The sequence below is a fragment of the Sinohyriopsis cumingii genome, chromosome 9, assembly GCF_028554795.1.
Source record: "Sinohyriopsis cumingii isolate HCF-2022 chromosome 9, ASM2855479v2, whole genome shotgun sequence".
Lineage (NCBI taxonomy): Eukaryota > Metazoa > Mollusca > Bivalvia > Unionida > Unionidae > Sinohyriopsis > Sinohyriopsis cumingii.
The window spans coordinates 52,020,472-52,164,650 of record NC_142969.1 but is presented as its reverse complement, the minus strand read 5'-3'; the positions used below and the strand labels follow the sequence as shown (position 1 = coordinate 52,164,650).

Below are 144,179 nucleotides of genomic sequence, written 5' to 3'. Positions count from 1 at the left end.
AAAATAGTTTTGATAATATAGATATTGACATTGGTGATTTGTAACTGCATTATTATATTGTTTCATTTCGTATGAAACAAATGAGCACTGCATAAACACCCACGATCACCTTGATATTGAAGTTTGCACAAAGTACAATGAATTTTATTATTATTATTATTATTATTATTATTATTATTATTATTATTATTATCAGTGGTGGTTTTATACCGTTTTAAGCACTGCATAAACATCCAAGACACGTTGATATTTAAATTTACACCGATTACAATTTATTATTATTATTAATTTTATTAGCATTATTATCATTACTGTTGCTGCTTTTGTTTTTGTTCCGCTACTTCAGTTATCTTTTCAGTAGTGATAATACGTGATTTTATTATTATTATTATTATTATTATTATTATTATTTATGGTCACTACTTCATGTTCATGATGGTAACTGTTCGTAGAATGCAAAGACCAAGATAAAAAATATTATTAAGACCGAAAAAAATAAATTTCCCATGATCGGTGAGTTTCGTAACAGCTTGATTGCAAACGTACCAACTGTGCGTGGTTGTGACCCTTCTAAAATCCTGTTGAACCACGCCTCATGTGATGTATCCACGAATTCCGGCGTTCTTTATTCATAGGAAAGACATGCCCACCGACACATATCGTTTCAGGCATAAATAAATAGTTATTGTTATCCAAATGTCAAACGCTTACTGCACAACAATAGACCCGTTTTGTGAAATAAAATCTAAAGCGTTTGGTACGAGGGACCTACTCATCTGCAGCGTCATCTAAAACTATCGATTATGACGACAATCGGCCGACGTGCTCGTTTCTCTCTGTAATTTATATTAATTATCAAAGCTAATTATTGAATACTTGTTGATTTTTCGTGCTGTTACGAGCCAAAGCTGTTAAAATAACTAACATAAAAGAGTGAAGACAACAAGCTTTGTAAAATGTAACAAATATTTTTTCCCCAAGAATACAAAGTGAAAAATGAGAAGACAGAACTTACGGCATTGTGAATTAAAACCAATTTTAATCAATGTAATTAACAACACAAGTACTAGTAATACAACGTCCTGAATGATACTCAGTTAAAGTCCCGAAGAGTTTTAAAATTGAAGGCTATAACGTGTCTGTTATGACCTGCGAATTACTGATGTGTCAGCAGTCTCTTGTTGAATCGCTTAAATACTATTTCAGGTTTAAATTCCGTATAAATTCCAATGAAATTCCAATGTATTTACCCAAGACATTATCAGAGCACTTTTATATTTCCAGAGAAAATAATCACTTTATTTCAATAATTTGAACAAAATTAAAATTCAGTCCAAATTGGCCACCGCAAATACAACTTAAAGTGTTAGATGTCAAAGCATTACTGGTAAAATCCTCACAGTCACAAGATAATATTGCTCTCTGCTTGACCTTAGGTCACAATTAGCATTTCCTAAAAGCAACTATTAGTTAATGAAAAATAACCTTCTAGAATAATTGAATAATCCTTGGTTATCTGCAACACAATTAACTTATGACTCTCCAAAACCCTGACCCTGATCAACATTTTTAATCCTTTAGGTTTACTTGAATACTAATCCTTATAATAACCTCATACACCTAGAGAATAATGAAGCTAAAAATAGGTTTAGTAAAGTCAATCAGGTCAAGAGGAAATGAACTCAATTTTGGACAAGAACAAGTCCAGCAAACAAAGTTGTATTACAATAACATGTAATGAAATATGAAAGTTAAATCTAAAAAGCAAACAATTAAAGTAAATGTACATAACACTTCCCCTCATAAGAAAAAGAAAGACTTATATTATACAGTTTTTTTAAACTATAGGTCAAATATGCATGTGGTGAAAAAAAACATAAGATGATATCTTATGAATTGCAAAGTATGCATGGAACAATATATTGCAATACACGTGAAAGTGCATCTGCTATTAAATTGTCTTTTCCCTTGATGTGCCTGATGTCAATATTATATTCCTGTAACAACAATCTCGACCTTAAAAATCTCCGATTTTTTTTTTTTATCAATAATTGCTCTGGTCCTTATTTAATGTCTAAGAAAATAGCACACTAGATGATCAGAACCATTCTTATCTTCTTGAATCATTAGTGCTCCTACCCCAACATCACTTGCATCAAGAGACAGTTTAAATTACTGACTGAACTTTTGAGCTGTAAGAACCAGTTCACTCTTAAGTTTGGCTTTTAACTTATCAAAAGCCTCCTGACAGTTTTCAGTCCAATGCAACTTTGTTTTCTTGCTCAATAAATTTGTAAGGATTTCAGCAATTATGGAGAAAATGTAACGCATTTCCAGTCATACCCAAACATCACATCAGTTGCTTTTAACTGATTGGCACAGTGAATTCAGAGATAGACTCGACCTTAACATGTATATGTTTAAGTTGTCCATGTCCCAAGATATCTCCTAGAAATGGTACACATGCACGGCAAAACTCACTTTTGGATAAATTAACTTGTATTATTGAGTCGGTCAAAGAATTTCTGAATTGTCGCTAAATGGTCTTTCCAGGTGTCGATGTAGAGGATGACATCATCGATGTAAGCATCACAATTATCTAGACCAGATGTATTATGTTCGTAAACGTTGAAAAGTACTTGGCGAATCATTCATCCCAAACTTAGGAAAATCAAACTTGAATTTGTATATAAAGTCGGAATGCGCATTTCACTTGCCAGCTCTAATTCATTTAATCCATATTGAAATTCTCTTTCTTCCTTTTCTTTCTGCATTTGTATTTGACTCTCTTTCCTCTTTCTCTCATTGATTTCTCCTATCCCTTTCCTCCTTATTTAATTGCATTTGCACTTGTCTTCTCTCTCCTCTTTCTTTGAAAACATTTTCCTCTCTATTTCCTCCTTATCTAATTGAATTTGTTTCCCCTCTTTCTACAATGTCATTTTCCTCTCTCTTTCCTCCATATCTAATTTAATTTGTTTCTCCTCTTTCTCCACTTGCGTTCTCCTCTCTCTTTCCTCCTTATCTAAAATGCATTTGTATCTCCTCTTGCTCCAGTTGATTTTCCTCTCTCTTTCCTCTTTAATTGCAATTTGTTTCTCCTCTTTATCTGTCTGAAGTTCAAGCTTTCTTAACTCTTCTTCTATCTTGTATTTTAATATGAGATAAAATACATTAATATCCTTTACACAACACAAATTAAACGAACCACCAGGCCTAATAGACATGCAAGTCTAAAACCACACGACCATGAATATTTAACGCAAGAGTTCAGACGTTGTCTTTGGTTAAATCAGTATCGTTTCTTTGTCAAAGATATAGAAATTTTCGGACATATCTTATCTTATACAGTTACTATACTGTGTGAATACGACTAACAAATTATCTTCGGCATGTTCTACGTATATGTGTGAAGAGGAGAGTGCATGTCTTAAAATAAGGCCAAGAATGGAAGATATTTCAAACAGAGTTCCCTTATGTTATAACTGAAGAAAGGTTTATATTTGATGTGCCATAAACAACAGTTTATCAAAGATTCAGGATTTGACAAATGCATGAGAGTGCTTTGCTTGCCATTCTGGTGAATCGATTCAAGAATACTTGACGTATTTTTAATTGACATTAACTAATTTAAGGAAGGTGTCTTGTTTCTGCATTTTTAAATCACATCTTTCTCTTTGGGATTTTTGCTAACAGACCTGCCGAGTTCACATTAATGTGGGAGGAAATCTAGAAGGGAAATATTTATGTGGCGGGGTATTTCTTGCTTCATAAGATAAAGAATAATTTATTGACAAAGGAAACAATCAACTTTTCAAGGATTGCGCGTTTCAATGTTTGTTTTCAGACGTTAATATTGTGTCCTTGTGATTCATGAGCATATATATATATATATATATATATATATATATATATATATATATATATATATATATATTGTTTTGTTCGAAATGAATGATCTGAAAGCAAACAGTCATTTTTAAAATCTCTCTCACTATGCGTCATGCAGTGGTGTCACACAAATAACTTGTTTGTTTGCTTCGGTATGGTGCTTTACGGCACAGCAACACAAGTAGGCTATTAGTACTAATGCAGTTGGAGTAAAGTACCTTGCCCAAGGACACGCCGTGGTATCTGACCCAGGCTTTAATTTATCGAAAGAAAACTTAAATCATATATAACTTTTTCATCCTTACGTGCGATTTAAGATTAGTCTTATTGCTATTATTATTATTACTATTATTTTCATTGTTATTTTTATTATTGCTAGTATTATTGTTATTATTATTATTATTATTAGTAGTAGTAGTAGTAGTAGTAGTAATAGTAGTAATATTGTTGTTGTTGTTATTATTAATGCTTTGCTAGAGGAATCGAAAAGCCAAATTTTCTTCGTTGTAAATAGTTTATGACGTTGTTAAACTTCATATATATATATATATATATATATATATATATATATATATATATATATATATATATATATATATATATATATATATATATATATATATATATATATATATATATATATATATATGTGTGTGTGTGTGTGTGTGTGTGTGTATGTGCAGAAGGGAAAAAAATTGGGCGGAAGTGGAATAATTGCATGAATCAAACATATTTCCAGTTGAAGAAAATTTTTACAAAGGATAACAATGTCTTCTTGTGGCTGTCTTTAACAGTGCTTGGTAACTTAAGGTACTTAACAATACTCATTTTCCAGAAAAGTGAGACGAACGTTTTAATTTCTTTTAGAATAGCATGTATAGGACATATGTCTAGGCTGGTTCCCAAACCTTTGACATAAAATAAACTTACAGCTGCAGTGAAAAGATGCTTGGAACCATGTAACAGTTACCTTGGTAATTGATAACGGACGTTTAATATTTCGCAAGAGGAAGAACTCAGCTTGCAATTGTAATCGAAACTATATTAATTTCCTTTACTTTTCGGAACTATTCTGCACCAGATTATTTGCATCAAATCCATGGATCATCCCTACATTTTAGTTATATGTGGAGGTGGCGAGATTTTTTTAAGAGTTGATTTAAGAACTTTGGGCTGATTCGTCGTTGGATAGGGATAGGTACAAGTCATTTGGTATGTTATGTTTGTATTCAACATACGAATTAATCTTGTTGAAGACAAAGTCATTTTAGCCAGGGATGTTGTAGTTGGTATCAGAAGTTGAAATGCAATTTTTGTCCCAAATTCGCGTGTCCATGGTGCCCATGGTTTTTGTTATACAAAAACGTATTATATTGTGGCAGAAATGTATTTGAACTTTTCAGCTCTGGGTCACGGGTGGAGTCTGGCTGTAAATAAACATATATTGCAAGATTTTACATCATAGGGGAATTACTCACTTGGTTTCATGCAAATTCGTGTAGTTGTAGTGTCAGCTGGCGTGACCAACGGGCGTACATAAAATTAATTCAGCAAAAAGTTTAAATATGGTCGACACCAAATTAAATGCAAATATTTAGAAACCAACACAGAATTTAGCGCAGACTGAAAAAATCTAGGGAAAGGCCACTACACTATGGCTGAGACTAAAGGTAATCTTAAAGTTCCAAAGCTGATACAGACTTTAGTGCAGATTCAAAAAAAGTTCGGAACAAATTTACAAATATAGCCCAGATTGTCTGTAATGTAAAATATATACGTCCGAAATTTTAATAGACTTCAAATGAGACTAAAAATCAATGAGGAAAATTATATCAAAATTTACTATATGCAGTACATTGAAAGTGTAATTCGACAAGGTTAGTGATATATTTGATGACTTAGTATATATGTGCAATCAAAGTACTAGAATTCTATTATCACAACGACTACAGAGTCAAGAAACATAAAGTTGAACGACTTACCTATTATACAATTAACATGTGGTTTTCTCTATTATCCCGATTTCAATCAGATCAAAAATATATTTTTAAGCGTATGTGTGATACAACATCCAAGGAAAAATAACGTTTAAACAACCCGAACGCTCCTTAAAGAAGCATTACATAAAAGTCACGTGATCTGTGTGAACCTTATGATTAAGACGTGTTTTCTCAAGATCGAGGCTGGCGGCACAATTAGCATAAAACGTGCAATCAGCCTTTGCGATCACAAATATACATATCACTTTTAAATATAATCACACCTGATTCTGATACATACGTAACTATTATTTCTTCATTATTAGTATTAAATTCAAGATTCTAGTTTTTTCATTCGTTTTATATATTTTAAATAGCTTTAAGGATCAGGTTTTGAAATTAAAACGCATCTGAACAAGGAAATATTACCATTGGAAACACTCTGACCACCCTCATATCTCTTTTCCTTAACTTTGTAGAGTTAACATGTATTAGTCCTTGTTGTACTATAGGTGTAGTCTGCAGACCCTATTAGAAACAATCTTAAAAGGCGAGAAAACATTGGGCACAAGAAAAGGAAAAACAACAATTTTATTTTTTCTAGCCTGTTTGCTGTCTGTAGAACATAAAACGATATACGTTCATGCATATAACCTACTATTGTGCGACATGGCCTAATGGTTGATTTATGGGTTCGGCACAATTGTATTTTATATATATAAAGTTCAAAGGTAGTACATATTTGTCACCGAATGGCGTGAAGTAGACAGAATAACACCCATTTAATCTACCATGTTCTGAAGGCGAAGCGTAAATCTTAGACTTTTGCATCGTTCAAGAATTATTGGTAGAGACGGCTAAGGTAATGGCAATAACGTTTTACTGCACATAACATCTACGATAACACCCTTATAAAAGACAATAAAGTAAAAAGAAAAGGGAAGGCTACGCTTATCAAGAAGAGCGTTGGAAACAATAACAGTGTTAGATTCAGCTTGATCTCGAACTGATTTGTCATGCACATATAACGATGAAAATGCGAATTTGGAATACATAAATGAGGTTTTGTTGCAGCTCTAAATCTGAGTATAGAAGCCGTGCATATGGTTAGGTCGACCAGTATTAACATGACACTTAACTTCAGCTGCTATCCGTTTTGTGTGCTATTGTGAGAGTAGGTCAAAAATGTTCCATATGTCAGGTAAAGGTCGCAAATGAGGTAGTATAAGGATTGTCAGAGCTGGCACACCGCCTCTTTTTATACTCATAGTGATGTAATAATCACTTCTTGTGCTACAAGAGTAGCGGATTGGTCTTAATTCTGGTCTTTATTGGTCTTAATTCTGGTATTAATTTCTCTTATTTCGGTTCTTAATTGGTCAAAATTCGGGCATATAAAACTCTAGAATAAACATGACAAAACTTCTTCATTGGATCTTGGATCGCTATAATTGTTTTTCGCTTAGTACCACGCTGATCCTAACAAAGTGTTTTACCTTAGATATTAGTCAATACAGATGTATCTTAGGTCTTTCTACTTGTTATTTTATTTCATTTTGTGTAGTAATCTGACAAAAATCTAATTATTTCCGAAGTATTTGGAGAATGGAAAATGCACATGGAAAATATATAGTGATTATTGGATATCATGTTGAGCTTTAGTGATTTGTGTCGATTTCATTTCGTTTTCAAATGAATTTCTTTTGAATTTTGGCCTTTGTAATTAAATTAGAACATGATCAGAAGTCTGAAGTTTACAGCCTTTTATTTTGAATGCCGTCAATTCTTTTACCGGTAATAGCCATTTCAGTAAACCTTACCACAATATCAAAATTGTATGGCTGTGCTCTAAGACAGAACTATTCCAATTGTTGATCCTTTTATTCAAGTGATTGTATCAATATTAGTTATTTATCATGTGCAGTGCATGCCCAACCATTTAACCTCGTCACCATAAAATTGGTGCATATTCTACAGTCCATTGGGGAACTTTGTCAGTGGACAGTTGTTTACAATGTGTTACATGGTCTGCACAGCACCATATCAACAGGAAGAGTTAATGGCATGACCCAGTACGACAAGGTTGATTGCACAATTTCGCTCTCCTATCCGGAAACTGTTCAGCGTAGTACCCCGATGTCGTACCAGTTTGAATCCAGGAGGGCAGAAATATATCTTAGATACGAGGGAATGGTTCACAACATCTGTTGAAGACCATCCCTCCATGCCGAAATATCTGTCATATCCTCTTTAGAACTTACCTATCCAGTTTGGATATGTCAAAGCCAAGCGGACCGCTGGATGTGAAGTGATCTATCAATACTATAAGCTAATACTCAATCTAGAATAACGTTTCAAAATGGATATGCATCGTAGCCCTCCGTTATTAATACGAACGTAACTTTATATAAGTATCGGTATAGAACGGAAATTATTTTAATCTATTGAATAAGCGTTGGTTGAAATATATTCTGGAAACTTATTATGCTTCTCTCTAAGGGTTTGAAAACTGAATTACTCCCATAACGGTTAATCTTCAAATATCAAAACATACAAAAATGTGTGGATTAAGTTGGCATATAAACCAAACGTACTTTCTGTCATAATATATAGAAAAACATTTAGTCATGAAAAGTAGGTGTTCAGCGGCATTTATAGAGCTTTCTTTGTTAGACAGAATGGCCATAGGGTCTGCGCCTAATAGCATTCTTCGCACCAAGATTTCATATGATATTTGGCCAGTATGGTATAAACAAAAGGATATCCAAATAAAATGTAAATATTGCTGATTCTACCTATAGTATATAGGATGATATTTGTGGAATTAATGATGTAAACATATTTAACCTATTTTGTTAGCCAATAGGTTCCTCTAAATAGAGTTTGTATTTAATACCTCACCGGTAGACTAGTTCCTTGGCCATATAATAATTAGTAGTCCGACACCAACAGCGAACATCATTTTTTGCAATATTGTGTATTGCCAACCTTAGACACTAAGTATGTACAATACTAACTTAGGCCATTTTAATCACACAAAATAATAATAACGAAGGATCTGGTCATGCCTACAGATGATAATACTGAATGCCGTATTTCGTGTACGATTGTTATGTTCACACATTCACATTATTTGAACAAAAGTGAATTTAAAAATCTTTGTTGTGTTTTTTGGGTGGTCACGTCCTGGTGTTTGCTATTGAGATGTGCATGGAGGAAGTATCATATTACACAACCTTGTATTTTCATCGTTTTCAAAGATCATATATTAGATTCCTAAATGTTCGATAACTGGAGATTGGGTTTTCTTGAATCATATGTTATGAAGTGGTAATGGCACCTATAAGACTCGTTTACTTTTACCGTTGGTAGTAAAACGCATACTCTGCTATAGTGTAAAGTTCAGTACAAACAAACACCTTTTGTACGTTTTAAAAACAATAAGAAATAAAATTCTATTTTTACATCCAAAACCTGATTCCAGGATCCGGGGTTGAAAGCTTTATTGGATTGTTGAGTTTATCTTTTTTAATTCAAACACTAGCATCATATGAAAGACACTAATTTGCAAAATGCGCATTTATTTGTATGAAATATACATATCCGCAATGAATATTCGACAAATACAAGAAATGTTATATGAATGTACTTGTTCGCATAAAAATAGTATAACAGTGGTAATGGGTGAGTTTGGCAGTTGCTGCAAATCAATCACATAAAATGTATTTACTGGATGGAAAACATTTTTAACCTGTTTTCAGAATCTGATTTACAAAACTGTACCTTTGAATCAAGGTTAAAATACCTATAACATATTAAAAACTACTCGACGACTCGAATGTCATTGCTGGATTAAAAGACTATATCGCAGTCTTTTTTGAAAAATGCTAAATCATTTTTGCTCATTATATATACACGCAGTCAGAACATGATTTTAAAAATCGTATGACCATAAATATTTTGTGATGACATTATATTTAAATTTCATTAGTAAATCTTGTACTTGCATGTAAAAAAATTATATAATAATATCGTTGTTCTTGAACAACGACCGACTCTACCATCGTTATTAGATATTTCATTGAATGATCTTGTCGCTGAACACTACTATCAAATGTTGTTGTTATATCAATGAAAACGCAAAAAGACATTTGATGTTTTGATACAACAATTATTAAACAAATTAGTAAACAATCACATGTAACGAAAACAAATTTGTTTTATGATTCTTTCAAAGTAATTGTTTTAAACGTCGAGTGTCTTTTAATAAATTGTTTATTGTACTAATACAGCTTTAAGTAATGTTTGTATCAAAACATGGTCTTAGGTCTTGAAAGAATCAAATCTCTAGAATTATTAACTCTATATGTAAACCAGGTATTTACAGTGGTTTCACTTGGTGATGACAATTATGATACCTTAAATTAAATTTTTGAATGTTTAAATTTGCATCTACGCCGTGAACATTACTTTATAATGTGCAATGTTATATCAAAGGACCTTGAAGGAACTCCAATGTTTGATAACATTTAAAGCTATTTCAATTTATCTTTTATCAAATCACTTTGACATACTATCATGCCAATAAAGCTCAATGACGTGAAAAAAAATACTGAACCAAGATATCAAGGAATCTAAGTAATCGAAAACTGATCTATGTTTTGGAAAAAACCATATTCAACAATGTTTTTGTTGCAGATAATATAGGTTGTATAAATCATTAAATAACTCTATTCAAGAAGAGTTAAGACGAATAGAAGTCACATCGTACTGTTTCGAACAATCTGAAGAATAGATGATTCCTTGCATAGAGTTGCTTACAATTGCGGAGGCACTTTACTCTCCCCGTTTTACACAATTTAAATTACTGCTTGTAGGTGTCAAGGACATTGTTATGATGTTAAACATGAGCATTACATAGTGTCACATTGTTTTTTACATTGACCTAAAGAACGACAAATACATAAGATGATTGAGTGACAGTTGCTTATTGTGCAAGTCTTTCTTCATTTCAATGTATAATGTGACAAAAAGGTATAAGTTTTCATATTAATTCACAGCTATATCAACTTAAATTTAATGTTAAATTCATCTAATAATGATGAAAAGTACAAATCATTCACTACTTATTCATTGTAACGTTTTTAAAACCTTTTAATCAAATTGAGTGCATACTATTTTATTGAAATGCAAGGCTGAAGAAACAATATTAGTTTGCATAATCATGCTTAGAGAAGTGAAAGGGGGTGTCTCGATTGTTGTCGTAGGGGAATGGCTAGTTTCCCCTAAAGCAGGAACCAAAATGTTAAGGATTCCAAAATTTTAAGCACCATGGTAACAGCGGATGTTAAATTTTCACTGGAATATTATATCTCAGAAAGAAATAATTAGTATGCCTTATAACGATCATTGGATATTTCATTTATAGCTACAAAGATAATTTGAAAACTTCCATTCTTCCATCCATCCGCCCTATATTATGTCGTTCTGTCCATCCGACAAGCACGTTTTTCACCTCCGGTTTAATAATTTATTTTCCCACGTTCTGAGATCATGCATATGACAAAACATTCAGCCCCTTGACCAACGTGCATGTTCTAATTCTAGTTTTATCCCCTCAGTTTCATAGGTCATTTATTCCAGCTTGACCACAAAGGTACATTTGAAACCTGGATAAGTGAATCTTACTGCAAAAGTTTCCATGACTTATTTTGAAAATGTTTAGTCACACTTTATTAATTGCTGTAATATACTTTTTGTACCAAACAGAGGAACGCATCTCTGGACCCAACAGAGGAACAATTTGTAATATGAAGATAAGCTGCAAAGAAGCCGACATTATCAATATGAAACATGTCAAAAATCTGTTTTAGTAGTGTCGCATTCGGGCTTTTGCCTCTTGTCCTCTTTGGATCCTGACCTAAAGCCAAAGCCTATATCCCCATGATTTTGAAAGAATGCTACATACAATAACGCAACCAGTGGATGTTTAATCCACGGAAGTGGTCAAAACGCAGACTATTTCTTTAAGCTGTATACGGCTAATATGTAGTACGTTCTTATTCAATACTTGCCAAACTATATAAGCTGGCTGCCAAATTACATCATCCACAAATGATACAGATTTTATCAATGCGGTCGATCATACGCACCTTACAGTTCAGAGAGAGAGAGATAAGTTATGTAGATTTAATCTGCACCGTGTTTCACCAGTTTTGCTAATATCAAAAAGAAACTGTAATATTTCTAGTGTAATAGCTGGAAATATCTAATATTTCTATAATTACTATCCATAATTATCATTTCATGAGGCATAAATAGTAAATATTTATATTAGCTCATGGGGAGGGGCACATCACGTGCTTTCCAAACGATTTCTTTAAGTCAGATACTTGGTTTCAATTTTTACTATCAACACAGAAAATAACCGTGGTAACTAACTTACAGAACTCACAGACAGAAAATCATTGGTTCGAATAAGACAAAATATTTCTTATTAAGTAGGGAGACAACAAAGTCTAGAAGAATATAAAAGTGAAAGTCAAATTTCATTATTTCAATGTCGATTTGCATAATGGAAACGTAGCAATCATAATCTTTGAACGTATTTGAAACGGATATTGATTGCCCACACTACGTCTCGTGAAACTAACATGGATCATGCTTAGAATTAGTTGTGTTCCAAAATTTCAAGGAACTAAGTCAAAATGACAGCTTTATTGTAAAAATATTATATATTAAAGAATTGTTGTAGTATGTAATGAAAATATGACTCAAAATATTTTGAAGACGCTCATTCGGGTCTCTAGAAATGACATTCAACTAACAAACGACTGAGGTATAAAATACATGGCAGAGAAACCTCAGTCGCTGGATATTTTGAATGCATTATCATTTGATCAAAGAGGCACATGTGATGCTATATGAGGTTTCAGACACATTAAGTAATCACATTGATAAGTTAATAAACTTTGGAATGATCTGGATAAACTGGCCAGACTTATGAACAGAACAAGAACATTATAGTGCAGGAAAAGTAGAGTCTCTGATTAAAACGTCGACTACGTCAGAAGCGTGTATGTGTGATGATTTCGAAAAGGTTCGAACTGTAACTGTGGAGACATCAAAAGCACATCAATTAAGCAGATGGTTTGTGTGAATGAAATCTATACAGTGCGTTGCAAATAAGATATCAAGATGCAGAAGAGAAGCAATGAGAACATATAAGGAATCTCCAAAATTTACACGACCCAAAACATATTTTTATGAACCTTAAAAGACGTGTAATATTAGCCGGACATAATTCTGTTTTGTACTGTACTTAGCGATTAATCATTTGAGGTTATTTACGGAGACTCTTCTCTGAAAGATATTTTATCTAGCGCCGCCACGGATATTTGCTATGTGAACCCTGAAACAGGCATACTTACTTTGCTGACAAGGGTTGATTTCCGATTTCGTGTTGTTGCTGACGGACCTTGGGTTTTGTATAAAATACCGCTGCATACTAATAAGACATGCATCACGGGCGAGTGGAAGAATGATTGTCACCTCCTCACCCATGCTCGCGATTTGATCCCCTTTTTAAATCTTGAGAAGCAGAGACGATATATGAGATATTCGTAAGCTACAATACGCTTAGAACACAGGCCTTGAAGGTCCAACTGGTAGTTTGCGAGTTAATGCAGTACTAACTGACGAATCATTTAAGCTTATTTGGGCCTAGTTGATATATTATTCATTAAGGATTATTAAGATAACACGCCAAATGACAACACCAATATGCAATGCTGCTGATCGTCTATATTGTGCTTACGGCCATACTTCCAATCGAGCTGTAATTGCATAAACAGATACTTAAATAAATGAACTATTGGCTAGGAATAAAGCTATTGTTGTTTCGGATCATGATAAAATACAAAATATAAAAAATCAAGTTCTTGATGGACTTCTTAACTGTAGAAGCTTTTCCCTTATGTGAAACATGTCTACCGTGCTTCAGCTTAAAGGAGCTGGTACAAATACCAGTGTAGGATAAAAATGCTAAGTCGCACGAGAAAAGTTGACATACTTGAATTATTGAGACCCATACTCGTAATGAATACACCACTGGTCATTAATCCAACAACAGCACAATGTGCATGTAAGAGTAGTATACAAATTCCAAGAAGTGCAAAACATGCCGAGATACTTGAGATATTCGGCAAGTTCTAACAAAATTGTCGTGGTATTGAGGATGAAAAATACCGTAGTCGCATTAAGGATAAACCAAAAACGTCTTGCATCTGCTAGTGCTACTGACGCTGCTGAGCATGTTTGTAGCCGGGACAGTAATCACAAGTACCTGATTTCAAATTGTTATACGAATAGTGGTTAGAGAATCACATGACAATATTCCAACCCAGATAAATAGATACACCAGTGTGATCCACGCCAAGGTCAGTTATCAACGTAAAGAATGTTGACAACACTGGATTCGTATGGGTACTTTTGTCAGCACTATATTCCGCTCGTGATAACCATGACCTGTCAGAAAATACTGGCGGCACCGTTGCGAGCTCAACACTGTTAATATCGAATTTCTCGTGCAGGTTATGGTCACACTGAAAAGATTTGAAAAACCTAAACCAGGTATGGTTGTTAATGTTTTCACTCACGATAAAGGCTTTTATCCTCAGACACTATCCCGGCATGGGCAACATGGATGAATCCATATTGATTTTTTGCTGCTGATTGAAATGAAAAAAACACTATTGGCATCACACTACGTGTATATAACGAATCTTGCTCCGATGCTTAACCGACAGAATAAGGACAATGGTGAGACGTATCCGTACAGACGTTGCACACATGTATTTAATAGCTAGCAACTGCTCATCGACCACGACTTACACTATTTTGAGATTAAAAGATGTTCCCAGAAGCAGGCAAAATAAATAGAAATTTACTCCGGTACAAATAAATATGAAAGTTCCGTATATCATCTACTCCAGATGTCAATGTCTCAACGTTCACGTAGAAAGCTCTCCTTCAAACAACAACCATAAATTAACATAAGTCGCTGATCAGCAACAATGCAATTTTTTTATATAGTACTTAGGCGTGACGGGCAAACTGAACCACCAATGTTATATCGCGGCAAGGACTATGCATTTGAAAACAGTCATATTTACCCGCAGTCACGAAAGAGGACTAGTGATAACATTTGTTTAGTTCTCATCAGCCAACTCATTGCTCGATCTTTAAAAAAAAGTCCCAGTTCCAAACGTTTGTGATAACTTAATATAACTGACGCATGCCAAGGTGTTGCCCACAAGCAAATGCAATCTATAATTTTGAATTTATCCATACAACAGCAACTCACTGTGGTGTCTTAAAGTCTAGGTGGACATGATGGCCATTTAATAATGCCATCATTAGCCATCAAAATCACCAATAGACGTCATCCCCAACAACATGGAAAATACATGACGTCTAGGCTGGGACAATTACAGTTCATTTATTCATTACAGTTTATGAATTTGTCAATGGAAATGTTGTCAAGAACAATTAGGTATTCTGGAAAAGCATAGAGAACCTGTGCAAAGGTATACGTGAAGATCTAGTCCGTGAGAGTGCAAAAGGCAAACTTTGAAGGTTCATCGCTGACCTCACTGACCCAGCCTCATAGTCTTGGATAATCTTTGATTGTGGACATTTTAATATTCAGTTTTAAAAGTCGAATCTCAAGCTGTTTCTTTGTTGTTTTATTCCTGCTTATCTTCTCTAAGCTGCTAATGTAATAGTTTCACTATGACAAATTTGGACCGTGTTATCAGGGTTGGGTGAAGACAATGTACACTGACACTGGTTGCTGTTGATGCACATCACGACCAGTGGTGTGTTCGCAGACATGGTACATCCATGTATTGTAAATGAATTTGACACCAGCAATTTTCCGAAACAACATTCGTTGTTTAGCAACACGAAAAACAGTGTTATTAGCAAGTTCAAAGACGAATGCATATATAAACCAGTCGATGAGTATGTGAGACTACGGCCTAAAATGTTTACAGTTGCCGTTGAACCAAATGACAAAAGGCGTCGCGCGCGTACGTGTGGAAATGATTTAGAACACGACATGTCTTACAGACCGGCGTTATTTCGAATATACCCCAAATATGAAACGGGGTCTACAACATGGCATAGGTAATTACCAATGCACTAAAGTGAATTCGACTCAGCTGGATGTCAAGGGAAAGATACTTCCCAATGGAATCTCCACATATACGTTTGGCCATCATGTTTGTTTTCTTGTTAAAGCACATATTGGTTGTAATTCCGCATTCATTGAAACGATTTGCAATTCCTTTAGCACACTGTTCGACTTTGTGGCTTTTGGTCCACCCGTTGATGGTCCCAAACGGTAATGTGTTGGTTGTCATGGAGTATCAATATGTTCCAAGATAGCAAGTAGATCGACGGACCATATTGGGGCAATAACAAGATGGTATCCGAGTCCTAACTGTCCATGTACATACAGATACCGAACAAACGTACCTCCAATAGCTTGTAACAGTGCTGATCGTGAGATAATTTTTTGAGTAAATCTGTCTTTTGTTAAATCACATTAGTTTGGTTTTAATCCGAGCGTGCATGTGACTTCATTGTTTAATGCTAATGGAAGACGTATTATCCATTTGTGTGATCCAGCACTCGAGAGACTTATCCCATGCATCAGAGACCTCATCAACAATTGATTTTGGAATAACCGTTCCGCGAGTGTGCGATTAAATCGTTCCACATTAGCATAATCATAATGAATATTGACATGTCCACGATGAACTCGTGTTTTATGATTGGTAAACGACATAGCAACTCATCCGATACATTCTTTACCAGGATCCACTTGTAACAACAGCGGCCATGTTAGCTGTCCACGTGCATAAAAGCGAACGGTTGCATATGCGACACTAACTCTTTTGACATCAACTTCTCAGTGTTTTTTTTTTATCTCCTGACAACAACAACTATGGTTAGAGCGTACATGTAGATGTGTAATTGACTTTGTCTATCGCAATCATGATCGAGTAAAGAAAAGAACAAATCAGGATGCCCGCCTACTGGTAAAATTGCCACAGCGATTGTTTAGTCAACCGTGTTCGATCGATTTCATTTGTAATCATTGCCACACTTGCTAAAATTTTCACAGCTGCTTCATCTCTACACCGTCGACCTTAACTATACAATATGTTTCGTAATGTTCCTTTCTTGTGTCCATTGTTTGTTTGTTTTTCTCAGCATAATTTCCAATGAGAACCACCACCCTTGAAATTATATCATGCGATTTGTTCTTCAGCGGCTGGTGCTGCAGTCCCATTCAAGTCATATATGACATCTTATGTCGATGCGTTGACGTGAATGAATATCACCTGAAGTCTTATAAGTAAGGTCATGTCGGTAACACGCAGCATAAAGGCGGTTCAGAATGGCTTCACCAGTCCAGGTTGGTTGTTAGAATACATTTTATACCCAGCTGTCGACCGGATCCACAATTATTATGTTCAGGATGACTTTTTGAACCGAGATATTTAAACCATGGTGAACCTGGTAATTTTATTAATGCAACACCAATATCAACACTGACATATTTTATACAGTTAAGTGAGATAAATGTTATATTATTTCCTTCACATTGAACAGTAATCGCAGCTCATCAACTCATCAATTATGTGTTAAAACTAGAGTTAGATTTGCGGTGCGCATCATGGTACATAGTATGAACAACATGATTGTATATATATATATATATATACAATCATATTGTTTATACTATGTACCATGATGCGCACCGCAAATCTAACTCTAGTTCTAACATATATATATAAAATATATGTAAAATTCAATGGCATATATATATAATTCAATAGCATAACGAAAAAGGAAATTTTCATATGCTTTCAGAAACAAAATCCAGGAATACGCAAACCATCCAAGCATGGTGATGGAACTGAAAGTTCAGTATTTGCAAACTCGGTTCGTGAACTGATCAGTGGCACCACTGGATTATTGTTGAATATGAATTTAAGATGGTTGACGTGGGATTCGATGTATGTGACCAGCCGTGTTATGATAATTTTAAAGACATTAAAAAAGCGTTGAGTGAGAACACCAAGACGACTTTGTCGTCCACAGGTCAATTTGTTTGTTTGTTACACCGTCGGAAAATCACATAACATTGATGATTTGGATTCAAATGAAAATAAACTTACAGCGTATGATGATTTAATACTTGAAAACCAAATCAATTGATCACAGATATTATCATGACGTCGACACAAAAGCACTGGTGTAGACTATTTGACTCAACGATATCCACGTGCCTAAAGTGATTCGTGACGATTGTAACATGTGGGTACTATTTCGTTGACACACATAGCCTTGGAAATAGTCATTGGTCTTGTTGTGCTGCTGACCAAACATGGAATGAATGTCGGGGCAAACTAACCATATAATTTTGCCACCATCGATTTGCTTGGAACTTGAAGGGGTAAATATCGTGCGGCTTTGGACGCGTGGACGATTCACGCATCAATTTAGCGATCATAACCATGAGATAGAATGCTTGCCAGTGATGTTAGAGGAAAGTATGGGTATCGACGCCGTAAAGTCGCCCATGAAGACTATGAAATGATTCAAGAAGACGGACGCATAAAGAGCGAATATATGTAACAGTCGCAACAAACTCCACGGGAAGACCTCACAGTGGGCTTGGAACAAACATTAGAACCGGTGCTTTACTTGCCGAGGATATTACAAGAGCAGTCGTACACGTGACAGGAGAAAAGGGATCAAAAGTTAGTCAGGACCAGTTCGTTACATATTTAGACGACCAAGGCTATCGATGAAACACCAGCAAAGCCTCTTGGGCACATATCAAAGACGAGTGAGAATGTCAACAAATACGTTATTGAAATTGGATAAGACATGTGTGTACTTCCTGAAATCCTTAGATATGCATTTGATAGGATACCACGCGTGCCACCCGAATACAAGTTGCAGATACAAATCAGAGCAACAAGGACGTTTTATATCATTACTCGAAGAGTTTGCTGAAAAAGTAGCACAGAAGACAAATTCAAAACGGAGAAGGCCTTGGTGGACTACGTGAAACCAATGACATTTCTGATCGATTGTAAACAAAGCGCCCGAAGTCATTAATGAATCGGCATCAATTGACCAGCTGCTGCTCACCAATTCCAGAATCGACAGATATACATCTAGCGCTCTGCTGCATGACCTTGCCGAAGATATCAATGCTGTATACGACGAACTACATTAATTCAACACCGATGATGAATTCTGAATCTATTGATGTGGTGCCTGTGCTACGTAAAATATAAGCATGTTATGCAACCGTTTGTTCTAAACACAACCCATAGGGTTACATTGTTGATTGCAATCTCATCAAGGAGGCCAGAATTCAGTGAGACTGGTGAATCACGCACATTTTAAATCCCACAAATCTCACAGCCAGTTTATTATAGATGGCCTAATATCCTTTCACAACCCTTTTTCAGCAGACACTGGTGCCACCTGGAATATACTTAAACGTTCGTCCCACACATAAGAAATGGAATCTTTCAATGAGGAAATTCGATGAAGCATCCGTCTGGTGAACACCAAAAATTCTAAACTTTATATACGTGCAAAGAGCGCAAGCACGGTTCTGTCCTGTATGGCAAGAGAGGCTCGGACAAACGCAGTTGACATTACGTTGTGAGTTTGGTCAAGAAGATCAGATTTAGGCCGGCCTGACGACATTCCATATGGTAAACGTTTTTCTTGTATGGTATATCCTATCACGCCATTGTAAAAATTACCTAAACGAGCAGGTCAATTTAACTTTCGACCCTGACAATGGTACTTATAAAAACACATCTGAAATGACTAGCGTAGCAGTTTAGGGTCATATACTGTTTGGGTTTTCACCAAGAATCAATCCAGGTGATTTTATATCGATTACCACCGCAGCACCTGAGTATCATTCGTGTCATACTAATCAGTTTACAGACTCGTTTCACCCCTGTGGATCAAGACTAGCATATTGTTGATATGTGGAGTGAAACGTTAAAGATACAACTCTACATTAGAGATCGACTTGACATTTAATATAATGACAGTCGTACGTGGACATTTGAAACCCGTGCCCATTGTTAACTCAATTAAACCCATTTTTGCAACATAATATCGAACTGGCCTTGATGATGTTGAACAAGGATTATTTACTGGTGCACCAAATGTGCTCGGGGCTAAGACATTGTACGCTGCACCAATCGCTATATAGGTTGCAATGCGAGTCGTTGATAGCATCAACAGGGCTGATGCAACCTTATAAAACAATTGTGATTGCAGGAGGTTCTATTGGTTCGCGATTGAGTACGGCTGTTAGTGATTCGAGCACTACCAAAGCGGTTTTCTTTCATCAACAAAAACATTGCAGTCTGAAGCCGCTTGACAGCGATTGTCAGATCCAGTGATTGCAAATCAGAAATGTATAAACAACAGCTCAGTTCAAATATATATGATCCTGCATTTTATATGGGCGCCTGAGTCGAAAAAGCTATCGATTAACAGGAACAAATCGTCAGGTACCATCTAACAATGATACCTCGATTACCTGGTCGCAGAAGGTCGTGCCGTTGACAAATCGTAATTTACTAGCGTTGGCAAGATCAACCAAGCGTTCTCTGGTGTCTTTAATGTGAAATGAACTCGAATAGAAGGTGCCACGTACACTTGAAACCGGTATTATCAACCTGTACCTGTCAACATGAACTGACACCAATTCGGTTGCATAGGTGGTGACCCGCACTATCGTTTTTACTTGCCTCGTATGGAATTGCACCACCGGTTGAAGCTGTTACGCATTTAATCAGGGACGGTAAACGAAAGCTGTTTTATTCAATGCAAAATGGTCGATGGGCCAAAATGATGTTGATTTGATTATCAGAAGATTTGCAACCAATCCGGATTTGTCTTAGTTTACTAGTCGTGAGTTGTTCTTGTCGTTTCTGCCGGTGAGCTTGTGATTTTTGAAGATTAAACTAGTATGCTTAAAACTTCTAATGTCGACATTAAAGATATTATTGTCAAGTTCATAAGTTCCGCCGTATAAAACCTTGCTGAAATTATTGAAAGTGGTGGAGTCAGAGATTGCTTCTATCAATGAGTATGTTGATGATACAACTGTTACAATGACACAATATTTGGATGAACTGATCGTTACTGCACGACCACACGTAGTAACTTCATGGAACGTAATCGGGGAAATATAAATCAACAAAGTAGATATACATTATCAACTATAGCATATGATCGACTTATTTTAATTTGTTTTATAGGCAATGGCTTTCATAGACCTAAACATCAAATTGTAAAGGTGCGCGAGTCCAGATCACAATAATAACTGGAAAAAAGGTGAATGTAGTCTATAAGGAATAATCATAAATTGTAAGCTGTATAACGATCGTGCTTTTAGATAGATCATATAACCAATTAAGGGGACGGAGAGTAAGGATATACATTTTTACACAGTTGCATTATCAAATACATTTTTCACCAGTGATGTAATTCAGTTCGAAGCAGTCAACGTTTATCCACAATGACGGTTATCAGTCGAATGTATTGTCGGGGTTCTGTCGATAGCATCCGGTATCTCTTGTGGTGTTGTGCTAGCAAAGTGATTTCACTATGATCACGCTCACGTTTACGTGCCTACGAAGAGCTCCTTGCAGCAGCGTAATCTCAACTAAATCAACATTTATTTGGTGACTATGAAAGATAAAATAATTAAAGCGGCCGAGTTCGAGATAGTGTTGGCAGAAATGGAAAATACCGACAACCCTGAGTTAAGATGTAATGGATTTATAGACAATAAAAGTCGTGTAAAAAATGTTCGCTGAAGCATCCACTGCTTGCACATTATTTATAGATTGCTTGCCAAATCATGGCGGGTAGAGGCCATATTGAGTGGGCAGGACATAAATGGAGATAAAGAAAAAGCCCCAATCTGATACTGTTATTACTGGTAGCGCACCTGGAGTATAATTAAGAATCGAAGCTGCTAGTTACTCTTTTTCTTTTTAATTTTCTTTCTTTTTCTCTCATGCACATACCTATTATAGTTACCTTGGGTACAATTAATTTGAGGTAGGTATAAACATGAATATTTTTATATTGCATGTAACTCGGAGAACAACCTTCTTAATATGGCGGTATTTCATATTTTTATGAGTGTTTGTTCACTTAGGCATATTGAATATTTAATAACTTACAATTTATGAGGATATAACAAGAAAAAAATTATGCAAAACATTTCTAAAATGGAAACAGTTTATACGAAGAAAGTTTGCACTCATAAAATTGTCATATCATTTTTCAACGTAAATAGAGTCAAAGAAGAAATCGCACTAATGAAAAAAGCTGACAGTGAAACTATGCTCATAAATATGTGTTAGAAATTTACATAATCTTTCAACTGGAAGAGATTCAAAGAAGGACACGCATTAAATAGAGTCTTTCATTGCGAAATTAAGCACATAAATGTAAATCATACGCTTATTAAACACAATAAATTTTAAAAGCTTTTACAGTCTGAAATCTTATCGTTGTGAGAAGGCAACGCATCATATATGAGAAGTGTTTTTTTAGAGTATTAACTTGTCACGCACCTGGGTTACAGCTAAGAAACCCATCTCCCAGGTAATTCTCTGTCTATCTGTCTGTCTGTCTGTCTGTCTCTCTCTAGAAAATGAGAATCAAGCAGACTGTCACCAAAGACTTGGCAGCAACACCATTCGCAGTTCGCATTTAAACTAAAGCAAATAAGTCTGCATTTTTGTGACAGTATATAACATGTATATTAGTTTCAGACACAATGAAATCTAAATCAGCACAATTAAAAAAGAAAAATCTAACAAGTTTTCAATTACAAGAGAGATATTGAACGCAAAATGGACATTACGTGCAGAAGCGATGATAATAACAGCAATGTGATTTAAATTACAATGGCATCTCTTCGTATATAGTCCACCATACCGGAAGATTAATATGTTGCAAAAAGGTTATTAAGCGGACAGAGTCATGCACTCGGGGCCAGTTAATAGCAATACACATTTGGCCCACAGAGTGTGAATGTCGATTGAAAAGTTGTTGTTGTTGTTGTGGGGTTTAACGCCATTTTTCAACACACGATAGGCTATGCATGGCGGCCAGTATTACTGGTGGAGGAAGAACCCGGTAAAACGCTGGGAAGAACCACCGACCCGCTATAAGCTACTGGCAAGCTTTCTCACATACCCACATTGCTCGAATCCTAGACTCGAACCCACGTAGACAGAGGTGAGATGGCAGTGATCCGTAACGAAGAGGGCTTTAGACCACTCGGCCACTCGATATGCATGTGATTAACTTTTGAGTCTTCCACCGTAGGATATCACTGGCATTATATGAGATAATACCGATATGCATGTGATTAACTTTTGAGTCTTCCACCATAGGATTTCACTGGCTTTATATGAGATAATACCGATATGCATGTGATTAACTTTTGAATCTTCCATCATAGGATATCACTGACATTATATGATATAATACCTATATGCATGTGATTAACTTTTGAGTCTTCCACCGTAGGATATCACTGACATTATAAGAGCTATTACCGACATGCATATGATTAACTTTTGAGTCTTCCACCATAGGATTTCACTGGCATTATATGAGATAATACTGATATGCATGTGATTAACTTTTGAGTCTTCCACCATAGGATATCACTGACATTATATGAAATAATACATATATGCATGTGATTAACTTTTGAGTCTTCCACCGTTGGATATCACTGACATTATATGAGATATTACCGATATGCATGTGATTAACTTTTGAGTCTTCCACCATAGGATATCACTGACAGTATATGATATAATACCGATTTGCATGTGATTAACTTGATCGGTTTAGAAGAACGACCCATGATATACTTTTCCCTATTAGGTAGAACTTACACAATTCATATAATTCGTCAACGTATAAAATAATGAATGATGTCAACTGAAAGAAAGGTACATTGCCATTGCGAAATCCATAAAAAATATTTAAATGAAATACAAATCGTTTATATTTACTATCTCTTATTTATGCACTAGAAGCATCCAAAATACAATTCATATTCAATAATTTCGTGATTAATATAACACAAATAACACAAATACGTGCTAGAATTCCCAACAGATTACAAGAAATGTATCATGATCATTACGAGAATGATACATTTGATACATTGGTCACATATAAAAATACGTAATATTGTACAATATATTTCTTTCTGGAATAAGAAGATCAATTATTTGCCAGATGTCAATATAGATCAATCATTAATCACATAACAATATGCATTCACTTTTCTAGCTTCTCGTATGACTCCACACGTATTGATAATGTAGAAGGCTTGAGGAGACCATCGTGACTAACGCATTACTTTTTGAGTAGATTCATTGTGTAGCAGAACTACATAGAGTAAATAAGATTAACAGAAACATTGCGCACAATACATTTCAAGAACTTTTGTAATGAAAGAAGATTTCGTTTAAGTTGATTACTGTAAGTTGAAGTTTACATCTAGATCAAAAATTATATTTTAGAAATAGTATTTGTTTAAAAATATCTTTCACTTTTTAGATATTTACAGCTATCAAACGATATATATATCTGACAAATGACGTTAATAATATTACATTAATTTGTCACCTGGTTTGTACCATCCATAGCCATCTGAGCTGCATTGCTGTGTTCGGTCATTAGTTATACAGTTTTGATAATGAGAATAACTCGCAACATTTCTTTTGTTCACATTGGTTCTCGCAGAGGACAGGCTAAGCCTAGTTGTATTAAAACCATTGGCTGCCAGATCCCAACCTTATGACAAACCTGCCTTGTTATTTTTTAAACACGCCGGTGTCATTGTAAGGAAGATGACTCTTGGTATGCATAGCACTTGAATGCATGCCCAGTGGAGTTTAGATTTCGCAAGAGGCCCAAATGTTTTGTAAATCTTATTTGATTTATAATTCTAACTTTCATTATCATTAGTATTATGATCAATCTGAAAGCTTAAAGAACAATATGATGGACAGTAAACAGACTTACTAATCACTTTAAAATCAGAAATATAATGGCGGGATTACTTTAGTAAATTACTTAAGTAAAGTAATGAACTTTACTACTGACGACACGGACCATTATTGTCCCGTGTGCATCTTAGCGTAATCAACCATTTTGATAATGTATCCTGTTGTTTTTACATAGGTCAATCAAAATCAACAACACTTTAATGACATTTTTCCTTAAAATCTCTTTCTATTATTCATCGATATCTTACGACTTACCTCAAATATAGCATCATTAGCATCAGGTAAGACAGTGTCATGTATATTTATACATTTGGTATTAAGTTATATAGTTAGAATAAGCCTGTCTTAGTTCACATATTATATACTCATTCCTTTTTCCATTAACTTTGCATTGCTTTTTTCATACTGCACAGATTCACACAGTTCACAAACTTTATCCTAAAAAAAGCATCGTCTGTTGGGAACTAGTTTTCGTTGTAAACAAACATTGTGAGCTTATGTAACGGTCGACGTAGCTTTTGATTTATTAGGTTTGTCTTTTGATAAACTAAACAATCTGTTTCGTCCATTTGAAAGTATAAATGATAACATAGACGACGTGGATGCGTTTTAGCGGAATAAACACGTGAATGATAGTCAAAAAACATGGACAACAAAGAAGCATCATTGCCCTGTCCCATCGCAACTGCTTTGCATGTTTCCTCGATTGACTGTTTTGAGAAAATGTTTGGATTTACAGAAGCGATATACCAGTCATGTAAATGGTTGTAGTCTCCACAACAAAGTGGATGCAAGTGACAGGGCATCAACATGTGTCTTCTTTAACTGGTAATAACAATGGCAATATATATACTTCCCTTTTTGCATCTAGAATTGTCTCAGAATGTACTTTCTTGATTAATTCTGCTCATCGGAATTATTTGGGTTCAAAAAGATGAATCCATACGCAGGGTTGTTCTGTAATTCGACTACATTTCCAGCAAAATCACATTCTCCTCTTCACTCAAAATAAAATTCAGGTGATACGCCCAATATTTAATCCTGCACTATTTTTATATTTTTAATGAAAAGAATGGAAAGACCGCTCCGGTGGCATAGTGATTAGAGCGTCCGCCTCGGATGTGGGAGGTCTTGGGTTCTATCCACGGCTGATTCATGTCATAGACTTATACAATTGGTACTAAAATCTACCTCACTTGGCGCTCAGCATTAAGATGTTAGTTAGTGTTAGGATTGGTAGGCCTGGTGTCAGGATAATGTGACTGGGTGGAACATTATGCCCCAGTGCTAAACATCACTATAAACTGCCACACTGCAGGCATAATAGCGATATGACTGAATTTTTTTAAAGCTACGTTACAAAAGTCACACAAAAGAATTCAACGTTTTCCCTACATATTGATTCCAAATAGCCAATGAGAGAACAGAAACATGTGTGGTTCCATCAAGGCCAGTCCCTCCACTTCTCCAGTCATATCTACTGAACTGAACTATTGATACTTGTCAATTATGCTGGTCCATTATCTAATCAGCAGGTATAAATTGGACACACCTCGTTTACGTCTGAGTTTACCCCATACAAGCTGACTGTGGCAATAATAAACTGGTTATCGTAAATATTTTTTTACAATGTGCATTGGTTCATTGATTTTTCGAACGATAATTGTGTTAAGAAACCAGTGTTTTGTTTTTTTTTGTAATTGTGACAGTCTTAGTCCACATCTATTAAATACAAAAGCTAGATTTATTCCTTTGCCTAAAGTTAGACAAGATTGGATGGATAAAGGCTTATGGATTTATGCTCGAGAAGCTGAACAAGGAGACAATTGATCGCAATTATCGCGTGTTTTCTTTATAAATTTTTTACGTACAACAGTCACTTAATATTATTAATAGATTTCATTAAAATAGCCTATTTTATCTCCCAGACAAAATCGTTTATTGCGCTACGCAATTGAGTAAAACGTACAAATGAAATGCTTTAAATTGCTAAATAATAATTTTATCTCTTCTTCAATACCGAAGAAAATGAATACGTTGTTCTATCTCATTAGTTTGCGGCACTTTACTACGACCCATAATGAATGCAAGCTGTGAAGCTAGAAGATTTGTACGTATATAGTCAGGTCTACACCTTTGATAAGTTTGTTTTTCAAAAGGAGATGCTGATTTGTTGTGGGTCCGAGCCGAACATTATATGCCTTTCTATCGAGAATTTGACCAAACTGTTGAATTTGTACCGAAAGATGTTCCAACCCGAGAATAACCAATTTACTGTATCGCCATAAACTTATCAATAAGTGGGCTGTTGACATTCAGTCTTAAAGAGAAAAAAAACAAATATTTATTCGTGTTTGTGTTTCATTGCGCCGATACATATACACACTTTCCAACAGGTTTCCTTAAATATTTTCACCGATCACATCGATATCGAACCCCATTCGACAGTACGAAGGTATGATCAAGTGTGGGACGACAAACCTTATGATTCCTATTTATTGTATTTAAAATGGCACGTGTAGTCGACACCAACCCTGTCGCTTTAACAGTAGCATTGGTGAGCGTGGATATCCATTCTTAAACTTATACTAAATAAGGCAGTTTACTACCAAGGGAAAAACTAACAGTATACAGGAATCTTTTCCCCGAAACATCAGAGTTTCGCAAACTAATACATGAGGCAAGCCCTCGATATGTCACGCCTAAGAACATAAAGACATAGTGCAGTAGTACTGAGCCATTGATTGAATCGAATTGGAACACGTCGAGGTCACTATAGTTCGATGGGCTTTCGTTGATGTCGTGTTCAATTGATTGAAGCAGGAAAACTCGCACAACGTCTCACAATGACTAACACAAAGTACTTGATAAATAAAAGCGCATACCTTCAATGGATAGACAATTCCAGAGAACTTACAAAGCACGTAGAAATCGCGCCAGGAGGTTAAATCATATTAAGTCGCAACGAGACACTCCAGTTTATCCAACTGTACCCGATGTTGAAATTTCAGGGGTCTTAGTTGTATACTTTGACACCTTTAGATGTTTGTACATCAAATGGCCTAGATATTATCATCTGCTAATCAGAGGCAAACATTTTTCAGTTTGGATCAACGACATCCCAACGATACAATTCTCAGTTTTGCAAATGGGTTACAAGTACTGATATAATAAAGGACAAGTTCAATCAAATGTAGACTGAAAAGACTGATACTAAATTATTATTGCAGTCAAGACGATAACACCCACGTATTGACTGAAACCTTAAGCTAGGTTAAGATAAAGAATGTATCGTCAAAATACACGAACTACACAATATTTTATGTTTGTTTCATCATGAAGGTTTAGGTCAACCGCTGGAGAAGGTGCTTTAGATGATCTGCTAGAGACGAAAACAAATTCCAATCGTAACACTATACTCCCACCTCCAACACAGAAAAAGGATGGTTCCAAGAAAGAAAGATAATTTTCCAAAAACGTCCATCCAGAACTATATTTTCCTGTCAAGAAAGACGAATACAAGACATGCACAATGATCTGGGTACATATTTGAAAACTAGTTCCGTAACGTATGTATCTTACTTGACCCAAATTTAAGTTAACAAAACGTTGCGCGATACGCAAGTAAAGCTTTGAGTGGTTGTAAGCAATACAAAATACTACACATGAGTTACGAAACTTCACAAACTAGTATAAATTCAAAGATATATTCCTTAAATTGTTACACATTCAAATTATTCACCAAATATGACTACATACAGAGCTCTCTCTCTCTCTCTCTATCTATCTATATCTTTATATATATATATATATATATATATATATATATATATATATATATATATATATATATATATATATATATATATATATATATGGGTGGGGGTGGGGTGTTTTGTGTCTTGTCCTTGAATATTTTCTGGCCTAATTCCATGTATGTATACGATGAACACAAGCATAAACAATTTCTTTCTGTTTGCACTTCAATATTACTTCATAAGGCACAGTTATATATGAACAGATATAAAGGGAACATGGCATGTATTATCGTTTAATGTACATGCGATAAAATCTCTTTCAAAAACACAATCATTATAATTAAGTCACAGTTAGCAATTTAAGACATCGGTAACTGATCAATATTTGAACTTAAAGATTCTCAGCTATGTTCACTGTAAAGAAAAGAGGTTACATAAATCATTTTGAAATAACTTTCGAGAAAGATGTAACAGGCAGAGAAATCACAGCATAAAGATACCAAGACCGGACAAGGTGCTGCGGAAGCGTGCTAGCCTCCGGGCTACCAACAATTTAAATTGCTGCTTGCAGCTGTTAAGAAGATTTTGCCACATTTAAACGAGGGCATTACAATGATAAACTGTGCTATTACTTCGACAGAAAGAACGATATGAATTACATTGGGTACTATATTGACAGTTGTTCCAAATTGCGTAAAATGTATCTGTTCGATGGATCAGAATCTGATATTTAATACTGTAACTGTTAATAAAGATTCAAATGCCTTTAAGAATTCAAATACAAATCTACTATCCTTACTGGATTAAAAAATCGATTCCTCAGTGTTTTTTGAAAAATGCTAAATCATTATTGCGCGTTATACATAGACATTGTAATAATTTTAAAACGATTTAAACTTGATGAAAATAACAGGGTTACTATACATATTGCATAATAAACATTAGGATCAAGTTCCAGTACAAAATCTATATACTTTTGCTGCATAAATCACATAGTATGTCCACGTGACAAACTATTTCGCTCTGAACATTACGTCAAATGTATCTTTATCTGTTCATTAAAATAATAAAAGACTCGTCTGTCATTATTAGAAATTTCATTGGATTACCTTCTGTCATTATTATAAATTACATTGGATGACCTTCTGTCATTATAAAAGATTTCACTGGATGACCTTCCGTCATTACTCTAAATTTCATTGGATGACTTTCAGTCATTATTAGAAATTTCATTGGATGACTTTCAGTCATTATTAGAAATTTCATTGGATGACCTTTTTGATAAACACTTGGATCAAGATATGCTAGTATATCTATACAATCACCAAGACACCTGATGCTTTGATATACTTTAAAAATTATAAAACATTGACAAAACAAACGTTTGTTTTATGATACACATTTGAAAGCAATAGTTTTAAATGTGGGTTATCTTTAAAGAAATTCTTGTTTTTATATTACTTCCACCCAAATGATGTTCTGAAAAACATTAGAAATAATTAAAACAAATTGTTGCCTTAACATTTGTTCAGTTTATCAAACTTGTGATTAGCAGATAGAAACTCGACATGTTTATACTCATACTGCTCTTGAGTAATTGTTTCGACAAGGCTTTTATCAAAAAGCGGTCTATGTCTAGCAAGAATTGAAATTTAGAATTACTACCTTTCGATGTAAGTCAAGTATGTGAAAGAATCATTAATGTGTACAAAGCTCTCATGGTCAGATGCAAACTATGATACTTTTGTTCTCGGCTAAGAACAATAGTTGGTAAAAGACTATTATATATCAAAGGACTTAAAGGGAACTGTACATTTTTTATAACATTTTAAAGATTTAAAAGTATCCTTCAACAAATCGCTTTAAAACACGTTCATGCCAATAAGGCTCACTACTCACAATTCTAGGTACAACTACCATTGACTAGCAAACAATATGGCATAAATGTTTTATCAAAATTATGTATGCTTCGATCTGACTCAAGGTTTCGAAGTTAATCACCATCTTAAAATTATAACTCTTTGGACTGACTTAATTCCACTAATCCAGGATCCCATGATATAAGATACCACATTAGTTAGACCGATAGGACCAGTAAATGTCATTATTTTTTTTAAATAGACAAACATACAAATATCAACAACAACCACCGAAATCGTGTAAGACTTATACAAAATTCATTTGTATTCATACATTAACCTCGATGTATATGTTGTTACTCTTATTCAGAAAAACATACAGTTTTGATCATACCCAAAATAGTGATGGTAACTGAGAAAATATTAATCTTTTATTTGAATATCATTATTTCATTCAATCGAATTATTATTTGTCCGAAATAAATAATTATGCTGTTATCATGATCATTGTACATTTTGTTTGGGCCATACAGGAATCATCAGAAACATCACGTCTTGCAGCTATTGGCAGTACATTTTGTCTTTCCGTTAATCGATCATGCATTTTGCTCCAGCTGCTTAATAATACATTTAACCACGTTCTGATTTAGTACAGAGAGCATATGCCAATTGGTTTTCTTAAACTCTTAACTAACTTCTTAAAATTTTGACCTACTTCGATGTTGTATCCCCAATTTCGTCTATCACTTGTTGCAGCTGACCACAAAGATATATTAGACGCTTAGGTGAATTAATCTAATATGGACATGTTCATGGTGTATCCTTGGAGACAACAAGAGAAAACGTGTAAATATGATGTAAGACTGTAAAGAAATCCCTCATTAACAATCTGAAACATTTTAGAGAGCTATAATTGTTATAACTAAGAATATAAGTTCTTTCTTTCTCTCTCATGCTCATTCCTATGATTTGTATGTTCGGTATTATTATTTTGAGGCACCTGCAAAAATGAATATTTTCAAATCCCATGTGACTCGCATAATGAGCATTTCATCAAATGCCTTGATTTTCTATTAATATGAGCGTTAATTCACTTAGCAAGCATAATATACAATATTTAACGCTTTATGTGGCTATAACAAGACTTAAAAATTAAGCGATACAATTTCGGAAGTGAAACAGGTCATAGGTTGGAAAAAACGCACTCATAAATGTGTTAGATAAATTGTCAATATGAATAAGATCAAAGAAAACAAATGCATTAAGCAAAGTTGCTGACAGTGAAACCTTGCTCATAAATGTGTTAAAACGTTTGTAACCTTTCAACTGGAAGAGAATCAAAGAGAGAAAAACGTTTTAAAAAGTTTATGATTCAGGAAATATGCTCATAAATTAGACGGTTATTAAACACAATAAATTTAAAAGTCTTTACGATCTGGAATCGTTATGATTTTTCTTAAGGCGACAGCTCATTATCTACGTGAAATATGTTTGAGAACTTCAATTCGTAAATCACTTGGGATACAGCTGGGAAACTCATATCCAAGGATATGGCACCCTTCATTCCGTGTGTGTCTGTGTGTGTGCGTGTGTGTGTGTGTGTGTGTAAATTCAGAATCGTAAAGGCTGTCACCACAGGCAGGGCAACAAATCCTTTTTCAGTTCTCATTTATATAAATGGAATTAAATCTGAATTTAAACAAAAGCAGTGACAGCCTTAGAGATAATTAAGTAAAATGAAAACATTAAGAGGAGACATCCCTCAATTTGCAATATTTTCAATTATCAGAGAGTAATTATCACTAGAAATGTACATTTAGGGAAGAAATTTGAAAGATGTCACAAGAATAACAATGTAATTTAAAAAAGGAAATTGCACCCATTCTTGTGGCATCGCCAGTGATATTGGTATATAAATCGGGAGCTCTTTAGCGATTGTGCTTTCTCTGTCAATATATCTTTTAAGTCCTCCACCATACGATATCAATGACTTTACACGCGATAATACCAAAATGCGTGTGATCAACTCTCTTTAGTTACCCATCACAGATGGACAAAATCTTATTGAACAATGTAGCAGAACAACCCATAGTTCTCATTTATTTGCGAGGCCGGAATGAAACAATGCGTATACGTGGAATATATTATGTCAAATGAGAAATTAATACATTGCCATATGGAGTCAAATGATAAAAAGTCGGAAAAATATTTAAACGAAACACAAATCACTTATATTAAGTATTTCTTATTTATACCCGATTAACATTCAATGTCCAGTTTATAGTCCATAATTTATATTTATACCCTATATGAAATAAAAATAATTAAGATTTATATAAACATCATTTATATTTACCATTAGTATTATATTTTATAAATATCATTTATATTTACCATTAGTATTATATTTTATAAATATCATTTATATTTCTTCTGTTGAAGGATATTCCACTCAACAATACAAATTTGCATCATTTGAACACAAATATAATGATTTTAGAATTGATATAATACGCGCCTATTTACTAATCTACTCAATGTTGTACACAAGTCAAACGATAAGATGATGCGTATAATGAAAATTTAGTATGTTATGTCTAGATGTTAAATACAGGCCCCAATGTTAAGCCGTAACAACACTTGAAACAAATTTACTGGAGTTAAGTTTAGATGTAAACTGTTCTGATTTTTCGAATGAAGCAATACATTTTGCATGTTTCAGATACTAGTATTTTTGATCCGATTGTACAAGATTGCGTTGGTGCGGCCCAGAGCAACTTTATGGAAGTCAGAATCAACCGTCATATTGTCTCTCCTATGAGCTAATGTTCACCTTAGCCTTGCGGCGTATATACGTGAGACAACAAATCCAGTTACTTTTTCTGCGGACTTGGACACATTGTAATTAATCTATAACTGCGGACTAATGATAAATGTACGTACCGGAAAATGATTTTCGCTGTAATGTTCCTCTGTAAGCCCTACGTGCTAGAATTTTTATACTAACGATTAAAGTATGTACGGAAAAATTATTTTCTCTAGTCATCACGTGTGTCAGGGATTGATTAAGATAAATGCAATAAACTGACAACGAACCGTTCGAAACTAGTATCTAGCTAGCAAGAAGACTAGAAAAAGACAACCATGCACAAATACAATTATATTTAACAGCCGACGCATTTTCTTTAAAATAATTCTCTAAATTTGTTGAATACCCTATGATTACTATAACAATGAAATATCAGGGATATAATCTGCGCTTACATAAATTTACATAAAATAACAAATGTCGTTATGGCTCATCAATCTCTAGATCAATGCAAACATGTTCCAGTATCAGCAACAAGCTAAAATAAACTAGTTGACACGTAATAGATTTGAAAGTGTAAATTCCAGAAGAAACAGTCATGTAAAGTTTCGCAAACATAACCGTTTTTCTGTTTTATTTGATTGTCTTTTCTATGTTTTATATTTGCCTACATATATGGTCACTATGAGCATGCATTTGGTAATACGGGCACATATTAAAACAGCCATTATTATAAGAGATATTTCTAAGAGGTGAATATATTTGCCACGTGTCAATTTAGATTAATCACATACCAGCATGTTTTAGCGTCTTGTATGAATTAACTGCATATGCAAAAATGTCTACATAATATCAAAGGTTTGATGGAAAACAGCTTGACTAACGCATACTGTATTGGTAAGACTCATTTTGTAAAGTAATCACCCATTGGAAAGAAAACAAAAACCAACTAATTTAGGCATAATTATATACAAAAACTTTTTCTAATGAAAGGAGTGAGATTACTTTCGGTGATTTACGATAATTGTTAGTTTACATTTTTGTTAAAAAATATATGTTAGAAATTTCTTTAGTAAAATATGGTTCAACGTTCAGCTATTTACACTGTTCACTTTTCAATGTAATTATAATCTGACAAATGACATTAATAATATACTGTTAAACTGTGACATGGTGCGTAATCATATCGTGTAATCTAAACAGCATCACTGCGCTCGGGTCATTTGTTATTGTTTTGGTAATATGAATTCCTCGCAACGTTTCCCATGTTCCGATTAGTTCCTGGAGATCTCAGGTTCTGACGGGGCCTTGTTGTCATTACATATGTTGGCTGCCAGATCCCGATATAATTGCAAACACTCCTATTATTAATGTTTTAAACATGCCAGTGTCCTTGTAAGAAGCTGACTATTGACATGCATAGAACTTGAATACATGCCCACGGCAGTTTTAAACTAGAAACTGGCCCAAACCTATCTTAAGTTTTATTTGATTTATAGCTCGAATATTAATTATAATTACTGTCACCATGAATATGAAAGAGCAAAGGGGAAAATGAAGAACAGCAAACAGACTATTTTCCTAATCAATTCAAAATCAGAAGTATAAGGAAATAAATTACGGGAAAATAATGATACTGCCATCACGGGCTATTTGTTATTATCGTGTCCATCTTTGCGTCATCTATCATTCATAATAGTCCGTTGTTATACATCGGCTATTAAAAATAAACAACGTTGTAATGCCTATTATCCTAACACGTTGTTATATCGTGCATTCATCAAAACAATAATATTTTCATTAAATATGACATCAGCAGCATTAGAAAAGGCATTGCCATGCAAATGTAAAAGATTTGTTATTAAGATCCCTGCTTACCAAAGACAGGGATCAACACACACATGATATGCTTATCCTTTTCTCCGTTACCTTACATTGTCTTTCTTCATAATGTGCAGCCTAATACCGTACAACAACTGTATTTAGGAATAATATCATCTTTTGTTTAGAACTACTTTCGATTCTTAACAAGCAGTGTTCGCTCATTCAGCAGAGGCCGGAGCTGTTGATTTATTAGATATATTAGATTTTTCTTTGGATGAACAGAACATGCTGACTGGTCTATGTGAAAGTAGAGAAGATAAGGGTGACGATGTATATGAGTTCACGTTGTAACAAAGGAAACTTGTAAAAAAGCGAACGAATGAACAGGATATTCGCAATGTCCACATAAAAACGTGAGATACATAATATTGAAAATACCATTCTGATCATTTAAACAGTTTTGAGACATTTTCATATCTATTCTCAAATCGAATAGTACAGATAATGATCTCAAGGTGCTAGCTCGTCTCATTTAGAAACGTCCATTTTCTCCAGGTCAGTCCAAACACTAAATTCGTTAACAGAATGCAAATGTTGAAGCTGACGTATAGTATAAGGCGAAGAGGCTGAGACTGAATGAGTCAGGATAATGAAGTAATTATATATCGCATCGCGAAATGAACTCTCACACAGCAGCTGCTTTGCAATTATCCAGTTTTCCTTTTGGGGAAAATATTTTAAGTTATAGTAGCGACAAAAGGCATGCCATTTATGTAAATATATGGGGTTCCTTCTAAAAAGGAGCATGCAAGTTACAGGGCATAAACACGTGTAGTCTTGTCTGGTAATAGCAATATCATTATAGATATTAGACATACTACCCTTGTTGCAACTTGAATTTCCTCAAAGTTGTCTTTCGTAGTTATTGCTGCTGATCGGAATTAAATAGGTTCCAAAAAGTAATCCACGCAACAAAAATGTAGTGTAATTGCGACTATATTTCCAACTTATATCACATTTGCCTTGATTCACCCAAAAGGAAATGGCTGTGATAATCCCTAGCAAACAAAATGTAATCCTTCGTCATTCTGCGAATTTCCATTAAGATAATTCAGATTGTTTTTCCCCGCATATTATGATTCCAAAACAGCCAATGACAAAACAGGAACACACGTGCGGCTGCCTTAGACCAGTCCCTCCATTGCTCCTGTCGTAAGTACATCGTGTGCGTAATTGACCTATCGCCACATGTCAATCATTCTGTCCGATTAACCAATAAGTAAGCGTAAATTAGACACACCTTAGTTACGTCCGCCATTTCCTTCGACAAGCTAACTAGTGATAATAAATTGGATATCGTAAATAGTTTTCAAATTTGAAATGGTTCGTCGATTTTTCGATTGATGGGCGATTTTCAATTCTAACAGTCTTAATCAAGATCGTCTAAATGCAACAATCATTTTTTCCTTTAACGAAGGCTGAACAAAGTTGTGTGGATAAAGAGATGTGGATACCTGCACGAGCAGCTGCACAAGGACACAGCCATTGGCAAGTATCACGTGTCTTTGTATATTGTTTCAAGAGAAGTATGTAGAAAAGCATGTCCAGTCCATAATTTGAATTCAAAATAATACTAATTCCGGAAGGTATACAGACTATGAACGTGGAAAATATTAACACTCTGATATGAAATTTTCATTAGATATATCAGGATCATTATAGCATGGAGAAAATTCGAGTGAAATTAAAAGAAATGCTATAGATCAAAAATTTTCAAATAGATTTCTCATCAAATAGAGAGCTTCACAATCCTTATATTCATTATATATTTTTTTTTCTGACTAAACCACATTAGATTCAAATCACTCTAAACGTAAAGGCCTTTGAATCCGCTCTCTTGTGTCGATTGTATTGCTGAACAAACAAGTACTAATTCGTGAAAAACGGTATTGGGTTCTCTACACATTCTAAAATATTCTAATATTTAAATATTTATTGCATGTTTTGCTTAACCTTCAAGGTTACAGCAGGCTGCATTAAGAATGAATATGATATTTCTTTATATATATATATATATATATATATATATATATATATATATATATATATATATATATATATATATATATATATATATATATTTAATTTTTATCTCAATCTGAAGTTGACAGGCATGGAAGTGAAAATTATTAAAAGTGAATAACGAAATAAATAAGATGATAATAACCATTGTCGCATAGATATATGAATAAACCACATAACAATGAAGATTATTTCTAAGTCTGAAGAGCAGGAATAACATAAACAAAGCATGGATGAATGTTTAATGAGTTCGCACCTACATACATGCATACATGCATGCATGCATGCATACATACATACATACATACATGCATATATGCACACATCCCTCCGTCCCTCCCTCCCTCCATAACGCAACGGGAACTATCTGCTATTACTATTTCATTAAAACACCCTTTATTATTTCTCAGACAAGAATAGGTTATTTTACTATGCTATTGAGTAATATACGCAGTTCATGTGGAATGCTTGATATTGCTTAATGATATTTTCCTCACGTTTCGATACCGAACAACATGAATATATTGTTCTACCTCATTTGTCTGAGAAACAGTACTACGACCCAAAAGGAATGCAAGCTGTTCAGTTAAAATCTTTGTATGAATATAACCAAGACAACCTTTCGATAAGTTGGATTCTAATATGTTGTTGGTTTGATCTGGACATTCTGCGATCTCTCTATGAACAATCTGTAATTCATCGACTTCTAACGTGTCTGTCCAAAGAAAGAATCGCTACCATTGTCAAACATTTTGGATTGCTGTGCCAAGAAGAAATTCAGGACCGAGAATACCCTTTCTATTGTACCACTTTAAACCTGTCGGTACTCTGTCGGTACTCTGTCAAGAATCTAAGTTGATTATACGAGACGCGAACTGACGACACGTTGATACAAGAAGCTAAAACTAGTGGAAAAAGGTCATAATTTCGAAATCCTAACATTATGTACGAAATTTTAGGCAGCTGTGGCAATAGTGTCACACATACTATCCTGCTCTAAAATATGTATGGAAAATTCACCGCGTGAGATCCGAATGAAAGCGCATTCTAAGGACGTCATAGTTTGCAAGCTCAAAAATTCTATGAAGTGAAGTGTAGAAACAGTTCTTCGACTGAGTTTTGAAAACAGACTGAGAATTTGACTCATCAACGAAGGAGATGGACATTGGGTCTGTAAATAAACTCATTTTCTTCTAAAACGTTTCATAGATCACATCTATATTTAACCCATTCACCAATTCAAAGGTCTGATCCAATCCAAGAAAAAACTTATGTGTGTGCTTTGACATGTGTGGTCAACACCACCCTGCCGTCCTGACGAAAACGAGCGGGTTTCAAAAGGAACGTTGGTGAGTGTGGAATTGTTCCGCGATTTCGATTGTAGATTTGAAACTTTAAGAATATGCAAAATCTGGCACTTTCCTACCACAGGAAAACATTCACAGCATATAGTAATCATGTTTCTCAGATGCGTCAAAGATGTTCTCCAATTAAAACAAGAGACTAACACTCCATGTGTAACACCTACAAACAAAGCGTCCAGTTGAAGCAATAATTCCAATCCAGTGATTGCATTGAATTGGAACATGTCGATCGGAAAGAAGGTAGACGCATTTCGTTACGGTCGTGGTCAACTGTTTGGTGGTGACAACTCGCTCAAAATTCCAGAATTGCTACCACTTAATTGATGAATCCAAGTAAAAACTTTCAATTGATAGACGATTAAAGAATACCATCACTTATGTAAAAGAATGGATCTTGTTTACTCTTGCAGAGTCACTAGAATTTGTAAAACGCAATGCTGTTTACTTAGCAACATGTGCCCATTCAAAATCCACCCGAGTTTTAAATTTCTGGAGACTGATGTCCTTTACTTTGCCACATATATATGAATGCATATCGACTGGCCTGGAAATTATTGTCTACTAATCGAAGACAGCAATCTATGATCTTGGGACAAATACATCTCGAAGATTACTATTCTCTGTTTCGCCAATGGTTAGAAGTACCGATATTTAAACCAATGTATAATGAAAAGACGGACACTGAATTGCCATTATAGTCAAGACGAGAACGTGTTGCAAGAAGCCTGAAAGCTAGACTAAGATGAAGACTTTCTGGTCGAAACTCGTGAAATATACAATAGTGTATGCTTATTTGATAATCAGGTTGTAAGTAGACCGTTGGAGACAGTGCTATAGACTCTCTACAAGAAACGAAATTCACATTCCAATTGAAAAACAAATAATGATAATTATGTTTAAAAGAAAAATATATTTTTAGAAAATATTTGCATGTGACAACGATTAAAAGTACAGCAATTTGAGCGCATAATATGTTGTGCATTATGGTCTCATTTGTTTACACTCATTCAATCATATATCAATGAAATATCCCTGTAATATGTCATACATATCAGTTGTGTATTATTATTGTTACATATTCATTGCTATATATTCATTGGGCATTATTTGCGTTCAGGCTGTGTTGATCATGTATGTCATTCCATATATTATCATTCCTCTTTTACGTCAAATACGACCGTGAGCCTGTCTACAAACTCAGCCACCTTCATCTGTACCACCTCATCTCCGATCATTCCCCGTCAGCTTCATAATTAGATTTAGTCTGGGGAACTCAGTCTTTTAGTTCCTTTTATTTGTTTTCTTTCATACATTTATGCAATATCTGACTATAGGTCTCACTATAACAATGTGCAAACGAGCAATGCACACAAGACCAGTCATATTAGAAATATGACGCATACATTTTCAGCCAGTCAAATTAATAGGTCAGTGACCAATTGACCATGTTGTTAATTACAGCAATAAACACAAAACATATGTAAATTTACAGTCGCTGCGGTTCGCAAAAAACTGTATGAATTCTATTATAGTTCGTCTTGAACGAATTGTATATAGAGTTCAAAAAAGTTTTACTAGATTTAAATTTTATCCTTAATCAGTCTCCCGAGATTCTGTAATGTGATCAATTTTACCTGGGACATTTTTTAAATGACATTTGCATACATCATTGCCTGCAAACATCGCCTGAAATTTCGATATTTTCTCTTGGGTAGGCTGGCACTCGAATAGCAAAACTAACACAAAAGCCATATTAAAGACTAAATTTAAGGCAAAGTATGGCTTACTTCCTTGTGTGAATTATCCGTATGCAATCTAAACACGATTTCATTCTGTTATTTATACGTTTAAGACGATTTAGTTGTTTTCGCAAAGGCTTGGACAGGCGGTGACGGAAATGTACTTGTGTCAAACTAAGGCTGGATTATTTTTGTACCGCACAGAATACCGTTTGTATGACCTCCTACCTGTTAGATTCTTATAAACGTGAATTCAAGTATTTTTTACAACAAATGCATCTTCTGGCACATCATCATCACTCTCATAGTGATTTTTGATGTCACTTGATACCTATGGAAACAATATATGGTCTGGAAAAATAATTCAGGTTGAAAAGAGTTTCATCCGATTTGCGTTTACAGTTGTATATATTGTTTATTGTCACAACTTTCGATGGGATATTAGGACACACCACAGTTATGAAAATTTAGTGACGTACCAGCTAGTGAATATACCCAACATTTTCGATTACTTTAAATTCAAGCTCTTTGGTACTTTAGTCCTTCAGAGTGTATCTTTTTATCGCGTTAATCCGATATGATGCTAAAGAACATGTTTATGTTCCAACAATGGCATATGATAGACAGACGAAAGTCTTCGTTATGAAGAAAAACGTATGCAATGTGTTGAATCGTGAAAGCTAATGTTATAGGCAAACGAGACAAAAATAAACTGTTCATAGTTTATGTCGGTCTTTTATGGGCATACATTGTATTGGTCAGTGTGGCATTAAATTGCTCAATGAGGCCATTTGTTTCTGGTTAAAAAGCGGTGGTAAACACAGTTTTTCTTTCAAATCCCGTTGTAGAGCAGTAAAATGCAGTCGCATAGAAATTACCGGCTGGCCTCATAGTGACTCACAATATGTTCATTGAAAAGTCTCGCGTGTTGCCATCAGTATTCTTCACGGCAAATGCTTCTGTATACATTCTCTAAACACTGTATTAGTGTCCTTATTTAGAACATCACACAAAGAATACAGATTGTAGATGCAAAACCTAGTCCAGGATCTGTGGTTGAAAGCTGTATCCATCAAACCTATGTGCGTCTATATAATACACTTTCTAACCGCAGTGGCCCCCTTCACCTGCCCCCGGCATCTTAACCTATTGATGCCTACATAAGTATCAATTGAGACTCACGTGGCCTATAAAACTATTAATGTAAGATGCAAAACTATCATAACTAAGCTTACATCACTCTGCTGAACAACTTGCCTTATATCAGCTCTACAAATCATACAGTATCATGATACCGCATTTTTCAGTCGTTGAGTTTGGAAAAGTGACACATTTCCGTTTAGCCAAAGTGAGCAGAGATCCCTCGTACATGTGTGAACAATGCAGATAGCTTCTACTATGTTTATGGTCAAGTGACATTTGCATCACAAAAGCGCAGTATAACCACCATGATTAAGAAAGCCTATCGCCTTTATTTTGGCTGCAAAATTGAAGATCAGGGCAAGAGGTGGGCCCAACACATATGCTGCAACGCTTGTGCAACAAGTCTTCGCAGAGGAAGCGAAAATCTATGCCTTTTGCAGTGCAGATAATTTGGAGAGAGCCAACATTTCATATCAGCAATTATTACTTCTGCACGGTGACTCCAGTTGGGAAACGTGTGTCAGAAAAGCAAAGGAGGACTCTGCATTATCCAAACATTCCATTTTCTCTCTTGAGTCAGACGAGGAAAAGAAAGAGTATTAAACCTCTAGTCCTGAGCCATCAACGTCACAAAAACAATATTTCCTCCCATCCTCCTTTGAACCACACTCATACCACAAGGTGAACGGAATGACCTCGTCAGGGATTTGGAACTATCAAAGAGTAAGGCACAGCTGTTGGGCTCTTGACTATAGCAGTGGAACCTACTGGCTGGTGACATTAGGATTTCCATGTTCCGTGACTGTCAAAAGGCTCTTGTCCCATTGTTCTTCACGGAAGGTGATCTTGTAGCCTGCAACTACATCGATGGTGTGATGGTAGCCCTCAACATTGTTCATGATCTAGATTAATGGACATATGTATTTATCGAAGACCAGCCTTAAATATGTTTTGCTGCATAATGGCAATGTTATGCCATCAGTTGGATATGCAGTCCAAATGAAGGAAACCTATGAAAACATGAAACACTTTTGAGTTGCATAAACTATGACCCACATCAGTGGTAGTTTTGTTCCGATTTGAAGATTGTTGCTATCTTGCTTGGTATGCAACATAGATGCACAATGTACTGATGTTGTCTCTGCAAATCGGATCGTCATGCGAGAGATTCCCACTTCATCAATGTCATGGGATTGTGTAAATCCTTTATTTATTAAATATGTTTACTCGGGTTTCATTTTCTGTGTACAACAATATCCAAGTGTGAGTTGTTATGTATTGTTTTTACAATATTTCAAAACAGTGTGTTCGGTTCATCCTATGCCGCACGTGCAAAGTTCTTTCCTTGGGAAAAAATGATTCATCAAGCGGCGCACACACGATTTAGGGCTACATTGTCTGTGTATAATTGCCACACCGTAGAACGAAATATGAATATTACGGAACATCTTGTCAGTGAGCAGTCTACTTAAGGACTACTTGCAACCCTGTCTTGCCTAGTATAATGCAAATATTTTATATTCTTGTATGTGACTTAAACTTGAGATTTATATTAGCAATAAAATAGTATTTGATTAAGAAATGTTTATCAACATGGAATTCTTATCGGGCACAGGTAGGTTCACTTCTGAACCAGTTTATTCCTTTGTAATGTCGTGCCGATAATGGAATTTGTATAGATTACCCGTATATAAAGTCAGTAAGTGTCATCGTATATGCCCGTGTCATTCTTAATACACGGTGTTAGATTTAATTTCATCTGATCACAGTCGATGAGGTACCTGCTGCAGCGCTGACCATAGAAGGTGACCATAACAGCTGTAAAGCTGACCATAGTAGCCGTAGAACTGAATGAAAAGTGTGTTGCCTGTTGAGTAGCAGCTGATCGGGCACTGCTGACCGATTGGTGGGCTCTGGCTGATTGATTGACCGGTGTGACTGGTAACTAAGTATGCTAGTGACGGAGTACATTGTGTAACTCCATACATGTTATCTTTTAACCGTGGGCTAAGCTTGGGGTTTGTTATACCCTGTGTTTTGAGAGTGGAAAAATATTTTGCATGATACCTGTCCCATCGTTTTATTTTACTATTTGAGTAGAATTCCTCATTATTCACTATTTTAGTGGATACATCATTTTAAAATGTGAAAGTAAAGTATATCATTTTCCACTATTTGAGTGAATATATCATTTTACCATGTGAGAGTAAAGTCATCATTTTTACTATAAACACATCGTTATTTTCGTCTAGTTAACATACAGTGAAGCATTAACCTTTCTCATTGTACTGTGTAAGGTCATTTACTGGTATTCACAATTATATTACATTATTAGGTGTTAATTTTGTCCAATATTTGGATCTTAAAAACTACCGCATTAATCATAATTCTTTCTTCAGTTGAGTCATTCAGAAATATACATTGTATTTGTATCATAATCAAAAGTGTTCTGTTATAAATTCGAAGTCCAACCTGGTTATCTTGTTACAGTCAAGAAAGATTGGCGACTCCGACAGTCATTGGAGCCTGGGATGTAAAGTGTTCATAATTCACCACTTGATGAATCATGGAAGCTTTTGTTATCACCCTTGCACATGAAGCTGGGTCTGATGAAGAACTTTGTCAAGACTGTGGACAAAATACAAGCAACTTTAAAGTACCTCCGTGGAAAATTTCCAAGGTGAAGAGAAGCTAAAATAAACGAAGGTATCTTTGTTTGTCCTCAGATTCGTGAACGTCTTCGAGATGATGAATTTGACCGTGCACTGCGTGGCAATAAAAATACGTCACGGAAAGACTTCCAGTTAGTGGAAACAAATATTTTTCGGATACAGCAAGGCAGACAACTACATGGAGTTGGTGGAAGTTCTCATCAAGGCATACAAAAGCCTTGGTTGCAACTTATCACGTCTAGATTTTTTCCACCGAACTGCGGAGCAGGGAGCGACGTGCAAGGCGAGCGATTTCACCAGGCCAATGCAACAACGGAGATACACTACCAGGGCAAAACGAGTCCATCAGCGCTTGCAGACTATTGCTGGACAGTGATCAGAGATGCTCCATTTAATGAATATAAGAGACAAACCAAGAAGCGCCGAGTAGACATTGAATGAGGAGTTGTTGTTGTTGTGGGGTTTAACGCCATTTTTCAGCGCACGAAAGGCTATACATGGCGGCCAGTATTATTGGTGGAGGAAGAACCCGGGAAGACCCGAAAAGAACCACCGACCCACGAGAAGCTACTGGCAAGTTTTCTCACATACCCACATTGGCTGAATCCGAGACTCGAACAGGCGCAGACAGAGGTGAGATGGCAGTGATCTGTAACGGAGAGCGCTTTAGACCACTCGGCCACTTGAATGAGGAGTAAATTATGTACTATATATATATGCATGCTTGATGGAGTGTTTACTATTGCTTCATTATAAATTTTATTTACATAACCCTTTTACTGTTTTTTGAACAGTTACATAAACAGGACATATGAAATTTGATCATGCAAAGGAATCATAAACACACGAAATGACCTAGCTTTATAATTTATGATTAAAACTCTACTATCTACACAATATACATAAATGTAAAATGCAAAATTCTAATATCTTGAAATCGGTAGCCTATCAGTTGTTTTAATTGTAATATTTGAAATCCATAATAAATAAGACATTTTATCTCTGAAGCAGACTACTTCTACAAAATTGTAGATCTGTGTAATAAAAGCTTTATAGGAATATAAATATTATGTTAATTGATATAGTTGAGTTTGTTTTCAATGAAGGCATTAAAAAGAATCTCTACTGTTGTTAATTTGACCGTAAGTGCTATAAAATACATAGGGTACCTGCGCTACTACTGCCAATTGTACAGCAGTGTTTGTTGCATCAGGATTTTCTTTCAAGTGAAGGCACGCTCACATTATGAAGTCACAATGTTAAAAAGGTATCTGTTCAAGATACAAGGTCTTTGATTACTCAAGTAATTTTGCTTGATATATAGAATACATTTTCGTTTAAGAATGAGACATTCTTCAAGACACTGGGCAGCTACAAGTGCAAGGATCTGATGCGGAATAAAATGGACATATAACCCTGGACTAGCAAACAAAACAAAACGCCGCCATGTTGGATAGAAATGCTAAATGTATGCTTCATTGTGACTCATTTGGTCGAAAAATAATACGATTGGAAGTGATTAGATCTCACTACCTTTAACTATCGTAAATATGGCGCGAAGTTGTATGAAAATAATATTTGCTTCGATCTAACGTATTGATTAGTAGGTCCATACCAGTTTAGGAACAAACAATACGATTATGATGGACTAGCTACCACTAATCCAATAACAAGAACTTTACGGATTCCATAGGATGCGAGAGGTCGTGGGTTAGATCCCCCGCCGAGTCATACCAAAGACTTACAAAAATGGTACTAACAGCTGCCTCGCTTGGCGCTCAGCATTAAAGGGTTATTGTTAGGACTGGTCGGCCTGGTGTTAGGATAATGTGACTGGGTGGGACATGATGCTTCATGTCTGTACCATGATGCCGCGGTGCTATACATCACTATAAACTGTCACATTGCAGACATCGTAGCGATATGATTGAAACATTGTAAAACTACGTTAAAATCTAAATCACACACACACACACACAGAGAGAGAGAGAGAGAGAGAGAGAGAGAGAGAGAGGAATCCATAGCAACAGCGGATATGTTTTTGAAGCGAGTAAATCTAACTGCAAACGTTTTCATGATTCTTTTCCAAAGGTTTAGTTAGACATTAGCAATTGTTGTAATTTATACATTTTATACCTAACAGAATGTAACTATGCATCCAAACTGCAAGTTATGCTGTTTCCTGCCTCCCATATTACTTTCTTTCCATATCTCTATATCTACCTCTTGTGCACACGCCTATGAGTTTTACCTTAGATATGATTTTTCGGCGCATGTGTAAAAAAGAATATTTTCATATTACATGTATCTCGGAAATGAAACCTTCTGCATAGGCTTTTAGTCTTATTATTATGGGGTCTATGGTATTGGCAACAACAGGCTAAACCTTACAAACCTTATAATCACCAACATCTATTGAGGTTATAACATCGTTTGAGGGGTATACATTCTTAGATGCGGGAGCAACTATAGCCCCAAACATGCTTCGTAATGTTCCTTTCCCGTTTGAGACTATAATAACTTTCCCATATTAAACATATGGACCCATTGAATATATGATTTTCCGTACCTAACGAGGTCAATTGTAACAATGTTAGCATGTCATCCTGAAAAAGGATCAGTGACTTGTAAAAATTGAACACTTGAGCCTATAAACTTTGAGGCTATAAAGATATTCCAATGTTAAACCAATGGTCGCCTATATAACATGATTTGTGGCCGTAGCAGCCTTTAATTCACCCATCGCATGTTAACCTATGGGCGCCTTTAGAATTATAATTTGATGCTCAGTAGGATCATACAGCTGCTACTTAGACACAAAACATATCCTCGTGGTTCAGGATTTAAAAAGTAACATGAAACATTTCCTAAATATTTCATAAGGTTCAAAATCGACTCAAATGCATTGGCATTATATTAGAAAGATCAAATGATTTGCAAAATGCACATTAATTCATATTTATTGTGCATAAGCACAATGAATATTTGACCAATAGCAGAAACTTGATATGGATACGTGATTGCGCATAACTATTTCATGACAAACGTTAGAGTGGAATTTGTCATTTTTGGCATGTCGTATAAAATGTATTTGTTTGATGATATGCCTACTTTTATAGTCTGATTTACAATAAGGTGTATGTGCATAAAGGATCAAATGCCTCTAACAATTCAAGAAACGGTGCGATTCGACTAACCTTACTGGATTAAATAACCAATACCACAGCGAAGTCATGAAAAATGCCAAATTATTATTGTGAATTATGCATAGAAGCAGCAATAACTTAAGAAACGACGTACACTTTCTTTAACGAATCGCGTTACCATAAATATATTATGATAAACATTGGGGATGCTTTCATCCCTAAATCTATCTACTTTTGTTTTGCAAGTCGCATACAATGCCAATGTCTAATGCAAAACCTGATCCGAAGGTGTTCGAGACAAAGTATATTCTGTGAAAACGAAATCAAATGTATCTGATTATTAAAATATATAAATACGAACCTACTGTTATGATTATGAATTTTGTTGGATGATCTTCTTCAGTAACATTTTGGTCCAGTTATTTCAATAACTCTATGGAAAGGAAAACAACATTTGATGCTTTAATAAAAAAGATTAAAAATATAAAACAACGTGTTTGTTTTATACTGCACATTTGAAATCAACAGTTTCAAGCTTGGAATGTTTTAAAATAAAATATTGTTTGTAAATTACCTCAACCCAAAACGTATAGGTTTTAAATATATTAGAAATAAAGATTTGATCATTTTAACAAACTATACTTAAAAGTATTAAAAAAAGTATGTGAAATAAAGCTTTTGAGTAATTGTGTTCGCGCGTTTTTTAAATCAAAAATGGTCTAAATCTTGAATACATTGAAATCTAAATTTATTATTTGTAGACACAACTCAGGTATGAAAAGAGAAAACTACTTCTGTGTACAAAGGTTTCATAGGCAGGTGCAAATTATGATACGTTTATTGTATTTATTAAATGTTTAAATCTGAATATCATTTGTGAAAATTACTTATAACATACTATTATATATCAAAGAACCAAACGGGAGTACATTTGTGATAACATTATCATATATATATATATATATATATATATATATATATATATATATATATATATATATATATATATATATATATATATATACATACATACATACAAGTACCTTTTAACATATCGCTTTTAAACCCTATAGAGAAAATAAGGCTCAATGGTACGAGAATTAAAATTTACACCACGATAACATGCAATATCCAGTCATCGGGAATATTCTGTTTTTCCGCACGAACATCCTTAATGATATATGTTAAAAAGAATTAAGGTTACATAAATAATTTAAATAAACTATCACGAATTGAGGTCACAGCACAAACGCTAAAGAACTGCTGATTACTTGCAAACGATTTCTTACAACTGCAGAGGTATGTTACTCTCCCGGCTATCTCCAGTTGAAAGCATTGCTTGTTGGTGTCTTGAAAATTAGCATACTGTTAAAAGATGGTGTTAAAAAAATTCACTATTGTTTATTATATTTGCCTAAAGAACACAAAAAAAAACAAAAAAAAAACGAAAAAAAAAAAAAACGAAGGGTGTTTGAGAGACAGTTGAGAATTTAACATGTTTCTTTCGTATCGATGTTTCATTTGAAAACATTTCACCTGTAATGTTGTACTGTTCATATTAATTGACAGCTGTATCAACTACATGGTAACGATATGCACTAAATGCATTTGATAATGATCAAAAGTACAGACAAACAGCGATTTTTCATCATTATTGTCCACATTTTCTAATTACATTAAACAATAATCGGTCACTGGAGGCGTACCTTTATGTTCAACTAGTTTATTGAAATCCAAAGTTTAAGAAACAATGCTGTTATATCGAACAAGTTCTCGTGAAAGGGATCGTGTGGTTCCTATCATACTGAGTTTATTTTAGCACAACACATCTACACTAGTGAAATCAAAGTATGCTGCTCCGCTATCTGATCAAAGGCAACTCAAAGAAAACCATCCAGTGAGTGTAATGGTTACATTTACTTACGAAGGTGGATAAGAACAATAGTATCAGCTTACTTAAAGAAAAGATCATGTCTCTTATAAATGTCATTTATTCAAAGCATTCATTCACGCTTGACGTCATGGAAGTACCATATTGAAACAATTACAGTCCAAGATACACGCTGTCCTATTAGCGATTTAAATTTGCTTATTCTAGGCAGTAGCATTTCATTACCATGATACAATTGTTATAGACTCTAGGCAGCTATGTGTCCCATGGGTTGACGTGGGAAAATATGGATCCATTTAACTAATAGGATCAAATGTCCAGATAATTTAAGAACAATACGACTTAAAATGACCAGCCACAACTACCACAGACTAACAAAAATATAGCCAACACGTTGTATCGAAATACTGTATATTTCGTTATGATTCCGCCATTTGAAGTTGCACACCATTGTACATTTGAAAAAAATTAAAAATGGCTATGTACAAATAATCATGAAACCAAATCTCTAAGGATTCCAAAATTATAAACCCGATAGGATGAGCGGATTGTATTTCCCCAAAATAAGAAAAGACTCTTGATCACAAAATAATCAAGGTAATTGAAACACTTTGACAAAGACGATGTGATAATTTCTTTAAAACAAATTATTATGTCAGAAAGGAATATGTTGTTTATCAAGATCATTGATTATTTCCTATGTACGATACATGATTATCTTGAAATGGTCCGTTCTTCCACTCATCATCACTACATTTTGTTTATCGATCCACCCGTCATGTATTTTTTTAAACTGCTTAATAATGTATTTCCCATGTTTTAAAATAAAACAGAGATCATCCATTAGCAAAACGGTTTTGAAACGACTAACTTCTTTCATTCCAAAGGTATCCCTTCCATTTCACTGGTAACGAAATGTATATTAGAACTTCTGGCGATATAATCTTAAGACAGTCTGTCACATGAGTCCTTTCGAAAAGATTTAGTTACAAGTTAATAATTGCTGTAAGTTATATACTCTATACCAAACGGTGGTGATGTATATATGGGTCCAACATAAGCAACTATGTTAAAATCAAACAAAATCGTAATTATCAATGTGAAGCATTTTAGACTGCTATAACTGGTCGCTAATCAGGCATGTAGCTAGGAATCTAAGATGCAAATTAGGCTCTTTCGTTCCCTCCATGCACATGACTATGGTTTTTACTTTCGGTATGATTAATTTGAGGCACATATTACATTCAAGTCGGAGAATCAGCTTTCATCATATGATTTTATGTCCTATTCTTATGAGCGCTTGTTCATTATTAAATTTAAAATTTATGTGGACATAACAGGCTATAAAAACTATGCCATAACATTTCTGAAATAAAAGTAAGTCATAGGTTGGAACAACGTACTCATACATTTGTTAGATAATTTGCCAGTCTGAATAGAATCAAAGAGGAGAATGCATTTTAAAAATCACTGACTGTGAAACTGTGCTCACAGATTTGCATCAGACAAGTTTGTAATCTTTATACTGGAAGAGAATCAAAGAAGGAAATGCATTATAAAGAGTCGTTGACTGTGACATTAAGCTCATAAATTATACTGTTATTAAACGCGATACGTTTAATAGCTTTTACAATCTGAAATCTTTTCCATCTATCTCGTGAAGACAACTTATTACCATGAGAATTATGTTTGATCGTTATAATTTGTCGCGCACCTGGGTTTTAGCTAAGAAACAGATGCCCCAGGTTATGGTACCGCCTCTCCCTCTCTATACCTGTGGAAATTCATAACCAAGCTGATTGTCACGACAGACTGAGCAACAAATCCGTCTTTTCATTTTGCATTTATAATAAAGCGAGTCTGCTTTAAGATAAAAGCACTGACAGTACATAATACAAATATGTTAGTCTCAAATGCAATGGAGAAAGATTCAGAATAAATAGAAGGGGAATTCTATCAACTTGCTATATTTCCAATTACAAAGGAGATATTGAAAGTAAAATGTACAATAAGGACATGCATGAGTAAGAAATGATAAAATTTAAATTATAAAAATGGCATCCGTTCTTACAGAAGATACTATTACGCAAGATCAGTGTGATAGAACGGTTAGTAAGCGTAGAGATATAAGCAACCCCCTGCCAATTTTAAGGCACCATATATTTGGTCCTCAGCGATGTGAATATCGATCGAAGAATGCCTTCAACGTTCATTTGCATAACATGCTTGAGTTGGATTCCAGAGGTATCTCATGGTTGGGACGTCGAAAAGGATACTGGTACATAAATCAGGAGAATATTAGTGCTCTGTTGTTTTGTTTCTTTCTGCCAATATACCCTCTACACGCGGCAATGCAGAAATGTATGCGATCAACTCTCTTAGACTGAGCAAAACTAATAGAATTATGTAACAGAAGAACCCATGGTTCTCATATATTTGTGAGGTCGAAATTAAACAATCTGTATACGTGGTCTGCGTCATAATAAATGATGTCAAGAAAGAAAACATACGCTGTCATACGGTGTCATAGATTGCAAGATCAGACGAAACTTTTGAATGCAATGGAAATCACCTATCTATACTATCTCGTATCTATACCGAATAAATATTCAATATCCAATTTATATTTGATTATGTCCATTTCTATACACAACACATTAACTATTTATATGAAATATTTAGAGAATATTTCCTTTCCCTGTGTTAATAATGGATATATTCCATCGTGTGATACCAAAAAAAACCCCCATAATATTGTAATGAGTGGAGAGAGTTTTTGTACCACAAACTTGGTATTAACGTGGAAAATCAAAAATTAAACTCATTTTTCTGCACAACACGAACCCACACTCCTGTTCATAAAATCACTTCAGATACATTGCCTGATCACATAAATACGCGTGACTTACAAAAGTGATAGGAGTGGATTGACAGAACGGTCACTGTGAATTACATTTTTTTATTTTGTAAACTTTTGACCATATCAGAAAACAATGCAAGTCCGATTCAGCAATATAACATTGCTGGGTTTAGTCGTTGTTGTAAAAGAAGTAAGGTGTATGGGCAAATAACTTCAGCGAGACGATAACGGCGTCTGGTCAGATTTCATTATCAAATATTAATTTCCGTGTTTGAAAATTTAGGCAGATTATGTTTGTTTGTTCTAGCTAACAAGGTACTTTTTTGCTGTTGCGGGTTGTATGCAAACATATGCAAGAGAAGCGTGGCATGATGGGAAATCGTTCATTTTCATATGTGAAAATATAAGGATAAATTTTTCACATGTGAAGCAATAGGAATTAATTATTTTGAAAAATATTTCGCCAACAAGTCTCTATATTTCACACTTACTGATATAATAAATATCATTAATACTTTATTTTTCTTCTATTGATCGATATTCAATATTCATTGTGGATGATCAGGTCGATACGGGTTCTGAAACATTTATGAATATTTCTTAATGTGTTTTAATTATTATGAAATTATCTTTTTCAGAAACCTAACGTCACCTTAATTTTCAAACTGTATTTTATTTTCCAAAACAGCACATATGTTCAAGTTGCTGACTTTGTAGATATGAATATAATTTTAAGGCAAGTATTAGAGAGAAAAAAATCACTTAGTTTAGAATTTAATTCCCTTAAAAAATGAGCAAAGTTGCAAAATTTCAAAACAAAGAAAGCATCATTGCAAATGATATATCTCAAAAGCACTAATTTGCATCCTCTCTACACCAATGTAATTATTTTAGAAATGAGATAATACACACCTATATACTAGTCATCTAAATACTGTAGATGTGTACACTAGTCAAACATACGACTTCACAAAGTTAATGCGTAAACACATAAACGCATGCACACGATTGAACACACAAAGATAATATTTCCGATTGTATCTTTAGTTTACTTTCAGTACAGTCTTTAATCTCCTCTTTCACTCTTCACACGGATAAGCTTACGCCCACATAATTAGAAAGGTACACGTATTTACATTACTCTCTTTCTGTCAATATTTCTTTCTTCACAAATACACATACACGCACACAAGCGCACACAGAAACACACACGAAGCCATGTAGAATTTATGTGTCAATAGTGTGATTCGACGAATGACAACTAAACGATGCGTAATCTTGAACAAAAGGTCATACCAAAGTATAATCATCATCAACCAGTGAGACAGAGTAGTGTAAGATTCTTATATGTTAGATTTTAACTTGAAACAGTATCAAAAAGTCTACTATCAATTACTGAGATTAACTTTAGATGTAAACTGTTCTATTTTCTCACTTTAAGTAACCATTCTGTTATGTGTATTTCTTGTGCAAAATAGCATCGGAAGAAATGTTTGGAAACAAGAGTCAACCGTCATATGTTTTCAGATATGCGCTAGCATCCACCTTATCCTTGAGGGGTATGTAAGTGACGCAACAAAATGTCTCAAGGTTTCTGATGACTCGGACGCATATTCGTGAATCCCTAAATGCGGACTAATGACAAATGTACATACCGGAAAATGATTTTGTACACGGTTTAAAAGAAATATATTATGATCATTAATAAAATAATCCAGTTGATAACATTGGTATATATGAAAATAGGCAGTATTATGGGAGAAATATCTTGATGGATGGAGAAGTTAATATCGCTGTCAAATGTCAAATTAGATTAAATATATACCTATATGTACTTACTATTTTAGTGTTTTCTATGGCATAACTGCATAAGCAGAAATATCTGCATAATATCTAAGGTTTGAAAAGAAGACAGTGACTAAGACAATACGGGGATGCTTGAAGGTTTGTATGCATATAACGAAGCAAACACGTTTGACAAGTTCGATTTTCAAAAAGAGATGTTAAAGTATTGGTCCAATCTGGACAATCTGAACTTTTCTATGGATGACGTGCTGCTCACCGACGACTAGAGAATCTATCCGTTGAAAGAAGCCCCTACCATTGTAAAACGTGTGATTTGTTATAACGAACGGATTTCATGCCTGAGAATACCCAAATTGTTGCACTATCTTAAATCTGTCATTCAGTCAGCCATCGGTATTTTGCCAAGAATTGTATAAAAAGCTAGAACTATTGGAGAAAATGATATCGATCCTTACACCATCAACGGAAGATCTGAATGAAAGAACTTGTCAACGACGTCAGAGTTTGTAGGCTGGCTGGTACCAAGAAGTGGACCTTTGAGAATTTGACGCATCATCGAAGGCTTCAAAGCGACGGACGATCAATCTTTAACACTTGTTACAACATTTTTGTTTTGTTGGAAGGGCTGTCCAATGTGACTGGTTTGTTTTATGAGACTAAATGATATCAAGTACAAAACATTAAATATATAGTCGTGTATTCGTTGTATACTTGGATCCCTACACTAAGTTAATTTTCCACCATGTCTTCTTATAATATGCATAAGTCACATTGTCAATATATATATATATATATATATATATATATATATATATATATATATATATATATATATATATATATGTTATATATATTTTCTTTAGGGCCTGGATAGGCGGAGATGGAACTTTATATGTGTCAACTAAGGTGGTTTGTTTTATGAGACTAAATGATATCAAGTAGAAAACATCAAATATATAGTCGTGTATTCGTTGTATACTTGGATCCCTACATTAAGTTAATTTTCCACCATGTCTTCTTATAATGTACGTAAGTCACATCGTCAGTAGATGCATACATACATACATACATACAGACATACATATAGATATATTTTTTCTCTTTAGGGCCTGGATAGGCGGAGATGGAACTTTATGTGTCAACTAAGGTTGCATTTGGTTTGTACCGCACATGACACCGTTTTAATGACATCCCACCTTGACATTTTGTATACAAATATCAAATATTTCCATAATCAGTGGTTCGTCTGTCATTTTCATTATTACATTCAATCTCAGTATCATTGTCGTAGTTAATTGGATGTCACGTGATGCCTACGAAAACAATACTGTAGCTAGAGGAATAAAATATGGGTCAATAAACAGCATCATTCTAGTTGTGTGCTTAATTGTCTCAGTCTGATTGGTCACTGGTGATGGGCCACTCCACATGTACAAGTATATTGTAGAGAAACGTGTTGAATATTCCAAACATTCTGTCGCCTTATTTGCATTCAGTCTATTTCACATTTTGCTCCTTTTAAGAGATTCCGTACATGTCGAGCTATTTAGATATTTTGACACGAGTGAATTGGTTTTCTTTTTATACCGCCAATGACACGTCGATAATCAGACAAGTGTCCCGCTTATACATCCTGAAGAAACATATAACAATATGTTTGGATTTATAGTAATCTTAACTGTACATATAGATGTGGAATTACTGTATGGACGTTGTTTTCTGTATGCACATGTCTTTACCTGACAGCCATATATATTGTATCTGAATGCATATACAAGCACTATGAATATTTCTGCTTGTCAACTATTACGTTATTGAATATTACATTATATTACAAGGGTATTTACAATACCAATGGTGCATTTCAGGCATTTATGCATTTGTACTACATTTCACAAAATCTGAAACAAAATATATCTTTATAATTAAGGGTTACCATTCTCCTATCACAATTTACCTATTCTCAATTTTAGATTATTTATCAGCTTTGTCATATTATGCAATGAATGAGTAAAAGTTCCCGGTGGCCATATATTGGTACGTTTTATGTCCGAAAAGGACTTTTAAAGAGCAGAAATTACTTAACCTCCCCCCCCAAACCCCCCCCCCCAAACATATAAGTTAAAACTAAGTAAAGCAGATAGACGAAAATTAAAATACACAATATGAAGTTCCAAACCAGTCACTGCATAAAACTGGTGCAATACTAAACCATGAGGGATCATAACAAGTTGGCATGATGACAGACAAAACAATGATCGTTGACATTCCTGGCCATAAATACCTTACAAATGGTAAATTGTAAAATATTTATATACCTTATATCAAACAAATTTAACAATGTGCAAAACATTCTGCCTAGCATATTGAAATCTACACACTGCACACTGCATTCACCTACCATTCCAATGCAACAATTTCCATATCTGAAAGTGTGTTTATTATCCCTCTAAAAATTCATTTGAGGTTTACAAGAGGTATTCCTATTTGTTTGTTCTTCCGAAATAGAACCATAAGTCTGCATATATATGAACGTTAACGGTACATGCGTAAGCTAAGCCACTGTAGTGTTCTTGTTCTCTATAATACTCACTTTACTAACTTAGGTCCCATAATAACGTCATGAACATACCGTGCTAAATAAAACACAGTAACTTTACATTTCTGAATGGTCATGATCAAACCGATATTTATCAGTATGATGAATTTTTGGATCGGAAACAATATTCTCTTAATTCCGCACCAACCAGTCGGGTATTTATTTTCACGATGAGTTTTCCGAAGGACTGAAATTTGACGAATAAAGGAATGTCTCGTTTTTATCAGTTACAACCAGCATCAACGCTCTAAAGACTGTCATTACTTAAGTCTAACTTTCATTACCATGAGTCCTTATGTTGTATACGAGATGTCTCAAGATCCTGGCTGTTGATAGTATTAAAATAGGAAATGCACCCAGACTATTCAATCACCAATGTACGTGTCACTTTGAATGAAATAATATCATTTCTGATTGTGATATTTACATAAATAATAATTCTTCATTAAACCGACACTAAACTAAAAGAAACGAATCATTACTAAATTCAAGCTGGGATTTGTTTAATTAGCATGCCACTCAGCAAGAAAATATTTTGAACGGAAACACACAGACCTCCATATTCGTATACTGAAATTCTACGAGTCATTATTGTACCCGTAAGGTTTATTCACTGGGGGAAAAATTGGAAGGAATTATAAAAAAGACGAAAATTTTGCAAACGACGAGAGGAAATGGAATATATGTTGTATGCATCCCGTTTATAATTGCAAGAAAATCTTGGCTCATACTAAGGAATGTAATAATATATGATTCCTGTATAAGAATAGCGGTGGTGTCTTAATTCGGAATAAAGACGGCAAAAACTAGCTCATTAGATTTTCACCCGATATTAGGGATTGGCAGTGCACCGGGATGGCTGTGAGAGGATGTTGTACCTTCTATGGACGTTTAGATCTTTCTACACTATTTGTCATTAAGCAATATACCTCTCATGTGGACGGTCATATTTTCTTAGGAAATTAATTGCAAAATTTAGATGCTCAGCGCATACACTGAACATGGTGACAGGTAGGCAATAGCAAGATTGAGCGAAATAATAGGTATTGTGAACTATGCCGGAAAAATAATGTTTATTTGGTAGAAGATGAATTCCATTTTGTTTGTGTTTGTCCAGCTTACGACTATATAAGAAAGAAATACTTCGATGAAGTTTATTATCGCTTTCCGTCTGTAGAAAAATTTGTATCCCTACTGAGTCGTCTCAGTATATTAATTATAAGAAATCTTTCTTGCTGCATCAATTTGGCCTTTCGTCTATGACAATCTTTATTAACTAAAAAAACGGTTAATAGTATAATTGGAGGTCGTAACATCTTTATAAAATAATGCTCCGATTATTGGAAATTCTGTATCTATACTCACGATGAACACCATATTTAACTTCTTGAAACCATGGCGCATATTGTATTTACATGTATTGTAGTTTGTAATATGGGCCGGTGTTCTAAATTACTGAATAAATTATTATTATTATTATTATTATTATTATTATTTAAGCAGTGTACGTTCAATTTCTTAAATTGACCTGATAAACATTCGTAGATGATAAGACTCAATGAATGTGTGTTATATTTAAAGTGCTTAGAAATGAATAAATATTTTTTGAGGTTTGGGGAAGCTTTAGACTATTTTCTTTCTAAATATATTCACAGAGAGTTTTGCAAATATTTATAAAATTAGAACATGATCAGAAGCCCAATTTTTTTTCAGCCTTTTAGTTTGAATACCACCAGTTCTTTCGCTGCTAGAATCTAATGCTCTAAGACTGAAATATTTGAATGTTGTTCCTTTTGTTGAAGTGACTGCATGCACATCACACATCTAATTCCCAGTTTGTGATAACTATTTAAAACTGCTTTGTGTTTTTAAGCCATCACAGTTAGTAATACAAAGCAACATAATACAATTCTTCATAATGAATGAGGAATTGATTGAAGAATAATCCAGGGCACTGATATTTATCGTCAGTCGATTGATCGGACTACTAATTCATCGCCCACAGCACGTAATGTTCACATATAAAACCAAACAAATAATGTATGCATTAGATTCGGAAGAAAAACACGAAACTGAAAGCCTGAGGGAGCAAGAGTCTTTTTCTGGATAACTTATTACGCTATGTGGTGAAAGCCGCGAGCCCTCGAAAGCCATAAAGCAGACCACCCTTCTATCAAACAGGAGAATTAAAATCGCAAAATGGAACGTGAGAACAATGTATGAGGCAGGAAAAGCAGCAGAGATAGCAGAATAAATGAGGAACTACAACTTATCCTTAGTGGGCATTACCGAAACAAAATGGATTCAACATAGACAAATAAGAGTGATGAAACGAAAGATGTTACTGTATTCAGGACACGAGGAAGATAATGCGCCTCATACACAGTGGGTGTGGCTCATGATGTTGAAGCAAGCATATAATGCACTAATATGATAGGAACAACACGGGCCCAGAATCCTCACGTAACGTTTAGGAGAAAGGAGAAAATAAGCATGAATATCACACAGTGATACGCTCCAACAAATGACAGCGAAGAAAATGAAAAGGACCAGTTTTACAACAGACTACAGAACATATTTGAGAACTTTCCAGACAAAGACATCAACATCCTCATGGGTAATTTCAATGCCAAAGTCGGGTCAGACAACACAGGGTATGAACAAACCGTGGGGATCCACGGCCTGGGCGAGATGAACGAAAATGGAGGGACATTCGCAGACCTTTCTACATTGAACATACCAAAATGTACTAGTCCCCGTGAAGCACCAGCAGACTGGATTTTAGTCGAAACATTACACAAAATCCAAGAGCGGAAACAGAAGAAATCAGCAGTAAATAGCAGTAGGACAAGAACTAAAAAAGTAAAGGTTCAATAAGAGTACAATGACGCCCACAGATAAGTGAAAAGAAGCATCAAGATCGACAAGAGAAACTATTTTGAAGGACTGGCAGCAGATGCAGAAGACGTGTCCGGACGTCGATATGAAATATTTAACTTAAAGTACGATATAAACATGAGTTAGATAGTCGTGTTTCCCTTTATATATATAAATCACACAATTTCAATATTGGATGCAAAACCTTACCCCAGGATCTCAGTGATACAATATTAACCTGTGAAGATCGATGCTTCTTATGAATATATAAGGATTCCACAAATGTGTAAGACCAGTAAATTTTTATATTAAAAATCTAAGACTTATACTATAGTCATTATTATTTGTATATTTACTCTCTACATGTCTACTAGTATATTATGCAGACAAGAACTCACGCTTGCTCTGTCGAAAAACAATCGTGGCAATTGAGAAAATATGCAATTATTCTTACAATGCAATATTTTCTTTCAATATAATTAGTATAAGTCAGAAATGAATAATTAGCACGTTGTTTATAATTGATTATTTCCTGGGAGACTACAATGGTATTTTGAAAACATCCGTTCTTGCATCCATCCACGCTACATTTTGCTGGTCCGTCAAAACATCAAACATGTTTCGTCGTCAGCTTTTTGTTGTATTTGGTACAGAGAAAATGCATATGTCAAATGTTTCTTAAACCCTTGACCAAGTTCAGCTTATTTATCCTTCTTGTATACTTTACATTTCATCGGCTACTTGTTCTAGCTTGACCGCAAGGGTACTTTATAGCCTTTGAAGGCTAAATCTAAATATGGCTCCTTTTGAAAAGGTTTAGTCACACGTTAATAAATGTTGCTCAATTACACACTGTGTACCAGACAGGCTACGTATCTCTAGATCTAACAGAAGTAAATGTGTTGTGTTGTGATGTGATGTGATGTGAGATGTGATGTGATGTGATATGATGTGATTTTGATTTTTAACGTAGCTTGAACAATTTTTCAGTCATATCGCTACGATATCTGCAATGTGGCAGTTTATAGTGATGTCTAGCATTGGGGCATCATGCCGCAGACATGTAGCACGATGTCCCACCCAGTCACATTATCCTGATAAAAAGCCCTTCCAGTCCGAACACTAACGTCTTAATGCTGAACGCCAGTTGATAGTACCATTTTTGTAAGTCTTTGGTATGACTCTGCCGGGTATCGAACCCACGACCTCACGCATCCTAGGCGGACGCTCTAACCACTAGGTCACCGGAGCGGTGTAAGTAAATGTGTTAATAGGATATATAGACATAGATCCAAAAGAAGAAATTGTGTTAATATGATGTGAAACTAGATATAAAATCCTCGTTATCAACGTGAAACATGTCAGAGAGATATAATGTGCAACCCAGCTGGAATATTATCAAGATTCCAAGCTGCAATTTGTTTATGTCTGTCTGTCTGTCTGTCTGTCTGTTCTCCCTCTCTCTCACGCACATACCTATAATATAAACATTTTGTATGATTAATTGAGGCAGGTGTAAGTATGTACATGTTTATATTACAGGTAATATTCTGGTATTATTTTATTTGTATGAATCTTTGTTCACTTAAGCATATTGAATATACAACACTTTTCACTTTATATACGAAGACACGTAAACGATGCCAATAATTTTTTGAATGAAAACTGGTCATAAGGTTGAAAGACGCACTCATAATTTTGCTATATAATTTTCCAACCGGAAAAGAATGAAAGAAGCAAATGCATTAAAGAAAATCTTTGGCTGTGAAACTGTACATATTACTATGAATTATGAGTGTCTGTTCACTTAGACATATTGGATATATAATGCCTTACAGTCTGTCCCGGTATAACAAGACTACCAAACGATATCCATAGTTTGTGAAAGCGGTTCATAGGGTGAAATATACACCCTCATAAATTTGTTATGTAATTTTTCAATCGTAATAACATAAAGAAACAAAATTCTTTTAAGGAAATTCCTTGTGAAACTGTGCGCGTAAATGTACATTAGTGGCCTGTGTAATCTTTCAAGCGGGATGGAATGAAAAATGGAAATGAACTGAAGAGAATCTTTGATTGCGAAATGAATCACATAAATATGCACTGTCCGGTTATTAAACACAATCTATTTTAATAGCAGTTACAATCTGCCATCTTTCTTTAGAAGATATAACATCACGTATTTGATATAATAGCAATTACAATCAGCCATCTTTCATTAAATCACCATGTATCTGATATAATAGCAGTTACAATCAGCCATCTTTCATTAAATCACCATGTATCTGATATAATAGCAGTTACATTCAGCCATCTTTCATTAGACGATAAATCACCATGATATGTGTTTGAGAGTTACAATTTGTCGTGCTGATGAACACACGCCTTGGTTGTGATAAATCTCTCTCTCTCTCTCCGGATAAAAAAGAAAGACCTCTACATTTTAAGGTACAAGAGAAAGAAAAGAGAAAAATAGAATTTTTAATGCTGAAGTTCGAAAGAATAATACGCATAATAATGTAATTTAAATTGTAAATGCAGCCATCCATCTTATTTAAGCCAAAATGACGGCAGATCAATGTACTATATACTGATAATATGCAAGTTTTATTACCGGCCGAAACATTAACAATAAAATACGTTTGGTCCTCAGCGGTAGGAGTTAGTCGTTTAGTTACACGATATACACCATAAATATCTTACGGCGGGACGTGAAAAAGGATATTAATACAAACCTCGGGAGCTCTTTCGTGTTTGAATTTTCTCTGCCGATATTCATTTTGAGTCCCCTGCCATAAGATATCGAGATTATTTCATAATATTGCTTAGCTGATTTCTTGCATGATCGCTACTTTCATTCCGATATTGATGTGATTAACTCTCTTTTGTCACCCATCTTTTATTGAAATAATGAATTGAATGATCAATTTGCAACAAAAAATACCCCATTGGTTCTCATGTAACTGCGCGGCCGAAACAAACAATCCATGATCGCGATCAACGTGATAATAAAATATATGATGTCAAATGAGCGAAACATACATTTCTGTATAACGTCAAAGGTTGCAAGATCCGATAATGTCTGTCTGTATGCATGCATGTATGTATGTATGTATGTATGTATGTATGTATGTATGTATGTATGTATGTAAATTGTTGGTTTATTTATTTTAGAATGTTTATTACTCTTTACACGTCGTGCGCCCTAAACGCACTTGCTGTCGAACAGACCACATGCATTACCATTTAATAGGTCAATTATTACCGATAGAATGAGGGTTAAATTTATTCATAATTGACCGAAAAAAAGAATGAGTGGAAAAGGTTGAGCAGACACCTTAAAGCGCAATCTGACGGTCTTCTTTACAGTTTAACTGTGTGGATCAATTAACTTAAATGGTTGAAAAGACTGAGAAGTTGACATTGCTTAGAATTAATTTACTATTAGAAAAAGTTAGTTGATCCATACAGTTAAATTGTAAAGAAGACCGTACAATTTACTTGTGCGTATTGTCTTTTCAGTTAACATTTTTTATATTGTCTTCTCAGTTAACCTTTTTTATTGTCTTCTCAACCTTATCTTTGTATACATTCGCGCTTCTTTTCTTGCGCGTATTTGTCGGGTTGTTTATCATTGCGCGCAGTTGTCGGCGTGCTTTTGTCTTGCGCGCTTTTGTTACGGCGCCTGGGCGACCACATAAGGTTAGTGAGCTCCATCTGCCCGAAGCTTCTGGTTTTGAAGCGCCAGAAACTCGCCTGTCATCACTTCTCCAGTCAGTTTAAACAGGTTCCACCACTCGTGAAAGCCTGGAGCGGGATTGGGTTTTCAGAGGCTCTATCAGATGCAAGCCATTGGGGGATTTCCAAGGGAAGTGGGTGCTTATCTCCCACATCCGCCCCCGGTGATAACAACCCTTGGAACCTAAATACTAGTAGTATTTTACACTAATCAATACATTACAATGCTACTACATTTCAGTACTCTGATTCTATATTTCATTACACTACGTTCAGTTTCATAAAATTTAATCAGTATGTTTATTCACATAATAAATTGAATCTTACGTTGCTCTCAAATTACACATGAAAAGTACGAAATTCATCCAAAAATTTCAATCTTATTATCTTCGATCCAAAATATAGAAATTACTCAGCTTGTGTCATATTGTGCAATGAAATGATCTATCTTGTAATATTATCTCTCTATTGAATAGATCGAGTGGGGTTACAAACGGCCTTTCACAGTCTGGAGGGTGGTAGTATGTATAAGTCAAGGATGGTGTTTGGGAAACATTGAAAAAAGAATCGGGATTTGCCATGGCAAGCCGTCGAAACATTTCTGTTTGAATTATGGATTGTTTTCACTTTACATAATATTTTGCATGAAACAAATACAGTTTATAGTTTTGTTTATTAGACAGAATTAAACATGGATAAATCAATTTGATTTTCTTTGACACACTTGACATTAATTTACAGTACTTTGTTCATACATGATTCAAAATTAATCAAATGAAATCTTTTTCATAATTTGAAGAACATCAAGTCTAATGACTCAGTCTTAATATAATAGTTTCATTGTTACAGTCGGGGGACTACTGTATGCATACCAAGTGGTCTAAAGCGCTCACCGTTCCGGATCACTGCCATCCTGTGTCTGCGTGAGTTCGAGTCCAAGGCTCGGCTAGCGTGGGTACGTGGGAAGGCCTGCTGGTAGCTTCTCGTGGGTCGGTGGTTCTTCCCTGGGTTTTCCAGGGTTCTTCCTCCACCAGTTATACTGGCCGCCATGTACAGCCTATCTTGTGCTGAAAAAATGGCGTTAAACCCTAGAACAACAACACTCATTGTTACAGCCAGAGACAAACGGATGTGATCAATACATGACTAATGCAGACGACATTTCAAAGTGCAGGGAGGAAAAAGCATCTATACTCCAGGTGTTTGCACAGCGTTCAACCAGCTGCATGATTGAACATAAAAAATTAGATTGGAACACTTTTTAGAAGGTTGTAAGTTGCCTGCTTGCGATTTACTGTATGATCACTTTCGGCACAGATTGTGAACACCTTGTTGACTTTGGCTTTAATATGCTTTTCATTCGGTAGTTAATGATCCATCTATGTTTACTGCGTTTTTGTTCCTTTTTTAGTATTTTTTTTTATTTTGATGGAGTCACAAGTAGCATAGCTGAACTGTTTCTGCACAATTAACTGCAATATTTCAAATTTAACAGTTACTTAAATTGTTCATAACGCTCCCTATTTTACATCAATTTTACCAATTTAGATACATTATATTTCATTACTTTGATATGTATACTGAAATATATTATAAACCGTCTTTCACACTTGAAAATAAGTTATCACCTTCAACGTTGCATAATAATATATCACTATTAGTGCCTTGATTAAAAGAAAACAAATTTAATTCAATAGACGACAACTTGAAAAGTTATTAACATTTTAAAAGTGAAAATACTATCTTAAATCTTCGTGCAAGCAAATAAAATTGTTAAAATTATAGAAAAGATATTTACTGCTGATTGCGTAACTCAACAAAATTGCAAATATGTATTAATTTTTCTTTTGTGTTGGTTGAGGGGGTACTTTCATAGATAAAATTCTTTTTAATTCTGTTCTAATGATAAGTGATGCTAAATAGATAACCAGCAAGTATTAGAGTGCCAGACTTGAGACTTCACACTATTTTAACTGAGTTCAAGTCTCAACGGATCATTTAATCCGCTCTTATTTTCATAATTATGATTTTAGAAAGAACACTTTGTCTACTATGATTTCAGTGCAGGTTTGGCAACGAAGTTAACCAACTTAACCCAATGGTAAGTTGAAATACCTTCCCTACAAGTTACAATAGATTGTACACAACATGTAAGTTACGCAATCCCAGATCCTTGACAAACTACAATATATGTTCCTTAACATTTTATACTTTCAAAGTAAACAAATATGATGATCGCCGTCCCTGGTCAAGCCATATGTAAGTTCTAATGTAAGCTCTACACATTCACTTATATCTGATGCAAAATGACACGACAATCGCTGTCTCTTACAAGAATGATTAAAGTGAAGATAGCATAGTCTGAGTAAGAACTACAATAGCAGACACAACCATGACACACTTTTCTCAAAATGTTAGAGAATGTTAGGGAATATCCCTTTTAGTTTCCTAGAGAGTATCAATGTACTGGCCAGTATGCTTATATCAGCGTTTTGTTCGTCATCAAAACATGATTGCCGGATGCTATAATGTTGACCAGCTAAAACTTGCTTTTAAACACACTTATATATTTGCGAATGTATAAGTATATTGATCTCACATAACACTGCCAATTAATGACGTTTGAATGGACTTTTCCGCTTCTTCTGGACCGTGCCCATACCATAGTCAATAATTATTGTATTGTCATAATACAGACGGCTGCAAATATTTGTTCACGTCAGATTACCTGACCACCAAGGTAGAGAACGCAAAGACATTACACTGTAAATTAAGAACAAGCAAAAATTATCTTTATGGAAGTCTTTATATTCTACCATGAAGTAATATCTTGTTTACTTCCAGACTTTTGCAAAGTGTCATATTTGATTTGATTGGTATTATGATCTGATCAACTTGTCATCTGAGTTTGCAAATTTAGTTAATATAACCAGTTATTGATTAAATCTTTGTGTTCTAAAGAAATGTTTCAGTTGGTTTGAGGTTTATTCCTGTCAGTCTATTTTTGTTGTAGATTATAGCATTGTTCATCCAGTCATTTAACACTTTTCTGCCTGACCCAAAGCATTGTACCGTAGCCAACTACACTGCTCAAAATGCAAGGTCTCTGCCAGGATAAAGATATACATGTGTCCATTATGGTTTGCCTTTTATCGTTTGTTTTAATCACTAACGATAGTTTAATGATAGCAAAGACATGTTTATTTCATATAACAATGGTAGACTCAGGATAAATATCACTACTAAGGAAATTGGAACTGTTGACTTGTATCATTATTTGGAGTTAATATTGATGTACTGAAAATATTTTAATGAAACAGTGTTTCCTTTACCACGCCTTGTCATTCAATAATTATGTCCCGAGCTCAAAAATCAGGGTAAACAGTTGGAATACAGATCACAAAATGGGCATATCATGTACTGTTTGAAGGTACTCGTGTTTTAATTACTGCATGTGTAGAACATTGTATCATGGTGGGCATTTCCTTTAATATTATGTTACATTATTTTATGAACTAATGTTTTTGTTAGTATTTTATTGTTTTATATCACCAATATCACCCTGCTATCCAACCCACTCTGTTTTCATACTGGATAATTTTGTTCACAAATAAAGATAATTGTGTTTATAACAGAAATATACTTTAGACAATATTTGCATCGAAAATATAAAAAGGTCAAAAATTTAAACGCAGTATCTTGATGACCATATTGTTTGCATTTCGTTCATCATAAATCAGTTGTCTCCTTGGAATATGCCTTACGTCTTGTTTGTGGTATTCATAGTTTTATATTGCTATAATTTCTCTCAATGACGCATGATTATTCACGTATATTATTACCCATGGTACTGGATCTCTTCAAAAACGACCGTTACCCCTGCTATATTCAAACCTTACTGTCTTAATATGTATGACCCATATGACCCAGCTGCTTTATATCAGTGTGGCATATCTCCTGCCCCTTGATAAGACTTTTTTCATGTACAAGTAATTATCGGTAACTGCTTTTGTATGGGAAAATATACCTTGGGAGTGAAGTATATCCATCCGACAAAACGAGTCCATATATGGTATTGGGAGTAATCGTGCTGGCTTCTGCCCTTTGTGGTTTCTTTCTTGCACAATATACGCAGGATTTAACCCAGAAGTATATTTCCTTAATCATACCAGACCAGTAAAACACATTTTGTACCTTTTTGATGGTTTATTGAATCAAAGATGCAGATCAATTACACCATCATGAAACAATTGTATTACTTCGTTAACTAATGAGCATGGAACCACAGTCTTCGTACATGTGTTCGCCTTCCGTGTGACCCTAGTGACCATATGTGTGTGTGTGTGTGTGTGTGTGTGTGTGTGTGTATGTGTGTGTGATTTGGATTTTTAACGTAGCTTTAACAATTTTTCAGTCATATGGCTACGATGTCTGCAGTGTGGCAGTTTATAGGGATGTCTAGCACTGGGGCATCATGCCGCAGACATGTAGCATGATGACCCACCCAGTCACATTATACTGACACCAGGCCAACCCCAGTCCTAACATTAACCTCGTAATGCTGAGCACCAAGCAGCTGTTAGTACCATTTTTGTAAGTCTTTGGTATGACTCGGCCAGGGATCGAGCCCGCGACCTCCCGTATCAGAGGTGGACGCTCTAACCACTAGGCCATATGTGATATAACACACTGTTTATCAGTTCATAAAAATGAGTCATATCAACCACATTTCCTGTATTTGCTGTATTCTCCATTAAGGTACGGTCATATAAGAATCTCATAATGGTTTTTTAATTTGGGTCTTTCTCCGTTAGTTCAAGAACCATTCGTAAATGTAAGCACTGTTTAATGTCCTGTCATTTTTTTATATTTATACCACGCATTTTGTTTCTCGTCTCCATTATCCGCACGACTAAGCCCATCTGCCTTTTCATACCATTTTCCAGCCCAGTACTCAACTGCCACGTAAAATTCCTGAAGGGACAGGATCATCTGGCTAGCCTACCACTCGGATTGTTCACACACATGAGCCATTTTAATGGATAGTGATCTACAACTACGTTGAAGCTGTTACCGAACTGAATCATCTTAAAGCTTATATATCCCGCTCTCCTGCAAGTATTTCTCTTTCTATTATAGAGAAATATTTATTTAACTATTTGTTATCCAATGACATTTTTATTCCGATACTGTTTGTATGAAGGCAAATCCAGCACTTCCAAGACAAATCCAGAACTTCCAAGGTAAATCCAGAACTTCCAAGGCAAATCCAAAACTTCCAAGGCAAATCCAGAACTATCATAGTACAGGGTGATTAATCTGGAGAACTCTGAATAACCTAACACTGGAGCTGAGATCAGTTTAATTTTTAGAAAATTAACGGCCAGATCACAATCATCTTGCCGCTTTCATGTTACATCATTGTTGAAAAGCTGAAATTTTCATTCCATCATTGGTTACAACATGTCCAAGAAAATGGCCATTTTGCTTGAAGAATATGTATCTGGCGAGTTTTAACTGAGATTGTGATAGTCTCTCAAACACTTCCTTTAAAAGAACCACTTAGACATAATTGATGGCGGTAAAGATTGGAATATCATCAAAGAATACCACATCAAATTTCCACTGATAGTAGTAGATCCATAAGGCCTTTAAATGTTCTATTATCATTGCACAGTTCAAATCTCATTGTATTCAACTCACCTAAGCTTTCCGAGGAAACAAATGAAGTTCTCTTTATTCTGTTCTAAAACCGGTACCTGATAGTAATAGGACAAGCATACTCAATAAGCAAAGTATTGAAATTTGCTGAGAGGTTTTAGCATTTAGTGTGTCTTTGGGAGACGATATACATTTTTGTTGCACACTGATCTCAAACGGCAATAGTTAATAACCAAAATATATATTCGATATCGTTTCTTAACTATTTACGACAGGACTTGCCTAATGACAATTTGTTGTTCGTATCATATCGCTAATTATTAAATCTTCTAACTTCCTCTCTTTGCTAGGAAGCTTATACGGTCCATGTTAAATTGGTGGGCTATTCCGCTTGTTCACTGTGGATATCTTCTAAAATGTTTTATGTCAGTTCTCTAATTCGTAGATCATTTCTCCATAAACATTTTTGTCAAAGCGCGAATCAATACTGCCTCGTCTGTTCTTGTTACAGTCCTCCCATACTCCACAAAAGCTAAAATTTACAGCTCTTCGGATCCCCTCTGACACTAACCGTGTCAAGAAGGTTTTTCGTGCACGCATGTTGTTTCCCGTGGTAACCGTAACTCAACGGATATTCTTATCGTGTGTTTTCTATTTTACAGCAATTAGTCTAGCAATGAAGAAATACGCTTCACTCTTCTGCATCAAAAACCTATGTATTTGTGAACGTTACTACTCCAAAGCTGTATAGCCCTGCTGTTCTATATTATATCACGCTCCAATTAGCTACATAATTAGCTGGGGCCCCGAGTGGCCGAGTGGTCTAAAGCGCTCTCCGTTACGGATCACTGCCATCTTACCTCTGTCTGCGTGGGTTCGAGTCTCGGATTCGGCTAATGTGGGAATGTGAGAAAGTTTGCCAGTAGCTTCTCGTGGGTCGGTGGTTCTTTCCGGGTTTTTCCCGGGTTCTTCCTCCACCATTAACACTGGCCGCCATGTATAGCCTATCGTGTGCTGAAAAAATGGTGTTAAACCCTACAACAACAACATAATTAGCTTTTGTCTGCTCTACCGTAACCATCATTAACTTTATAATTTGTTTTTGGTCAGGGGCACCGTGACCTTAGCTATTCACTCAATCTTTTATCCCTGAAATGCTGTATGATTGTGACAGCTGCTGCTTCTTTCTGACGCATTGAATTCACTATGGATGTAAAACAATGGCAAAATATTCTTTAAAACTGTGTAAGAAATATGTCCAGTTTAGTGATTGGAAATAATAAAATTCATTATAAAACTGATATAATTTGGAAAATATGGGAAAACAAGATTTTTGTTTTGGTCCGTTGTTTTTGAAATTAGAAACTTTATGAATATTGGTCAATTTTATTTAACTTTCAGGTATGTATATTTTAATATTGGTATGTTTTGCTTCTTTTTAAATTTCTTTTCGTGGATGGTATATATATATATATATATATATATATATATATATATATATATATATATATATATACCATGTGCTAATATCTCTAGAAATTAGTGAAACTTGGGAGTTATACTCAGTGGTGGATTTCCAATTATGCAGACAAGACAGGGGTGGGTAGATGCTAAAGTATGAAAACATGGCTTTGGAATGTTTAAAAAAAAATTATTGTAGAGACAAATATTAATTCTAGTTTTTTTTTATAAGTTATATTTCTATAACTCTTACAGCAATATATCGCGTTGTGGGAATGTAATATTGTAGTGTATTCGCTGTCTATCTGTAACACTTCTGCCTTAGAGTGGGGTCATGTGATCAACAATGATACTGTTCTCACAGGTTGATTCAAATATTTCGTGCTAAAGATTTCTCGATCACAAAACATTTGTTGCACTTTACTCAGATAAAATTATATTTGGAATATAACGTCATCAAGTACTCAAGGATTCTCATCACAATACTTGCCCCTGGGGTATGCTCTCTGGCACGGTCGTGGAGTCGGGAATTATAAATTTCGATTGGTGATTTCCCCGTCATTTACATTCAGTATTGTTTACACAACATCACCTCATATTTGTATTGATAACACATTTCCCCTTAAACGTTTGGACCAACGTTTGATCCATCATTTACATTTACTTACTCCTTAACCCGATATACTTCATACGTGAATTATTATATCAAGACAGTCTCCTCTGTCAGTAACATTTTTAACCCAGGGTAGATGCAACTTAGTTAAAGGTTTTGGTTACCGTTTCTCCTCTTCATATATTTCCATAACATGCTGACCTCACATTTGTTACATAACGTCATGATGTATTTTAATAATCCTACCCTATTGTTTATTTCCTGGGTGGATTGTTGGGTGAATATGTAGGACACATTTTTGTGATAGTTTTGCGTCCGTCTTGTATGCGTTAACAAGCTCTTAATCTAATTTCGTAATATTGTAAGATGAGCTTTTCTTGCGCGAATTTCAATCCTTCCATGCTTTTCGTAGTGTCCTTTTTCTTCTTCTTCTCCAAATTATTATCATTATTATTATTATTATCATTATTATTATTATTATTATTATTATTATCATTAATAATTTTATTATTATTATTATTATTATTATTATTATTATTATTATTATTTTATTATTATTATTATTATTATTATTATTAATAATTTTATTATTATTATTATTATTGGTGGTGGTGGTGGTGGTGGTGATGTTAGTGGTTGTGGTGGCTGTGGTAATGCTGTTGTACTTATTGTTGACAAACATCAGCAAATCGTTAATAAAATGTACACTGTAATATTTCCATTCATGTTTTCACAAGTTAGCATAATTACTCGTAATTCCTACGTTATCATATAGACTCTTTTTTGAGAGGTTATACTTATGTAAGCGATTTGATTTTGATTAGATCATGGTATTTTTGTCATAAAATAAACTTGGCCAAAAAAAAGTTTATATTCTCTACGTATTAAGCTGTTGACAGATTAGTAAATATAACGGGACACCGATTTCATGTGAATGTATTCTACTAAGAAGCTAATCAAATGTTAATGTGTGTGTGTGTGAATTATTAGTCTTTAAAAGTCACGAATCTATTTAATGACTTGAAACTGACATATATATGAAAACTCTTGACAATTTAACTTTAAGACGGCAATCATAACCTGGAAATTTTAAATAGTTTCAAGGAAATACAATAAAGGATAGATATTAATTTCTTCCACAACACCAATAACATTGCCAACATTATTAATGGATACAGTTTCATTGGAACTGAATGTCGTGGGCTTCGTAGGAATTGATTTTTTTTAGCAACGGAAATCTTTCTTTGTTACGAATCCTCGCAGGACACAAAAGTAACAAGTTATAAAAATGCTTATGCTTGATACAATATTACATGGAACCATTACGAACAAGATCTTTTTTAAGACAATATTAAAGAAATGAATGCAAAGTAACTTATGAAAATTCTATGGAAATTGCGATATTTGATGCCACCAATGCGCTCGAACATTTCAATTAACAGTTTACCTACATTCAACACATAATTTGCTTGTCTCACCCAGATAGGCCAGATTAACTGACTGAATTTTCCTCCACTCTTGCAACACCGCCCCATATTGCAAAACGTAAATGAGGTTGATTAAATGAATGATAATCAGACACAACATCACCATACTAACAAATCAGACCTTTCGACATTTGTACTTCAGATACTTTGAAGCCTTTTGAATTGGTCTAGTTTCCATCAACTCCTGTCTCAGATCAGAGACTGTGAAGATTAACTCAGGGTAATGAGTATTGGATTAACAAAGCCAGTGTGTGTATGTAGTACATGTATGCATATGAAAAAGAAAGATCATACGCAGTTTAATAATAAATATATATTTCAGTGTAATGCCTATGCAGAGAAATGAACAAGTTAGCAAACAAACAGCTAGAGCTAATAGCGATGGTTGCACTTCAAGTGATCCTGCTCTTTATAATTGTATTCGCAGTGCCAGGTATGTATGTAACGACAAAAAATTTGTTCTCTATAATTTGTTAGCTAATATCATAAAATGAATGTAACAAAAAAGAGGATGCACTTTATGGTTTGCTTAGTAGTAGCATACAATTGGGGTCTCACAAAGGACCATGCTCTCCGTAATCTCCTCACGGTGTCATAGAAAGAAAAACTTTTGCTGGAAAACCGAAGTTTGAAAATGATGGACATTAAGGAAGCCAGCGCATCTCTACATGCAGAGGCTAAATTCTGGATTTTCAAGTCACTTAAAGTGTTATCAATATAAAAGTACCAAAACAACTTTGGCTGAAAAGCAGCCTAAGTAAAGCAATGGTGAAAATACAAAGTTAGAAAGACGGGCCATCACGAGCCGTAACTCTTCAAATCATTTATGTCGAACACTTGAAACAAAACTAATTCAATGTGTCATCAATATAATGATCCATGCCAACTTTGGATTAGATGAAAGAAAACAGTGTTATGCTGTGGATGTCAAAGTGAGAAGGACGAGTAATCTGGGAATCATATGTCTTCTAAACATGAGTATTCCAATCTTTGGTATATGTAAGTCAGCGAGACACATATTCATAGCAAACTGTATCAGAATATTCTGAATGGTTCATGATATATTTTGGTTACAAGCAGTGTCCTAAGTGATGGCATGAAGTTTGTGCTGAAGGGCTGCAATTCTATCTAAACAGGGCTGACAAGACAGAAAATAATACAATTTAGGTCTATCAGACAATGCACACACCAAACTGCATCAGAATATGTTGAATGATTCCTGCGTAATGCTATTTAGAAGGATCAGTCGTAGTAGAGATCTAATAATGGTGGAACAAAGGCTATATCAAAATTAGACTTAAAAAGATGAAGCCAGATCAACATGTAACTGGCAATTAAACTAACAAATGGATTGCAGTTATGTATAAAGGTTGCAAAGCAACGTTGGTTAAAAACAGCATCCCATATCAAGAGACGAAGTCTATTGTGAAGGGACATAACTATGGTGTTGACGAGACGAAATGCATGCAATGTACATCTAAAGGTACAACATGACACTGTGTACACAATCGAATATATTAAACGGTACTTAAGTCGTGCCAGTAATAAGCTTCTTTTGTAGTGGAGATATAACATGATGCAAGTGCGCAATATCATCATCAAAATTCGACCTTAAATGATCAAATACTTAGGAAAAACGGCTACAAAATAAACATGGATAAATATATACATAAACACATTTTATTGTTACCGGCAATGTCATGCTCATTATTGAGGGAAACATTTAATTATACCTATTGGCAGTTAATTATTTGATTAATTGAAATTTTTAAAATTGCTCAACATTATCTGCTACGATATCCAGTTTAATACTTTTATTGTAAAATTATTACTATCTCGTTTCAGATTTAAAGCAATCATACAAATCCCACCGAACAAATGATCCTTCGTTTTATCTAACGCATTAATCACATCATTCAATGAGCTTACAAGTTACAACTGTAAAACAAAATACGTATCAACTAATGATTTACAACTTTACAACTATAGAAAAAAACAAATATCAATTGGCTATTTTGCAACTTAAACAGCTCAACTGTAGCAAAATATATATCAAGTAATTTAAACCTTACAAAAGAAAAAAATACTTTGAACGGCTTAATCAAAGTTTATTATTGAAACATATATTCCCTTTCTGTTGTCTTTATTTCTCTAATCCCTTCCTGTCTTCCTCTTTTTCCCTTCTTTCATTTATTTTATCAAGGTCCAGCTAATCTAAAAATCATGCAACTGGCTGTAATACAGGATATCGCAGACCATTTCTTCTGAAAATTTCCTCTTCAACTTTAGTTGCATCTTCCCTTAAAAACCGGAATAACTTCAACTGAAACGAAATGTAATAAGATTTTCCTTAAACACCGGTATAATTTCAACTGTAATGAAACGTAATAAGATATAAAACTGTATGCGTAGTCAATACCTAATAGAAGGAACTGATTAGCATAAATCGTGAAGCATATTCATTCATTCATTCATTCATTCATTCATGCATTCATTCAATTTTACCCTTAAAAGAAACTTACAGACACAATGTAGGTATGTACCTAAAAATGAGGAATGTATAGAAAATGTATTGCTCCACAATGCATTACCTATGCAAACTACAGGATGTTTAGGACTGAACAATATATGTCATTATGTACTCTGTAAGATATTTGTGAGATTTAGACTATGTATGTATGTATGTATGTATGTATGTATGTATGTATGAATGCATGCATGCATGCATGTATGTATGCATGCATGCATGCATGCTTGCATGCTTGCATACATGCATACATGCATGCTTTCTTGCTTGCGTGCATGCATACATGCATGCTTGCATGCATGTATGTATGTATGTATGTACTGATGCATGTATGTATGTATGTATGTATGTATGTATGCATGTATGTATGTATGCAATAACTGTTATCATTTTACAGCAAATATATAGATGTGCGTAACAGACTCTTACCTTCAGAGCTAATACATTTGAGGGTCCTATTGCCTGAAATATATTTTAAGAAGTAGTTGAAACTAAAGAAATTTATTTTCATTTGCATTTTAAAGAATAATTTTGCAACATACTTTGTGCCAACTTTTTTTCTCTAGGAAACAAGGCAAATATGACATTTTGACTCTTTGATAAAAGATGCACATATTTATTATATGGTACAATGCCCTTACAATAACATGTAAAGTATTTTTTTTCTTCACGTTAGCTCTTTCATAAAGTACTTAATATAGTCACGTGACTAGTATTTCGAAATATCCCTGGATGGCAAAATAATACGGACGCATTTAAACTTATTTGTTTAAATACTCCGAAAACAAGCAAAAGAATCGACCAGCTCTTTAAATTTTTTCAAATCACGTTTAACAATTATTTAGTTTGAGAGAGTGACAATAGTTAAGTGACAATTTTTCCCGTGTTTAGACATTTTGGTTTTTTTTATCACCAACTTTTACACTTCTCTTGTCTTTTGCCTTACATTGACGTATTGTTGCAATGTCATAACCATCTATCAAAACTGTCCCAGACAAAACAAAGGAATGAAAAGAAGAACAGCAGAGGCAAGGAACGAAAAATCATGCCATCGTTACATATTGATAAAGCATCGATAGTAAGGTGTAACACGGAAATTTTGTAATCATCAACGTCATCTCAATTACTAACTAACCAAAACTAGCTATTTGTTCATTCAAGCGGGAGATTGTTCATGTTTCTTTACAGATCCTCTAAATTTGATGGAAAATATTACTCATTACACTGTGCTGTTTGTGGTTGATACAAACAAGACTTGCCTAAATATACAGTGACAAAATTCATACTATACGTGTTCTAGATTTTTAATTCCAATGAAATTTAAAGAAATATAGGAACACGAATTTTGGCCCAAATCTTGGGATTAAATTAAAGTAAATCGACAGTTTTCTAATTCATACTGCTCTCCAGGGAACGTCAACGGCACTGTAAATAATGGTAACCAATGCTGAGTAGTCATTAAAAACATAGTCGTTTCTTTCTGATGGAAGTGGAATAATTTTGACACCCTGAAAGAGACTCGGAGATAATCGTAGTGTCGCTTTCCAAATCCGTAAATGCTGGGGCAGGAACGTCCAGCTGCATATCCAAGAACAGATATTTAGTTAATGATAGGTATCGAAAATAATACCCGACAACGTTTCAATAATCAATGTAATATAAGTACTTTTAGTTTCTAGCTATAATTTTGTTTCAATAACAAGAAACCGTTGCTACCTTCCTCTTACGTTTGGACTTACCTCGGCTATTTCTGCGAGACAAAAGTATAGCTTGGATATACGTAGGCACAGTAATTTGCAGAACAAACTTACATTTTGTTCGCGTGAAATTTCCCAACAAACTAATCCATTTTGGATCACTTGCGCTGTTATACGACTGGATTGACTATAGGACTGAACTAAATTTACTAGAAACTAACAGATTATTCATTGGTAACATCTCTGTCAATTATGGAAAATAATTGCCGCCATAAATATGAAGTTAAAGCAAAATAAGTAACTTTAAAAAAATCAAGAAAGACCTAACAAAAACAGACATAATTGTAGAATAAAATTTTTAAAGCTCAAACAGTATTATTAATTCTAACATATGTGTAAAAAGAAATAAATATCATACGAATACGCTAAATGAAATAACGGTATTTAAAACAAGATAAATTCTCAAATAAAACAAATGAGGAGCAACTGAAATAGGAATCTCAAAAGAAGCAAACAAAATACAAATACACCATAGTCAAATGATCAACTATGTGAAAAGAAATAGGTGTGTATAGTAAGGGGAGATTACACTGATTGCGCCAAGGGCGTAAAACATTTGAACATGGCGCATCAGGTTGGACAATATGATATTATTTACATACGAGTTTGGGAGTTTCTTTTCTACATGTGATGGAAAAAGGTTGAGGAGGTTCCGATTCAATCAGTTCAATAACAACCAAAAACAGAATTATCTTCTGTACACTAAAAGTACAGATTATACTTACCAAGTATGAAATGAAGGAGATATACACCACAACAATCAGAGCTGTAATAAGGTACGCATACCAAGGTCGATCACTGCCCTGGAAGAAAAAAAACACGAGACTCAAATAGGCTTGTTACTGTTGACCAGATAAGGTTAGAAAAAGACGAAATGGTCATGCGAGAGCGGTGCACTTTTGGAACGAAACCTGTGTCTAGAATCGAAAAAGGTCGTAATTGGAAAAATCAATTTAAAACCAATTCTAGAACAATTTCATTATTTTCCCAAGAAAATTACATCTGTTCTAAATGTGATTTTTAAGATAGGGGAAATGAAAACAATACAACATCAAACTTCAATATATCTGTTCACACCAAAAGAAAATGTGTTTTGGCCAGCAAAACTATAAAGATCTTTATTGCCAAATGTCGCGGAAGTGAAACGAGTCAGTTGATCAAAACAAATAGTACTTTCAGTTTAGTTCGCTTTAGTATAATATGGATTCTGTGGTAAAGTGGGAATGGTCATGTATCCCATTTCATCAGGTGATAGTAGATTTATATGTATAATGTAATTCATTATAAGACAGTCTCACCCTAATTTGATATTCTCAGTGGCTATAATCGACGGCATTTGCATGTAGGACTACTGTATGCATAATACAATTCACATTTAAGGCGGTCTCACTCAAAGGTACTATTCTTCGTGGCTCCATTTGAAAGATTACTCGTTAAACATTTACATTAAAGCCATCAATTCTCGATGAAATGTGTTCTGTTTATTTTTTTATATATTGTTTGTGCCTTACCATGTTTCAAGTTTCTGGGGATTGCAGGCATATCATTGCGTTTCAGAAAAACTGAACATGTCATGCGATCTATATAGAGAAAAAAGAGTGATTGTTGTTTCCAATATTTTACTGTTTTCTTCGAAGCAATATGACTGCTAGTTCAATATCGAGATCGTATCAACATTCTTACTCCAGCTGTACATAAATCATTGATCTTTAAAAAAAAAAGCTGTATCACTCTTCCATATCTTGTTTCCTGTCTTATATCCCTCCAGCAATAGCATCGTTTCAGCAATAGACAAACAAACTAGAAGTCAGGAACACGAAATTATTGAAAGGTCCAAACCTCTACCATACGTACCAGAAATAGCGCTACGAGGTAGAAATTTACCCCTATCACTAGCACGGCAAGTGCCCAGACTGCAGTCTTCAGAGTCCTGTAAGAAAGTTGTGGTATTTAGTTTTGACTGACATTTATTAGAGCATTTAGTTTTAGTCAAGAGTAAAATAAGTCGTTCTTTATATAAATAAATGTTAGTACGCATGATGTGTGTGTGTGTGTGTGTGTGTGTGTGTGTGAGAGAGAGTAAGCGAGAGAGAGAGAGAGAGAGAGAGAGAGAGAGAGAGAGAGAGAGAGAGAGAAAATAGAAAGAGAGAAATTTAAAGTGCAGCAGTTGAAGAAAGTTTTATATTTATGTAAATGCTTCTAATTTGCCTCCCTAAACTTGTTAATGTCGACAACGTTCTAATTCCTGTCTGTAGATCTTTCACTTTCAGTATTTATGATCGCTGCCATATTCGTATAGCGTAATATTACTATAATATGTACAGCTAAGGACCAGTCGCCTGTACTTTGGATGCCATATTCTAAAAGGTTTATTGCAAATATTATTTACTGGTACAGGTATTCAAGTTAGCATTGCTTTGTTGCACACAATTTGTATTGTTCCTATAATTTAATCCAATTCTTACATAAATTATTTTCTCATTAATTCAATTTTTTCCAGTTAGTAATTCTCGGCAAGTTTTTAAATTTCCTCACTTATTTCTAGCATTGCTATTTCTTAACTAATATCTTCACATTATCTTTAAAACAGTTTTTAGTAAAAAATGATTTCTTTTAATTCATGCACTAGGTCAGAATTTTTGTACATTCGCCTGCAATCATGTTGTGTTTTTTTGGTCAGTAAATTTAAGCATTTTGTGAAAAAACAACATAAGTGCGTAAATACCTGAAAGAATACTGTTAAATCAACACACAAACGAATTAGGTAACTACTCATTTAAGCAGTTCATCAATCAAAACATAAAATTATATTTAGTAGAAAGAAGGAAAGTAGATCCAATGACGGCCGACACCTTATTCGATGAGAGAGAAGAAGGATGCTGTGTTGTCAGTGTGGCTTTCTGTTTCGTGCATACTTTGTCCATAGGGTGCTGATGACATAACGAGAGAATGATAGTTTTTGGATTAGTTCAGATTTCAAATTTTTTGAAAAGTTTTGAAAAATAGCTCATTTATACCACCATCTGTTATTTTATTTGGGTGTCAAAATCTTTCTAACATGAAAATTTATAAAAAAAATGGCAAAATACAAGTAAAGTTTGGAGCTGTTTCTAAATTACTTCAAAATTCCTGAATTGTGCAGATTTATTATGTTCTGAACATGAGCCGCTATCGTTTCTTTAAAAAATTATTTTTCACCCCAGCTTCAGTGCTTATTCAATCTCGAATAAAGAGAGTTTTAAGCTGCAGCAAGATGATCCCCCTTGATAAAAGGTGTCTGCCATCTTTTGGAGTCACCTTTCGCAGCTCTGTGTGTGTGTGTGTGTGTGTGTGTGTGTGTGTGTGTGTGTGAGAGAGAGAGAGAGAGAGAGAGAGAAATATATATCGACCTATATGTAAGTAATTTTTAAAAAAATTATTTTTGTAACCCATAATGGTTCGGAGATCATCAGGTCCAATGTGCCGCCTACTTTGTATAAGTGACGGAGATATGAGCCTTAATTGTTCAGTAGACTGAGTGCCAGATCGCGCCCGAAAGTGTGTTGGTTCGAATCCTATAAATGGGTCAGACAAAGATGCTTTCTGAGTGAGTCCTTTTGATATTCTCTATGTTCCAATTACCTCAGCACCAAATATTCTGCTTGAATTACTGTGCCCAACAAAAGCACTTAAAACACAAAACGCCATTAATGTCCAGTTTTCCAGAGTTGTTTTTCAATGGGAGAACTACATTAAAGGAAGCGAACAGTGATCCAATCAAAGCGAATTCAGAAAGCTCCTCACGTCGTATGAAAACTGTTAACTCTACAATATCAATATTTATTTATTTCTAGCCCGTGAAATAGTAGATTTTCCAATAAAAGAATTTTGATAATTAACTAGAGTGAATCAAGAAAAATAATTTTCAGTGAGTTCAACTGATATAGATAACATTATGAAGATCCACCGTTTTGTCATGTGTTTAGATCTGTGCATAGTATGACCATCTGTCACTCAAGTGTATCAGGTTCACGACATGCTTGTTTTCGCATTTATTTGTTTGTTTTATTTCTCTTTAATTAGTTTGTTTATATTTTATGCATTGAATTATGAAAGGGAATAGTATTACTGCTCATATTTTCCACGCGACATCATGCGACAAATACGATACAAATTGCACGCATTGGGATTTGACATTAATGGATCATTTAAAACGCAACCAGATTTCAGAAAGTAATAAAACTGTCAATACTACGAATAAAAATAAAGTCTTAACCTTTTAAACATATTTGTAACCGGTATAATTATGGACTAGATATATCACAAAACACAACCCTCCTAAAAAAAAAACCCCAAAAACCCAATTAAATATTCAAAGTGAATAAGTAATTAATAAAATTTACATTTTCTTAAGAAAAATGTTTAGGGTTGTTTTCAACATATAAAAGACCTGCTAATGATAACAAAACTCTAAAGCACTATGCTACCATCATAAATGGTACTTAGTGGCAAAAGAATTGTCCTATGCTGGCCACGACCTGATCAAACCATGTTTGCAGTCGGTGTACGGATCGAGTGTGTGAGTGTGATTTGGATTTTTAACGTAACTTTAACAATTGTTCATTCATTTCGCTAGGATATCTACAATGTGGCAGTTTATAGTGATGTCTAGCACTTGCGCATCATGCCGCAGACATACAGCATCATGTCCCACACAGTCGCATTATCTTGACACCAGGCCGACCAGTCCTAAAAATAACCTCTCAATGCTCAGCGCCAAGCGAGGCAGCTGTTAGTACCATTTGTATAAGTCTTTGGTATGACTCGGACGGGGTTCGAACCCGCGACCTCCCGCATCCGAGGCAGACGCTCTAACCACTAGGTCATTGGAGCGGTCAGGTACTGGTCGAAGACATGATTAATCTTTTGAAATTAAACTACAAATCTGTAAACGTCATTCACTTCTTTGTAATAACACCATTTGACGAACAGCAATTAACAGCTTCCTTTTGAATCAGGTTTTATATTAGTGACTATCATGTATATCAGTTCTCTATTGTTTAAACTACTTCTCTGGAAAACAACGGACTGGAAAAATACCATTTATCCTTCAACTGCTTAGGAAAGTTAGTATACTCACGAAATTGTCATAAAGTTTTGCCATCGGCACTGTTAACTAGCATTCACTTTAAAGGACACTGATGTGCAACTATATTCACTATTAGATAATCGTACAATTTATTTCCTTGTAATGAAACTTTTAGCCGTTTTTGCCGAGTTCGATGCCAGGTATCCAAAGGGAAGTAAACAGTGATCAAGTACAATAAACCAAATAACAGTTACCTTCCGTTCTTGAATTCGCCCATTATCCGTGAACTATTGGTAAAATGGAGTATAGGCAGTAAGGCAAACGGTAACTGCACACTTTGTAGAACGTTCAGCCAGTTATTCATACTGTCAAGGTCATTGGTTGCTAAGAAAGCCACTACAATGGTCGGTACTATGGCAATGGACCGGGTCAGGATTACTCGCTTCCATCTAGTCCATCTTATGTTCATAAATCCCTTTGAAAAGTTTACAAAAGACATGATTATAGGGAAATAAATTCAATGACCTAACGAAATGAGCGTTTATTAAGTGACATATTTTTCAGGAAAAGGGGCATAAGCGCTCTCTTTGGAAACAGACTTGCTACAAGTGAGTATAACGTAAACGATCGCTTACTCTGAATCAGTAATTATTGTAAATTGGTCCTACATAGTTATCCTTCAAGACAGCCACATAAATATACTGTTGATTTTGAATGGCCAGCGATTTTGCATCATCGTCATAGATACTTTTTCGGTAGGTACTTTGCACTTACAAACATGTTTTGGTTAAAACATAATGCGACGTCATCGTTGATAGACTAAATACAAATATATTTATATTTAAAAGGCAGGGACTTAAAAAGAAAACAGAAAAGCAACATTTCAAAGACTTCAAAACTATAGGCTGAAGCTCAAGCAAATAATACAAACGAGACTGAAATGCAATCACCACATGCCATGAACATTATGGTATGGATTTTTACGTTTATGTGATGTAAATGTATCAGCGTATGGATGCACTATAACATTACCATTGTTTGTGCTTCTATCATTTGTTTCACAAAACAGGAATAAAAAGTTAGAACTATGAAGGTTTGGTCAAATCTACTTAATACAACTAATTTATGGTGGATTTACGAACCAGAGTTGAGAAATCGGTTGATGTATGAATTATGTTGCAACAAGTTGCAAAACAAATAAGGTGATAAAAGGAGATTTTAATGACTGATAATGATTTACTATTTGTCTATGCTGAGAAAGGAAACTTTTACAAGGACAGGAAGGATAAAATCAAGCCATAGGACCGGATGACAACCAAAGAGGATAACATAAACAGTTTTCTTTTCCATTCTACAACTGTCAGCACAAAACGAGGACGAGTGTATCTCAAGTGTTGAATGTGCAATGTTTCTAAAGTTTAATTTCGATGACTGTTAAATGTCAAATGAAGGTCTAAAGAAATGCATATTCAAAGTCTCTACATAATTCAAGTGGGTGTATTGCATTTTATTTTGTCCACGATGTGAAACTGTCTTCCTATATACATTGATTTTAAATCTATCATTAAAAGCTCATTATCGTTCAAAAAGAGTACGTTGAAAAGGTTTTATTCAGATTTATACTCCACTCCTTGTATTGTGATTTTTCCATTTATTTTAATGACACATGATGTTCAGCTAATTCCCAATTTTCAATATAAATGCATTATAACATTTCCATTTCATGAGTACATAGTTATTACAAAATCATCAGTTTTGTTTTTATTGATCTTTTCAACTTTATCTAAGTCATCTAGTTTGTCGTAAAGAGATGAATTATTTTTTTGTCAAAGCATTTCTCTATATCCTCCCTCTTCCAATCTTCCAATTTATAAACAAAATGGCCACACAAATTAATTCTGGTCTTAAATATTTTCTCAATAAGTTTATAGATTAGCTATTTCACAAAATTGTCCTGTATTTCAAACTTCAGACATTTTCGCCGTAGTTAAATTTAGATGCTCAAAGTGTATTAGTTGTCAAGTAACAAAACAAATTTTTCTATACTTTTCATCTGTTTTCATCCTTGCTTGCTTCAACTGTGATATACTGATCTATGATGGGTATTAGCGATGCCATAATAAGCTTTGGTCAAACGTGCGTTCGTGTTTGGTTTATTTTGAGTGGAATAATTCCACATACTAGTAATTAGAGTTCTTTAAACTTTTCCACAAATATGCCTATTTTGAGTAAGTTGAAAGTATTCATATTGTTCTGTCCCGATAATGCCTTAACATTGCTGTTGTAAAACGGTTTCTGACATCATTTTATATCTTTCCAGGATTTCGCTCTTTAAAGATCTTCCTGAGAGCATCAATCATATAATCTCTTTTACATTTTTACTCAGTGACCTCAGGTGTATTCTGTAAGGCTCCTATTTCTGTTAAAGTGTATTTTATCAATAAGTGCTTTCCATACCTTCATGTTGACTATTTCTGTCTGGTTTTTGGTCATCTGCGCGACTTACGTAAACCATTTTGTGCTGAAATCTTTTTCTCGCTTGATTGTGTAATGTGCACTTAGATTTTTCAATTATTATTTCAGGTCAGTTTATTGTCTCTCGATTAAGTTGTTCTCACATATGACTGACTTTTTTTGCTACCAACAGGACTTTCGGCATCGTAGGAACGATGTCTTTACTATTGTTCTTTACCGATCGTCTCTGATGGAGTTGTGTACTTCCGTTGTAAACGGTATGCAAACAGCCAGAGAATACTAAGGCTCAGGAGATATTCTTCAGGTATTATAAACAATCCAAAGTAGTATCGATTTACAACAAATACTTTTATTTCATCAATCATCAGAGTTTCTTCAATCTGTAAAAATATACATACTTTAAATTTTACACAATACGTTTCCATTCATATTACTGATTTATATATATATATATATATATATATATATATATATATATATATATATATATATATATATATATATATATATATATATATATAATTGTGATAAAAAATACAACACAAACGCCGAAAATGATGTGTAATAGTTTCGCATTTAATGTATGCTTCTTCAGGCACGAAATGTTTTGAAAGTAACGGATGACGTCTTTTATTTTAAAACAACAATTACGTCATTACGTAACGTCATAAATGATATGCATCTATGTAGAATATTCTTCATGTCATCCCATGTCATGTAAAAACGGCATACCATATAGCCAGGCCAAAAGATACCGACGCATTATTTCAGATGATTGTCAATTACAAAATTCTTTGAATAAATTACGAACTTATTTCCAAAATAGAAATTATCCTTCATACATAATTGATTCTGCACTGAACAAAGCCCTTAATCTTACTCAACATGAGGCTTTAAACACAGCAGAATGTAAAATAGAGAGAGATGTAATTCCTTTCACAATACAATATAATCCTTCATTACCTAATATAGGTCGTATAATTAATAAATATTATAGTCTCCTAAATTTATCCAATAAAACTAGCGTCAAATCACTTTTCAAAATTAAACCAGTTCTCGCTTATAGAAAACCCAAGAATTTGCAAGATTTTTTAATCAGAACTAAACAGACAGAAAATAAAAAAATACACTTTTCGTCATCTAAATGTACCAGACACCGGTGTTCTCAATGTGCAAACATAAGAGAAAGTACTTCTTTCAGTAGTGCTAATACAAAAGAGGTATTTTCTCTACGAGATAACACTAACTGCATATCAACTGATGTGATTTATTTAATAACCTGTAAAAAATGTAGCATGCAATATGTTGGACAAACACTACAACAAGTCTCTAAGAGAATGAATAATCATCGCTTTCATATAAAAAATTATAGAGATCCTCAGTTTTCCTCTAATGTTTCAACACACTTTAATACCAATAATCACTCTCTACTTGATTTTTCTTTCATGCCAATAGATATTGTGCATGGTGACATGAATAGACTCATAAAAGAAACTTATTGGATTCATAAGTTAGATACTCTGTATCCTAATGGACTTAATGCTAATGCATTATATAAAATTGTATAATTTACATTGATATATTGTATATCCTTTATAACAATATAATTATATGTATGACTGTTTGTCTCTAATTTATTTTATTATATATATATATATATATATATATATATATATATATATATATATATATATATATATATATATATATATAGAGTCGCCATGTGATGCTTTAAAACTACTTTTTTTCTCTGTAAATTCTGTTTTGTTTGGGTGTGGATGGGAGTGGAGTAAGGGAGGGTGGGCATGTATTTTTGAACAATTGTATATTTACCTAGTTTAAGAGATCACCAATTTATGCGGTCATTCTAGCTGCATACAGATCCGGGTATTCATCTACATTAAATACCTAATCTATATTCATTTGTATTGAACTGTTTTAAATATAAGCCAATCAGACCTGATGCCTATTGTTAGAAATGTTATCCTCTTTCAAATTATTCACATTTTCCGCATATTTTTCTTTATCTCACACAAATATCCAGTCTGATGCTTGAAATAAGTAAATTTACAGTTTTGCCCTTTTGAATGATATTTTTGAAAACAAGGTGATTTGATTTCAGAATCATTACGTGCAAGCTTGTAGGTATTATCCTACGATAGATAAATTGCTGTATTTAAACATAATTTAAACACCTTTGTGAAACCTGTTGAAATCAATACAATGTAGATTTTTGCCATTATTTGTGGTGGTTAAATTTGTAAATTATTTTCTTTTATATTTATATTTAAAGTCAGATTGCTTGAATGCTTGAATACTGATTTCAAGAGTACGATATATATATATATATATATATATATATATATATATATATATATATATGGAATTTGAAGTTATATATGTATTCATTTGTTATCGGCACCCGCTCAGAATAAAATGTATAGTTGTAATGCGCTAGACCTCCCAAAATACACACTACTCCCTTCCATGTGTAAGGCAAGGAGAGAGAGAGTGTGTGTGTGTGTGTGTGTGTGAGAGAGAGAGAGAGAGAGAGAGACAAACAGACAGACAGAGAATGGTGTACCTGCATCACGAACTGGCCAGCATATGTTCCCTGTAAAGAATTTCAAATTATATAAGCATATATTTAACTGTATACAAAACAATTTCTGCAGTCGTGCATTATGAACAAATGTAGAAAATGAGCAATGAAAAATGTAATAGTTTAATGCGGTATTTCAAGTGTATCATAGCTATCTGAATATTCAAAATATTCTCGGTCCTTGTTGAACACAGAAAACGTGATCACGCACTTTGTATTGCACACATTAAGTATTAGGTTCCCAGCATAATGAATCCATTTTCCAATGGATGCATGACTGTGCAATTGTCATACATTTACTAAAAGAATAGTGATATAAATTATAAATGTATTCTCTTTACACACACACACATTATTACAACAAGAATGTTGTGTAGAACGCAGGCAACAACCTTGTGTAATTTTCGCATTAAACCGAGATTGTAACGGCTTTTTCGCATTCCAAAAATACGGCACATGCTGTATCGGACTCGACCAACCAATTATACTTGCCTGTCGCATTAAACCAAGTAATCTGCGGTAGCCGTATGATATGCGGTTAGGTCATAATAGTCTTGGCTAAAGGATTCAGCAAATGTTGATGCTAAAAACATGTTGGCTAAGAAGAATGCTTTTTAAGACAGGTACGAATACCCTATTTTGTTTTAGTATAAATCTGACTTACCGTCATAGTAGAACTCTGACCGGCAGCCAGAAGCCCAATGCCCCATATAATCTTCATAGATAACCCATATTTTTCATACAGCCACGTTCCCTGCAGGTAAAAAGGAAGTGCCACGTGACTTTGATACGCCAGAAAGACAGACGTGCAAACAAACTGGCATAGAACGCCTAGATACATAAAATGACAGCGATTTAGTTTTTTTTCTATAGAGTAAACACCCTTTATAATGCCACGCGATATACTGACACCCAAGCGATAGATGGACAGGTACGGATATAGATACCCGGTCTAAAACCATAAGACCACGTATTATACCGGCGCTCTCGCTTATCGTCAATAAATTAGGATTGTTCCTAGTATAAAATTCCCACATCATGCCACCACCCTCATAAACCACACTCCGCCAGCTTAAATTTTGGACATAAATGCAATTTACTGCACTAAATGCGTCCGTTAGAACAACATTGGATTCCGCCAGGTATTCCAATCATCATCCAACCTTTAAGTATGTATTTCAAAGAGATTTTTAATTTAGCGGGTTCTTAATATTTTCGGCTTCCGCGTTGATGCAAGAGAGACATTTGATGTGTGTAAATTTTGAAATCACTGCTTATGTCATGGAGATTCCATGATAAGAAAACTCGTCTTGAACATTTAACTTAGTAATTATCAGCTTCATTTAAGATTTAGATTTCTGATATTATATAATAAAGAAAATTCTTTCAGTCATGACGAAGTTTTTAATGATATTTACTTTTGACGTTCTTAAATTTACCGTGAAGCGATGTAAGTATCTGCAATGGATTTAAATTGGCGTTGCCTAATATTTTTAAAACCGATTGAATTTCACATTCTAAATTTATTAGTTATCGAACATAATTGATGTTTCTCTATTGAGTCTTTATTTTGCTTTTCATTAAATACATTGTTATTTATAATTAATATTTACATTATGGCTTATCTATCCATGCCTTAAGCATCGCTGCGGTCAGACCTCGTTTTAGCGCCTGTATGTGAACGAATCTTGTCATTATAACGAGGGTAGATTATAGACACATGTCTGTGTACGTGCGCGCATGTGTGTGTACGTGTGTGTGTGCCGTGACCATTATCTGGATTGCAAAGTATTTTCGAAACCATCAATACTAACTGCCAATATAAGTTATTTCGAACTTGTTCTTTAAGATGCTGATAAAAATATATTTTAGTCTCACTGAATGTATGGTTTTGTTTTGTTTTGTTTCGAGGTATTAACGTAAGACCATCATGATATATGCTATAATAGAATGTACCCAAGTCAACACTACGCTGTGTCAATTTTCAGTTTCATGTTGGTTCCTACTACACAGCATTCATAGGACTCCTGTTCGCTCTCAGAATGTATCGAAATGGTATTCTCCTCTTTGTCAGTCTAACGATATAAAGTATTGTAACAACACAGAGGGGTTTCTTGATCAAGCGATATCAACTCTCGTGCGAATCCCGCTAGAAATCATATGTTTCCTCTGATTCTAAAGACTCCCATAAAACTACTGATGTAAACTGGAAATACAAACGGGTCAAAATTATAAATTATTTTACGCTATCAATACATTATCACAGATCTGAAAAATTCCCAATTACCTGTCAACCTCACAACTTCATGCTATCTCTTCATTAACTTTCTGTAAGTACCGCCCGTACTTCACGTCGTGAAACTATACAATTCATCCACCTAATACAGGGAACTATTTTTACTACGTCACCTTAGACCAGTCAAATCGTGATTTTAAGCAACATTTCGCCTGTCACTCTACACCATTTTCACCACCATAGAAACATTAAATGGCGCCTGCCGACAACGGAACAGTCGTTTTCCGTTTATTCCATTGTATAATTTACCAGTCTCCAATCATAAATACTGCACATGGAGTCACAAAATCAATATACACAATTAGATTTTAATAGGGACTACTGAGCTCCAGGGACACTCGTGCGGCTCTGACCTGAATTCACCAAACGTAAACCATGAGATCATGAAGTCTCACTAACACTTCATTCGGTGACACTTGCTCCTAGTAATTAGTTAATTGTTCGGTATCAGGACTATATCTCTAGCACCGAGCTACCATAATCAAACAAGTGATCTAAAAAAAACTAAGAAATCCTTAAAATTGAGTGCTATAAACAAATAGGCATACTCCAAATTTATTATAGTATTTGTTCACCATCCCCTGCTGTGTCAGTCTAACGATACATTTATAATATTGTTAACCATATGCTGATGTGTCAGACGAACGATTTATAATATTATTGATCAGTCGCTGCTGTGTCAGTCTAACGATTTATAATATTTTTGACCATATGCTGCTGTGTCAGTCTAACGATTTTGAATATTGTTGACTAAACGCTGCTGTGTCAGTCTAACGATTTAAAATATTGCTGACGATACGCTGTTGTGTCAGTATATCGATTTAAAATGTTTGTTGATTAAACGCTGCTGTCGCGGTGTCATTCTAACGATGCATTCTATGTGTTGGCCATATGCTACTGTGTCAGTCTATCTATTTATAATACGTGTTGACCAGACGCTGCTGTGTTAGTTTCTCTATTTATAATATATATTGATCATACACTGTTGTGGCAATCTTTCTATTTATAATGAGTTGACTGTACGCTGCTCTGTCAGTCTATCTATTTATAATGTGTTGACCATACACTGCTGTGTCAGCCTATTATTTATTATTGATGTATAATATATGATGAATGATTCTACAGAAGTCTCTAGCAATAGCTGAAGAATGTAGCTGCAAGTTAGGGGATGGGCGGGAGTAGACCCCGTACTAAGTAATCTGATGTTCTCTTACCGCCAGGCTAAGTCCAGCATCAGAGTACTGTGGTCCATAAAAGGCGGCAGCGAAAACGGCCATAACAAACAGGTTGATAACATAGGATAGGAACAGAGCGATAGCTGAAATTAGATTATAATTGTCATTATATTAAGATTCAATATTAATATTTCCGAAGAATATTCACACGTAGAGAGTAAACAAGTTATTGTTGCTTTCATTAGTCCTTAAGACTTATATTCCCACCCTACCCCATGACTCTGCTAAATATGGGTAGAACTGCTTGTTATTAGAAACGGAAATTTGAAATATGTTACACTCTCAGGTATGCAATCAAGAATTGGAGGGCCTGAAGGGTTTAATTCCATTTCTGTATCAGTTTCTTTGAAAGCATAATTATTCTCTCTCTCTCTCTCTCTCTCTCTCATAATTTCAAATGTTCTCTGAGTCTTGACCGCTTCTTAGAAGGAAGGTCACAACTCCCAAGAAATGAACTTTCTTGAACATCGAAACCTTCCTATAACACCTGTTCCATGCGGCACTGTCTGTTTCATCCACCAATTGGTGTATCAGTCTAATACAATAGTCATCTGATCTTTGACACTTGATGATAATTTTGTCGTTGACTTTGCGGCTTAAAATAAATGATGCTTGCCTCCACGTCAACCCACCGACCATACACGCACATACGTTTTGCCTGTGGAAATACCAGTTTGCTTTTGTAAATAAACACACATGACAACCTCGTTTTGCAGTGAAGATGCAAGACTCACTGACAAGCATCCTTCATGAACTAGCCCTACCTTAAAATGTTTCAAGACTTCATGTGACACAAAATCCAGACTAAAAGCACCTAGCATTATCATCACAGTCAACATGTTTAGTTGTAAATATAGTACACTTACCGTGATTCACCATAAATGCACGAGTACGCATGATATCCTTATCATAACATTCTCCTTAAAGCCACAGTGCATATCGTCTTATAATGAGACAGCTTTTAAAGGAAGTACGCGGTGTATATAACTTTATTGTCACGTAACGCAAAGGGATCCAGGACCATAATTGCCTTATAAAGGAACCGTGTTATAATGAAGAGCTTTATAGTGAAAGCGTAATGAAATGGGGACATAATTTATTTTGAGGTCTGATCAAGTCACCGAAATATAAAATATATGTCAGAGTAATATAATAAAGGAAAAAGTCGTGTAGTTACTGAGATACATCGGTAATCTTGATTCATCACTTTATATTCAAATTTGGTCGTGACACAAAACAATATTCCAGTGTTACGAATCTATAGCCACAAACTTATGTAACAAAAAATGAAGCAAAACCAATCAGTTTTGTAAATCTTAAAAAAAGATTTAATTAATAAAGTGATAAATGAAAATTTTACAGGAACGTACAGTATAATAAAGTGAATCCAAATTAGTCCTTATAAATGTCTACGAAAGTCCTAAACGAATGAAAAGTTCCTTATAATTTTGAATACCGTAAATGTACTGGTCCTCTAAGGACTGTGACGTTTTCCAGATTACTTTCGAATAATTTATAACAGTTCTAGAAGAATATTATTGTTCAAATAATGAGCACTTTCTGTCACCACTGAACAGTCCAAACAAATGTTTTTCCTCTAGAAGAATATCTAAGTACAACATCAACAACGTATTCAGACTTACATCAGAAACACAAAACTTGTGAATGACTCCAGAAATCGGAATCAAACTGAATGCTTAATTTTCACCTTATGAACACCGTATATTGCGGCTTTACTTCGCAATAGACCCTACGTGACAACATGCATTATTGATATTTGACGGACTAAGCATATTCATTCAACCTCATGCAACGAGTAAGATTATTTTCGAAACTTCCATATTCCATCAGTCACCGAGAAACTACTCGATAGGAGCGATTTTAAGTCTTATTTTTAAGATTATTATAACTAATTGTTAACACGTACATGAACATCCATTTGCCGATCGAACGCATTTTGCGTTCTCAACAGATTCAAATGATGTGCACACTATAACAAAAAATATTCTACAGTTTATAACCATGAATAAAAATTTCGAAAATTAAATAAAATCATACACTACGAGTTATAAACAATATAGGTAAACATGATACAACAGAATATAAAATGTTGACTTATTGATTTAAAATATCAAAAAGATGTACAGAAATGTTTTTGTGTGACACAAGTGACTTTGACAACGCTTTTATATCATCCAAACTTCTAAGCATATTATCCCATGATACAAAGATCAATTCTTTAAAATGTTACACTCGTTGAATAATTATGTCACATCTCTAAACACGGCTGTGCGTATCACAATGTAGCTTTGGTTCTTTATTTGTTCATAAAGTAATTTAAATTAGTGTTGTGATTTTTCACAATAGGGACATAATCTAGTTTTATAGGAAGTAAAGGAATGTTTAATTTAGTAGTGGTCGAGCTCTGAAGAATCACTATTTCCACGAACATGGCACGGGCTGAGCAGTCCACGCGAAACATGTTTGGAGGTAGATATGGTATGTATACCGTGATTTACGCTAAATGCATGACTTCACAAAGTTTCTTTTGCAAAAAAGGCCTGACTATTTGTCATTTAACGAATTGTCCAACTCTCGTTACTTTTGTGACTGTCCAACAATAAATATCAAAAAACGGCACAAATGAGATGCCATGTGATATATACATCAAATTCCTTAATACGGCTTTCGTTGAGTTCATTATATACTTGTTCGTGTTTTAATATTGCAAATAAGGATGTCACTTCGATGACCATACGTACAAATGAAATGTAGATCAACAAATGATCAGCCCTAACGCCCAAGTGCTGTTTTCATGAACATGTATTTATAAACAAGAAAATCTTACCTGACTCAATCCCGTTGTACATGGTAGCTTCCCGAACTGCTTCTTTATCCCTTCTGTCAATGTTTCTGGACTGAAATATTAACAGCAATATTCTTCAGAAAATCAGTATTGTGTATGATTTATTTGACTGCACTTATCATTATTTGCCTGCACTCTGTCCATTATTTCGACCAATTATTATTTCCAGAACAAGAAATTTAAATTCTTAGGATTATTAAGAACTGTATGTAACATCTTTCGTGGTTGCCGGCATGAAAATGAAGTTACTACCAATTTTCAATATTTTGATCCAACATTAGCTCCGAGTAGATACAAGTATATAAATATCTACATGGAGGAAAGTGGGAAGGGGAGGTACTTATCACACATGCGCACGCAGAGAGAAACAGAGCGACATAAAAGCAGAGAGAGGGGGTAGCAATGAAGTGACCGACACAGAAAAATAATAAAAAATGAAGAGAAGGGCATGTGTGAGTGATTTAGATTTTTACCGTAGCTTTAACAGTTTTATTCATATCGCTACGATGTCTGCAGTGTGGCAGCATATACAGATGTCTAGCTATGAGGCATCATGCCGCAGACATGTAGCATCATGTCCCACCCAGTCACATTATCTAGGCATCAGGCTGACCGGTCCTAACACTAACCTCAGTACTGAGCGCCATGCGAGGTAGCCCCAAGTACCCTTTTAATGTCATTGATTTGACTAGGCTGGAATGGGCGGAGGCTCTAACAAGAGAAGGGCAAGAGTGTACAAGAAAGATCCAGAGAGGATGAGAAAGAGAGAAGATTGGAGAGAAACATATATACAATGATACAATGACAAACATGATATATCATACAATGATACAATGACAAACATGATATATCATACAATGATACAATTACAAACATGATATATCATACAATGATACAATGACAAACATGATGTATCATACAATAATACAATGGCAAACATGATATATCATACAATGATACAATGACAAACACACAATAAAGGCTGTGGCATAATAATTTAAAAGGTCAGACTGTGAAAAGATAGAAATGCAGCTATATACTGAAGGAGTTTAACAAATGCATGGAGGGAAAGAAAGTGGGATGGATTTATAACATATGAATATCTTACCAAAACTAAAGCACTGTGGAGGTAAATATTGTGTGGCATAATGACCGCCCCAATAATGCCTACCAGTTGTAGGATGGCATCTTTATTACAGTCTTGGCACCATGGAAACCAGATTCCAATTAAAATGTCTCCCTGATCTGGCTTGATATGGATATACTAATAAATACAAAATACAGTATTACGACCTAAATTTAAAAAAACAACTATTGGGCATAAATACTGCAATTCGTTAAAGAATTATCTATTTACTAATGAAAACGACATTCTCGATATAACTAATTGACAAATCAAAGGAATCAAGAAAACAACGTCTACTAATTAGCATAGCATTTTCTGTTAAACAGAAATGATGCTTTTGAACATTTTATTTCACACAAAGTAAAGTTATTACTAACTGAGTCTATTAGTGTACATTTTGGAAACAGTCTTAATGTATAAAGACTAGGATAGCACGCGCCGTATTAATCAGACAGTCTGACGGCAAAGGGTTTCATTACGCATTGGTTATCACTTTTCCCGAAACAAGATTGGTTTCCAGCCAATCGGATTGTTTCGATGACAACGCCTGACTGACTGCTGATAATTGAAAGCTGGTATTCTAGAATTTCTAAATTTTGGTGCGTCTCACAATATATAATAATTATTGGTAGAAAAGGTACGGATGATTTCAAAATCATCGAAACGTTTTTGATTAAACTGGTCAAATATATTGCTGTGTTACTCGATATTTCTTATTCTGTGTAATTCATTGAGTAATTAAATTAACTTCCTTAATTGCTCTTTTGGTTTATATTTAACAAAAACAAAGCAAGTTAGATGTCTTGTAGAAATCATTGTTATTAAACATATGATCAAAGATGATCCCAGACTTTTGTTTTCAGATTGTTTTCAATTTTAATTGATTAGACGTATTCGTCCACAACTGGTCACCATTTGAGAAATCACAAACATGGTAAACAAAAAGAGAAACTCATATCTAAAAATTAGGCACATACAAAGTGTGTGTGTGAGTGTGTGTGTGTGTGTGTGTGTGTGTGTGTGTGTGTGTGAGAGAGAGAGAGAGGGAGAGAGAGAGAGAGAGAGAGAGAGAATGCATGTTCTTACGATGTACATGAAGGACAAAGCCATTAAGGTAATCAAAAATCCAACAAATGCCTCCAGCTTGCGTAGACCGTAATTTTCCATTAACAGGAAAGTGAAGGTATCAACGGCTGTGATCAATACACCTGCCCAGATTGGAATACTATATAGCAAATTAATGGAGTAAGATGTCATACAATCATAACTGAAATTTTGAGAACCAGCAATTTTTGACGCAACCATAATATAGAAACGCAGGCAGGCGAGTGACGTTCATTCAGCAGGTGTTCGAACTCTGTTTCAAACGCTGTACGGTCCAAAGAGTGTTGTGAACATCTGGTGAATGTGTGTCAATAAGCAAGGTGCGCTTTGGTATTTCGACTGCGATGGTCATTGTATGTTCATACCATTTCGAATTTCTCAGTATCTGAGTAATCATTAACCTTATTTCCTTTCACACATAATTTCATAACAAATAAAGTTTTCTTCATCGTTACTTTTTTTAAATTTTGGCTGTGCCTACATATGTAGTAGCGTAATTGGGATACTGTTGTAAATGTGAACAAGTTTTATTGATATCCATATGAACAAATACAGACCTTTTCAAGCAGCGCTGATGCAGTTTTTGTTCGTTTTATTTATATAGACGACTTGCCTTTCATGGCTAGACATGTTTCCATAATAGACTGTAAATGCTCAATATTTTTGCGAGCTGACACATTAAAAGGGTTAGTGTTTAGTTAATATCCGTTATGTTTTGAGGTATCCGGTACCCCATTGCGCCCTTATCAATCGATTTAGCTATATTAAAGATAGGCCGCCAGTCTACATTTTAGGAAAGAACGACAACTGGTTTCCGCATAATTCTGTCATTGTGTTTAAAATTAATTATATGAAATTACATATTTTTGTCATATTAATTGAACTGGCTTTACTGAATCATGTCAAGTGTGATTTTATACAATCATAGCGATAAACATGATCCTAGTCTGAAATGCGTTAAAGAAAACATATATAATCTATCGCAGATGCCAGCATTTGGTCTGTTATTTATAATACGAAAATACAGAATCAACGATGGAAAATTCATACGCAACATATTGTCATAGTCGCGATATAATACGTACACTCCATTGGAAAGAAGATTTATGGCAATTGCACTCCCTATGACTTCCTGTGTGTCACTACAGATGATGGCCGCTTCTATCATCAACCAGATTGCTACTTTGGATGACTTTGGATACTCTTGTCTGCAGACCTCAGCTAGATTCATCCCTATAATAACACAGTCAGGGAGGGAGTTTGTGTGCATATATATATATATATATATATATATATATATATATATATATATATATATATATATTGTGTGTGTGTGTGTGTGTGTGTGTAATAATAATAATATGATGATACACAAATCTACATCAGCATTAAAGATTTGTATATTACCAAGTAAAACATAGAACTGTAATGTAAATTTAAATTATATTCGAAAATTATTTCTTAAAGATTAAACATGTATGAACCAATATACCAAATCTAACAATAAAAATAACAATAATGATAAATTTTCGTATCTCTGTATCTTTACACAGTACATAACATAGTCACGTGATTCGACATTTCACTCCTATCCGGGGTAGAAGGGTTACATAAACTTAATGTAAATATCATGAGATACTGTTGCTTACAGTATCAAAACTAATGAAATGTGATGATTCTCTAGTGGATTTAAATAATGCTTAAACGTTTTCATTTCACTAGGTGTGTAACAATATGCCCGTCCTTTTATTAGTAAGTTTAATTAATCGCCTCCCTGGAGAGTTCGGGTACCTTTTGAAGTCCACAGACTTGACGTCATTGAGGTCAATCATGAAAGTTCTAATTAGATCAAGCATGAGTAGAAATACCATGGTCATAAATTTCTAGATTATATTTTTTACGTTAGTTCGGATTATGAAACTTGGTTCAGACACCTGACATTTCATTTCGTAGTTCAGTTACAAATTGCAAAACGTGCATTTATGTTTTGCGAAAGATTTGATTACTTATCAAATTCTTTGCAAACCATTTTGATTTATACAACCATTTATATGAGATTACACTTATTTATCTCTAACTCACTAAGATGCAAAACTTTTCATCAAACATAATCTGTTAAAAATATTGTCTCCACCTCCCTTTTCCAATACTTCCGACGCGGGTACACTAGTGGTTGAACGGGATATCTGTATAAAAGATACGTTTGATCAAGCAATGTCCTTGCTCTGGAGACAAGGCTGTTCTGAATTACTGATTGAAACATTTTGGGAATGGTGAGGGAAGATTGTTTTTATTATATGGCTGACCACCCTTTTGTGGGCACGGTGTAATGGGATCTGCATCTGCCACTGGAAAGTATGTTTGTTTAAAAGGTCAAATTAAACGTATCAGAATAAGAATGAACACAGTACTATATCACATGCTTTTTATGCCCTAAAGTACATTTCTGTAGATTTAGTAGCCTTGATAATCAACCATGCTTGATTAACTGTTAAATCTTTTACCATTTTGTTTTAAGCAAGAGAAAAATGTATATTTTTTTTTTAAACTTTCCTCTTAATTTTGACTGTGATGGACAAGTAGGGTAGTCATGAAATGGAATTCTGAACAGAAATATTGTTTCTCATACATGTTATAGACTCACATCATAATTCCTCATATCTTCATACAGTTCTTCACAATGGACAATTAACTTCTCTGATCATAGTGACAATACATACTAAAGTTATACCACCTAATTAATCCAAATATTCATAACAAGGTGAATAAAAAAAGACCAGCAGTTACAAAGGTTGTTGGACCAATTTTTGTTAGTGTTATTTGACATACTGTATCGATGCATTTCTTTTGTTTCGCACTGTTTTCGCTTATTCCTTATAGTTGGTTTATACATTATTCTCTGAAATTTATAATCGTTAAACGATTTTGAAGTGACTTTTCATCTAAACTGTCTTAAAGAAATTTTAAGCCCAACATTTCTTGTAGCGATTTTGCAATTTGTGTCAAACCATGGTTGATGTATTTCATTTTTTCTCACAAATTAATTTTTAAGTTATACTTCTATCTGAATGACCTGCCTTATAAGTTTTAGAAAATGGATAGAAACGGCTGGGTATGGAATCAGCAGGAAACAGATAAGAAAACTTATGTGTCCTACTGCAAACATGTCCTTGTTGTAATTATGATAGCTGCGCCTTTTGTCCTGTTTTCAGAAGAACCTGTCATTATTATGCAGATGGTGATTTTATTTTAATAACTTTTGTTCACAGCGGGATTCCTTATCGAAAGTTTGATAACAATATCATCCATCTTTCCAATTTTTTTTTAATCTATCAAATATTACTATATAGTACTTTATTCATATTTAGTGAGCGAATGAATTGGACTGGAAATATTTGAAGGTAACATATACTTAGGGTCAGATTATTAAAATGTTAGACAAAAACGCGGTAACTCTAAAATGTGTAATAATTCGCATATTTAGTTCTTTAAGCTGCGATTTAAATTCAGTTCTTTATTATTTTTTTGTACTTTTTTAATGTCATGATCGATAATACTGGTATAAGGTGTACCAATAATGACCGGTGCTGGAAAAGTGTCAATGATCCCCAACGGATACATGGATTTTTAAAGAAAGGACACAAGTTTTCGACCTTTAGAAATCATTGCAGGTACAATATGTGGAGATCCTCAACTGAGGACGGTAGTACATAAGCGAAAAGCGAAATGGTTTCGAGACAGAACAGAATGAACATGTTCAAGATCTGACATTCACGATTATAGGTATCTAACTTGCTCATGCAACGAATTAGGACTGTAAAAGCTTGTTTCACAAACTTGTTCAAGTTTTTTGTTTAAAAAATGTGCAGTAAAACAAATTAAACACAACAGTCTGGAGAGTGTGATAGATGTTTCTCTGCTGTAAATATTAAAGCATAAAGTACTACTACTACTACTACTACTACTAATAATAATAATAATAAGTAGTAGTAGTAGTAATATTACTCTCTTTCTGCCTGTCTCAGCATGGAGGTAGATAGAACACAAAACGTGGACAATTACTCACCAGTTACACATCCCAGTTTAGCAGCCAAAAATTGCGTCATAAGACCTAAAACTGTAGACCACATCAGCACCCATAGCAGCTGGAATATGCAGAATGAAAATATATAGTTTAATAATTGGTATAAAAGTCCAACAGTATTCTTGGCCTCTTTATTTATGATATGTTAGGTGGTAGTGATGATGGTGGTAGTGCTATTAATAGTGAAGATGGTGAAACAACCTTGGACAATTTTATCTGGGATTATGGAAAGACATTGAGATGGTTTTTTTTCCCCCTTCAATTTTCAAAGACTTTTAAAGACCTCAGGGTAATCTGCTCATTGCCAAACTGTTAAAGACTTTCAAAGACCGTAAGAACCATGTTAATAGCAATTGCTAGTTGAAAGTAATATAGCCAATTCAATACAATCATTTTTTTTTTTTTTTTTATAAGCACGTTCCTGCTTGCCAAGCGCACATAACAGGAAAGTAGTTATTGAAGGTATCATCAAATAAAGACCCTAAGACACGTGTATAAGTAGTTATTATGTCATCTCATTAGAAATGGGTAAAAAGATGACAGTAATATCAAGGGTATCCTCAGCAAGTATGAAGCAAGAAACAGTTGGTACGTTACGTCACGAGCAAACCGACCTATATTTTCACCAAACGCCTCCACTCTCCTGTTTAGTAAATATTTATGCATTTATTTTATAGAGCAGATTTTCATTTAAGATTAAATGATATCATTGTCCTTTCGTATCAATCATCTTTAATTCATACTAATTTTTACGCCATACTTTCTGCAATATGAACCAACCTTGTATCTGGCAATAGCCCCGGACTGAAGGTCCGCTTCTATATTTCCAGGGTCCAAGTAGGCAATGCTCATAAGAAATCCCGGCCCTGTAAAGGCCCACAGCTTCCGAAAACTGAACTTGCCCTGAAGTAAAAATATGAAAAATTTGCTGACCACAAATTAATTATAAAAGCTGTTCTAGAAGTGACACTGGATTGCTTCCATAGCAGAACATGTATTTAGGTAGCCATTAAAAATCGAATTTGACAAGGATATCTACATAAATAATAATAATTTGAAGATTGTTTTAATCATTTTTACAAAATTGCACTGTGACGTGTATATTGACAAAACTAATTACTGCTGAATACATGAAAGAAGAGGCGTTAGCTGGAAGGAAAGATTACATGTATATACAAAAGTACATTTGTGTGCATTTTATCAACAAAAACATAGATAAATTTAACAAAAAGACAAAGATATTATTAGCAGAAATATCCGGATACATAGAGATAAACACACACACACACATACATACAAAATACATACTCTGTTCGTACTTGATCCCGGGATATTAATCTGTCCTTGGGTAATCTCGAATCCTCCTATTCCCTTTTCTGGTCCATTCTGTTCCGTTTTAGTGATGGACGCATAGTTACGAATCTTGTCCCCCGCATTGTCTTTCGGGGGCAGTAAAGGCTCGTCCATGATAGTCGAGCAATCCTATTATATAGGTATGAAAAAATAGATGAATTAATGCAAGAAAATTTAAAAGTATCTTTAAATAATAATAAAAGTTGGTATGAAGGTGGTGCTTTAAGCAACAAATCGGTTGAACAGGAAAATGTTGAAAAGAGATTGACATCTTATTAACTATCAGACAGAGCATCACGAATTTGGCAAAGTTTCCGTTATTTTTATACTTTTTTTTTTCTCGACCATGCAGGATGTGAAAGGATTTAGTTAAGTACCTTTGGTGTCATTTGATTTAACCTAGCCGTATTAATTTCCACTGCATTCTTTACCAAACCTTGCATGCATCATTAAATCTGGCATAAATGCAATACATGAGCCTACAGAGACAGAGAAAAATATGCACAGGCTAGAAACGAGCCTGACGAGAGAGACAAACATGTGCACACAAGAAACAAGCCTACAGAAACAAGGAAAAACTTACATATGCGAAACTAGTCTACAAAGACAGAGAGAAACATGTACATGCAAGAATCTAGTATAAAGGGACAGACAAAAAAGGTATATATTCAAGAATTGAGATGTATACTAAAACAAAAATTTGAGCAATTTGCCAAAATTTAGGTGCAAAAGACTTTTCTTACTTAGGTTTGTCTCTAAAATAGACACAACGTGTTTTAAAACCAGATTAGATTTTGTTGCATTTTCTGGAAAATTTTGTACTTTAATACAGAAAAACGGAATTCGTTGTACAAGTGACCTTTGCGAAAATCGCCCTTGGTAGCTTTGTCATATTAATCTAAGGCACAGAGGCCGAACTGATTGAGCAACCTGTTTCAGTGATTAGCCGTTATTACTGCTTTCAACTGAACGCAAATAACATTGACACTGCTTAGCAAATCTCCAAGAAACAAAATATGAATGACTGTCTGAGGTGCTGCAATAGGATGCAATAACAACTGAATGACTCATTTCGTGTTGTGGTACCTTTCCACTATGCAAAAACAGCTGACTAGTGTATATAGTGTAGTGATACCTTTAGACTGTACAATAACAGCTGATTGGCATATAATTAATTTGTGATAAATCATGCAATAATAACTGACAGCACAATTAGTATAGTGATACCTTTAAACCATGCAATACCATTGATTGGCATACTTAGCATAGTGGTACCTTTAGACTGCAATAATATTGGATTGGCATAATTAGCATATCGGTAAATTTAGACTATGCAATAACATCAAATTGGCATAATTAGCATAGTGGTACCTTTAGACTATGCAATAGCATCCTATTGGCATAATTAGCATAGTGGCACCTTTAGACTATGCAATAGCATCTGATTTGGCATGATTAGCATAGTGGCACCTTTAGACTATGCAATAGCATCGGATTGGCATGATTAGCATTGTGGTTCCTTCAGACTATGCTATAGCATCGGATTGGCATAATTGGCATAGTGGTACCTTTAGACTATGCAATAATACTGGATTGGCATAATTAGCATAGTGGTACATTTAGACTATGCAATAACATCAGATTGGCATAATTAGCATAGTGGTACGCTTAGACTATGCAATAACAGAGGAATGGCATAAATAGTTTAGTGGTACTTTTAGACTATGTAATAGCATCGGATTGACATAATTAGCGTAGTATCTTTAGACTATGCAATAACATCGGATTGGCATAAACAGCATAGTGGTACCTTTATACTATGCAATAATATTAGATGGGCATAATTAGCCCAGTGGTACATGTAGACTGTGCAATAACATCGGATTGGCCTTATTAGCATAGTGTTACCTTTCGACTATGCAATAGCATCGGAATGGCATAAGTAGCATAGTGATACCTTTAGACTATGTAATAACATAGGACTGGCATAAATAGCATAGTGGTACCCTTAGAATATGCAATAGCATCGGATTGGCACAATTAGCGTAGTGGTACCTTTATTCCCAACAATTACGTGCTACCGTTTGAAATTCATGATGCATTCGAAGAAATCATTCACAATGCTTGGTAGTTTCAACCCATTTGAACCTAGTGATATATTCGATACTAGTGCATAGTGTCGTAAATACAGTGTTGATACTTATTCAAAATATGTGACACGAGATATGGGCATGATTTTGTCCATATAGGTCGAATCTAACGAATATCCTATACTCATTTGTGTTGAATATGACTCACTTAGGGTCTCAATTCTTCAAAATATTTTCTCGCTTCCTTCCAAAGTACAAATGATGTAGAAATCCCATTGATACAGTTGCTATGTTGGTAGCAATGTTTATCAATTGATCGATTTAAGAAAGCGGACTTACTTCATCCATGATTCCCATGACGCAGAGTCTTTGGTCGCGGCCGTTCATGCATAATCCCAAAGGTAACTTCGTACAGTGTATATTCCAAGGTGTGTGTGTGTGTATGTGTGTGTATTTTACACAATTCGTTCTCCGGAATACAGATTCATTGTGTGCCATTACGCAAAGACAACTGGAATGCTCTATCTTTAAATATTATAGTAGATTTGAATTACCGAGGTATTCCAAATGCCCAAGAAGTTCAAACTGGGGAACTTCCCTTATTTTTTCCAAGAACGATGCCGCGTTCATACACTCAAATTATATCATCGCAAAGGGAAAGGCCTGTGATTGAACCAGACCACACGATGTAAACGAGATTACTATTATGTTTGTGTCTCCCATTCATGTCTATACTTTATTAACCTATTCGCATAATCGAACCAATAGTAACGCGAAGTCAGCGATGAACTGCTTGCTTGACTGGTTGACTGATGTTTGGCGGCACAATCGGACACGAAAACTCATTAAATGACAAAGCGATGGGAATTAAGTACCTTGCCCAAACACATCACAGACGCTGAATCGAACGCAATCCACTGATTTTGAGCGTGGAATATTACGCACGGAACTACTTCGACCATTATACTCACTTACCGTGAATCTTGAACATTAATCTTGATATATATGTTCTTTTATGTTTACAATGTTTTAATTTATATCTATATTTTATTTTAGAGGCATGGACTTTGTAGTTTGAAATAAAGAATTCTTATATCTTATCTTATTAAGCACAGCTACCGTGGCTCGTTAATCCACTATTGTGACTCAACTCTTAGGCACTGGGGTACTGCAGACCCCTGAAGACCATGTCTGTGATACGTAGGCGCTCATACCGAACGTCAGTCCATGAAAATCTGCAATACTGGCATCATAGTTACGGAAGTTAGAGTTAAGGCAGAATCAAGCAAAAAATGACATAATGCCATAGAAATGGAAGCAGAAGTTATGTAAAATATTGAGTTATATAATACTAAAAGTTTCGTCATTTATATTTTATTCTAATTTAAAATTATAGGCACAATTTTGTTACTGTGCGTTCTGAGTCAGAGTTGAAATTTTGTGTTCAAGACGTTTCATAACTACAAGGTCTCCATGGACGACTTGACCACCTAACATTTGACCTCGCCATCAGTGCACCGTATTATAGTCCGATAGGATGTCCACTGACTTTCCGTTGTTCGTTCTCTCAAGATGAACGAAATTATTACGGCCCATAGGCCATATTATATGGGATTTATCATAATTGTGAAACGAAGTTAAGGCAGCGTGTGGGACTACCGCTAAATAGGTGCATAACGGAGAGAGAGAGAGAGAGAGAGAGAGAGAGAGAGAGAGAGAGAGAGAGAGAGAGAGAGTAATTTTCAACTAAAATATACCATTTGTTAAGTTAACAATGGTATGGATTAGAAATAAAACTCCCGGAGAGAGAGAGAGAGAGAGAGAGAGAGAGAGAGAGAGAGAGAGTAATGTGTTGTTGTTGTTGTGGGGTTTAACGCCATTTTTCAGCATACGATAGGCTATGCATGGCGGCCAGTATTAATGGTGGAGGAAGAACCCGGGAAAACCCTGGGAAGAACCACCGACCCACGAGAAACTACTGGCAAGCTTTCTCACATACCCACATTGGCTGAATCCTAGACTCGAACCCACGCAGACAGAGGTGAGATGGCAGTGATCCGTAACGGAGAGCGCTTTAGACCACTCGGTCACTCGGGGCCCCAGAGAATAATTTACAACTGACATATACCATTTTTTTAAGTTAACAATGACTCACAAACTAAATGGTATGAATTAGAAATAAAACTCCCGGATATCACAACTTTCAACCTGATGTGCTATAACTGACAGTGCTTAAGGACACACTAGTGTCATGTGAATCATTTCATGAATTTATTTTTGGGCATGATCTATGTTAAGTAAGGAGTCATATTTCAGGAGTTTACACCCCATAGTAATTGATTTGAAAAGAAATGCCATTTGTTAATTTGTGGGTTTTACTAACAAAACCTGCATGGTTCTCATTTATGTACACAGTATGGCGGAAAATCTCAAGGTTATGGTGGAGGATGTGCCGTGATTTTATAGCACGTATATCATTTTGTTATAATAAATGACTGACAAACTAAAAACTCAACATTAGTTTCGTTTGTGTTGTGTGAAGCTTTCTGCCATCAGACATCTCGTCATTGTTCCATGTGATTCAAGAGAAACGTATTTGGTTTTTTTTAGGGGAGGGTCTTCAGAATAATACATACAAAGTCACAAGTCATTGACATGCTTGTCTTTAATGCGCGTCATAGAGTGATGTGAAGCAATTATTAAAACAATAAATTATAATTAATGATTTATACGCTCATATTAGATATGGAATGTAATGGAGAAAATTAAAAGTGTAGTGGAAGTTTTTATCACTATATCACTGCAATTAAAGCCAATAATAATTTCTTTCATTGTTAAGTGCGGTAAAATAATAATAATAATAATAATAATAATAATAATAATAATTATTATTATTATTATTATTATTATTATTATTATAAGTCTACTGATAATGGTTCTGAGGCGTCGGTCACCTTTTTAAAATGAAACAAACAAACAAACATCCATCTGCCCTTGTAGCAATAAATTAACATATAAATATATAAATACTAGACACGATTGATTAGATACATGAGAGAGAGAGAGAGTTATTTATCACAACCAATGTGTGAAGAGAAAAATACCATATTAATTCCTCATAAAAGAAAAATTGCATAAAGATAAATATAGCGATGTATTTTTTTGTGTGTCGCTGTCGCTGACAGCATTTAAATACCTCAACAGATTTTAGCACACAGTGACGAGTGGACCGACGAATCATGTCCGGAGATTTTATTCTAAAAACTATGGTCGACATTAAAAAAAATAATATTCCAATTGCAAAATGAATTTTGCAAAAGAGAAAACAAATCTGGAAATTATTTTTAGCAAATATAGCAGAGATTCGAAGAAATCATAACATTTCACTGCTAATATGGCCTTCAAGAGACTAAACATATACGGCGTACCATAATAAAAAATATAATGTATACAGTATTTTAACATTACACTATGACAAGAAAAAAATTCGATTTGTTGAGACTTAAACCTTTGCAATTAATGTACTAGTAGGTCTAAAATAGCAATGTAATACAGATACATAATCATATATAAATATGGAAGGACTTGCCTATTACACAGTTATACTGTGCTCCCGAATTCGCCCAAACAGCATATATGCAGTACAACAGTGCAGCAACAAAAGGAAGTTTTCGCTACGTAAACACTCTTTAAAAATGCATGGACCAGAGTCACGTGATCTAAGCGAAACTGAAACCTATAGATGTTTACATGGCATGTTGATAAATGAGGTCAGGCAGGGTTGAGGCTGGCGATACGTTTAACACAAAAAGATTGCACCCAGTTCCTATCATCACAAATAGGCTTTTGAACCTCGGTATATCATTAATGCATAAATATTAACTCTTCAATATGCCAACAGAAAATAGCAAACTGAAAATTACAGATAAAGTGTAAACGAGTGGAATATCAAAGATACATCGTACATAGTATACATATATTTTATTTATATCACATACTTGCATATCAAAAGCAGTTAATTCCGACTATTACGCAGCTGTGTATTTATGGATGGAATGAACTGTGCACATCCATGACCACTACAAAATATAGCTCTTTACCTTTCGCGGCTAATCACAATCTCTTTTGTATGTGATAATTTACTTCATTAATTTTATGAACTTCTAGTTTCATTCATATTGATATATAATACACTTCCGAATTAAGCATGGAAGGCGGCATAAATTAAGAAAGTAGAATGCTACAAATACAGCAGGGTTAGGCGAGACATAATTATAAAAGGGTTAGGCGAGACATCATTATAAACAGTTACATTGCAGACATCGTAGCGATATAACTGGAAAATTGTTAAAGCTACGTTAAAATCCTAATCACACAAATTACATCACTCTTTCTTTTTCTCTCTCTCAAAACTGTACCTATTTCCAAATTCGTTTCTAATTATTATTGTATTGGTCGATATGCATGCCAGGGCCTCCGCTAGGCTTCGCATATATCTCCAAATGCGAAAGAATTTTGAAAGTGGCGATATCTTTTTAATGACTGACGAAAGTTGGTGGCGACAAATTTTTATAAAGTATAGCTTTTTTCCATTGATATAAGCGACTCGGGCCTTTCAATTACTGTTTCTGTGGCAGTCAGTGGATCATGTCGGTATATGATGAATAAGACGTTATTCGAACATGATTGCATCTAACTGCAAGCTGTCAGTCGGTTTTAGAAACAATGACATGTGATTAGTATCAAATAAGGAATGGCCGGTGGATATACTCTATTGTTGAACAGGTTGGAAAAAAGATTCGGTGTCATTTTCACGTGTTAATTTATGTTTATTGAAAACTGAGTGTGAGACGCACATGGGACTGCTTAGTCTTTTAGGGATTATTTACTAAGATAACACGTTTTTGTGGTCACAACTTAACAGAGTAACAAAGAATGCCGCTACAAGGATGCGAGACGTCGACCGTAAAGGACCCGAGTCGCTTATATCAATGAAAACTTAAAAAAAATTACTTAAATCAGCAAGTTTGTATCAAGCACAAATAATATGCCTTATCTAGTCCTAAAAACAAAGATTTGTATCCAGCTGCATCTGAGGCAGCTACCGGGTTACTTGTTGCCCCTATTTCTACTGCAGACTCTAAGAGGGGGTTCAGTCGTCAGAATCTGATCAAAATAAACTTACAAAAGTTATGGGTATGTCTATTCTGAAAAATGCAATGAGAATTTATATTGATGGGCCCAAGGTTGAGAATTTTGATTTATCGAAGACATTTACGAAATGGTCAGGGGAAAATGAGGCAGATATTGATGAAGTGTCAGCGACACAGGACATGATTCTTCATAAAGACTAAGCATTATTTTGTATTATCAGTTATATAGAAACATTCCTGCTTTTTATATTCTATACATTGTACTTCACATGTATATAATGGTATTGTTATATTTATTAATAAGTATTCTTGTGCTTTTAAATGTAATAAAAACATGCAAAAACTCTTTTATTGTCATGTCTATATAGATTAAAAATATGGCCAATATAATATTACACATATATTTAAGTCCCTTCATCATGGCATAAAATGGCTTCTTTGACTGAAAAATGGCTCCAAATCTTTTAATTTGTCTAATTTCATGGCGCAAAGAAAAATATTTCCAAGGGAGGCCATGCAAGTACATATCCGGTTTTGCTTCTCCATCTATGTCCGCATTCGATCTCTTTCTAATCCACATGTTGTTGTTGTTGGGTTTAAAGCCATTTTTCAGCACAAGATAGGCTATACATGGCGGCCAGTATAATTGGTGGAGGAAGAGCCCTAGAAAACCCCGGGAAGAACCACCGACCCACGAGAAGCTACTGGCAGGTTAGACGAGCCTGAGACTCGAATTCACGCAGACAGAGGTGAGATGGCAGTGATCCGTAACGGCGAACGCTTTAGACCACTCGGCCACTCGGGGCCCCAATCCACTTATCTGACTGCGTGTATTATTTACATATATATATTGTTCGATATCATTAACTATCGACATATGATTTTAAGAAGCCTATACAAGGAAATAAAAGTTTCAAGATATTTATATGCCGTATACGTAAAATATGTCCTATTTTGTCTTATTATATAAATTATACTGGGATTTTACGTTTGGGGCAAACTCAAATTTTCCAAAGGCAAGTAACGCGCAGCCAATCACTTATCGGCGACTGGGAAATATAAACTAAGGAAAATGACAAACAAACAAGAGATAATCCAGACACGTAATTGTATTTACAATTGATCGAAGTCATTATCATTTAATTAACATTGCTATCGACCATGCAATTGTCTCTCCTCTATTTTTATCTTTTCGTTTTCCGTTGGTCCGTGTGACTAAATTTTACCATCATCCATATGTCCATAAACAACATCAAATGACGCAGGCGAGAATCAGCCACACTCGTTTTTATTCGGATTTTCGCTGGTATAGTCTACAATAGGAGAGAGAGAGAGAGAGAGAGAGAGAGAGATTAAAGGGAAGACAGAATTTTGATGAAATTTTTACCGTATGCAATTCATTTGGGAAACAGGGATTCATAATATTTTCTCGCTATTTTCGCAAGCCTCAAATAATTATTCGTGAGAAATTCATCACTAATAGAGAGTAAAGAAACGATAGACTATTGTTAGAACAATATTTAGATATGCGTATTAATGCCCATGGGCGAATCACAATTTGATAACAACAGTATTGGTGCATAAAATTGCTTTTTAACAACACTTTTAAAAGTCATGTTGTTTTTACGTGGTATATAAAATTAGCAGTAAATTCCAATAAAGGCAAGGTAGACACACACATGCACAACAATACAGGCATATACAAAACCACAGAGATAAACAAGTATTTTCTTAAAAAAATTAACCTGTCATGTTTTCATTTCTTTTTCACGTAAAGAAATATTCCAAATTTGCCATTAAAAAAACTTATATTTGGTTTTTGTTTGGTGTCCATCTGTACTATTGATACTTGCTTTGAAAATAACTATACCGAGGGCATATTTATCGTTATCAACACAAGAACCGTACCGATCTACAATTTTTCGGATCGACTTTAAAACATGAAGTGGTTTTTTCGCTTCCTGTTTGAATATGCTGTATTTTGCCGCTGAGTGGGCATGAGACAAGGAACCTCGTGGGAAGATGACACGCAAACCGGATGCTGACTACAGTATTGGCATGCCAGCAATGCACTCATCTCTATTTTAAACTTCTCTTCAAGCGAAGTTGCCGTGTGCGTGTGTGTGTGTATGTGTGTGTGATTTAGCTTTTCGACATATGTTTAACAAATCGCTGCAGTGTAGCAGTTTGTAGTGATGACTGGCAATGGGGCATCTGGCCGCAGATATGTAGCATCATTCACAGAGAGACACAATATATCACCAGGCAGACCAGTCCTAACTCTAACCTTTTAATAATGAGCCCCAAGCGAGGTAGCTGCTAGTACCAGTTTTATAAGTCTTTAGTATGACCCGGCTGGGGTGCGGACCCGCGTCCGCCATCATCTGAGGCGGACGCTCTAACCACTTAGGCCTACGGAGTGGTCTGTCTTTGTAACAAGAGTGTTTGTGTTTGCATATTTATGAATACTTAATTCTAGAATAAAACCTGAAAAAATGTACAGAAAAACAAAACACCTTTTGTTTTAAAAAAATCATACTACAGTTTAAATTACTTTATCTCACGAGCAGAATAATCTATAATGACTATCAGCTATTACTTTTCTGAAAATGTGTATATCTGAGATTTTTATGAGATGTTAGTTCCTGTCCGAAACGTGTAGATTTTAGATTTATAACTGGTATTGGTTCTCTTCCAGTGTGTATTGATTTAATTTATATCAGCAGAAATACAGAATTTTAAGTGCTTCATTTCCTTGTTAATTTGGAATATGAGGAAGAAAACAACATGTAGCTGTCAAATTGGACGTATGGCCCTTAAAACACACACACACACACACACACACACACACACACACATATATATATATATATATATATATATATATATATATATATATATATATATATATATATATATATATATATATATATATATATATATATATACGTGTGTGTGTGTGTGTGTGTTTGTGTGTGTGTTTTACAATATTATAACATTTTAAACTGTAAATTTGATAAAATTACAAATATCTTTTACGCAAACAAGTCATAAAAAGCTAATCGAAAAATCTTTACGAGATCGGCTTCCATTTGTCAGCATGGAAATCTAAAAACATCTCTTACGTTGCATTACGCCATCTCTAGACTATATATTAATTGCCATCTAATAGCTTTTAATAGTGAACTTTCTTGTCTATTTGTTTTTAATTGCAACAATTTCGTGTGCACAACATTTCAAGTCGATAATTTCCTTCTTTATAACATTGTCAAGTCGTTAGAATTCCGTCTTATTCAACAATTGGGGGTCACTATATTTTCTGCTCGTCCACATTTACTGGTCACTACATTTATTTGTCCACTACATTCTCTTCTACACTGACCAATCACTATATTTACTCATAACATAGATCTTCTACTCACTATATTGTTTTTCTACATATTTGTACCTTACGTCTCACATTGTATATGGATAATTCCTCTATCTGTCATGCTCATATCATTGTCCTTCTAAATTAATTATTACACTACATTTATTGTTTCATTATATTCTCAACTCGCTACATTTTCTTGACGGCTACATTTTTCAGTCACAACTTTTCACTCATGGTGCCTGACCTTTCTGTATTACTTTATAATCTCGCACATCAAAACAAAGCTTTAGATAATTTGAGTTCTTGCAATCAATTCGAGCATCATGCAACTGGCAATCAAACTAACAAATGGCTTGCAGTTATGTATAAAGGTTGCACAGCAACGTTAGTTAAAAACAGCATCCCATATCAAGAGACCAAGTCTATTGTGAAGGGACATAACTATGTTCACGATGGTGTTGACGAAACAAAATGCATCCAAGGTACATCTATAAAGGTACACCATGACACTGTGTACACAATCGAATATATTAAATGGTACTTAAGTCATGCCAGTTATAAGCATCTTCTGTAGTGGCGATATAATATGATGAAAACGTGTAATAACATTGGACCTTAAATGATCAAAGACTTAGAGAAAACGGCTACAAAATAAACATGGATAAATATATACATATACACATTTTACTGTTACCGGCAGTGTCATGCTCATTATTGAGGGAAACATTTAATTATACCTATTGGCATTTAATTATTTGGTTAATTGAAATTTTCAAAATGGCTCAACATTATCTGCTACGATATCCAGTTCAATACTTTTATTGTAAAATTATTTCTATCTCGTTTCAGATTTAGAGCAATCATACAAATCACACCGAACAAATGATCCCTCGTTTTATCTAACGCATTAATCAAATCATTCGATGAACTTACACGTTACAACTGTAAAACAAAATACATATTAAGTAATGATTTACAACTTTACAACTGTAGAAAAAACACAAATATCAATTGGAAATTTTGCAACTTAAACAGCTCAACTATAGCAAAATACATATCAAGTAATGACTTTATAATTTAAACCTTACAAAAGAAAAATTTACTTTGAACGGCTTAATCAAAGTTTATTATTTAAACATGTATTCCCTGTCTGTTGTCTTTATTTCTCTAATCCCTTCCTCTCTTCCATTCTTTCATTCATTTTATCAAGGTCCATATAATATAAACATCATGCATCTGGCTGTAATACAGGATATAGAAGACAATTTCTTCTGAAAATTTCCTCTTCAACTTTAGTTGCATCTTCCCTTAAAAACCGGAATAACTTCAACTGTAACGAAATGTAATAAGATTTTCCTTAAACACCGGTATAATTTCAACTGTAACGAAATGTAACAAGCTATAAAACTGCGTAGTCAATACCTAATAGATCAGAAGGAACTGATTAGCATAAATCTTGGAGCATATTCATTCATTCATTCATTCATTCATTCATTCATTCATTCGTTCGTTCGTTCAATTTTACCCTTTAAAGAAACTTACAGACATATTGTAGGTATGTACCTAAAAAATAGGAACGTAAAGAAAATGTATTGCTCCACAATTCATTACCTATACAAACTACAGAATGTTTAGGACTGAACAATATATATCATTATGTACTCTGTAAGATATTTAGACTATGTATGTATGCATGTATGTATGTATGTAATAACTGTTATCGTTTTACAGCAAATACATAGATGAACATAACAGACTCTTACCTTGAGAGCTAATACATTTGAGGGTCCTATTGCCTGAAATATATTTTAAGAAGTAGTTGAAACTAAAGAAATTTATTTTCATTTGCATTTTAAAGAATAATTTTGCAACATACTTTGCGCCAACAGTTGTTTCTAGGAAACAAGGGAAATATGACACTTTGACTCTTTGATAAAAGATGCACATATTTATTATATGGTGCATTGCCCTTACAATAACATGTAAAGTATTTTCTTTCCTTCAACTTAGCTCTTTCATAAAGTACTTAATACGATCACTTGACTAGTGATTTAGAAATATCCCTGGATGGCAAAATAATATGGACTCATTTAAACTTATTTGTTTAAATACTCCAAAAACAAGCAAAAGAATGGCCAGCTCTTTAAATTGTTTCAAATCACGTGTAACAATTATTTAGTTTGAGAGAGTGGCAATAGCTATGTGACAATTTTTTTCCCGTGTTTGGACATTTTGGTTAATTTTATCACCAACGTTTACAGTTCTCTTGTCGTTTGCCTTGCATTGTGGTATTGTTGCGATGTCATAACCATCTATCAAAACTGTCCCAGACAAAACAAAGAAATGAAAAGAAGAACAGTAAAGGCAAGGAACGAAAAATCATGCCATCGTTACATATTGATAAAGTATCGATAGTAAGGTGTAACACGGAAATATTGTAATCATCAACGTCATCTCAATTACTAACTAACCAAAACTAGCTATTTGTTCATTTAAGCGGGTGATTGTTCATGTTTCTTTACTGATCCTCTAAATTTGATGGAAAATATCAGTCATTACACTGTGCTGTTTTTGTTGATACAAATGAAGACTTGCCTAAATATACAGTGACAAAATTCATACTCTACGTGCTCTACTTTTAATTCCAATGAAATTTATAGAAATAAGAACACGAATTTTGGCCCAAATCTCGGGTTACAATTAGAGAAATTAGACAGTTTTCTAATTCATACTGCTCTCCAGGGAACGTCAACGGCACCGTAAGTAATGGTAACCAATGCTGAGTAGTCATTAAAAACATCGTATCTGTCCGATGCAAGTGGTATAATTTCTACATTCTGAAAGAGACTCGAAGATAATAGTAGTGTCACTTTCCAAATTCGTAAATGCTGTGGCAGGAACGTCCAGCTGTATATCCAAGAACAGATATTTAGTTAATGATAGGTATCGAAAATAATATCCGACAACGTTTCAATAATCAATGTAATATAAGTACTTTTAGATTCTAGCTTTATTCCAGCATGTTTGCAATGAAAACAAATAATTTTGTTTCAATAACAAGAAACCGTTGCTACGTTCCTCTTACGTTTGGACGTACCTCGGCTATTTCTGCGAGACAAAAGTATACCTTGGATTTACGTAGGCACATTAATTTGCAGAACAAACATACATTTTGTTCGCGTGAAATTTCCCAACAAACTAATCCATTTTGGATCACTTGCGCTGTTATTCTACTGGATTGACTATAGGACTGAACGAAATTTACTAGTGAAACTAACAGATTATTCATTGGTAACATCTCTGTCAATTATGGAAAACAAATGCCGCCATAAATATGAAGATAAAGCAAAATAAGTAACTTTAAAAAAATCAAGAAAAACGGAACAAAAACAGGCATAATTGTAGAATAAAATGTTTACAGCTCAAACAGTATTATTAATTCTAACATATATGTAAAAAGAAACAAATATCATACGAATACGCTAAATGAAATAACGGTATTTAAAACAAGATAAATACTCAGATAAAACAAATGAGGTGCAACTGAAATAGGAAACTGAAAAGAAGCAAACCAAATACAAATACACCATATTCAAATGATCAACTTTGTGAAAAGAATAGAGGTGTATAGTAAGGGGAGATTACACTGACTGCGCCAAGAGCGTAAAACATTTGAACATGGTGCATCTGGTTGGACAAAATGATATTATTTACATACGAGTTTGGGGGTTTCTTTTCTATATACGATGGAAAAAGGTTGAGGAGGTTCCGATTCGATCAGTTGATTAACAACCAAAAATAGAATTATCTTCTGTACACTAAAAGTACAGATTATACTTACCAAGTATGAAATGAAGGACATATACACCACAACAATCAGAGCTGTAATAAGGTACGCATACCAAGGCCGATCACTGCCCTGGAAGAAAAAACACGAGACTCAAATAGGCTTGTTACTATTGACCAGATAAGGTTAGAAAAAGACGAAATGGTCATGCGAGGGCGGTACACTTTTGGAACGAAACCTGTGTCTAGAATCGAAAAAGGTCATAATTGGAAAAATCGATTTAAAACCAATTCTAGAAAAAAAATTTATTTTCCCAAGAAAATTACATCTGTTCTAAATGTGATTTTTAAGATAGGGGAAATGAAAACAATAAAAACATCAAATCAGTATATTTGTCCACACCAAAAGAAAATATGTTTTGGCCAGGAAACTATAAAGGTCTTAATTGGCAAATGTCGCGTAAGTGAAACGAGTCTGTTGATCAAAACAAATAGTACTTTCAATGTAGTTCGCTTTAGTATAATATGGATTCTGTGGTAAAGTGGGAATGGTCATGTATCCCATTTCATCAGGTGATAGTAGATTTATATGTATAATGTAATTCATTATAAGACAGTCTCACCTTGATTTGATATTCTCAGTGGCTATAATCGACGGCATTTGCATGTAGGACTACTGTATGCATAATACAATTCACATTTAAGGCGGTCTCTCTAAAAGGTACTATTCTTCGTGGCTTCATTTGAGAGCGTTACAATGAAAGATTACTCGTTAAACATTTACATTAAAACCATCAATTCTCGATGAAATGTGTTCTTTTTATTTTTTTATATTGTTTGTGCCTTATCATGTTTCAAGTTTCTGGGGATTGCAGGCATATCATTGCTTTTCAGAAAAACTGAACATGTCATCCGATCTATATAGAGAAAAAAGAGTGATTGTTGTTTCCAAGATTTTACAGTATTCTTCGAAGCAATATGACTGCTAGTTCAATATCGAGATCGTATCAACATTCTTACTCCAGCTGTACATAAATCATTGATCTTTAAAAAAAGCTGTATCACTCTTCCATATCTTGTTTCCTGTCTTATATCTCTCCAGCAATAGCATCGTTTCAGCAATAGACAAACAAACTAGAAGTCAGGAACACGAAATTATTGAAAGGTCCAAACCTCTACCATACGTACCAGAAATAGCGCTACGAGGTAGAAATTTACCCCTATCACTAGCACGGCAAGTGCCCAGACTGCAGTCTTCAGAGTCCTGTAAGAAAGTTGTGGTATTTAGTTTTGACTGACATTTATTAGAGCATTTAGTTTTAGTCAAGAGTAAAATAAGTCGTTCTTTATATAAATAAATGCTAGTACGCATGCTGAGAGAGAGAGAGAGAGAGAAAATAGAAAGAGAGAAATTTAAAGTGCAGCAGTTGAAGAAACTTTTATATTTATGTAAATGCTTCTAATTTGCCTCTCTAAACTTGTTAATGTCGACAACGTTCTAATTCCTGTCTGTAGATCTTTCCCTTTCGGTATTTATGATCGCTGCCATATTCGTATAGCGTAATATTACTATAATATGTACAGCTATGGACCAGTCGTCTGTACTTTAGATGCCATATTCTAAAAGGTTTATTGCAAATATCATTTATTGGTACAGGCATTGAAGTTATCAGTGCTTTGTTGTACACAATTTTTATTGTTCCTATAATTCAGTCCAATTCTTACATAAATTATTTTCTCATTAATTAAATTTTTCCAGTCAGTAATTCTCGGCAAGTTTTTAAATTTCCTCACTTATTTCTAGCATTGCTATTTCTTAACTAATATCTTCATATTATCTTTAAAACAGTTTTTAGTAAAAAATGATCTCTTTTAATTCATGCTCTAGGTCAGAATTTTTCTACATTCACCTACAGCCATGTTGGGTTTTTTTCGGTCAGTAAATATGAGCTTTTTGTGAACAAACAACATAAGTGCGTAAATACCTGAATGAATAATGTTAAATCAACACAAAAACGAATTAGGTAACTATTGATTTAAGCAGTTCATCAATCAAAAAAAAATTATATTTAGTAGAAAGAAGGAAAGTAGATCCAATGACGGCCGACACCTTATTCGATGAGAGAGAAGAAGGATGCTGTGTTGTCGCTGTGGATTTCTGTATCATGCATACTTTATCTATAGGGTACTGATGACATAACGAGAGAAGGATAGTTGTTGGATTAGTTCAGATTTCAAACTTTTTGAAAAGTTTTGAAAAATAGCTCATTTATACTACAATCTGTTATTTTATTTGGGTGTCAGAAACTTTATAACATGTAATTTTATAACAAAACTGGCAAAATACAAGTAAAGTTTAGAGCTGTTTTTAAATTGCTTCAAAAAATTCTGAACTGTGCAGACTTATTATGTTCTGAACACGAGCCGCTATCGTTTCTTTAAAAATTATTTTTCACCCCAGCTGCAGTGTTTATTCAATCTCGGATAAAGAGAGTTTTAAGCTGCAACAAGATGATCCCCCTTGATAAAAGATGTGAGCCATGTTTTGGAGTCACCTTTCGCAGCTGAGAGAGAGAGAGAGAGAGAGAGAGAGAGAAAGAGAGAGAACCTATATGTAAGTAAAAAATTTTAAAATTATTTTTGTAACCCATAATGGTTCGGAGATCATTAGGTGCGATGTGCCGCCTACTTTGTATAAGTGACGGAGATATGGTCCTTAATGGTTCGGTAGACAGTGCCGGATCGTGACCGAAAGTGTGTTGGTTCGAATCCTATAAATGGATCAGACAAAGATGTTTTCTGAGTGAGTCCTTTTGAAATTCTCTATATTCCAATTGCCTCAGCACCAACTATTCTGCTTGAATTAATGTGCCAAAGAAAAGCACGTAAAACACAAAATGCCATTAATTTCCAGTTATCCGGAGTTGTTTTTCAATGGGAGAACTATATTAAAGGAAGCGCACAGTGATCCAATAAAAGCGAATTCCGAAAGCTTCTCACGTCGTATGAGAACTGTTAACTCTACAATATCGATATTTGTTTATTTCTAGCCTGTGAAATAGTAGATTTTCCAATAAAAGAACTTTGATAATTAACTAGAGTGAAACAAGAAAAATAATTTTCAGTGAGTTCAACTGATATATAACATTATAAAGATCCGCCGTTTTTGTCATGTGTTTAGACCTGTGCAAAGTATGACCATCTGTCACTCAAGTGTATCAGATTCACGACATGCTTGTTTTCGTATTATTTGTTTGTTTTATTTTTCTTTAATTAGTTTGTTTATATTTTATGCATTGAATTATGAAAGGAATTGTATTACTGCTCATATTTTCCGTGCGACATCATGCGACAAATACGATACAAATTGCACGCATTGGGATTTGACATTAATGGATCATTTTAAACGCTACCAGATTTCAGAAAGTAATAAAACTGTCAATACTACGAATAAAAATAAAGTCTTAACCTTTTAAACACATCTGTATAATTAAGAACTAGATATATCACAAAATACAACCCTCCTAAAAAAAATTAAATATACAAAGTGAATAATTAAATAATAAAATTTACATTTTCTTAAGCAAAATATTTTGGGTTGTTATCAACAGAAAAAGACCTGCTAATGATAATAAACCTCTAAAGCACTATGCTACTACCATAAATGGTACTTAGTGACAAAAGAATTGTCCTATGTTGCCACGACCTGATCAAACCATGTTTGCAATCGGTGTACGGATCGAGTGTGTGAGAGTGTATTTGGATTTTTAACGTAACTGTAACAACTGTTCAGCCATTTCGCTAGGATATCTACAATGTGGCAGTTTATAGTAATGTCTGGCACTTGGGCATCATGCCGCAGACATATAGCATCATGTCCCACCCAATCACATTATTTTGACACCAGGCCGACCAGTCCTAAAAGTAACCTCTTAATGCTGAGCGCCAAGCGAGGCAGCTGTTAGTACCATTTGTATAAGTCTTTGTTATGACTCGGACAGGGTTCGAACCCGCGACCTCTCGCATCCGAGGCGGACGCTCTAACCACTAGGTCATCGGAGCGGTCAGGTACTGGTCGAAGACATGAAATTAAACTATAAATCGGTAAACGGCATTCACTTCTTTGTAGTAACACCACTGACGAACAGCAATTAACAGCTTCCTTTTGAATCAGGTTTTATATTAGTGACTATAATGTATATCAGTTCTCTATTGTTTAAACTACTTTTCTGGAAAACAACGGACTGGAAAAATACCATTTATACTTCAAATGATTAGGAAAGTTAGTATACTCACGAAATTGTCATAAAGTTTTGCCATCGGCACTGTTAACTAACATTCGCTTTAAAGGACACTGACGTGCAACTATATTCATTATTAGATAATCGTACAATTTATTTCCTTGTAATGAAACTTTTAGCCGTTTTTGCTGAGTTCGATGCTAGGTATCCAAAGAGAAGTAAACAGTGATCAAGTACAACAAACCAAATAACAGTTACCTTCCATTCTTGAATTCGCCCATTATCCGTGAACTATTGGTAAAATGGAGTATAGGCAGTAAGGCAAACGGTAACTGCACACTTTGTAGAACGTTCAGCCAGTTATTCATACTGTCAAGGTCATTGGTTGCTATGAGAGCCACTACAATGGTCGGTACTATGGCAATGGACCGGGTCAGGAGTACTCGCTTCCATCTAGTCCATTTTATGTTCATAAATCCCTTTGAAAAGTCGACAAAAGACATGATTATAGGGAAATAAATTCAATGACCGAACGAAATGAGCGTTTATATTCAGAATATTAAGTGACATATTTTTCAGGAAAAGGGACATAAGGACTCCCTCTTTGGAGACAGACTTGCTACAACTGAGTATAACGTAAACGATCGCTTACTCTGAATTTTTCTCAACATCACACAAGATTTTTCATGAGTATGATTATATGGTATTTATATATGGAATTTGAAGTTATATATGTATTCATTTGTTATCGGCACCCGCTCAAAATAACATGTATAGTTGTGATGCGCTAGAGAGAGAGAAACAGACAGACAGAGAATGGTGTACCTCCATCACGAACTGGCCAGCATAAGTTCCCTGAAATGTAATTTCATATTATATAAGCATATATTTAACTGTATACAAAACAATTTCTGCAGTCGTGCTTTATGAACAAATGTAGAGAATGAGCAATGAAAAATGTAATAGTTTAATGTGGTATTTCAAATGTATCATAGCTATCTGAATATTCAAAATATTCTCCGTCCTTGTTGAACACCTTAGACGTGATCATGCACTTAGTATTGCACACATTAAGTATTAGGTTCCCAGCATAATGAATCCCTTTTCTAATGGATGCATGATTGCGCAATTGTCATACATTTACTCAAAGAATAATGATATAAATTATAAATGTATTCTCTTTACACACACACACACACACACACACACACACACATTATTACAACAAGAATGTTGTGTAGAACGCAGGCAACAACCTTGTGTAATTTTCGCATTAGACCGAGATTGTAACGGCTTTTTCGCATTCCAAAAACACGGCACATGCTGTATCGGACTCGACCAACCGATTATACTTGCCTGTCGCATTCAACCAAGTAATCTGCGGTAGCCGTATGGTATGCGGTTACGTCATAATAGTCTTGGCTAAAGGATTCAGCAAATGTTGATGCTAAAACCATGTTGGCTAAGAAGAATACTTTTTATGACAGGTATGAATACCCTATTTTGTTTAAGAATAAATCTGACTTACCGTCATAGTAGAACTCTGACCGGCAGCCAGAAGCCCAATGCCCCAGATAATCTTCATAGATAACCCATATTTTTCATACAGCCACGTTCCCTGCAGGTAAAAAGAAGTGCCACGTGAATTTGATACGCCAGACAGACAGACGTGCAAACAAACTGGCATAGAACGCCTAGATACATAAAATGACAGCGATTTAAAAATTTTTTTAGAGTAAACACCCTTTATAATGCCACGCGATATAACAACACCCGGCCGATAGATGGACATGTACGGAGATATAGATATCCGGTCTAAAACCATAAGACCACGTGTTATACCGGCGCTCTCGCTTATCGTCAATACATTAGGATTGTTCCTAGTATATAATTCTGACATCATGCCACCACCCTCATAAACCACACTCGGCCAGCTTAAATTTTGGACATAAATGCAATTTACTGCACTAAATGCGTCCGTTAGAACAACATTGGATTCCGCCAGCTATTTCAATTGGCTTCCAACCTTTAAGTATGTATTTCAAAGAATTATTGAATTTAGTGGATTCTTATTATTTTCGGCTTCCGCGTTGATGCAAGAGAGACATTTGATGTGTGTAAATTTTGAAATCACCGCTTATGTCATGGAGATTCCAAGATAAGAAGACTCGTGAAATACATCTTCAACATTTAATTTCAGTATTTATCAGATTGATTTAAGATTTAGATTTCCGATATCATATAATAAAGGAAATTCTTTCAGTCAGGACGAAGTTTTAAATGATATTTACTTTTGACTTTCTTAAGTTTACCGTCAAGCGATGTGGGCATCTGCAATGGTTTTAAATTGACGTTTCCTGATGTCTTCAAAACCGATTGAACTTCACATTTTAAAATTAGTTATCTAATATGGTTAATGTTTCTCTAATGAGTCTTTATTTTACTTTTCATTAAATATATTGTTTTTTATATTTAATATTTACATTATGGCTTATATATCCATGCCTTAATCATCGCTGCGGTCAGACCTCGTTGTAGCGCCAGTATGTGAACGAATCTTGGCATTATAACGAGGGTAGACTATAGACACATGTGTGTACGTCCGCGCATGTGTGTGTGTGTGTGCGTGTGTGTGTGTGTGTGCCGTGACCAGTATCTGGCTTGCAAAGTATTTTCAAAACCATCAATACTAACTGCCAATATAAATTATTTCGAACTTGTCCTTTAAGATGCTGATAAAAATATATTTTAGTCTCACTGAATGTACGGTTTTGTTTTGTTTCGAATCATTAAGACCATCATGATAGATGCTATAATAGAATGTACTCAACTCAACACAACACTGTGTCAATTTTCAGTTTCATGTTGGTTCCTACTACACAGCATTCATAGGACTCCTGTTCGCTCTCAAAATGTATCGAAAAGGTGTTCTCCTCTTTGTCAGTCTACCGATATAAAGTATTGTAACAACCCAGAGGGGTTTCTTGACCAAGCGATATCAACTATGGTGCAAATCCCGCTAGAAATCATGCGTTTCCTCTGATTCCAAAGACCCCCATAGAACTATTGATGTAAACTGGAAATTCCAAAGGGTCAAAGTTATAAATAATTTGACTCCATCAATACATTACCACATATCTGAAAAATTCCCAATTAACTGTCAACCTCACAACTTTCTGTAACGTGCCGCCCGTATTTCACGTCGAGAAACTATACAATTCAACCACCTAATACAGGGAACTAGTTTTTACTACGCCACCTTAGACCAGTCAAATCATGATTTTAAGCAACATTTGAAAAATTCCCATACCTGTCAACCTCACAACTTCATGGTATCTCTTCATTAACTTTCTGTAACGTACCCCACGTATTTCACGCCGTGAAACTATACAATTCAACCACCTAATACAGAGAACTATATTTACTACGCCAACCTTAGAGCAGTAAAATCATGATTATAAGCAACATTTCGCCTGTCACTCTACACCATTTTCACCACCATAGCAACTTTAAATGGCGCCTGCCGACGACGGAACAGTCCTTTCCCGTTTGTTCCATTTTATAATTTACCAGTCTTCAATCATACATACTGCACATGTAGTCACACAATCAATATACACAATTAGATTTTAATAGGGACTACTGAGCTCCAGGGTCACTCATGCGGCTCTGACCTGACTTCACCTAACGTAAACCATGAGATCATGAAGTCTCACTAACACTTCATTTGGTGACATTTGTTCCTAGTAATTGGTTAATTGTTCGGTATGAGGACTATATCTCCAGCACCGACCTCCAATAATCAAACAAGTGATCTAAAAGGAACTAAGAAATCCTTAAAATAGAGTACTATAAACAAATAGGCATACTCCAAATTTATTACAGTATTTGTTCACCATCCCCTGCTGTGTCAGTCTAACGACACATTTATAATATTGTTAACCATATGCTGCTGTGTCAGTCTAACGATTTAGAATATTGTTGACCATACGCTGCTGTGTCAGTCTAACGATTTAGAATATTGCTGACGATACGCTGTTGTGTCAATATATCGAGCTAAAATATTTGTTGAATAAACGCTGTTGTCGCGGTGTCATTCTAACAATGCATTCTATTTGTTGACCATACGCTAAAGTGTCAGTCTATCTATTTATAATACGCGTTGACCAGACTCTGCTGTATCAGTCTTTCTATTTATAATACTTATTGACCATACGCTGCTGTGTTAGTCTCTCTATTTATAATGTGTTGACCATAAGCTGCTATGTTAGTCTATCTATTTATAATCTGTTGACTATACGCTGCTCCGTCAGTCTCTCTGTATATAATGCTATGTTAGTCTATCTATTTATAATGTGTTGATCATACGCTGCTGTGTCAGTCTATCTATTTATAATGCTGTGTTAGTCTATCTATTTATAATGTGTTGACTATACGCTGCTCCGTCAATCTATCTATTTATAATGCTGTGTTAGTCTATCTATTTATAATGTGTTGACCATACGCTGCTGAGTCAGCCTATCCATTTATAATGCTGTGTTAGTCTATCTATTTATAATGTGTTGACCATAAGCTGCTATGTCAGCCTATTATTTATTTTTGATGTATAATATGTGATGAATGATTCTACATAAGTCTCTAGCAATAGCTGAAGAATGTAGCTGCGAGTTAATGGATAGGCGGGATGAGACTCCGTACTAGGCAATCTGATGTTATCTTACCGCCAGGCTAAGTCCAGCATCAGAGTACTGTGGTCCATAAAAGGCGGCAGCGAAAACGGCCACAACAAACAGGTTGATAACATAGGATAGGAACAGAGCGATAGCTGAAATTAGATTATAATTGTTATTATATTAATATTCAATATTAATATTTCCAAAGAATATTCACACGTAGAGGGTAAACAAGTTATTGTTGCTTTCATCAGTCCTTAAGACTCATATTCCCACCCTACCCCATGACTCTGCTGAATATGGGTAGAACTGCTTGTTATAAGAAACGGGAATTTGAAATATGTTACACTCTCAGGTATGCAATCAAGAATTGGAGGGCTTGAAGGGTTTAATTCCATTTCTGTATTAGTTTCTTTGAAGGTATAATTATTCTCTCTCTCTCTCTCTCTCTCTCTCTATCTCTCTCTCTCTCTCTCTCATAATTTCAAATGTTCTCTGAGTCTTGACCGCTTCTTAGAAGGAAGGTCTCAACTCCCAAGAAATGTACTTTCTTGAACATCGAAACCTTCCTTTAACACCTGTTCCATGCGGCTGTCTGTTTCATCCACAAATTGGTGTATCAGTCTAATACAACAGTCATCTAATCATTGACACTTCATGATAATTTGTCGTTGACTTTGCAGCTTAAAATAAATGATGCTTGCCTCCACGTCAACCCACCCACCATACACGTACATACGGTTTGCCTGTGGAAATACCAGTTTGTTTTTGTAAATAAACACACATGACAACCTTATTTTGCAGTGAAGATGCAAGACTCACTGTAAAGCATCCTTCAAGGACTAGCCCTACCTTAAAATTTGTCAAGACTTCATCTGACACAAAATCCAGACTAAAAGCACCATGCATTATCATCACAGTCAACATGTTTGTTGTAAATATGGTACACTTACCGTGATTCACCATAAATGCATGAGTACGCATTATCACTTTATCATAACCCTCTCCTTAAAACAACAGTGCATATCGCCTTAAAATGAGACAGCCTTTTAAAGGAAGTACACGGTGTATATAACTTTATTGTCACGTAACGCAAAGGGATTCAGGACCATACTTGCCTTATAAAGCAACCGTATTTTAATGGAGAGCTTTATAGTGAAGGCGTAATCAAATGGGGACATAATTTATTTTGAGGTCTAATCAAGTTACCGAAATATGAAATATATGTCAGAGTAATATAATAAGGGAAAAAAAGTCGTATAGTTACTGAGATACATCCATAATCTTGATTCAGCACTTTATATTCAAATTTGGTCGTGATACAAAACAATATTCAAGTGTTACGAATCTACAGCCACAAACTTAAGTAACAAAACAGAAAGCAAAACCAATCAGTTTTGTAAATCTTAAAAGAACAATTTAATTAATAAAGTGATAAATAAAAAATTGTACAGGAACTTACAGTATAATAAATGTACTGGTCCTCTAAGAACTGTGACGTTGTCGAGATTACTTTAGAATAATTTATAACAGTTCCAGAAGAATATTATTGTTCAAATAATGAGCACTTTCTGTCACCACTGAACAGTGCAAACAAATGTTTTTCCTCTAGAAGAATATCTAAGTACAACATCAACAACGTATTCAGACTTACATCAGAAACATAAAACGTGTGAATGACTCCAGAAATCGAAATCAAACTGAATGCTTAATTTTCACCTTATATACACCGTATATTGCGGCTTTACTTCGAAATAGACCCCACGTGACAACATGCATTATTGATATTTGACGGACTAAGCATATTCGCTTAACCTCATGCAACGAGTGAGATTATTTTCGAAACTTCCATATCCCATCAGTCACTGAGAAACTACTCGATAGGCGCGATTTTAAGTTTTATTTTAAAGATTATTATAACTAATTGTTAACACGTACATACACATCTATTTATCGATCGAACGCATTTTGCGTTCTCAACAGATTCAAATGATGTACACAATTTATAACAAAAAAATATTCTTCAGTTTATAATCATGAATAAAAATTTCGGAAATTAAATAAAATCATACACTACGAGTTACAAACAATATAAGTAAACATGATACAACAGACTATAAAATGTTGACTTTTTTTTTAAAATATCAAAAAGATGTACAGAAATGTTTTTGTGTGACACAAATGACTTTGACAACGCTTTTATATCATCCAAACTTCTAAGCATATTATCCCATGATGCAAAGATCAATTCTTTAAAATGTTACACTCGTTGAATAATTATGTTACATTTCTAAGCACGGCTGTGTGTATCACAATGTAGCTTTGATTCTTTATTTGTTCATAAAGTAATTTAAATTAGTATTGCGATTTTTCACAGTAGGGACATAATCCTGGTTGTATAGGAAGTAAAGGAACGTTTCATTTAGTAGTGGTCGAACTCTGAAGAATCACTATTTTCACGAACATGGGACGGGCTGAGCAGTTTACGGGAAACATGTTTGGATGTAGATATGGTACGTTCACCGTGATTTACGCTAAATGCATGACTTCACAAAGTTTGTTTTGCAAAAAAGGCCTGACTATTTGAAATTTAACGAGTGTCCAACTCTCATTACTTTTCTGAATATCCTACAATAAATATAAAAAAGCGGCACAAATGAGATGCCATGTCATATCTACATCAAATTCCTTGATATGGCTTTCGTTGAGTTCATTACATTCTTGTTTCCTTGATATGGCTTTCGTTGAAATATTACATTTTTGTTCATGTTTTAATGCTGCAAATAAGAATGTCACTTCGATGACCATACGTACAAATGAAATGTAGATCAACAAATGATCAGCCCTAACGCCCAAGTGCTGTTCTCATAAACACGTATTTCTAAACAAGAAAATCTCACCTGACTCAATCCCATTGTACATGGTAGCTTCCCGAACTGCTTCTTTATCCCTTCTGTCAATGTTTCTGGACTGAAATATTAACAGCAATATTCTACAGAAAATCAGTATTGTGTATGAGATATTTGCCTACACTTATCATTAGAAGGCGGAGCATGCTTTCTCTCTCTCTCTCTCTCTCTCTCTCCATTATTTCGACCATTTATTATAAATATCTATCTGGAGGAAAGTGGGAAGGGGAGGTAATTAACTCACATACGCTCGCAGAGAGAACAGAGCGACATACAGGCAGAGAGAGAGAGAGGTGGGAGCGATGAAGTGACCGAACAGAAAAATAAATAAAAAACGAAGAGAAGGGCATGTGTGACTGTGATTTACATTTTTACCGTAGCTTTAACAGTTTAATTTATATCGCAACGATGTCTGCAGTGTGGCAGCATATACAGATGTCTAGCACTGAGGCATCATGCCGCAGACATGTAGCATAATATCCCACCCAGTCACATTATCTAGGCATCAAGCTGACCGGTCCTAACACTAACCTCCTAATACTGAGCGCCATGCGAGGTAGCCCCAAGTACCATTTTAATGTCATTGGTTTGACTCGGCGGGAATGGGCGGACGCTCTCACAAGAGAAGGGCAAGAGTGTACAAGAAAGATAGACTTAGAAGGAGATTAAGATATATACAGTAAGAGAGAGGATGAGAAAGAGAGAAGAATGGAGAGAAACATATATACAATGATACAATGACAAACATGATATATCATACAATGATACAATGACAAACTTGATATATCATGCAATGATACAATGACAAGCATGATATATGATGCAATGATACAATGACAAATATGATATATCATACAATGATACAATGCCAAACTTGATATATCATACAATGATACAATGACAAACATGATATATCATACAATGATACCATGACAGACATGATATATCATACAATGATACAATGACAAACTTACAATAAAGGCTGTGGCATAATAAGTTTGTATAATTTAAAAGATCAGACTGAAGCGAAAGAAATGCATCTATATACTGAAGGAGTTTAACAATGCATGGAGGGAAAGGAAGTGGGATGGATGTATAGCATATGAATATCTTACCAAAACTAAAGCACTGTGGAGGTAAATATTGTGTGGCATTATGACCGCCCCAATAATGCCTACCAGTTGTAGGATGGCGTCTTTATTACAGTCTTGGCACCATGGAAACCAGATTCCAATTAAAATGTCTCCCTGATCTGGCTTGATACGGATATACTAATAAATACAAAATACAGTGTTACGACCTAAATTAAAAAAAAACAACTATTGGGCATAAATACTGCTATTCGTTAAAGAATTATCTATTTACTAATGAAAACGACATTCTCCATAAACTAATTGACAAATCGGAGGAATCAAGATAACAACGTCTACTAATTAGCATAGCATTTTCTGTTAAACAGAAATGATTTTATTTCACACAAAGTAAAGTTATTACTAACTGAATCTATTAGTGTACATTTTGGAAACAGTCTTAACGTATAAAGACTAGGATAGCATGCGCCGTATTAATCAGACAGTCCGACGGAAAAGGACTTCATTACGCATTGGTTATCACTTTTCCCGAAACAAGATTGGTTTCCAGCCAATCGGATTGTTTCGACGACAACACCTGACTGGCAGCTGATAATTGAAAGCTGGTATTCTAGAATTTCTAAATTTTGGTGCGTCTCACAATATATAATAATTATTGATAGAAAAGGTACGGATGATTTCAAAATCATCGAAACGTTTTTGATTAAACTGGTCAAATATATTGCTGTGTTACTCGATATTTCTTATTCTGTGTAATTCATTGAGTAATTAAATTAACTCCCTTAATTGCTCTTTTGGTTTATATTTAATAAAAACAAAGTTAGATGTATTGTAGAAATCATTGTTATTAAACATATGATCAAAGATGATCCCAGACTTTTGTTTTCAGATTGTTTTCAATTTTAATTGATTAGACGTATTCGTCCACAACTGGTCATCATTTGAGAAATCACAAACATGGTAAACAAAAAGAGAAACTCATATCTAAAAATTAGGCACATACAGTGTGTGTGTGTGTGTGTGTGTGTGTGTGTGTGTGTGTGTGTGAGAGAGAGAGAGAGAGAGAGAGAGAGAGAGAGAGAGAGAGAGAGAGAGAGAGGGTGGGGTGGGGGAGAATGCATGTTCTTACGATGTACATGAAGGAGAAAGCCATTAAGGTGATCAAAAATCCAACAAATGCCTCCAGCTTGCGTAGACCGTAATTTTCCATTAACAGGAAAGTGAAAGTATCAACAGCCGTTATCAATACACCTGCCCAGATTGGAACCCTATATAGGAAATTAATGGAGTAAGATGTCATACAATCATAATTGAAATTTTGAGAACAAGCAATGCCTGACGCAACCACAATATAGAAACGCAGGCAGACGAGTGACGTTCAATCAGCAGGTGTTCAAACTCTGTTTCAAACGCTATACGGTCCAAAGAGTGTTGTGAACATCTGGTGAATGTATGTCAATAAGCAAGGTGCGCTTTGGTATTTTGACTGCGATGGTCATTGTATGTTCACACCATTTCGAATTTCTCCGTATCTGAGTAATCATTAACCTTATTTCCTTTCACACATAATTTCATAACTATGAAAGTTTTCTTCATCGGTCAATTTTATTTTTATTTTGGCTATGCCTACATATGTAGTAGCGTAATTTGGATAATAGTGTAAATGTGAAAAAGTTTTTTTGATATCCATATGAACAAATACGGACCTTTTCACGCAGCGCTGATGCAGTTTTTGTTCGTTTTATTTATATAGACGACTCGCCTTTCATGGCTAGATGTGTTTCCATAATAGAATGTAAATGCTCAGTATTTTTGCGAACTGACACATTAAAAGGGTTAGGGTTATAGTTAATATCCGTTATGCTTTGAGGTATCCCGTACACCATCGCGCCCTTATCAATCGATTTAAGCAGCCAGTCTACATTTTAAGAAAGAACGACAATTGGTTTCCGTATACTTCTGTCATTGTGTTTAAAATTAAATGAAATTACATATTGAAATTACATATTTTTGTCATATTAATTGTACTAGCTTTATTCAGTCAAGTGTGATTTTATACGATCATAACGATAAACATGATCCTAGCCTGAAATGCGTTAAAGAAAACCTATCGCAGATGCCAGCATTTGGTCGGTTATTTATAATAAAAAAATACAGAATCAGCAATTGAAAATTCACACGCAACATATTGTCATTGTCGCGATATAATACGTACACTCCATTGGACAGCGGATTTATGGCAATTGCACTCCCTATGACTTCCTGTGTGTCACTACAGATGATGGCCGCTTCTATCATCAACCAGATTGTTACTTTGGACGACTTTGGATATTCTTGTCTGCAAACCTCAGCTAGATTCATCCCTATAATAATGCCGTCAGGGAGTGAGTTTGTGTGCGTATACATACATACATACATACATACATGCATATATATATATAATAATTATAATGATGATACACAAATCTATCGCATTATTATGGATTTGTATATTACCAAGTAAAACACAGAACTATAATGTAAATTTAAATTATATTTGAAAATTATTTCTTAAAGATTAAACATGTATGAACCAATATACAAATCTAACAATAAAAATAACAATAATAATATATTTTCGTATCTCTTTCTTTACGCTGTACATAACGTACTCACGTGATTCGACATTTCGCTCCCTTCTGGGGCGGCAGGGTTACATAAACTTAATGTGAATATCATATGAGATACTATTGCTTACATTTATCAAAACTAATGAAATGTGATGATTCTCTAGTGGATGTAAGTAATGCATAAATGTTTTCATTTCACAAGGTGTGTAAAAACATGCCCAGCTTTATATTATTAAGTTTAATTAATCGCCTCCCTGGAGAGCTCGGGCACCTTTTGTAGTCCACAGACTTGACATGATTGAGGTCAATCATGAAAGTTCTAATTAGATCAAGCAGAAGTAGAAATATCATAGTCATACATTTTTTTACGTTAGCTCGGATTATAAAACTTGACTCCGACACCTGACGTTTCATTGCGTAGTTCAGTTACAAATTACAAAATGTAAATTTATTTTTTTGCGAAAGATTTGATTACTTATCAAATTCGTTGCAAACCATTTGAGAATTGTAACCATTTATATGAGCTTAGACTTATTTATCTCTACTTCACTAAAGATGCAAAACTCTTCATCAAACATAATCTGTTAAAAATATTGTCTCCACCTCCCCTTTTCCAGTAATTCTGACGCGGGTACACTAGTGGTTGAACGAGATATCCGTGTTAAAGATACGGTTGATCAAACAATGTCCTTGCTATGGAGACACCGCTGTTCTGTATTACCGATTCAAACATTTTGGGAATGGCGAGGGAAGATTGTTTTTATTATATGGCTGACCACCCTATTGTGGGCACGGTGTAATGGGATCTGCATCTGCCACTGGAAAGCATGTTTGTTTAAATGGTCAAATAAAACGTATTGGAATAAGAACGAACACAGCACTATAGTACATGTTTTTATGCCTGAAAGTACATTTCTGTAGATTTAGTAGCCTTGATAATCATTCACGCTAGATTAACTGTTAAATCTTTTATCATTTTGTTTAAGCAAGAGAGAAATTTATCGAGATTTTTTAAAAACTTTCCTCTTAATTTTGACTATGATGGACAAATTCGGTAGTCATGAAATGGAATTCATTCTGAACAGAAATATTGTTTCTCTTACATGTTATAGACTCACATCATAATTCCTCATATCTTCATATAGTTCTTCACAATGGACAATTAACTTCTCTGATCATTGTGACTATGACTACTAATGTTATATCACCTAATTAATCTAAATATTCATTACCAGACGAATTAAAAGGTTAGCAGTTACAGAGGTTGTTGGACCAAATTCTTTAGTGGTTTTTTAAATACTGTATCGATGCATGGGCATTTCTTTTGTTTCGCACTGTTTTCGCTTATTTCTTATTGTTGGTTTAAACATTATTCTCTGAAATTTATAATCGTTAAACGATTTTGAAGTGACTTTTCATCTATACTGTTTTAAAGAAATTTTAAGCCCAACTTTTCTTGTAGCGATTTTGCAATTTGTGTCAAACCATGGTTGATGTATTTCATTTTTTCTCACAAATTAATTTTTAAGTTATACTTCTATCTGAATGACCTGCCTTGTAAGTTTTAGAAAATGGATAGAAACGGTTGGGTCAGGAATCAGCAGGAAACAGATAAGAAAACATATGTGTCCTCCTGCAAACATGTCCTTGTTGTACTTATGATAGCTGCGCCTTTTGTCATGTTTTCAGAAGAACCTGTCGTTATTGCGCAGATGGAGATTTTATTTGAGTAACTTTTGTTCACAGCGGGATTCCTTATCGAAGGTTTGATAACAATATCATCCATCTTTTCAACTTTTTTCTTCGATCTCTCAAATATTAATTTATAGTACTTTATTCATTCTAAGAGAACGAATGAATTGAACTGGAAATATTTGAAGGTAATGTATACTTGGGGTCAGATTATTAAAATGTTAGACAAAAATGCGGTAACTCTAAAATGCATAATAATTATATCAGGAACGTTTGGGTTATCCAAGATGGACATGCAAGATGTTGCATATTTAGTTCTTTTACTTGCGATTTAAATTGGATATTTTTTTATTTTTTTATTTTTTTGTAATGTCATGATCGATAATATTAGCATAAGGTGTACCAATAATGATCGGTGCTGGAAAAGTGTCAATGATCCCCAACGGATTCATGGATTTTTAAAGAAAGAACACAAGTTTTCGACCTTAGAAATCATTGCAGGTACAATATGTGGAGATCCTCAAATGAGGACGGTAGTACATAAGTAAAAAGCGAAATGGTTTCGAGACAGAACAGAATGAACATGTTCAAGATCTGACATTCACGATTATATGTATCTAACATGCTCATGCAACGAATTAGGACCGTAAAAGCTTGTATTACAAACTTGTTTAAGTTTATTGTTTAAAAAATGTGCAGCAAAACAAATTAAACACAACAGTCTGGAGAGTGCGATATATATTTCTCTGCTTTAAATAGTAAGGCATAAACTAATAATAATAATAATAATAATTAATATAGTAGTAGTAGTAGTAGTAGTAGTAGTAGTAGTAGTAGTATTCTCTCTGCCTGTCTCAGCATCGAGGTAGACAGAAAATAAAATATGGACAATTACTCACCGGTAACACATCCAAGTTTAGCAGCCAAAAATTGCATCATAAGACCTAAAACTGTAGACCACATCAGCACCCAAAGTAGCTGGAACATGCAGAATGAGTATATATATATATATATATATATATATATATATATATATATATATATATATATATAGTTTAATAACTGGTGTAAAAGTATAACAGTATCCTTGATGGTGGTAGTGCTATTAATAGTGAGAATGGTGAAACAACCTTGCACAATTTTATTTGGGATTATGGAAAGAAATTGAAATGGTATTTTTCCCCTTCAATTTTCAAAGACTTTTAAAGATCTCATGGTAATCTGCTCATTGCCAAACTGTTAAAGACTTTCAAAGACAGTAAGAACCCTGTTAATAGCAATTGCCAGTTGAAAGTAATATAGCCAATTCAATACAATCGTTTATTTTAAGCACGTGCTTGCTTGCCAAGCGCGCATAACAGGAAAGTAGTTATTGAAGGTATCGTAAAATAAAAACCATAAGGCACGGGTATAAGTAGTTGTTATCTCATTAGAACTGGGTAAAAAGATGACAGTAATATCAAGGGTATCCTCAGCAAGTATGAAGCAAGAAACAGTTGGTACGTTACGTCACGAACAAACCGACCTATATGTATACCTCCACTCTCCTGTTTAGTAAATATTAATGCATTTATTTTATGGAGTAGATTTGCCTTCAAGATTAAATTATATAATTTTTCTTTCGTATCAATCATCTTTAATTCATACTAAGTTTTACGCCATTTTTTCTGCAATATGAACCAACCTTGTATCTGGCAATAGCCCCAGACTGAAGGTCCGACTCTATATTTCCAGGGTCCAAGTAGGCAATGCTCATAAGAAAGCCCGGCCCAGTAAATGCCCACAGCTTCCGAAAACTGAACTTGCCCTGAAGTAAAAATATGAAGAATTTGCTGACTACAAATTAATTATAAAAGCTGTTCTAGAAGTGACACTGGATTGCTTCCATTGCAGAACATGTATTTAGGTAGCCATTAAAAATCGAATTTGACAAGGATATCTACATAAATAATAATATTTTGAAGATTGTTGTCAACATTTTTACAAAATAGCACAGTGACGTGTACAGTTGACAAAACTAATTACTGCTGAATACATGAAAGAAGAGGCGTTAGCTGGAAGGAAAGATTACATGTATATACAAAAGTACACATGTGTGCATTTTATCAACAACAAAAATTAGATAAATTGAACAAAAGACAAAGATAATATTAGCAGAAATATCCGGATACATATAAATCAACACACACACACACACACACAAAATACATACTCTGTTCGTACTTGATCCCGGGATATTAATCTGTCTTTGGGTAATCTCGAATCCTCCTATTCCTTTTTCTGGTCCATTCTGTTCCGTTTTAGTGATGGACGCATAGTTACGAATCTTGTCCCCCGCATTGTCTTTCGGGGGCAGTAAAGGCTCGTCCATGATAGTCGAGCAATCCTATTATATAGGTATGAAAAAATAGATGAATTAATGCAAGCAAATTTAAAAGTATCTTTAAATAATAATAAAATGTTGGTATTAGGGTGGTACTTTAAGCAACAAATCGGTTGAACAGGAAAAAGTTGAAAAGAGATTGACATCATATTATCTATCAGACAGAGCATCATGAATTTGGCAAAGTTTCCGTTATTTTTATTTTTTTAAAATTCTCGATCATGCAGGATGTGAAAGGATTTAGTTAAGTACCTTTGGTGTCATTTGATTTAACCTAGCCTTATTAATTTCCACTGCATTCTTTACCAAACCTTGCATGCATCATTGAATCTGGGCAAGATATTTTCTCGTTTCCTTCCAAAGTACAATTGCTGTAGAAATTCCATTGATACAGTTGCTATGTTGGTAGCAATGTTAGCAATAGATCGATTTAAGAAAGCGGAATTACTTCATCCATGATTCCCATAACAATGAGTGTCTTTGGTCGCGGCATTCATGCATAATCCCATAGGTAACTTCGTGCAGTGTACTTTCCATGGTGTGTATATGTGTGTGTATGTGTGCGTGTGTGTATTTTACACATTTCGTTCTCCGGAATACAGCTCCATTGTTTGCCGTTAGGCAAAGACAACTGGAATGCTTTATCTTTAAATATTATAGTCGATTTGAATTAGCGAGGTATTCCAAAAATGCCCAAGAAGTTCAAACTAGCGCACTTCCCTTATGTTTTCCAAGAACGATGCCGCGTTCATACGCTCAGATTAGATTATGTGATTGAACCAGACCACACTATGTAAACGAGGTTACTATTATGTTTGTGTGGATTTAACAGGGTCTCCCATTCACGCCCATACTTACTTAACCTCTTTGTTGTTGTTGTTGTTGTTGTTGTGGGGGTTTAAAGCCATTTTCCAGCACAAGATAGGCTATACATGGCGGCCAGTATTAATGGTGGAGGAAGGACCCGGGAAAACCCGGGAAAGAACCACCGACCCACGAGAAGCTACTGGCAGGCTTTCTCACATACCCACATTGGCCGAATCGGGGACAGAGGTGAGATGGCAGTGATCTGTAGCGGAGAGCGCTTTAGACCACTCGGCCACTCGGGACCCACAATTAACCTATTTGCACAATCAAACCAATAGTAACGCGGAAAAGTCAGCGATGGATTGCTTACTTGATTGATGTGTGGCGGCACAATCGGACATGAAAAATCATTAAATGACAAGGCGATGGGAATTAAGTTCCTTGCCCAAACACACATCACAGACGCTGAATCGAACTTATTCCACTGACTTTGAGCCTGGAACATTACGCACGGAACTACCTTGACATTTTACTCACTTACCGTCAATCTTGAATATTAAGCACAGCTACCGTGGCTCGCTAATCCACTATTGTGACTCAACTCTTTTAAGCACTGAGGTACTGCAGCCCCTGAAGTCCTTGTATGTGTTACGTAGGCGCTCACATCGTACGTCAGTCCATGAAAATCTGCAATACTGGCATCATAGTTACGGAAGATAGAGTTAAGACAGAAACTAACAAAAAATTACATAATGCCATGGAAATGGAAGCAGAAATTGTGTAACATATTGAGTTATATAATAGTAAAAGTTTCGTCATTTATATTTTATTCTAATTTAAAATTATAGGCACAATTTTGTTACTGTGCGTTCTGAGTTCAAATTTTGTGCTCAAGACGTTTCATAACTACGAGGTCTCCATGGACGACTTGACCACCTGATATTTGACCTTGCCATCAGTTCACCGTATTGTAGTCCGATAGTACGGCCACTGACTTTCCGTTGTTCGTTCTCTCAAGATGAACGAAATTATTACGACCCATAGGCCATATTATATGGGATTTATCATAAATGTGAAACGAAGTTAAGGCAGCGTGTGGGACTACCGCTAGATAGGTGCATAACGGGACACACTGATTTGCTCATTTGTCCGTACACAGCAAATATTCACTGGCGAGTTTTAAACTGGATAACATAAAGATTGCCGGAAATATGAAAGAGGAATTGTGATTTGCAATTATTCATTTTACCATTAAACATTACGATTGTTCACAATGCAGATAATCTTGAATGTAAGCTTCCGTTTGGTAAGTGCATTAAATATTTTGATATTTGTCCTTAAAGATGAGCTGGAGATATAGATATGTGTGCATGTGTGTATTTATGTGTGTAATTGTCTGTATGTGTGTATGTAATTAAATAAGATTTTCATTATGGTAATATGTGCCTTCCATTCATTGGAATACATTACATATGACACATGAAATATGACACCTGGTCTAATGTACATACGAATTTAAGAAAGCAAAAGCAAAAATCCAAAAGAAATATGAATATTTAACGAACGAGTTCATAGGTTTCCTTTAGATAACACATGTTCCTTCTTTTGTTAATGTCGTGAACATTTTATTTAAAGTATGAGAAAATTAATGACCTGAATGTACACATGATTATTATCTTATTAATATGGTGAATACAGAGAGAGAGAGAGAGAGAGAGAGAGAGAGAGAGTAATTTACAACAGAAATATACCATTTTTTAAAAAGTTAACAATGGTATGGATTAGAAATAAACTCCCGGATATCACAACTTTCAACCTGATGTGCTATAACTGACAGTGCTTAAGGGCACACTAGTGTCATGTGAATCAATTCATGAATTTATTTTTGGGCATGATCTATATTAAGTAAGGAGTCATATTTCAGGAGTTTACACTCCATAATAATTGATTTGAAAAGAAATGCCATTTGTTAATTTGTGGGTTTTACTAACAAAACCTGCACGGTTCTCATTTATGTACACAGTATGGCGGGAAATCTCGAAGGTTATGGTGGAGGATGTGATGTGATTTTATAGCACGTATATCATTTTGTTATAACAAATGACTGACAAACTAAAAACCCAACATTAGTTTCGCTTGTGTTGTGTGAAGCTTTCTGCCATCAGACATATCGTCATTGTTCCATGTGATTCAAGAGAAACGTATTTGGTTTTTTTTAGGGGAGGGTCTTCAGACTAATAGATACAAAGTCACAAGTCATTGACATGCTTGTCTTTAATGTGCGTCATACGGCGATGTGAAGCAATTATTAAAACAATAAATTATAATTAATGATTTATACGCTCATATTAGATATGGAATGTAATTGAGAAAATTAAAAGTGTAGTGGAATCTTATATATATATATATATATATATATATATATATATATATATATATATATATATATATATATATATATATATATATATAATTAAAGTCAATACTACTTTCCTTCATTGTTAAATGCGGTAAAATAATAATAATGATAATAATGATAATAATGATGATAATAATAATGATAATAATGATAATAATAATAATAATAATAAATCTACTGATAATGGTTCTTTAACGTCAGTCACCTTTTTAAAATAAAATAAAGAAAAAACATGTCTTTATTTCAGCCCATTCGTCCATCTGCCCTCGTAGCAATAAATTAACAAATAAATATATAAATACAAGGCACGATTGATTAGATACACGAGAGAGAGAGAGAGAAAGAGAGAGAGGGAGAGAGAGAGAGAGGGAGAGAGAGAGACAGTTATTTATCACAACCAAGGTGTGAAGAGAAAAAAAAACCATATTAATTACTCATAAAAGAAAAGTTGCATAAAGATAAATATAGCGATGTATTTTTTGTGTGTCGCTGTCGCTGACAGCATTTAAATACCTAAACAGATATTAGCATAGAGTGACGAGTGGACCGACAAATCATGTCCGGAGATTTTATTCTAAAAATTATGGTCGACATTAAAAAATGAATATTCCAAAATCAAAATGAATTTTGCAAAAGAGAAAATAAATCTGGAAATTATTTTTTAGAAAATATAGCCGAGGTTCAAAGAAATCCTAACATTTCACAGCTAATGTGGCCTTCAAGAGACTAAACACATACGGCGTATCATAATAAAAGTAAAACAATAAAAAAATATAATATATACAGTATTTTAACATTACACTATGACAAAAAAACAATTCGATTTGTTGAGACTTAAACCTTTGCAACTAATGTACTAGTAGGTCTAAAATAGCAATGTAATACAGATACATAATCATATATAAATATGGAAGGACTTGCCTATTACACAGTTATACTGTGCTCCCGAATTCTCCCAAACAGCATATATGCAGTACAACAGTGCAGCAACAAAAGGAAGTTTTCGCTACGTAAACACTCTTTAAAAATGCATTGACCAAAGCCACGTGATCTGAGCGAAACTGAAACCTTTAGATGTGTAGATGGCATGTTGATGAAAGAAGTCAGCAAGGATGAAGATGGCGATAAGTTTAACACAAAAAGATTGCACCCAGTCCCTATCATCACAAATAGGCTTTTGAACCTCGGTATATCATTAATACATAAATATTAACTCTTCAATATGCCAACAGAAAATAGCTGAAAATTACAGATAAAGTTATTCTCACAAAAGTGAAGAATATTATTCCGAACATATATATATATATATATATATATATATATATATATATATATATATATATATATATATATATATATATATATATATATATATATATATATATATATATATATATAGTTTGTGTGTAGTATGTATCATGGATATAAAACGAGATAAGTAAATTGTTTTTCATTAAAAAGAAACGAGGATTGGCGAGTTTGTTTCTGTAGAAAAATGTAAACGAGTGGAATATCAAAGATACATCGTACATAGTATACATATATTTTATTTATATCACATACTTGCATATCCAAAGCAGTTAATTCCGACTATTACGCAGCTGTGTATTTATGGATGGAATGAACTGTGCACATCCATGACCACTACAAAATATAGCTCCTTACCTCTCGCGGCTAATCACAATCTCTTTTGTATGTGATAATTTACTTCATTAATTTTATGAACTTCTAGTTTCATTCATATTGATATATAATACACTTCCGAATTAAGCATGGAAGGCGGCATAAATTAAGAAAGTAGAAGACTACAAATACAGCAGGGTTAGGCGAAACATCACCATAAACAGTTACACTGCAGACATCGTAGCGATATGACTGGAAAATGGTTAAAGCTACGTTAAAATCCTAATCACACAAATTACATCACTCTTTCTTTTTCTCTCTCTCAAAACTATACATATTTCCAAATTCGTTCCTAATTATTATTGTATTGGTCGATATACATGTCAGGGCCTCCGCTAGGCTTCACATATGTCTCCAAATGCGAAAGAATTTTGAAAGAGGCGCTATTTTTTTTACTGACTGGCGAAAGTTGGTGGCGACAAATTTTTATAAAGTTAAGATTTTTTTCATTGATATAAGCGACTCGGGCCTTTCAATAACTTTCTGCGGCAGTCAGTGGATCATGTCGGTAGATGAATGAATAAGACGTTATTCGAACATGATTGCAGCTAACTGCAAGCTGTCAGTCGGTTTTAAGAAACAATGACATGTGATTAGTATCAAATAATGAATGGCCGGTGGATATACTCTATTGTTGAACAGGTTAGAAAAAAGATTCATTGTCATTTGCACGTTTTTACTTTATGTTAATTGAAAACTGAGTGTGAGACGCACATGGGACTGCTTGGTTTTTTTTTAGGAATTATTTACTAAGATAACACGTTTTTGTGGTCTGAACTTAACAGAGTAACAAAGAATGCCGCTACAAGAATGCCAGTTGTCGACCATAAAGGACCCGCGTCGCTTATATCAATGAAAACTAAAAAATTTACTTTATTCAACAAGTTTGTATCAAGCACAAAGAATATGCATTATCTAGTTCTAAAAAAAATCACACAAAAAATAAACCACAAAGATTTATATCCAGGTGCATCTGAGGCAGCTCCCGGGTTACTTGTTGCCCTATTTCTACTACAGACTGTGAGAGGGGGTTCAGTCGCCAGAATCTGATCAAAATAAACTTACAAAATTGTATGGGTATATCTACTCTGAAAAATGTAATGAGAATTTCAATTGATGGGCCCAAGGTTGAGAATTTTGATTTCTGGAAGACATTTAAGAAATAGTCTGGGGAAAATGAGGCAGATATTGATGAAGTGTCAGTGCCATAGGACATGATTCTTCGTAAAGACTAAGCATTATTTTGTATTATCAGTTATACAGAAACATTCCTGCTTTTCATATGATATACATTGTACTTCACATGTATATAATGATGTTGTTATATTTATTAATAAGTATTCTTGTGCTTTGAAATGTAATAAAGACATGCACAAGCTGTTTTATTGTCATGTTTATACAGATTAAAAATAGTTCCAATATAATATTGCGCAAATATCTAAGTCCCTTCATCATAAGATAAAATGGCTTCTTTGGCTGAAAAATGGCTCCAAATGTTTTTAATCTGGCGAATTTCATGGCGCAAAGAAAAATATTTCCATTGGAGACCATGCATGTACATATCTGGTTTTGCTTCTCCATCTATGTCTGCATTCGATCTCTTTCTAATCCACATGTCTGACTGCGTGTATTATTTACACACACACATATTATATATTATTTGATATCATTAACAATCGGCATATGGTTTTAAGAAGCCTATACAAAGGAAATAAAAGTTTCAATATATTTATATGCGGTATACGTAAAATATGTCATATTTTGTCTTATTATATAAATTATGCTGGGATTTTACGTTTGGGCAAACTCAAACTTTCCAAAGGCAAGGTCAGTTTACCAGTCAGCTTACCTTGGGCAAATTTTCTTCTATAAAATTTGTAAATCCCTGTACTGGAACACTGAACGCGCAGCCAATCCCTTATTGGCGACTGGGAAATATAAACTAAGGAAAATGACAAACCAACAAGAGATAATCCAGACACGTAATTTTATTTACAATTGATCGAAATCATTATCATTTAATCAACATTGCTATCGACCATACAATTGTCTCTCCTCTATTTTTATCTTTTCGTTTTCCGTTGGTCCGTGTGACTAAATTTTACCATCGTCCATAGGTCCATAAATAAACATCAAATGACGCAGGCGAGAATCCGCCACACTCGTTTTTACTCGGATTTTCGCTGGTATAGTCTATGATAGGAGAGAGAGAGAGAGAGAGAGAGAGATTAAAGGGAAAACAGAATTTTGATGAAATTTTTACCGTATACAATTCATTTAGGAAACAGGGATATATATTCTCGCTATTTTCGCAAGCCTCAAATAATTATTCGTGAGAAATTCATCACTAATAGAGAGTAAAGAAACGATAGACTACTGTTAGAACAATATTTAGATATGCGTATTAATGCCCATGGGCGAATCACAATTTGATAACAACAGTATTGGTGCATAAAATTGCTTTTTAACAACACTTTTAAAAGTCATGTTTTTACGTGGTATAAACAATCAGCAGTAAATTCCAATAATGGCAAGGTAGACACACACATGCAGAACAATACAGGCGTATACACAACCATATAGATAAACATGTATTTTCTTTAAAAAATAAACCTGTTATGTTTTCATTTGTTTTTCACGTAAAGAAATATTCCAAATTTGCCATTAAAAAAAGTTATATTTGGTTTTCATTTGGTGTTCATCTGTACTATTGATACATGCTTTGAAAATAACTAAATTGAGAGCATATTTATCGTTTATCAACACATGAACCGTACCGATCTACAATTTTTCGGATCGACTTTAAAACATGAAGGGGATTTTTCGCTTCCTCTTTGAATATACTGTATTTTGCCGCTGAGTGGGCATGAGACAAGGAAGCACGTGGAAAGATGACATGCAAGCCGGATGCTGACTACAGTACTGGCATGACAGCAATGCACGCATCTCTGTTTTAAACTTCTGTTCAAACGAAGTTGCCGTGTGCTTGTGTGTGTGATTTAGCTTTTCGACATATGTTTAACAAATTGCTGCAGTGTAGCAGTTTGTAGTGATGACTGGCAATGGGGCATCAGGACGCAGATATGTAGCATCATTCACAGACAGACACAATATATCACGAGGCAGACCAGTCCTAACTCTAACCTTTTAATAATGAGCCCCAAGCGAGGTAGCTGCTAGTACCAGTTTTATAAGTCTTTAGTATGACCCGGCTGGGGTGCGAACCCGCGACCTCCAGCATCTGAAGCGGACGCTCTAACCACTTTAAAGTTTAAATTACTTTATCTCATGAGCAGAATAATCCATAATGACTATCAGCTATTACTTTTCTGAAAATGTGTATATCTGAGATTTTTATGAGATATTAGTTCCTGTCCGAAACGTGTAGATTTGAGATTTATAACTTGTATTGGTTCTCTTCAAATGTGTATGTATCTGATTTATATCAGCAGAAATACAAAATTATAAGTGCTTCATTTCCTTGTTAATTTGGAATACGAGGAAGAAAAGAACATACAGCAGGCAAATTGGACCTATGACCCACCAATATATATACATATATATATATATATATATATATATATATATATATATATATATATATATATATATATATGTGTGTGTGTGTGTGTGTGTGTGTGTGAGTGTGTGTTTTTTAAAATATTATATCATTTTAAACTGTAAATTTGATAAAATTACAAATATCTTTCACGCAAACAAGTCATACAAAGTTAAGTGAAAGATCTTTACGAGATCGGATTCCATTTTACTGCATGGAAAGATAAAAACATCACTTACGTTGCATTGCTCTGCTCTAAATATAGTGCATACATCAATGAGGAAGAAAACCTCGTGAGGAAATGGGGAACATCCGCCTTTGGCGTGTATATTGCATTGAAAGATATACATAGTAGGAAAGTGAAACAAAATTATGGACACGCCATCTCTAGACTATTTATAAATTGCCATCTAATAGCTTTGAATAGTGAACTTTCTTGTCTATTTGTTTTTAATGGCATCAACATTTCAAGTCGATAATTTCCTTCTTTATAACATTGTCAAGTCGTTAGAATTCCGTCTTATTCAACAATTGGGGGTCACTATATTTTCTGCTCGTCCACGTTTACTGGTCACTACATTTATTTGTCCACTACATTCTCTTCTACACTGACCAATCACTATATTTACTCATAACATAGATCTTCTGTCACTACATTATCCGCTACATATTTGTACCTTACGTCTCACATTGTATCTGTTATATGCATAATTCCTCTATCTGTCATGCTCATATCATTGTCTTTTTTTCTAAATTAATTAATACACTACATTTATTG

The 144,179-nt window shown here is 34.5% G+C and overlaps 3 protein-coding genes across 9 annotated transcripts in view; all 3 read right to left on the bottom strand.

Annotated features, from left to right (window-relative positions):
- Positions 1-14,890, bottom strand: part of LOC149791813 (natural resistance-associated macrophage protein 2-like) — a 42,304-nt gene extending 27,414 nt beyond the window's left edge. For 2 of the 3 annotated variants that reach the window (XM_089970322.1, XM_089970324.1), the window contains exon 1: positions 5,874-6,005. The gene's annotated coding sequence lies outside the window, so the exon portion shown is untranslated. Of the gene's footprint in view, positions 1-5,873; positions 6,006-14,527 lie in introns of those variants that run through there. The other variant, XM_089970323.1, reaches the window with a different exon arrangement.
- Positions 14,891-72,738: 57,848 nt separating this feature from the next.
- Positions 72,739-108,992, bottom strand: LOC149791812 (natural resistance-associated macrophage protein 2-like). 5 transcript variants are annotated; one of them, XM_089970317.1, is made up of 17 exons: positions 106,613-108,970; positions 104,143-104,266; positions 100,889-101,062; positions 100,361-100,483; positions 99,563-99,641; positions 96,582-96,729; positions 95,479-95,617; positions 94,375-94,530; positions 93,249-93,318; positions 90,380-90,483; positions 87,534-87,623; positions 86,852-86,881; positions 82,047-82,267; positions 78,579-78,654; positions 77,450-77,527; positions 75,397-75,429; positions 72,739-74,763 (listed from the first exon to the last, which is right to left on the bottom strand). In XM_089970317.1, exons 3-17 carry the CDS (start codon positions 101,045-101,047, stop codon positions 74,662-74,664), a joined length of 1,608 nt encoding a protein of 535 aa, XP_089826443.1. In that variant the 5' UTR covers positions 101,048-101,062; positions 104,143-104,266; positions 106,613-108,970; the 3' UTR covers positions 72,739-74,661. The 5 variants fall into 5 exon arrangements, with proteins under 5 accessions (XP_089826443.1, XP_089826445.1, XP_089826444.1 ...); XM_089970319.1 differs by having other exon boundaries at positions 104,175-104,266; XM_089970318.1 differs by having other exon boundaries at positions 104,143-104,258.
- Positions 108,993-112,212: 3,220 nt separating this feature from the next.
- Positions 112,213-139,172, bottom strand: LOC149791811 (uncharacterized). The gene is made up of 17 exons (XM_089970321.1): positions 139,081-139,172; positions 136,282-136,435; positions 134,763-134,936; positions 134,235-134,357; positions 133,450-133,528; positions 130,465-130,612; positions 129,379-129,517; positions 128,274-128,429; positions 127,150-127,219; positions 124,298-124,401; positions 121,105-121,194; positions 120,402-120,431; positions 119,835-120,055; positions 116,524-116,599; positions 115,391-115,468; positions 113,313-113,345; positions 112,213-112,879 (listed from the first exon to the last, which is right to left on the bottom strand). The coding sequence occupies exons 3-17, from the start codon at positions 134,919-134,921 to the stop codon at positions 112,778-112,780; spliced, it is 1,608 nt and encodes a 535-aa protein (XP_089826447.1). The 5' UTR covers positions 134,922-134,936; positions 136,282-136,435; positions 139,081-139,172; the 3' UTR covers positions 112,213-112,777.
- Positions 139,173-144,179: the final 5,007 nt, after the last annotated feature.

Coding starts and splice junctions, on each gene's coding strand:
- LOC149791812 (XM_089970317.1), bottom strand. CDS start 101,047: ATGGACGAGCCTTTACTGCCCCCGAAAGACAATGCGGGGGACAAGATT. Junction 77,528..78,578: donor ACCTCGTAGCGCTATTTCTG/GTACGTATGGTA, acceptor TTTTTCTTCCAG/GGCAGTGATCGACCTTGGTA. Junction 75,430..77,449: donor TCTCCTTCATTTCATACTTG/GTAAGTATAATC, acceptor AATATATTTCAG/GCAATAGGACCCTCAAATGT.
- LOC149791811 (XM_089970321.1), bottom strand. CDS start 134,921: ATGGACGAGCCTTTACTGCCCCCGAAAGACAATGCGGGGGACAAGATT. Junction 133,529..134,234: donor GGGCTATTGCCAGATACAAG/GTTGGTTCATAT, acceptor TGCATGTTCCAG/CTACTTTGGGTGCTGATGTG. Junction 127,220..128,273: donor TCCACAGTGCTTTAGTTTTG/GTAAGATATTCA, acceptor TTAATATTTCAG/TCCAGAAACATTGACAGAAG.